Below are 144,179 nucleotides of genomic sequence, written 5' to 3'. Positions count from 1 at the left end.
CCTCCCCCAGGTTGCCAGGCTGTATGTGCACACTCACCGTATCCCATTATCTGGCTCGACGGAAAGAGACACCTTCATGTGTGTTCACGCAAAGAATGAGATGCTGTGCTCCTTTTCCAGAACATAGCCACTAATGAGAGTCATGGTCTGTGTATACAGATAGGTTCAAAATTCTCTTTGGACAATCTCTGTACACTTTTTTTAAGCTGTAAAGCCAACTCAGTACTTCTGGAACATATCAGTGTTCATATTTGCTAAAATAATACATATCCATTGTAAAAATTTAAGCGTAATACAAAACATACAAAAACAGAAAATGGTCATAATTCTACTACCTAATGGCAAACAAACACTTTTGAAAATTCTCTTCATATATACTCAGTACAAATATTCAGAGTCCAAAATCTCTACTTTATATTTTTAAAATAGTATTTCTCATCTCTAGGTAATCATTTTTGTCTACTGGCCAAAACCTTATCTTATTCAATTCAATGTAAACCATTCCCACCAGAGTTTTGGAAGTGAATGAAGCATTTTCTCAGACAAACTAGAATTTTTTCACTCAATTAGGTTTTCACCCTCTTCTTTATCTCTTGAATTGTATCCAGGTTTTGGTTCAGTTCGCAGTACCACACTGCTGGAGACATGGGTCCTCTCCCATGTCATCTGTTCACACTACATTTGTTTGTTTACAGTTACTCTTGTTGGTATTTAATGATATATCCTATATGCCATACAGTTGCCCTTCCCAAGGCCATGCCTTCTACATCCTCCTCTTTCTAACTACAAACACTGTTGATTCTCCAGCTCTCAGCAATATCCACACCCTCTTTAAGGGATGCGAAAACAATTAATTTGCTACTCTCCTCAAATTCTGTAGAGCTGCCTGAAACCCATCTGCCTGGGTAAATTCTGCAGTCCTTACTACTCAACATCTTAGGGATCATGCATGACACAGGGCTTCTCTACAAAGCTTACCAACTCCCCAGTCACTCTCTGAAACACAAGACACAGGCACCTTCTGTGTCCTGCCCCACCCTGCCCCACATGTGGTTGGAGGTTCTAGAGCACTCTACCCACTAGCAGCTCAGTTCTAAGTTATCTTAGGGGAGTGACAACTTCTCAGTACCAGTTTCCAAAGTAGAGTTGCATCCTCTCCAGTTTCCTCCCTCCCTCAGTTTGGACAATTCTTACCTCATGTCCAGGGATAGGCTCCTATTATATTTCCGAACTATTAGTTATAGAAGCAAGTGGATGTCCTCTGGCTTAGCCTTTTAGAAATACAATTTTCTGACCCTTACAGCTCAAAAGCCCAGGCTTTCAAGAATATGTCTCTGCTATGAGTCTCAAGAAGGTATTTTGGAACTCAGAAGCCAAGGTATTGACATTCTGTCCTCTATATTCAATGTAATCTCTCCCCTGAGACACTGCCGTGTTAATGAATTAATAGGGGAAAGGTCAGAGCAAAAAAGGGAAATAGATTGTATTGCACAGAGAAGAATTTCAGTTAACATAATAGGATTCTATGTATCTATCTATCTATCTGCCTACTTACCTATTTATCTTTCTAGAGAGTTTTTTTTTTTTTCTCTAGAGAATTCAGACATGTCCGTTGCTTATTTCTCAGAATTTCCAGTTTTTCCACTTTGTTTGACACTGTGTTCTAGCAAACACATAATACATTTCTTCTGCCTTCACTCTTATTCCATTTTATCTGTAATTAAGTTTATTGGTTACCTTGTTTATGCCCCAAAGCATAGAATTCCAGATGAAAATAGGCATTGGTTCAAATAAGTTACTATTTTCTGAAGAGTAGAATATCAGAATATGTTCTTCTTTTTCTTTTTTTCTTCTTTCTTTTTCTTTTTTATGGGGGGCAGGGGCTGTGGGAGTGGGTGGAGCGCCTGTAACTCACACTGAGAAAACTACCCAAAAGCTTGAATGTAATACCTGAAGTAAACTTCAACATAAAAACCTCTTAGGCATTTATCAGGAATTTGCAATAAGAATTCTTCAATGTCCCTCAAAACTACTTCTTTCATTCTTACTGCTAGCCCTTTAATTAGTCTAGGTCTCCGTAATTGTCATGTAGACCAGGGGTCTGCAAACCTCTTCTGTTAAGGGCCAGATAGTAAATATTTTGGTCTTTGCAAACTATCTGGCCTCTGTCACAACTACTTCACTCTTCTGGGGTAGAGCAAAAGTCACCATAGAAAATACCAATATATAAGTGAATGAGTACAGTTGTATTCTAGCAAACTTTATTTACGAAAACAAGCAGGAGTCAGAGCCCTGTTTTAAACTATCTAGACCCTATCTAAAAATGTCTTCCTTTTTCTATTCTGCATTTTGAAAATGTGGTGGGCACAGCATGCCCTGCTGACATGACATGACTTAAGTATATACCTCCTTCTCAGACTGGCATTTAAGACCCTCTACAAGATGACTGTTAGAAAGGGAAAGAAAACTGGAACCAAGCAAAACAAAGTGTTGTGAAAACTGATCTGCCCATAGGTTCTGGTTTTGGCAAGGACAGTTCAAGGAGACTCGTCAAAGGTATAGAAACTTAAGGCATAAACCAGGTCACTATGCCTGCTCACCTTTCTAGGAATATTGGACACCAGAGGGGAAGATCCAGATGGTCATCAAATGCTAGGTGGCCAGGAGGCATCATTTGCAATTTTTTCTCTCTATGAAAAGACCCTCTGCCAAGAGTACATGGGGACAAGAACAAGCTATAGCACAGTTCATGAACCAGGCACTTGGCAAGTTTATCATCAATTAACTGTCAAGCCAGAGCTTTGTTTCTAGGCATCTGGATACCACCCAAATGGATAGAGTTCATGGCAAAGCCAGGGGCTGGATACATAACAAGCCAAAGAACTAGACTGACCGAAGAGTTGGAAGCAAAGAGAAACACAGTCCTAACTTAGAGCAGACACTGTAAAAATCTATTCAGAAGGATGAAATTGGTTGTGGTACCATAAACGGAAGGCTGCCTGCTGTTGGGTGGGGCCTCCCTGGGAACTGCCTCAATTAGTTAAGTCACTTCCGGGATCTGCTTTCTGCAATAAATGTGAAACCTCCCCTTCTTGACAGTGGTCAGAGAAACAGGTGATGAGAACCTGAAAGATCGTAACTCAAATGCCCCTAAGACTAGGGAAGACACGTAAATCCCGACTTGCAAATGCTCATTGAGAAATCTAACTGCCATGCTGAGCTGACTACTGGTCCCAGCAAGTGTTCAGTCTGGCTTTAAGAGAAATCATATAATATTAAAGACCACTTTATTAAGTCATCTTGAGAAATCACTCTCATAGACACCAATGATATTTATCATCAATATGAGCAATTAATGTTTGCCGGTAGAAAAAACGAATTGGAAAATCAAATCATAATTAGATGGTAACCAGGTAAGCATGGGATCAGTGCAGGGGTGATTTGATGTATAAATTGTTTAATGACATCAGGCTAAGATAACATAAAATACATCTACTTTGCCATAAAAAATTTTCTGGTTGTGAATGGATCCAGAGCATGCTGTGCTCATTGCCTGCAATTCCTTGCATCTCTCTTCATAAGAAGGATGTCTTTCTTGGGAAGGAAGCATTTGAGTTTCAGAGTGGGTATTTAGAAGGCAAACATTCCCTTGACTGTTCTTGCATTAGCATTGTCAAAATTTATCTCCTGTAACTCTTCATTTTCTATAGTTCTATAACTGGCCAATCCTGATTTTGAAAGAGATAGTCTTTATTTAAATAAATCTATATTTGGACAACCACATTACAATCAGGTCCTGTTGGCATGAGAACTATTCTTTACCTTTCCCATGACTTAACTTATCTCTGCTCTGGTCTATTACCTAACATTTTAACTCTCAAGGGATATTCCAATTCAATTTGCAAGATAGTAAGTCTTCACATGCTGTCAAAGGGAATACCTTGAAATGGAAACTACAAAGGCACACAAAGGCATCTGGTTGGCAGACATGGACACTTGGGGGCCCAGCTGTTGGAGGCTAGATCAATGAATCTTGTTAAAGTAATTTAATTCCAAGACCCACTACACCAAGATCTACTTCCTGCCTCAATTAGTATTGGCTTAGGAACAGATGTGGAACTAAACCTGGAGGGGTTATTGGTGGGGGGGGGAGGGTACATGAGGGTATGGAGGTTATATGTCAGAAGATTTAGCTTCTGGGCAGCTGGTGAAAGTAGAGACAATGTGACACAGAAGGCCAGCCATAAAGCAGAGTATGAGATTGAAGTGGGGAGAAGATGACAAATTAAGTGGGAGAATGTAGCAATAAGTACCTATGAACAGACTATTCTGAAGTCCTCAGTTATGGGTTGCTTAACCATGGTCAAGTCACTGATACTCACCTGCTCATTTGAAAAAATGGGGACAATAACGCTAACTCATGGGGTTATTGAAAGACAGTCCATATAAAGTGCTTATTATAATATATTATTATTAAATCTGACACATGGAATACTGATAAAAACTACTTCCCTCTTCTCTAGTCTAGGAAATCCTTAACTTGAAATCTATGGCCCAAGGGAGAATCGTAACTGGGTGTCAGGAAGTCTGTGAACCCCTTCAAATTGTTTACAGAAATTCATGTGTGTATGTGCACTTTTCTGAGAAGAGGGTTTATATCTTTTATCTGATTTTCAAGAATGCCCATGACTGGAACAAATGTTGAGAAGCACTGTACTGGTGCAGAGTGGTGACAGATGATTTCCACATCTCATTCACTAGTAGGCAAAAATGTGATCCTACCATATGAACAAGCCAGTTTCCCATTGATTCAGCCTGCGTGGGACAATACCTCAGGAAACAGTCCTTTAATTCTGACAGCTGGACGTGGCAACTGTGCTTTGGAGTGAAGAGTAATCACAGGGCAAAGAATTCTTTGGTTGACTCAGTTCCCCACTTAGGTCTGGTCACGCTTTGGTACTTTTCTCTCCTTTCTGCTTTTTCTTCTACTATTAACTAAATTATCCTCATGACTGGCACCTGTCCTTCTATTCCAGGGTGACAAATGCTACCATACTTGTTCTGGTTCTTCCTGGTCTTAAAGCAAAAAGATAGTCATTGTGACAGAAATCAGAAATAAAGAGATGACAGAAATATTCTCCTTCTATTCAGATGATCCCTTTTGCCAGTACTTATCAACTAGAACATACTTAGCAGCAGAGTGTTGATAGAGGATTATGCCAATAAAAGGGATGTTTTCATTTATGATGAAAACAATGATGACAGAGAATATTCCATATAAGGACAGTTACAACATCTGGATCTACTTGACAAGGTAGAAGTAACATATAGAAGTATTGAAACGGAGATTTTGCGTTAATATAAAATAAAGATCAGGTCTGGCAATAACCCATCTACCATGCTTTGGAATGATGAAATCATTAATTGTTCTGTATACACTGTGAAGATAGTGAATTGAGACATAAAATATGTTTTTTGTAAATTAAAAAATAAGTCAAATCAATATAAGTTCTCTCTTCGTCAAGGTTAATCTTTCAAGATAAATAGGAAAACATAGGATTAATAAATATGCAAAGACTCATAACTCTAGACCCTTTAACATATTCATGAGCCAATTAAGAAAATATGGCTGGTATTGGTGGTGGAAGGTTTCGTTCAAATAATAATCGGTCTTCTGGCTCATGAGATTATATGCTGAATTCTTTCTCATATATAACTGGCAGATAATTAAGGTCTATTTTATGTCCTTTTTAAAAAATAATTTTGGTGACTATCTATAAAGCAACAACAGAACATTTCTATGGACAAAATAGTGGGTTTTGTAGGTGATTCTCAATACATGAATAAGTACTTAGTGAGTATTGTATTTACAGAGCCATCAATTCCCTTCTAAAGGGGCTGCCCTATTGTGGATTGAGGCATTTGCATTTACATTGCTCTACTTGTCAATCAGTTTTACTCACTGAGCTTTAATGAAGCAAGCTTAGGAACATGAACCAGAGGAAGGAAAATGGCAAAACTTTCACTGCACCTGTTTTAATGGCTCAGAATCATGCATGTTTTAGTTGAAATGTTTTACAGGTAACCTGTACCGCTGCTAGCTCAATTTTTCACCTTCAAAACATTTAAAAAATCAGATTTGATGTAAAGATTATCAGCTTACAGATCAGTAAACAAAAGAAGGCCTGGTTAAGTTTGCAGATGATAGGAGCAAAAGGTAGATATGATGAAAACTGACAACAAAAGATAGATGCAAAGAGAGGTAGGATTTCACACAATGTTAAAAAGAAATAGTCTATACATTCCACATTGACAGGGATTGTGTTTGGTTCAATGTAGTATCTCCATTTCTTAGGACAATGTGTGTCATGTAGTAGGCTCTCAAAAATCTAAGTGAGTGAAATTGTGAATGATACAACTCTCTAAAGATGGATCAGACTAATATGCTAATGGAACACTCCAGCAGAGACAGAATAACAAGGTGCTAGGTATGTGGAACGGAGGGCTCAGGTTTCACGTAAGCGGTTAGACTTAAGTGACCTTATTTATGGTTCTACTCAATTATGAACTTCTATGTCTTAACATAAGAGAAACATGGTGAATAATAGTATCTTTCCCCCCTCATCTAAAATAAAAAGCAAAAGTGATATGTTTGTCTACAGAAAGTAAATTCTCAAGTTCCTTTTTGAGCCCTTCTGTAAAGAGCCAGAATAAACTGGAAACACTTCCAGGATCAAGTAATAAACAAAAGGTTGGTCAAACATGCTTTATATATCAAATGTAATCACTAAACTCACTTTGACTGAGCATTTAAATTAGCAAGAACCAAATTGAGAGTAATTTTTTCAACTTTCGGGTAAATTGGAGTATTTAGCACAATCTAATTAAGAGATGTCGGGAGCTAGTTATTATGGGTCACTAGTCGTCACTACTAATCAGAGGCTCTTGAATACATTTGTAGAATTTTTCTACCTCAGTCTTGTACTAGGTTTCTTTCCTTTCCATAAGAATAAAAATCTGAGTTTTTTTAATTAGCTTGTTTGAAAAGTAAAGTTTTAAACATTTTTCTAATGAAATCACTTCTTTAGATAGTCAAATAATTTGTGATAAATTGTCAGTTTCAGTGATTTGCTTGAAGCAAGACCATAAATACTCAGCTTGACATCACAAAACATCTGCTCTTTGATTGCAATATGCTACTTTCATGATTTTGTTTCAAGAACCCTGAATTTTATTTACATGTACCAGATTACATCCTATAAAACTTGAAGTGAATGGTTAGCATTAAGACTTGCAAATAATAACAAGATATATGCAGACACGTGTTAATAAATTGGCCTTTATATTCTTCCCTCATGGCACAATAGTTCATAGTCCCCCAGTAATTCCATGGAAGAGAAGCAAGGATCCAGAGACCTGGAGTCCATTTCAGACATGACTAATTTCATACATACATAAAAGAAGTTAATTATAGAAGAGTTCACTGCTAAGGCTAAAAAGCAGGATATAAGTGTGAGGGTCATGATGGGGTGGGGAGACAGAGCTCTATCTCTTATGAATATTGAGTTACTCAATTCAAGACAGAAGTCGCTTTTTTGGACTGATTTGAGTCATCTTGATATATTAAGAATTCTCTTGCTTTCCATTTTTTGTCTCTTTACCAAAAAGCTTATAGTTCCCTCACTACAAACTTATTCCAAGGTTTGACTTCTAAAATGCTCTTTTCAAAGCTCTCAATTACTTGAAAAATCCCTGAATTTTCTAAAATCCCCCATGTGCTATATTTATTTTAAAGAAATTATGTGTACATGCTTTGTTCATTAATCACAAGTTGAGAAATGTAGGAAAACATAAAATATTAGCAGCTGAAAAGATGCTTCAAGAACTTTACAACTGAGAGTACTGAATAGTATATCTGGAAACGGTGGTGAAATAATAACAAGAGAAAAGCTTGGCTACCTTATTTTTTTTTTTTTTTTTTTTTAATCCATCAGTGAAATTGGCTGTTCTGTTTAGAAAATATGTCTTGGAAATCTTGTTTTTCATTTAGTCTGTTTGATGATGTTTTTCACTGGCAAGCGTAAGAAAACAGAACAGTGATGTTTGAAGCCTTTTTCTTGAGGGTTGGGTTAAAAACAGGAAGTGATGCCCAGCATGAGATTAAAGATTCATGCCAGTAACACCAACACCTCCCAAGTCAGCCATCAAATGATGAGTTAGAAACTCATAAATGAGGCTAAGATCAAGGCAAATTTTGCAGATTTGTACTCAGTTATGAATATTTTCCAAAAGTTCGCTTTTGTGAGAACTTTTCTTAATTCCTTTGAATACCTGAAAAATATATTTGCATACAGGTCTATATAGGAAGGGTGTAAATAATGCAGGTCTACTTCTCTAATTAAGGTCTTCAAAGCAGTACTCACGGTCAAGTTTAAACTTTCAGGAAGGATTTCCCCCAAATGATTTGACTTATTACATTAGTATATAAATTACTTGTACCTTAACTAGAAAGTGACTCTCCTAGGAATTATTGAAATGTTCAAAACTTCCTTTATAATGCATAGTTTAAATGAGCAGAATTTTGAGTGGATATCCAGGAAGCTAACCACTTTGATTCATTTTTAATATCACAAACATAAGACACAGATTAATAATGAATAAGGTATTCTATACTTCAGTAAAATATTTGTTGGCTTCATAATGTTAAAGAGAATGAAGAATAACCCATTCATTTATCTCACCTAACACTGTCTCACCAACTAAAATGTTTGTACACAACATTTTATACTTATTTAGAATTAAGAACTGCAAAATATTGAAGGAATTTAACCATTGTAGGGCCTTAACTATACTTACACCCCTACTTCCCTATCGATACTTTTGAGCTTTGAGCTTTTTCGGCTGGCAATAAGATACTGGAATGTCCCCCCTGGGCAGAAACCGTTCCGAGCAAACAAGTATGGCGGGGGGGGGGGGGGGGGGGGGGGGGGGGGGGGGAGATAAGACCTCGAGCAAACAAGTATGGCGGGTGATAAGAATGATTAAGCCAGAGTTTAAAGGTCGCCCTAGCCAACCATAACTCATGTGACTCAACCCCCCACCACAAAAACACTAAAATGTAAAGTAGGCATCCGACAGCTAACCAGTCAAGGAACTAGAGCCAAGACCCCACTCCGGTAAATGTAAAGTAGGCATCCGACAGCCAACCAATCAAGGAACTAGAGCCAAGTCCCCACTCTGGTCCGGAACAAACAAACCAATGAGAAAAAAAACCCTTGATATATCCACACTTTGCATAATGAAAAATGAAAGCTATAAAATGTATGTGATTCCGCTTGGGAGGGGTTCCTCTTCGGCCTCCTGCGTGAGGACCAAGGAACCCCGGTGCACCGGCTCCTAATCAACCTCTTGCGTGTTGCAGCGACTCTCGACTCTTGGCGGTTCTTGGGCGAGCTGGGATCCCTCGTAGACCGTTCACGTCTAACAGATTGGGGGCTCGTCCGGGATCCCCACTCGCCCCGGGTCGCAGGAACCTCGGGAGTTGGAGGTATCAGGTAGGCCTAATTGTCTGTCTGTTCGTCTTCTGTCCTCTGTAAGCCGCCATCAGAAAGAAGCCGTGCGAACCGGCTCGCTGTGAAATCTGTATTGGACTCCTGGCTAGGCAGACGTGCCAATAGCTGGTGTCCACGGACCCTGGGGGACGCCCTGGTGGTCCATCTGGAAGGAGAGACAAATTTTGTCTCCCCTTCACCGGTCCTGGCAGGATATACAAACTGCCATCTGAATCTGAGTTGGTTGCAATTTTAAAACGAGCTCGCGGCGGCAATATTAAGGTGTGTCTTCTGAAATTTTATTGTTCTCCTGTGCTCTATCTTTCTCCTGACGGACGATAATGGGACAAACTATGACGACGCCTCTCTCTCTCTCACTCTAAGTCACTGGACCGAAGTTAAGGCTAGGGCCCACAACCTTTCGGTAGAAGTAAGGAAAGGGAGATGGCAAACGCTGTGTACCTCTGAGTGGCCTACATTTCAGACAGGGTGGCCACCCGAGGGATCCTTTATGTTAGATCAGATCAGGCTAGTCAAGTCTAGGGTCTTTAACACAGGACCCCACGGACACCCAGACCAGATACCATATATCCTGGTCTGGGAAGATCTAGTTCTCTCCCCGCCTCCATGGGTCCGGCCCTTTGTTCCCTCAATAGGCATGTCTGCATGCGCACCAGCACGGTCGGAAGTACTGGCCCTGAAAAAAGCCCCGGACGCCGAGAAGTCATCTGAAGCCCCGGACCCATGGAAGGCGATATATCCAGACTTGCACTCCGATCTGCTTCTCCTCGATCCCCCCCCACCACCTTACCCTCCAGCCCTAGACCCCATACCGCCTCCCGATCCCCCAGCTCCACAACCCTCCGCACCAATAGGGCCACCTGTTGTGGCGGGGGGGGGGGTCCCTCGGCGGGCACCAGAAGCCGGAGGGCTATTTCCCCGGATTCTACCGCTCTACCCCTTAGAGAATATGGGCCCCCCCCCGATAACCACCGGAATAGGCCCCTCCAATACTGGCCCTTTTCCTCTGCAGATCTTTATAACTGGAAGATGCATAACCCTACTTTCTCTGAAAATCCACAGGCTCTCACTGCTTTAATAGAGTCTCTTGTCTTCTCCCACCAACCCACCTGGGACGATTGTCAACAGCTCCTCCAGACTCTCCTCACAACTGAGGAAAGGCAACGGGTTCTCTTGGAGGCTAGAAAGAATGTGTTAGGCGCCAATGGGCAACCTACCCAGCTGCCTAACGAGATTGATGCCGGTTTTCCACTCGTCAGGCCGATTTGGGACTTCAATACCCCAGAAGGTAAGGAGCACCTGAAGATGTATCGCCAGGCTCTGGTGGCGGGTCTCCATGGAGCGGCCAGGCGCCCCACGAATTTGGCCAAGGTAAGAGAAGTAACTCAGGGGCCCCAGGAGTTGCCAACCGTGTTCCTAGAACGCTTAATGGAGGCTTTTAGACGGTTCACTCCTTATGATCCAACTTCTGAGGAACATAAGGCCACCATAGCAATGGCCTTTATTGACCAGGCGGCCCCTGACATTAGAAAGAAGTTACAAAGGCTGGATGGCCTACAAGGTTTCTCACTTCAGGACTTAGTAAAAGAGGCAGATAAAGTATATAATAAGAGGGAAACAGAAGAGGAAAGGGAAGAAAGGAAGCAGAAGGAGCAAGAGGCCCATGAATTAAGGCGGGACAAGCGGCAAGAGAGGAATTTGAGTAAGATACTGGCCACTGTAGTCAGAGGAGGAAATATTAGAGACAGGAATAGACAGGAAGGGCGGACAGGAAGGCGACCATTAGACAAGGATCAATGTGCTTACTGTAAAGAAAAAGGTCACTGGGTAAGAGAATGCCCTAAAAAGAAGAATGGGGGAAAACCAACCAGAGACAAAATTTTACCCCTGGAAGAAGAAGATTAGGGAAGTCAGGGCTCGGACCCTCTCCCCGAGCCCAGGGTAACTCTTAAAGTGGAGGGGAACCCATCCAGTTCTTGGTAGACACCGGCGCTCAGCACTCAGTCCTCCTCCACCCAAAAGGCCCCCTCTCAACTAAAAGGTCATGGGTCCAGGGGGCTACAGGAAATAAGCAGTACTCATGGACCACACGAAGGACAGTAGACCTTGGGATGGGACAAGTAACCCACTCATTCTTGGTCATACCTGAGTGCCCATACCCTCTGCTAGGCAGGGACTTACTCTCTAAGGTGGGGGCCCAAATCCACTTTCAACCAGAAGGGCCCACTATAACTGACAACCAAGGGAGATTACTCCAAATTTTGACTATGAAGCTGGAAGATGAACATAGGTTATATGAAGTGCCCTCGCCTCCACAAGTTGATATGCAAGATTGGGTGACCAGGTTTCCACAGGCTTGGGCAGAAACTGCCGGTATGGGAATGGCAAAATATCGCCCCCCCGTGGTAGTAGAACTCAAAGCAACCGCCACCCCGGTGACAGTCCGCCAGTACCCTATGAGCAAAGAAGCTCGGGATGGCATTCGTCCTCACATACAAAGGTTGCTGGAATTAGGGATCCTGGTAAGGTGCCAATCTGCATGGAATACCCCTCTTTTACCAGTTAAAAAGCCAGGAACTAATGATTACAGGCCGGTACAAGACCTACGTGAGGTGAATAAGCAAGTAGTGGACCTCCACCCCACGGTGCCCAACCCCTACAATCTCTTAAGTACTCTTCCACCTCAGCACACTTGGTACACTGTTTTGGATCTTAAAGATGCTTTCTTCTGCCTGAGACTCTCCTCTCTCAGCCAGCCTTACTTTGCATTCGAATGGAAGGATCCAGCGTCGGGGATGTCAGGCCAGCTGACCTGGACTCGCCTACCCCAAGGATTCAAGAACTCCCCCACCATTTTCGACGAGGCCCTACACCAGGATTTGGCATCCTATAGAGAGTCCAACCCACAGGTAACTCTCCTTCAATATGTTGATGATCTTCTTTTAGCGGCAGAGACCCAAGAAGACTGCATCAGGGGGACTGAAAGGCTATTAACGGAACTTGAGACACTGGGATATCGGGCTTCAGCAAAGAAAGCACAAATATGTCAACGACAGGTCAGTTACCTGGGGTACTTGCTAAAAGAAGGACAGAGATGGCTCTCGGAAAGCAGGAAAAACACCGTTGCCCACATACCGGCCCCCAAGAGTCCTAAACAGGTTAGGGCATTTTTGGGGACGGCCGGATTCTGTAGGCTATGGATTCCGGGGTTTGCTGAATTAGCAGCCCCTTTGTATCCCCTGACCAAGAACGGCATCCCTTTCGCTTGGGGTGATAAAGAACAACGGGCTTTTGACCAAATTAAACGAGCCCTACTATCAGCCCCGGCTTTGGGGCTACCAGATGTAACTAAGCCTTTCCATCTGTACGTGGCCGAGAATAAAGGTATCGCAAAGGGAGTACTAACTCAGAAACTGGGCCCCTGGAATCGCCCGGTTGCGTACCTATCAAAGAAATTGGATCCTGTGGCAGCAGGATGGCCCGCCTGCTTAAAAATAATTGCCACCGTGGCCGCTTTGGTCAAAGATGCTGACAAATTGACTTTGGGACAGAACTTTGGGACAGCCCCCCATGCATTAGAAAGTGTGATTCGTCAGCCACCCGACAGGTGGCTAACAAATGCCAGAATGACTCATTACCAAACCCTGCTGTTAAATTCAGACCGTATTAAGTTTACATCAGCCACAGGACTTAACCCGGCCACCTTGCTGCCTGACCCCGACCTGGAAGGCACCACCGTCATCCATGATTGTCAGGAAGTATTGGCTGCAGCCCACGGTAGCAGGCCAGACTTGATGGATCAGCCTCTCCCCGATGCCAACTTTACCTGGTTTACCGATGGAAGCAGTTTCCTAGAAGAAGGTAAGCGTCGGGCGGGAGCAGCTGTGGTAGATGGGAAAGAGGTCATCTGGGCAGCCGCATTACCGCAAGGGACATCGGCCCAGCGGGCTGAACTAATTGCCATGACCAGGGCATTGGAACTAGCAGAGAACAAAAAGGTAAACATCTATACGGACAGTAGGTACGCATTTGCTACCGCCCACGTCCACGGGGCCATCTACCAACAAAGAGGGTTGCTCACCTCGGCGGGCAAAGAAATTAAAAACAAAGAGGAAATAGTGGCCCTGCTAGCTGCCCTCATGCTCCCCACTAAAGTCAGCATCATTCATTGCCCCGGGCACCAGAAGGACAATACCCCGGGGACACGGGGCAACAACATGGCAGATAGAGTGGCACGAGAAGTGGCGCTAGGGGAAATTATACTAGAACTATCGGACAAGAGTCCTGGGGAACCAAATGACAGGGGAAGAACCCCCCCAGCCATAACCAAAGAAACATTGTCTCCTCAACAAGCAAAACCCATGCTACAACAGATTCATAGATGGACACACTTGGGAACCAAAAAAATGGTATCCCTACTACACAAGGCAGGTTATGATACCCCTGGACTAACCAAATTAGCTGAACAGATTGCCCGGGAGTGCATTCCATGCCAACAGGTAAACTCCCATAAAGGAAAGCTTGAGAGCGGGAAAAGGCTCAGAGGAGACCGCCCAGGGGCCTATTGGGAGGTCGACTTCACTGAAATACGCCCTGGAAGGTATGGTAACAGGTATCTCCTAGTTTTCATAGATACCTTCTCAGGATAAATAGAAGCTTTCCCAACGAAAAAGGAGACAGCTACTGTGGTGACCAAGAAGATCTTAGAAGAAATTTTCCCCCGGTTCGGGGCACCAAAGGTAATAGGATCCGATAATGGTCCCGCCTTCGTCGCCCAGGTAAGTCAGGGTGTGGCCAAATACCTGGGGACTGATTGGAAATTACATTGTGCCTATAGACCCCAGAGTTCAGGACAGGTAGAAAGAATGAATAGAACTCTAAAAGAGACCCTAACTAAATTGTCCATAGAGACTGGCGGTACAGATTGGACGGGGCTCCTTCCCTTAGCCCTGTTTCGGGCTAGAAATACCCCCCTCCCGCTATCATCTCACTCCATTTGAAATTCTATACGGGGCCCCACCTCCCCTTCTCACGCTCGGGGAAGGAATAAGTCCTGACTGCCAGAATAACACTGACTTATATGCTAGGCTGTTGGGACTCCAGTTGGTCCAAAAGGAGGTGTGGTCCCAGCTGGCAGAGGCTTACCGACCCGGAACACCAGCAGAAGCTCATCCCTTCCAAGTCGGAGATTCCGTGTACGTCCGTCGACACCGAACCCAGACACTAGAGCCTCGGTGGAAAGGACCATACATCGTCCTGCTCACCACCCCCACGGCTATAAAGGTAGACGGCATCGCTGCTTGGATTCACGCCTCACACGTAAAAGCTGCGCCAGCGTCTGCATCATCATCGGAATGGCGGGCCCAAAAGACCAGCAACCCGCTCAAGCTCAAGCTCCTGCGCTCACCAGACTCATAACTCTGACTTTGTTACCCCTACTGGCTGTGAGTAACTTTAGTCCTCACCTGCCCCAGCGTTTAACCTGGCAGGTAATTTCCCAAACTGGAGATGTAATATGGTCTGTTAGCCATACCGCTGCCCCTTGGACCTGGTGGCCAGACCTCTTCCCCGATGTTTGTAAGTTGGCCCTGGGAGCCCCGCCTAACTGGGATGTAGGGGGATATCACGATCAACAAACTGCCCCGAATCAGCGGCCGGGGACAGCGCCCGGGGACTGGGGATTAGTCCCTGGGGGGGGGAAGTTGTTCGACCAAGAATCGGAGAAGCATGCTCAGGGCCCTCTCCTTTTATGTATGCCCTGGATTCCATCGTCACCGGTCTTTGAATTATCAGTGCGGGGGAAGAGAACATTTCTATTGCAAGAGCTGGGGACGTGAAACCACTGGGGACACCTACTGGAAACCCACCTGGGAAGAAAAACAAAAATTGGATAGATGGCCATTCATGGGGTATAAGGTTTTACAAAGCAGAATATGATGATGGGCTCCTAATGACCATCAAATTAAAGATCGAGACCCCTACTCCCGTCCCTATGGGCCCCAATCCTGAGATTGGGCACCCTCTGCTACCCTTGGCCCCACCCACAATACTACCAGGGATAAGAAACCAGACTTCTGGACTAAGAGAAATAACAATCAAACCCAGAGCCCCCCGAGACCGAATGCTCTCATTGGTCCAGGCGGCTTTTGGGGTCCTAAATGCCACAAATCCAGAGGCTACCAAATCATGTTGGCTTTGCTATGCTGCTCCTCCCCCTTATTATGATGCTATAGGATATAGTTCTAATTTTAGTAATGTCAACTCTTCAGATCAATGTCGATGGAAACAAGAAGGAAATAGTAAATTGACCTTGTCTTCAGTATCAGGAAACGGTACATGTGTAGGAACGCCCCCCCGTCCCATCGACATCTCTGTACCAATTCAAGCCTCCCACAGGGCTCAGGATATCTCCTCCCTCCTCAGGATGGATGGTGGGCATGTAACACGGGATTGACCCCTTGCATTTCTCTAGAGGTCCTCAATGCTTCGGCCGACTTTTGTGTGTTAGTCCAGCTGGTCCGCAGACTCATCTATCATTCAGATTCATCTTTTCTAGACGAATATGAAGGCAAAAGGAGACTTAAGAGAGAGCCTGTAACCCTCACCCTGGCTGTACTCCTAGGACTGGGAACGGCAGCCGGGGTAGGAACAGGTGCAACAGCCCTCATCCAACAACCTCACTACTATGCTAACTTAAGACAGGCTGTAGATGTCGATCTCCGGGCGTTAGAAAGTTCCATAACTCAGTTAAAACAATCACTCACCTCGCTCTCAGAGGCAGTAATGCAGAACAGGAGGGGACTAGACCTGCTGTTCCTTAAGGAAGGTGGACTATGTGCCGCACTAAAAGAAGAGTGCTGTTTTTATATTGATCATTCTGGGGCTATCACCGAAACTATGGACAGGCTTAGGGAGCGCCTGGACAAAAGGCAACAAGAAAGGGAAAATCAAAAAGGATGGTTCCAATCATGGTTTGACAAATCACCCTGGCTTACTACTTTAATTTCCACCTTGTTAGGACCCCTCATTATTTTGTTGCTGCTCTTAACTTTTGGACCATGCATTTTAAATCGCTTGATAGCCTTTATCAGGCAACGTGTCAGCGCAGTACAAGTGTTAATGCTAAGACAACAATATCAAAGCTTGCAGAGAGAGGCTGAAATTCCATGATTGAAATTAATTGCAAAAAGAAAAGGGGGGAATGTAGGGCCTTAACTATACTTACACCCCTACTTCCCTATCGATACTTTTGAGCTTTGAGCTTTTTCGGCTGGCAATAAGATACTGGAATGTCCCCCCTGGGCAGAAACCGTTCCGAGCAAACAAGTATGGCGGGGGATAAGACCTCGAGCAAACAAGTATGGCGGGTGATAAGAATGATTAAGCCAGAGTTTAAAGGTCGCCCTAGCCAACCATAACTCATGTGACTCAACCCCCCAGCACAAAAACACGAAAATGTAAAGTAGGCATCCGACAGCTAACCAGTCAAGGAACTAGAGCCAAGACCCCACTCCGGTAAATGTAAAGTAGGCATCCGACAGCCAACCAATCAAGGAACTAGAGCCAAGTCCCCACTCCGGTCCGGAACAAACAAACCAATGAGAAAAAAAACCCTTGATATATCCACACTTTGCATAATGAAAAATGAAAGCTATAAAATGTATGTGATTCCGCTTGGGAGGGGTTCCTCTTCGGCCTCCTGCGTGAGGACCAAGGAACCCCGGTGCACCGGCTCCGAATCAACCTCTTGCGTGTTGCAGCGACTCTCGACTCTTGGCGGTTCTTGGGCGAGCTGGGATCCCTCGTAGACCGTTCAGGTCTAACACCATCAATAGTGCTGTTAGTGATTATCATAGTTTAGGTTTTCTGCTTTGAAAACGAGTGCCTAGAAACTTTTCCAACAATCTTAGGTAATGTTTAACCACTATGCTTAACTCTCCTTTGTCAGTTTCATGATGAGTTAGCAGGTACTCTAATTGGATGTCTTATTTCAGGATCCCTGGATGGATAATTCCTGTTTAATCATGAAAATGGCCCTGGGGAAAAGGAGAACTCCTGTTTACTGTTTTCCATGTGATCAAATGAGGTCTCTGATATTTGTTTATTTTCTGAATTATCTCCAAAACTGCAGTTGTAGAAATAATATCCCACACAATGTATTTCAACTAGTAGTTCTTAAATACTGAAAATACACCCACACTATTATAATGGCACTGTGAACTATTGCATTTTTACTCCTTTAATATAATTTTAAGAAAAAATAACAAAAAAGTGTGGTTATATTCCCATTCTTGATTCTCCACTCTTTTTAATGCACTGGTAATCAGTCCAAACTTGTTAATTTTTTTACCGATTCAGTAAATTTTTATTAAGACCCATATGTTTCGTGGAATAAATCATTCACCAAAATATTCTTGCAAGTACTCTAAGCTTGGAAGAACTAAGGACAAAGGATATTCCTTGAGTACACACAATACTCATATTAATTCTGTGTGGACACATGGATATCAAATGTAACACCTCAAAAATCAACATTTGTTATCAAATTTATTATGAGAGAAAATGAGTGACATTGGAAATAACACCAAAATATTTAATAGTGGAGATTTCAAAATGGACAACATTGAGAAAGAAATTAAAGATAGCCTCTAATTCAGTGATTTCAAAGTAGTAAGCACTTGAGAAAGTCTTTGTTAAACATTACTTGGGCATTCTATAAAATAAGTCAAAACATAGGCATTGGGCTTCCGTGGTGGCGCAGTGGTTGAGAATCCGCCTGCCGATGCAGGAGACACGGGTTCGTGCCCTGGTCCGGGAAGATCCCACATGCCGCGGAGCAACTAAGCCCGTGAGCCATGGCCGCTGGGCCTGCGCGTCCGGAGCCTGTGCTCCGCAACGGGAGAGGCCACAACAGTGAGAGGCCCGCATACCGCAAAAAAAAAAAAAAAAAAAAAAAAAAAAAAAAACATAGGCATTACATAAACTTCCCTTAAGGAAGACATATTATTAAGGGAAAAAATTAACGAATTGCACTATGAATTTGCTTATGGAAAAAACAGCTTTAAGATGTTTTTAGTCCAAAATTATGATCTTCTAAATATGCCCCCAAGGCTTTAAAGTATCTGGCTTTAAAGGCAGATTTAGCTTTACCAACGGCCTATTTGCTCCAGAGTCTACCCACTGGTCCAAAAAGACCACTTGTGAATCTTGGTTCCCATTTAAATTTGAAGAAGCCAACTGCAGCAAATGCCAGGAATACCTTCCTAAAAACCTATAAACGTAGGTTAGAATGAGCAGTAGCTTTTTCTGTAGTCAACGTAGACAGTTAACCACTCTTTTTGACCTCCAGAAAACATTAAGCAAAGAGATTCGACCAGAGGCTGATAATAAAAATCTTAAATTGTATAATCTTTTAGTATATTTAAAGTGAGATATACCTTTTAAAGCCTTTTAAGTGTTACTGAACCAAACTTGGGTCCACTTGCCCACACGCAGTGAAGCCATTATAGTGACACATGGCTGTAGTTACAGTAATCAAGACAGTATGGTACTGGCACACAAACAGAAATATAGATCCAGTGAACAGGATAGAAAGCCCAGAGATAAACCCACATACATGTGGTCACCTTATCTTTGATAAAGGAAGCAAGAATATGAAATGGAGAAAAGACAGCCTCTTCAATAAGTGGTGCTGGGAAAACTGGACAGCTACATGTAAAAGAATGAAATTAGAACACTCCCTAACACCATACACAAAAATAATCTCAAAATGGATTAAAGACCTAAATGTAAGGCCAGACACTATAAAACTCTTAGCAGAAAGTAGGCAGAACACTCTATGACATAAATCACAGCAAAATTCTTTTTGAGCCACCTCCTAGAGAAATGGAAATAAAAACAAAAATAAACAAATGGAATCTAATGAAACTTAAAAGCTTTTGCACAGCAAAGGAAAACAAAGAAGCCGAAAAGACAACCCTCAAAATTGGAGAAAATTTTGCAAATGAAACAACTGACAAAGGATTAATCTCCAAAATATACAAGCAGCACGTGCAACTCAATATCTTAAAAACAAACAACCCAATCCAAAAATGGGCAGAAGACCTAAATAGACATTTCACCAAAGAAGATATACAGATTGCCAACAAACGCATGAAAGACTGCTCAACATCATTAATCATTAGAGAAATGCAAATCAAAACTACAATGAGATATCATCTCACACCGGTCAGATTGGCCATTATCAAAAACTCTAGAAACAAGAAATGCTGGAGAGGGTGTGGAGAAAAGGGAACCCTCTTGCACTGTTGGTGGGAATGTAAATTGATACAGCCACTATGGAGAACAGCATGGAGGTTCTTTAAAAAACTGAAAGTAGAACTACCATACAACCCAGCAATCCCACTACTGGGCATATACCCTGAGAAAACCATAATTCAAAAATAGGCATGTACTACAATGTTAATTGCAGCACTATTTACAATAGCCAGGACATGGAAGCAACCTAAGTGTCCATCGACAGATGAATGGATAAATTAGATGTGGCATATATATACAATGGAATATTATTCTGCCATAAAAAGAAACATAATTGATTTACTTGTAGTGAGGTGGGTGGACCTAGAGTCTGTCATACAGAGTGAAATGAGTTAGAAAGAGAAAAACAAATACCAAATGCTAACACATATATATGTAACTAAAAAAAAATGGTTCTGAAGAACCTAGGTCCAGGACAGGAATAAAGATGCAGACATAGAGAATGTATCTGAGGACTCGGGGAGGGGGAAGGGTAAGTTGGGACGAAGTAAGAGAGTGGCATGGACATATATACACTACCAAATGTAAAATAGATAGCTAGTGGGAAGCAGCCGCATAGCACAGGGAGGTCAGCTTGGTGCTTTGTGACCACCTAGAGGGGTGGGATAGGGAGGGTGGGAGGGAGACGCAAGAGGGAGGGCATATGGGGATATATGTATACATATAGCTGATTCACTTTGTTATACGGCAGAAGCTAACACAACATTGTATAGCAATTGTACTCCAGTAAAGATGTTAAATAAAAAAGAGTCTGAGGGCTTTCTTCTGGTCCAATGATTTGAAACAAATGTGTTTTACTTAATTACCCTAGTGATAACCTTTAAGTTTTTCTAAAACATTTTTTAACGTAAATTCCTCTAATTATCAGAATCACTAGCAAATGAATCTTTCCAATATTTCCATTTGTAGGATAAGAGCACGTGCAAGTTACGTAACCCAGGTTTTAAGGTCTCTATTGGGCCAGCAGTGGTTTTTATACCAGTACTTAGTAAAACTTATTTGATATATTGTTGCTCACTGACAAACAAATTGGCATGAATACAAGAAAAAAATTAAATGTTAATCTGATGTAAGGGGAACATATATTAAAGAAATGGAAACTTATTGCTTAGAATGAAATCTGTTTAAGAGATACTCAGTGTTGGATTGTTGATGTTGTTCCCCTTAATTTAACTAAGGGTATATAGGGTAAGAGCCCATTACTTTCATTCTAACCTAAATTGAGGGCACCAGTAGAGTGACTGCAATTCAATATTCAAATAGCTGGCTTTTCCTGGGGAAAAAAAGGCTCGAGTTGACTTAACAAATTCCATTTATTGAAGGCACATTCTAAGCTTCATTTTCAGCTCAGACTCTAGAAACTGACTTAGTTAATTGGGACAATTAAGAATCACCAAGTGTATAATTGCCCCTTTCATTTTGCTTTGGGAGGAAAGAGAGTGATTTATCTCAGAAAACAAGAGCCTAGGGGCCTGCAAAGAAAGAGAATGAAAACACTTTGGTTAAAGAGAAATATCAGAAAATCTCTTTTATAATCAACTCAAGAGATGATAAGACTTCACCTTCTCTCTAGGACAATAGAAATGATGGAATATCTAAAATCGATTGTTCTAAAACTCCTACAACCTACGATTTCTCAAAAGGAAGGAGCCTCTTAGCCATGTTTATCAGCTGCTACCCTTGGTCAATGTTTAAAACACACACACACACACACGTACGCACACACACACATGCACACACATACACTTATAAAAATTTACCAGAATGAATGTAAAAACTAGTGTTGATTTTACTAGGATGTTAAGAATATTAGCACTCAAATCAAAAATGTAAAAAAAAAAAAAAACTTCTGGATTCTAGACTACCTGGAGAAAATTTTAAGGCACTCTTACAATTAGTTAACTGAATACCAATCCTGTATATAGATTACATCAATCAAATTACAAAGATCTCATTTATTGTAAATATCAAATTTGGGTACCATTGAGCCTTCAATAATTTTGAGTCTCATATATCACAGCACAAACTCATGCAGATATTTGAAAACATGAACTTTCAATCTTTTATTTATGATTCTACTATTTGAGCATATCATATTTTGTTTATTGTCATTTTAAAATATAGTCCCTTAATTTCCTAAGTGGGTTGGCCATGTGAATCTGGAAAAGATGAAGAATCCATCTCAGAATTAGCAATCTTTTATATTTGTTGTGCCTACCTAAAACCAAAGTACAAAATTTAGTCAGATGCTCCACTGTTTTGTCTGCACAAGGCCACCCATCTGGCTTTGAAATCTGCCTGCATCACACTGTTCCTCTCAAAAGGAATATTTTGCTTGATAAGAATAAAAGGTTATTTTTATCTTTCATATTGAAAATATTGGAATGCCATCTAGTATTTTCTTCTGGCATAAATTTCAATTTTGTTTTAGAAAATTATGAACCATAAAACAGGTTTGATAACATTTGACTCTTGGTTTATTAGACCAAATTAAAATAATTTAAGTAAGGAGCAAAAATGATTCTTCCTATGACCACTTTGAGTGTTCCATGCAAACAGTAAATCTGAAAAACTGGCATAAATATTTGGCTAAGGCTTTTTCTGCCTTGATCTGCCTAGCTCTGCCCTTGTTATGAGAAGCAATATGGGAGATGCCCTGTGTCAAGTTATGAAAAATGATATGAGAAGGGAGAAGAAATTAGATCTATATTAGCTATGAAGACTGAGGAAAGGAAAGTATGAAATTGGAAAAGGCAAATTTTCTACAGCCCATCTCTCCTGCCAAGTCATCTGTCCTAGTGAAAGGAGACCTTCAAGTGAACTCTTCGAAGGCCTACAGGCAAATTTCTTAGTCTGTTCCTGAGAAATGCTCATCTCCAGAGAAGACCATATTTAAATTCCTAGATCTATATTCAGCAAATGCTTGATGCAAAAAAATGAAAGGTTGCTGTTAAGCTTTGGTCAGTCTGTCATGACTTTGCTATAGTTTAAGCATCATTTTTAATCTAAGGAGAACTAAAAATGTGTTCGATATCCCTGTAGTCACATGGCACCCCACCACAATTTCTTTTACAGATGTTCCTTCCAAAAATATTAATGTAGAACCACTAGATTAATCAACTGGTTTAGCCTTTTCTCTTACCACAAAGGAACACAGAGTTGATAATAACCATGGTCCATCCTAGGTATATAAGGTATACAGGCACCAGGGAGTATAATTTTAGTGTCATTAAAATCACAACTCTTGTGCAAGCCTGAAAAATAAGCATGGAGTAAATTCATGTAAAAGTCTTATCTAAAATGCATATATCCTAAGTGTCCATTGAGAGATGAATGGATAAAGAAGATGTGGCACATATATACAATGGAATATTACTCAGCCATAAAAAGAAACGAAACTGAGTTACTTGTAGTGAGGTGAATGGACCTACAGTCTGTCATACAGAGTGAAGTAAGCCAGAAAGAGAAAAACAAATACAATATACTAACACATATATATGGAATCAAAAAAAAAAAAAAAAAAAGTGGTTCTGAAGAACCTGAGGCAGGACAGGAATAAAGACGCAGACGTGGAGAATGGACCTGAGGACATGGGGGAAGGGTAAGCTGGGATGAAGTGAGAGAGTGGCATGGACATATATACACTACCAAATGTAAAACAGATAGCTAGTGGGAAGCAGCCACATAGCACAGGGAGATCAGCTTGGTGCTTTGTGACCACCTAGAGGGGTGGGATAGGAGAGTGGGAGGGAGACACAAGAGAGAGGAGATATGGGGATATATGTATATGTATAACTGATTCACTTTTTTATAAAACAGAAACTAACACACCATTGTAAAGCAAATATACTCCAATAAAGATGTTAAAAAAAAGTGGTGTGAAATAGAGCTTATTAATAGTCAAGTGTAAGAACATATTTTTGGCAAGGTCTCAATTTTCATTTAATTCCTTTCTCAAATCACGGTTTATGTACCTACATAAACAAGAGATTGGACACCTTTGTAAATTTATGTCCTCCTTTTAGGCAAATAGGGGGAGGGCAAAGAGGTTTTGTTTGTTTGTTTGTTTTTAATATGCTTCTTCAACATTGCCTTAAGCTCCTTATGCCAGAGTGACATATTCTGGGCATATTCTGCTACCCTTCACCATGCAGACTGCTTTCCTGCACTCACACCACATCTCTGACATCTTTTGAACAATGAACTCACTGTGTGGTATCATCTTTGCAAAATTAGGAATGTGTGGAGAACTAAGATTTGTTGCATTAAATTAGACTCTTTCTTTTATTTGAAGAAGAGTAATACATATTTGAAGGAGAGTAACTTTTGCCAACACTTTAGCAACTATAATTTCTGTACTCTGGGGATTTAAAATTATTTATTTCCAGTTGAAGAGCTTTATTAATTAGAGTAAGTGAACAGTTGTCTGGAACGGCAATTAATGAAGTATATCCAACAGACATTAAGTACTCTAAGAGAAGGAGATTGACATATTAAGCATCTATCATGGGTCAGTTTTAGACTTGGCATGTTAAACCTTCATCTTAATTAATTCTCAGAACCACCCTGTGAGAGAGATATTTGCCTCCATTTTATAGGACAGGAAACTGAGGCTCAGAAAGGTTAAAGAGCTTGTTCAAGGTCTTGGGTCTAATAAATAATAATCAGTATTGTGGCTCAGGTCTTTCTGACCCTGAAGCTTATGCTCTTTATATGACATACGGCTGTTTAAATAAAGTGGGATTAGGCACACAGGTTCTGATAAAAAAAAATACATCATGGAATTTTTGAAGGGTGGAATCTAATAGGAGATAAAGTTTATCCAATATATTTTAATTGAGTCTCTTTTAGAAGTAGTTTAGAAATATAAGAATACCAGAATGTTCAAGAGACAAAATATATATCAATCTATAGTTTTATTTCTCTTGGTCCAGAATTTTTAACATATTTCTATAATGATGTAAGTATTATTTTAAATATTCTATTTTTAGCTTTGGAAATATACTGTCTGGCTGCTGCTGAACCATTTCTCCTTTCCTCTGGGTACTTAACTAGACTACAATTTGAAGTCACCCTTGTATTTAGAAGTGGTCAAAAGACTGAGTTCTTGCCAATGCAATGTGGGCGAACACAATTGCCTCATTTCCAGGCAAGGTCCATAAATCCTCCTGGATGGTAACACCCAGTGTACCTTTAGAAGCCACATGGTGAAAATAAAAATGTCTCTGTGAGCCTGGACCCACAAATAATTGTGTAGGTTTAACTTCAGCTTTCCACCACTGTACCAGCACCTCTTTATTCAAGTAAGAAATGGACATCTAGTGTATGAATTAAAGTGACTCTGTGTCCTACTATGCCCAAAACAGGCCCAGTTTATACCACTTGTCCCAGTATATTTGATAAAAGCTCTTCCTTTCATTCTCAAAATGCTCCAGTTTGAATAATAAATATAGCCTTTGCAGTATAAGGCCACAGAGGCTCACATTTATGATAAATAATATTACCTTAACTTAAATCATTGGTTATATTTGTTTTCTTAATTAATTTTATATTGGAGAATAGTTGATTTATAATGTTGTGTTAGTTTCTGCTGTACAGCAAAGTGAATCAGTTATACATATACATTTATCCAGACTCTTTTAGATTCTTTTCCCATATAAGTCATTACAGAGTACTGAGTAGAGTTCCCTGTGCTATACAGTAAGTTCTTATTAGTTATCTGTTTTATATATAGTAGTGTGTATATGTTAATCCCAATCTCCCAACTTATCCCCCCCCCTTTTCCACCTTGGTGACCATAAATTTGTTTTCTACATCCGTGACTCTATATCTGTTTTGTAAATAAGTTCATTTGTACCATTTTTTTTAGATTCCACATATAAGCAATATCATATAATATATGTCTTTCTCGGTCTGACTTACTTCACTCAGGTTGACAGTCTCTAGGTCCACCCATGTTGCTGCAAATGGCATCATTTCATTCTTTTTAATGGCTGAGTACTATTCCATTGTCTATATGTCCCACATCTTCTTTATCCATTCATCCATCAATGGACATTTAAGTTGTTGCCATGTCCTGGCTATTGTAAATAGTGCTGCTATGAACACTGGGGTGCATGTATCTTTTCAAATTATGGTTTTCTCCAGATATATGCCCAGGAGTGGGATTGCTAGGTCACATAGTAGCTTCATGTTTGTTTTATACTCTTTATTTTCTTTAGCTTATAATAGCTAAGCAGGCTGTTTTCATTTTAAAAGTTAGGAAAGCAAAAGAATACACAATAAATTGTACTTTGTTTGAATTTCTATATACATTTAAGACTCTGCACCCATTTTGCTGATGTCCATTTCAGTGAGTACATTTGTGGGTGGAAAGGAAATAATATGTACAATTAAATTCCTGGCTGATGTAAGCCAAGGTTTAATGACTGGCACATAGTAGTAATCAATTTAGTATTTATTGCTAATGCTATTATTTCTGTTATTCTTCTATTTTTATTCTATTATTATTTCTAATCAACTGCTGATAAAAAGGGAATTAATAAAAATATGAATTAATGCAATCCTTTTGAAAAGTAATCTGATAAAATTAGTCAGTTTTACCTATGTGTAAAGAATCTCATTTCTAAGAATCTGTCCCCTTAGGTTGAAAATGAGAGATCTATAATTCAGAATAGTTTATGCATGAGGGGGAGACACAGTAGTCTGAGTACCTGAGAATTCAGGAGTAAATTTGCTATTGGCACCCCTGCATAAGGGATCAATGAAGTTTGAAAGAGGTCTGTCTTTTTCTGCATCTCAATCCTTCCTCCCTCTCTGTGTTGACCTTATTCTGTAGAGACATTCTACCTACAAGGCCAGGGAGACAGCCACCAAGAATCTAGATCACATCCTCATAGTTCAGCAATTCTAACATATCAATAGTAAGTCTATCCCCCTGATAGTTCTAGCAACAGAGTATCAGGGAGAACTCCCAATCCTGTGCCCATCTCGGAACTATCCCTGAGCCATGAGAACAGATCATTCTGATTGCCAGCTTGATATGGTTTAATGGGGGTACTTTGATTGGCCACCTTGATATCCACCATTGTGGTGGTGCTGGTTGGGGGAGGGGGGATGATAGGCTAAATAGCCCCACCAACATCACATTGGGATGGGGAGAGGGGGGAGTATTTCCTGAAAAAAAAACAAAGATGGATAGACAGGCAAGTCAACATCTCTACAAAATGATAGATATGTAACCAAAGGCTTATTTGCCCATTACATTATTACTTATGTTGGTAAAAATTCATAGCAATTTCATATCCAGCAAGAGGAGTATTTAATAATGGTTGGTGATACATCCATAAGATCTAAAATTATGCAGGTAATAAAATCTTGGCTTTGATAAATAATTAATGATATGGGAAATGTTCATGATCTACCATCCTGATGGTTACTCTTAGTGTCAACCTGACTGGGCCACGAGGTACACAGATTTTGATCAAACATTATTCTAGGTGTTTTTGTGAAGATGTTTCTGGATGAGATTAACATTAGAATTGGTAGACTGAGTAAAGCAGATTGCCCTCCCCAATGTAGGTGAGCCTCAACCCTTTGGAGGCCTAACTAGAGCAAAAGAGGTGGAGTAAAAGAGAATTCCTTCACTCTCTCTGTAAGGCTGACTCTGAGCTGGGATATTAGTCTTCTTCTGTCTTCAAGACAGACTCAGACTTGGACTGGAACTTACACCATCTGCTCACCTGGCTCTCCAGCTTGCTGCCTCAGCAGATCATGGGACTCTCAGTCTCCATAACTATGTCAGCCAATTCCTTATTCTAAATGACATTCTGGTTCTGTTTCTCTAATACACACTGAGACAACTATTTTAGTGGGAAGCTCAGGATTTAATAGCAATCTTTCAAAAAATCTCACCAACTATTATTTCATTCATTGTTTCCATAAGCTTAACTTAATTATATGAATAAAATGATTATTATAATCCTCTTTATGATGTGAAGGCAGATTCACACACAATTTTATTTAACATCATTTTAAAAGACAGAATATTAGATGGAGTTTGAAAAACAAACGGTAAGGTAAACAAGAAACTATCTATCCCTGCCAAACAGGAAATTAGAGAGGGGCTAAACTTCCTCTTTCTGTAAGAAAGTCGGATACAAAAAAAAAAAAAAAATTGAGGTGAAATGATTGAAATACAATGGAGTGATGTTCAATTTCAGTTCGATAAACATCTGCTGTGTACCTATCCTGTGGGCAGCACTGTGCTGGGCCCTGAGCGTATAAGGATGATAATGGCTTTGGGGAACACCCTATGCCGACATGGAAGATAAATACATAATTGAAATACACCATGGTAAAGGCAATCATAATGATGTTTAAGGATGCTAAGGAAGCACAGAAGGACTCAGGTTGCTTTCAAAAGCTCGGGTAATCCTTTCTGGAGGATGTAGTACCTGAACTAAGTCTTGAGTACTTGTTGAGGAAAGAGAAGGGAGAATAGAGAATATTTCACATAAGACAAAGGGCATAAACAAGACCACTGAGAATTAAAATAATGTATTTTGTTTGAGGTGCTAATTCAGTACTTTTGGGCTTCAGATGGGAGCCTCAGTGGACATACAGAGAAAAGTAGGATCCAGCAAATTGCCGACTTTGTATAATACATCAAAGAAATTGAATGTTATCTGATAGATTATGGAGAACAACTGATAGATTTTAGTGGAGTAGCGGGTTTAGTTAATATTCATTTTAGATATACCATGCTGGTAGCAGTATGGCTGGTAAATTTGAGAAGGGCAAATTTGGAGGCTGGAATGTAGTTAGGATTCAATTACAATATTCCTGGGCTTTACTACTAGGTAGCAAATAGCAGGATTAGAGAAGAGGTGACAGAATCAGAATACGGTTGGTGTATCATTAACATTTAGGGGTTAACTTTTAATGGAGTGGAGGAGGAAAGCAGGAAGGGAGAGAATGGTGAGAAACAGGAAGTAGTTTAAGATGACTCCCAGGTGTCTCTATTGGTTGACTAGGTATATGGCAACATTATGAACTGGCTAATGGAGAAGCAGGATTCTGTTTGAGGATTTGAGTGAGGGAAAAAACTAAGTTTAGTCTCAGATGTAGCAAATTCAAGGAGACTATTGGTCTTCCAGTGTCCAGAAGTTGTTTAATATGCAGTCTGATGTTCTAAGGAGAGGTTGGCCGGAGATGCCTATTGTTAAATTTTCAGTATATGGATTTTAGTTGAACATCTGAGTCCACGTGGAGAGGGCAGGGTAGAGTGGAAAGAGTGGAGAGCTTTGGCACACAGTGAAGAGTGAGAGAGGAGGGAATAAAAAGAGGATTCCATAGTGGAGGCCAAGAAAAATTGTCAGCGAGGTGGAAGGAGAGGCAGGAAAAATTCCTGTAAAACTATCTAAAAGAGCAGAGAGTTCCAAGAAATAGGTAGTCGTAACAATACTGTGGTCAAACAGCTAACTCTCCATTGAAAAACGTCTGCTTCCCTTTCCTTAGTAGAAGCTGTACTGGCCACTCAGCCAGGACTATACAGATCTTCCTCCACTTACCATGGGGTTACATTAAAATAAACCCATTGTAAGTTGAAAATATCAGAAGTCAGAAATGCATTTAATACACCTAACCTGCCAAGCATCACAGCTTAGCCTAGCCTACCTTAAACACGTTCAGAACACTTACATTAGCCTCCAGTTGGGCAAAATCATTGAACACAGAGCCAACTTTATAATGAAGTGTTGCATATCTTATGTAATTTATTGAATACTGTACTGAAAGTGAAAAACGGAATGGCTGCATGGGTACAGAATTGTTGTTAGTGTATCCGTTGTTTACCTTCATGATTGTGTGGCTGCCTGGGAGCTGCAGCTCTCTGCCCTGCCCAGCATCGCAAGAGAGTATCCGACTGCGGACCACTAGCCCGGGAGATCAAAATTCAAAATCTGTGGTACAGTTTCTACTGAACGCGTATCGCTTGCACGTCAGTGTAAAGTCAAAAAATCGTAAGCCAAGTCATCGTGAGTCAGGGACAGTCTGTAACATCATAGGTATAATTAAAAACTGAAAACTGTCCTTTGAATTTGACTAGGAAATGGTTGAAAACACAGGAATAATTGAATAGTAGCTAAACAGAGAAGCAAAGTCAAGGAAGTTTTTTGTTCTAGTATTAGGACCAGAAGGAGATTTAATCATGTTTTACAGGCTGCGCAGAAGAAGCCGTTATAGGCAGAAAGAGTGTAGAAAGAGAGGGAATCAGTCCAGGAGCAAAGATCATGGAGGAGATCCTAAGGCGGGGGCGGGGCGTGGTGACCTTGATCGCAAGGATAAATACCTCTTCCTATGACTGTGAAAGGATGATGAACTGTAAAATGGTGAATAGATATAGAAGTAGATAAGTCTGAGGAGCACTCTAAGATTTCAGTTAAATTATAACCGTAATAATAAACATCGAGGTTTTACATATTTTGGCAATTAAATGCTCATTATAATACTTGAAGATGTGCAAAACCTGTCCTGGTGTCTATACACTGTCATTTCCTACTTACCGTTACTGAAAAGGGGACCTTTTACATTTACATTTACATTTCCTCAACTTGCTCATTCTAATTTAATTGTACTTTAAAGGTGATATATAAGATAAAGATCCCTTCCCATAAAACAACATCATCACCATAGATCTAACATCAAATTCTGTCCCTAGAAGATAATTGCATATTAAGAATAATTCTCTCTAGCTTTGACAGACTTCTTACCAACTGAGAGCAACATGACAAGGCAATCTGATGATTCATCTCGGTAGTTTGTAACATTTCTGGCTTACAGATATATTTATCTCTATACAGCCCCACTGTATAGGGGGCTGAATAGGGACTGAATCTGAAATAACCAACACGAAACTAAAAATGTCCCCAGGTGCTGGAAATGATGGAAATGAATGAGGAGACGGAGGACAGGAAGTGAAGGGGGAGGTAGGGAGAAAGAAAAGCAATGCTCAGTGTCTGTTATATTCAGTTTCTGAAAGAAACCGTCTATACGTCCCAGTCTAAACCCCCATTTTCATGTATTAATACATTTTCATAATAATGCTTTTTGGTCGTTTATAATAAATACGTTTGTGTGATTGGGGTGAAACTTTTTTGTTAAATGGACAGGATTTATGATTATGAAGCAATTTTATCCTTTCTCAGATGGTCCCTCTAAATCCTCTCTATGATTTTTTTTTTTTCTTCCTCAATGAAATCTCAGGTAGGTTCCAAAGCTTTTCGAGACCCTCTCAGTCACTAGAGAAGTCCCGTGTCAGCTAGGAAAATAAGCAGATCAATGAAATAAGGACAAATTCTAACATCCTTCAACCCAAAGCTTTTCCCTGCAGCTCAGGAACCCTTGCCCCACCTCTCCTAAGTCCAGCTCCCTGACCCTCACCAGCCAGCATCACACCAAGCAGGAGAGGGCCTCTGGGGAAACAGCACACTCTTAGGGTGCAGAGGTAGTTGTAATGGGCCATTGATTCCTTGTAGACAGGTGCCACTGTACAGTCTCCCCTCACTTTCATGGAGCACCCTTGTGGGGTATTTCTTAGGGGAGAGGAGGAAGCATAACCCTGCCCCATCTCTCTGGGGTAGATCTTATCCTCCTCAACTGACTTTAGGAACCCCTCCCTCAACCCATGGGGGCATCTGCTGGTCCACATCACACTTGTCTTTCAGAGGTCCATCTCTTCCTCCAGGCAGTGTGCTTGAGCTCTTCCATGGAGCCACTGAGCCCACAAGAGAAATCACTCGTCCTTATCCAGCACTTTGGTAGAAGAGAGCCTTCTCCCAGAGCACTTTTCTCTTTGCTACCAGACAGGCACATCCCCCTCTGTAGTCTCTCAGCAGGAGTGAGAGGGCACTCCCCCACTTCCGGGAACATATGTCAATCAAGCCCTCCACATGGTTCTCTTAAAGCCCTGACAACTGTTTCTATGGAATTCTCATTCTCTCTCTCTCTCTCTTTCACTCTCTCATTCTCACCCCCTCGTTCTTTTTTTTTTTTTTTTTTTTTTTTTAATTTTTTTTTATTTTTTTATTTTTTTCGTTCTTGATCTCAATTACATCTCCACTCTTTTCTGGGTGGGAGGTGGGTAGTAGTGACAAAGACCCTTTGTTTAACCAAACTTTAGTCAAATTCCTGAGACCTCTCCTAAGCCCATCCGTGTGTTTCCTTCTAAAATCTAGTTATAGAAAGATTTCTTGATACGTGGTCTCCCTCCATATCGAACCGGGCTCCTCCCCTCCACCATCTCCCAGATGACGTCTGACCACCCTGGCCTGTCTTCACCAAGAATCCTGTTAGGTCGTTTTAACCAGAACCACTCTTACCCCCTGATGTTTTTTTCTCTTAGTAATTTTCCATCCACTGACCCACACCCTGGTCGCTGGCTATAAATTCCTATACTGCCCATGCTGTATTTGGAGTTGACCCCAGTCTCCCAGTCTCCCAGTCTCTCCCAGTCTCTCTCTCTCTCTCTCTCTCTCTCTCTCATAAAGTCTGTTTTAACATCTGTAACAAGTGTCATGGAATAATTTTTTTCTTTACCAGTAGTGGACACTGCTACTGGCAGAAAGGGTTTTACCGCTGGCATCTGCTACATGTGTGGTCTCTCCCTTCCCTTAAGGATATTGAGTTACTTGGTAGTCCTTGCGTCCTTCTCATTTTTGAGAGAGGAAACAAGCACCAAAAGAGCCCCATTACAACATCTCGTACATTATTTCTACCGCCGCCCCCCCCCCCGACGCCACCCTCCAGACTGAAAGCTCCATGAGGGCAGAGACCTTGTCTGATTGTGCACTATTGTGTTTCTCAGTGCCCAGTACAGTGCCTGGGACATAGTATGTGCTCAGTAAATACTTGTTAGATGAATTAATTCTGTTCTATTTATTCATTTCTGAGGAAAAAGAAACACTTTTTTTTAACATGATTGCCCAAAGTCCAGATTAGCAGCAGCAAAATATGACCTGGCTTTAAGAATCGGAACATTTTATCGTATATTAACGCATATATATGGAACCTAGAAAAATGGTACAGATGAACCGGTTTGCAGGGCAGAAATTGAGACGCAGATGTAGATAACAAACGTATGGACACCAAGGGGGGAAGTGGCGGCAGGAGGTGGTGGTGGGATAAATTGGGAGACTGGGATTGACATACATACACATATGTATAAAATGGATAACTAATAAGAACCTGTTGTATAAAAAAATAAATAAAATTAAATTTACCAAAAAGAATCGGAACATTTTATTCCTCTTTGCCACACAATGATAAACCTTTATATTGACTTGCACTAATTAGAGAACTTCTCCATTATTAGCAGGTGCTTACATGAGGTGACTTCGGAAATAACCTAGCTACTCAATTTAAATGACAGAGACTGAGTGACTTGCGCAAAATCTCAAGACCAGCTAGTTCTCGGCAGGGCAGAAGGCAGAACCTAGACTGTTCTCAGTATGGCATTTTGGCATGTTCCTTTCACTAAACATGAGGAAGTCTCCATGCTACCTCGTAGAATGTTTGCCAACCAGATCAAGTTAGTTTGTATTTTGAATACAGTTGACAGACCTCACCATTAGTAATTTTCTTGGAATAGCGGAGATGTTTTTAAAATGTACGACTTTCTTATACAATTCTAACCAAACTGGACATATTGATTATTTAGCTAACTGAGCCTGAAGTGTTTGAAAGGGATTTTTTTTTCAAGTCCTTTAAAATAATTATTTAAGATAGAAATCTGATCATAGGAAAAATTGTCTCTATTTTTTAACTTTGCCATCAGTTGTTTTCGTCAGCAAAAATGCATCTATTATACATCTAGTAGCATGGAGAGTTTTCTCTCCTTCCGCAGAATTCCCGTAGACGTTATGGCGGGAACTGGAACCCTGCTGTAGCAGTGCTGGGTTATGGCTAGCTTGTGTCCACTGCCAAGCATATTTCTTACCCTCTCTGTTAGATTATAAGCAATATGTCAACAATGTGTACAACTTTGTATCATCTCACAGCACCCAGCACAGAATATTCATTAATATATTATTGAATATATGCATCAAAACTTAAAGTTTGTATAGTTTCTCTCTTGGAACTACTACTTCAACTTCTTTAAGTAGTATTTTGTCAGTATCTTAGAAAATTTGAATTTTAAACGTGATGAAAACTCCCTAAGAAATTCAGAATATTCCTTTATAAATACATTGCCTTTTTTTTTTCCAAAATTTACTTCTTTATAACTTTATGGTATTCCTAGACTTACAAATAATGTGCCTGTTATAGGGATTTTTGTCCTTAGTATGACTGAAAATTCACACAATTTTGTTTTGAACTTACGGAGCTCATCCCAAGTTATTGTAACAACTTTCTGAGCTCACCCCTCACACCAGTTCTTCCATTTAACAATCCCGGAGGAGCAAAGCAACTAAATGATGTTGAAGGCATTGGCTTTTTTCAAAAATAGCTGGATTTAGGGCTTCCCTGGTGGCGCAGTGGTTGAGAATCCGCCTGCCAGTGCAGGGGTCACGGGTTCGTGCCCCGGTCCGGGAAGATCCCACGTACCGTGGAGCGGCTGGGCCCGTGAGCCATGGCCGCTGAGCCTGCGCGTCCGGAGCCTGTGCTCTGCAATGGGAGAGGCCACAACAGTGAGAGGCCTGCGTACCACAAAAAAAAAAAAAAAAAAATAGCTGGATTTAAATCTTCATTCCTTTTTTTACTGCTTTATAACGTTGACAATTTAAGTAATTTCTCTAAGTCTTAGTTTCCTCTTTGATAAATGGAAATAATAGTAGAACCTATCTCATAGAGTACTTACGGTAATAAGCAAAGGGAGGGCTGTAAAACATTGGGCACATTGCCTGATGCTTAAGTACTCAATACGCTTTGTTAAAATTTTTGGTCACAATTATCAGACTTTAACTATTTTTCATTATACTAACTACATTCTTGATCTAAAGCTAACAAATTGCAAGGGATCATATGCAAATAATTCCATACTGATATTCTGAGCACCACTGTGTATAAGTGATGGTGACAGGGAATGAAGGTTATGAAAGTGAAGCTTCTTAATGTATGATTTCATAAGGAAGATTCACATGTGCAACCAAGTACAGGAAGGACAGTTACAGCAATAGATGTCAAAGTCAAGGTTCTTAGAAATGCTATGGCAGTTCAGAGGAGAAAGTGATCGGTGCCTGTTAAGAGATAGTAGAAGACTGGTCCAAACAGGGCTTTGCTAGAGAAGTGGAATGTGAGTTGGGCCTTGAAGGGTGAGTGGGATTTAGGGAGAGAACAATAGGGAGAATAGCACTGCCATCTGAGGGAATCCTGGAAGGAGCTTGAAGAAATCACTGGTGATGTTTATTGAGCTTCCTTATGTTGGTGGAGTGTGGTGACTGTAGAAAGTAGAAGGGTAGACTGATGGACAATCAGAGTTCTAAATGTCTTACCAAAGGACTGTGGCCTTTCTTCTGAAGGTAGTTTGAATCTATTGCAGATTTTAGAAGCACAATTTTGGTAGTAATAGACCAATGGAGGGAGAAAGAAAAATTTAGAGAAATAAACTAGTATTGAAGTTACAACAATAGTACAGTTGAAGAGCAATGAGGATAAGAACCAAGGCTGTGTCAATGGAAATGGAGAGAAAAGCTAAACTAACAGTGGATTTGGCAGCATGGTTACTACTCAGAAAACTGGCAATTAGACGATAAGGAAATAGTCATTTACCTTGCACTTCTGGACAAACTGTATTTCAGGGTAACCAAATAGCCCTAAATGATGTGAGAAAGTTATTTTTTGAGATGGATCGTAGCTAAAGTATATGGTAGGATAATATTAATAGAAATTACATTTTGCAATCCTTAATAAAATAATTGATTCAAGCAGCAATCATCAGTGGATGAAACCATTAGATGAAATGTCAGTTGGAGCTTTCCAATGGAGAGTTCTGGCTGTCCCACTAAAAGCAGAAAACCAGAAATGTGGTTCCTCCTGATAATGATGAAACACATAGCCCACAGCTCCCCTGATTAAGTACCCCAGCCAAAAAATTGTGTACCTAAATCTATTTAAATTTCTAGAGCTGACCTCTATTTATAGAAATTACGGAAGATCCAGGAGCAAATTAAATGACACTGCAAGAAAGCAAACAGACAAATCCGAAATGTGAGAAATTCTGCAAGACAAGAGTAAATCCAGTATTACTGGATTCAGTTTCAGTAATAAGTCAATTACAGGGGAGAAAAGGGGGAGTGGGAAGAAGGGACTGAGATACATGAAGATCTAAATCAACCAAATGTGATTTGTAAGCATTGTTTGCATTCTTATTCAAACTAGTCAAACGCAAAAGACATTTTTGAGAAAGTCTGGGAAATTTTTTATGAGTTGGTTACTAAATAATACCAAGAAATAATATTCTTAAGTTAATTACATGTGATAATGGCACTGTGGTTACATATGAAAAGGTTCCCATCTTGGTAGAGATGAATACTGAAGTATGCGGGGGTGAAATGGCATGATACGTGGGATTTGCTTTAAGATTCTTCAGTGAAGTAAAGGGAAAGAAAGGAAGGAAGGGAAAGAGGGTAGGAGAGAAAGGAAGAAGGACAGAGGAAGCCTAAATGGGAAAATCTTGATAACGCTGGAATCTAGGCAATGGTTATATTGAGGTTCTTTGTATTTCCTTCTTTTGTGTGTGCTTGCAATTGTGCATACAAAAAAAAAAAAGGAAAGAAAACATTTTTTGCTTGTTATATAACTTGATGCTTTATGTTCCATATCTAGGAAAGCAGATGCTGATACTTTTGTTGATCTTGTTTTGCAGAATTTTTTTTCTCACTTCAGTAGTTGTGACACTCTACACTGAATACTGACTTTTTAAAATTTATTTTATTGAAGCATAGTCGATTTACAATGTTATGTTAATTTCTGCTGTACAGCAAAGTGATTCAGCTATTCATATATATACATTCTTTTTCCATATTCTTTTCCATTCTGGTTTATCACAGGATATTGAATATAATTCCCTGTGCTATACAGTAGGACCTTGTTGTTTATCCATTCTATATATAATAGTTTGCAACTCCTAATCCCAAACTCCCAGCCCATCCCTCCCCACCCCGCCTCCCCCTTGGCAACCACAAGTCTGTCCTCTGTGTCTGTGAGTCTGTCCCTGTTTTTGTAGATAAGTTCATTTGAGTCATATTTTAGATTCTACATATAGGTGATATCATATGGTATTTGTCTTTCTCTGGCTTACTTCACTCAGTATGACAATCTCTAAGTCCATCCATGTTGCTGCAAATGGCATTATTTCATTCTTTTTTATAGCTGAGTAATATTCCATTGTATATACATACCACATCTTCATTATACATTCATCTGTCGATGGACATGCATGTTATTTTAAAAAATCTTGTTCTCAGCATATATTGACCCTCACTACGGACAGAGAATTATAGTAGGATTTATTGAAAGTAAGACAAAGTATACAAAAATATGTGGACCTTAAAAATGAATCAACTCCTATACTCACTAAATCAACATTGTCTTGATTCTCATTTTGTTATGGCAAAGGATTGGGTCATTACATCAGTAATGGATTTAGATGCAAGGAAAAAAATGATCAATTTTGCTGCCTACATGACAATTTTAAAAACCTGTGGGTTACAAAATATTTAGTTACATCTGATTCCTCTACTGCTTGGTACTCAATCTATGGCAACAATCTAGTATCTTTGAAATGATTATAACAAAAGTGCCACCACATTTATCTTTGTTGATCTTGGCCACTTTGTGTTCTTGATAAAGTAACAAAATGCATTTTTTGTATGTTTCAACCATCCGAGTAGTAAATATTTTCTCACAATCCTCAAGTGTGAGATACAGCTGAATTACACACTGGTTATTTTTTCTTAATATTACCACAAAATAAGCAGAAATTCCAAAGATGATGAATAACCCAAAAATGAAAGCTAATTGTGAGACTTAACATGAGAACATAAGGTATCTTTGAGATAGTTTTTTCCCAAATCAATAATTTTTTAAATGCATTCTAATGCAGGTACTTGTAATTGTGAAAATACTGCAGAAATATAACTTGCTAACTGCCTTAGGCAATGATGAAATTAGTCATTCACTCTGGCATCAATCGATAAACCATAGTTGATTTATTAGTCATATATTACCTTATAATTATGCAGTGCTTAACAGTTTACAAAGCACTTTTACATACATTGACCCATTTTTATCTCACAACAGGCCTTAGAGAGGACTCGGATCATTGTGTTCATTTCACAGGAGGAAGTGGCTTCACGGGGGGCTTAGGGACCAGTCTGTGGGTCTACTTCTGGTGGGAGGGGGAACACCGAGACCCAGATTTAGAACCTGCAGCCTAAAGTTCACTCAGTCACATGTGACAGCACCAGCAAGCCCAATATTAGAAACAGTCTCTGACACAGATGAGGCTCTTAAAGCGATCAGAGACACAGTCTGCTCACAAACTCCTCAACTAATTTGTGGATTACAAGCCAAACACGTGAAATTCTTCATAATAACACAAGACAGGAATTCAGGAGTGGTCCCCAACCAAACCGTGCTGCATTTCTAAATGAATGAAGGAGAAATACTTACTGACTTAAGCTGTTTTACTGTCAGTTCTTAACTCCACAAAATATAGGAGGAAGAGGTATATGTTAAGGTTGTTACATTTCTTTCCTTCTTATAAGGTAGAACTATGGATTCATGAGTGATTATAGTAAGTTATAATTGGCAAAATAAAGTGTAAGTAATATACTATGCATTTTGCACTGTATTTTCTCAGTCAGCAAGACAATCCTGAGGGTATGTTATTGTTATACGTTTTACTGACAGAGAAGCTGAGTCTTAGATTAAGTAATTTTTCCATGAAAGCATAGTTAGTGAGACTGAAGCCCAGAACTGTTAAATTCTAAAACCCACATTCCTCACCACAAAACTATGCTTTTCCTCCCTTCTCAGTCCCTCCCTGCAAATAGTAATAGCACCATTCCAAAGGTTTTGCAGAGAGAAAACTGCTTCAAATAAAATGATTCATTTTTTTATTCCAGTAACATTTGTACTGAACCTCTTCCTCATGCATAAATATATGTTACATGGTTCCCGCTATACAAGATTTGCTCCCTATGTGAGAAGACAATACATACAAACACACACACACATCACAGCGCATTACTACTACTAATAATAATAATAGCTTCTCGTCACCAAGATCTTACTATGTGTCCAGTTGTTTAAATGCATCCCATGTACTAATATATTTAATTCTCACAGTCCCATGATAGATCATTCCATTTATCTGATTGAATATTATGTTGGCTTATGTTTCAGGTTAAGACTTTCTCATTTCTGAAATGGTATGATAATGGTTCATTTTATAATAAATCTGAACCCAGATTGTCATTTTAAGAAAGTCGTTTTAAAGATATTCTTACTTTAAATAATTCCCAACTATGTAACTTTGTAATTTTCATATCAAATCATTCATTCATTCAATAAATGTTAATGAGTATTTCTATGTGTACAGCCTTGGCCTAGTTGCTATTAAGGATTCTTAAGTATAACATAAGCATCTCCAAGGAGATTATTATCTAGGAATATAATGATCAAACCAACTTGTGTAGTATCAGAAATGATGCAGCATGTCACTCCTTGCCTCGTTTCTCCTGCATCTGCCTGTGACAGCTGTTCATGTGGGTGCCCACTAACAACCCCAGAAGGCAGACTCAGTCCTACTATGTTTCCTAAGATAATCTTAAAACACATAAGATGGGACTTCCTTTGTGATGCAGTGGTTAAGAATCCTCCTGCCAAAGCAGGGGACATGGGTTCGAGCCCTGGTCCGGGAAGATCCCATATGCTGTGGAGCAACTCAGCCCGTGCGCCACAACTACTGAGCCTGCGCACTAGAGCCCGCATGCCACAACTATTGAAGCCCACGCACCTAGAGCCCGTGCTCCGCAACAAGAGAAGCCACCGCAATGAGAAGCCTGCGCATCGCAACGAAGAGTAGCCCCCGCTCGCCGCAACTAAAGAAAGCCTGTGCGCAGCAAAGACCCAACGCAGCCAAAAATAAAATAAATAAATAAATTTATTTTTAAAAAATAAATAAATAAGCACATAAGATAATGGACACCTCGGCCCCACCATTTGGTGGGTCTTGGTAATCACTTGCACCCTGCATTTAAATTTTTTTTAAATGACTTCCTTTTTTAAAAAATAAATTTACTGATTTATTTTTGGCTGCGTTGGGTCTTGGTTTTTGCACACAGGCTTTCTCTAGTTGCGGCGAGCGGGGGCTACTCTTCATTGTGGTGCACGGGCTTCTAATTGTGGTGGCTTCTCTTGTTGCAGAGCACGGGCTCTAGGCGCACGGGCTTCAGTAGTTGTGGCATACTGGCTCAGTAGTTGCAGCACGTGGGCTTAGTCGCTCCACGGCATGTGGGATCTTCCTGGACCAGGGCTCGAGCCTATGTCCCCTACATTGTCAGGCAGATTCTTAACCACTGTGCCACCAGGGAAGTCCCCCTGCATTTAAATTTAATGGTCAGTTACATGTTCATCTGATATTTATTGAGCATCTACTATGTGCCAAGCACAGTACTGGGCCCTGAGAACACAGCAGGGAACAAAGCCTTGCCCTCATAGAGTTGGCATTCTGGCATTAGGAAACAGAAAATCCACGAAGAAATATATAATGTGACAGCTCTTTCAAACGGCTATGGAGAAAAACAGAGAAGGGAAAGAGAGTGAAGTCTTCTCCAATAAGGTGAAATTTGAGCAGAGTCTTGAACGAAGTGAAAGAATAGACCATGTGGACATTTGCAGGAAGAGCTTTCCAGGCAAGGTTGTTATGTGTGCAAAGGCCTTGATGAAAATATGTCCCACCTGTTTGAGGCTACAGTTGGATGGGCAAGAAGGGGAGTGTTCAGAGATGAGGGCACAGCTGAGCAGGAACAAAGCCATGTGTGTTCACTTCAAATTGCCCCCAAGAGCCCAAATAGAGCCCGGATACACACGCCAGGAAGGAGGACTCGGTGTGCACATAGGCCCCAAATAACACCGCTAGAATTCAGCTTTGCCTAAATTTTAATTCTGCAATCTGCCTGCTATCCCCACTCAGAATCCAGCCTCAAAATAGTCAAGTGGACATGGGGGGTAGGGGGGAGTAGCTACATTCTAAATGCATGCAAATTATCATCATCATCATCCATTATTCTTTATTTATTTTATTTTATTTATTTATTTATTTTTGGCTGTGTTGGGTCTTCGTTTCTGTGCGAGGCCTTTCTCTAGTTGTGATGAATGGGGGCCACTCTTCATTGGGGTGCACGGGCCTCTCACCATCGCAGCCTCTCTTGTTGCGGAGCACAGGCTCCAGTCGCGCAGGCTCAGTAGTTGTGGCTCACGCGCCTAGTTGCTCCGCGGCATGTGGGATCTTCCCAGACCAGGGCTCGAACCTGTGTCCCCTGCATTAGCAGGCAGATTCTCAACCACTGCGCCACCAGGGAAGCCCCCATTATTCTTCTTTAAAGTCAGGAACCCATCCTTCAAGACTGCATAGTCTGGAGGGACTCTAAATACCCTGCCTAGCTCTTCTCATTTCCTTTTTCCTGTATCAAAATGTCCAACAAAGGGCTCTGCCATGATGAGCACATCTCCCAGGAAAGTAATACCACCACCCTCGCCTAGCTCCTGATATACACCTTCCATCCTCCACTCTTTTGGAGGCCTCATATCAACAACATCTGAATTCAATTGTGAAACTTTGGTTTCCTTTGGGCACTGAGCCCAGACTACCTGATTACCCTCCAGGACTAATATTTTAAGTCCAACAGGTTTCCTCCAAATCCCTCTGGCCTGAGGACCAGGCACTACCGAGTCCTCCCAGGTCATAGTAGAATAAGGCGAGTAGCAAATGGATGGAAACAGAGTGTAATCAGCAGGCACTCCAGTTTGGGTGATGGTAAGGGCTTTTTGGAGGAAGTGACAGTAGAACTGTCCTTGTCCCTCGGCTACTCCAGCTCCCTCACAGCTGAGACCACTTGTGCCCACACTTCCTTCCCTGACTTGTTCAATAGGTCCTATTCAGTTCTTGACCCACAATCAATCAAGGCAGGAAATGTGTCAGAAGCCTCCTATTAAATTCCATGGGTTCGTGGAATTAAGTCTCACTCGCACAACCAGAATCAGAAGACTTGCATTTCATCCCCTTCATCCTGCAGCCCTTTCACCTCTAATTGTTCAAATGATTTTGACAAGCCATTCCTTTGATTCAACAGGGGTGTCACGTGGAAACATTACCAAGACAAGTGCCTCAGTGCCAGCTGCTCCCCATCAGGGAATTATAACTCACTAGGCTGGAACCAGGCAGATACAGCCTCTTTGGTCCTTCATAATGCCTTACTACAAGTAATGTGAGTCAATGATAGACGGAACCACCAGTAATGTCTATTCAATGCCCATTCACTGAATAATATTGAATAATAATATTCAGTTTAAACCCATAATATTTATCTGTCTTCTCCCCTCTAAGGAACTGTGTTTTATTCATTTTCGTCTTACTTCCTGATACATAAATGATACTCAGTAAATACCAAATAGATTACTGACTTAATTAATTGATATACAAGCCAGATGCAGGCTATGAGATGCACAGCTGGAGTGATCTCACAGCTACAGCACTCCCTATTCATCTCTTTCTTGTCCCTATACTTGGGAATAGACGTCTACCTTGTTTATTCACTGTATCATTAGCCTACTTACCCTACCTGGTAGTTCAGTTCCTTTATAGGACTGGAATTCTACCCTAAAACCAAGCTGGTGACTAGGATTTGAAGGCCAATCCATTTTCAGCAACCATTCTTTCAGAGGATTGAGTTGTATTCCCCGTATTCCCACCTCTTTAGCAAGCAGGCTTGCTCTATTTCAAATATCTCCCAAATCCACTGCAATCCCACAAGACTTCAAGGTTAAGAGTCACCTGGAGTTTGGGTGGGACTTCCTGCACCTTTGTCTAAACCATACTTTGTCTTTCCATGTCTTTTAGACACTAGGCCTTAGACAATTTCTGCTGTCTCCTTGGTCAGTATCTCTTTCCATCCTGTGCTCTACAAAGTGGATCACTACCAAAACTCAGCATCTTTTTCTCCCCACGCTTACTCAGTGCAGACGAATGAGCACATTCAAGTGAGTCCTTAAAAAATGGACGGTATTTTGTTAGACATATATTTAAAGGTGTTTTAGTAAAAGGGGTAAGCAAGAATATGCAGTCCAAAAAATCCATTTGATTTCTTTTGGGAATGGAAAGTAATCTTGTTTGGAAAATAAGGTTTATTTTAGAGATTAGATTTAAATGATTAATGTGACATGAATATTGATGACTATATATAAACTAAAGGCCCCAATGTATGGAAATCTTGCATATTAATTCAAATTACTGTCAAGATGGAACATTGGAACCTAAATATATTAATACATTTTATAAAATAAAGCTGTAATATTCTGAGAGTAGAAACGGAGCATCTTTAGATAAGTGAGACATTCACTGGTCAAGAGTTTGGCGATTATGGTTTGGGCATAGGGTGGTGGCTGGTATGAACATGAGAAGGTGCCAAAATATTCCAAGCATGCAAAGCAAAATAGATGAGTTAGGCAAGACCTTCCCCACAGCAGATGCATCCTCTCTGATATGTTAAGATGCACAGGTAGCTTTGCATCACTGTATCCCTTGCAAATAAATTCAATCCAGGTTACAGGGCACAAGAATTAGTTAGACGAGATCTGCATTCAAATTTTGGCTCCTTTATACACCAGCTGTGGGTCCTTGAGCTGTTCCTATACGCTCTCTAATATTGTTTTCTCCTTTGTGAATATAATACCTACTTCACAGATTGATAGAAGGATTACACGAAATAATCTGAGTACAAGTATCCAACACAGTGCCTGGAATATAATAAATGCTTAGCAAAAGTCAGGTTGTTCTCACCCTCTTAAAAGAATTAGTTCTTTCATATATTCATGTTCACACTCAGATAGTGATTACATCTACTTTTACTATTGAATAAAGAACTAAAGAGGAGAATTATAATTGTGATTATACTTTAACCAATTCTACCAACATTAATAAAAAATTAATAACCATATCATCAGTTTTAAAACCTTAAACATCAATATGGTAGGATGAGAAGTAAATGAGAGAGATGGGAAACACGGATGGGATAAAAAAGAGCCTCAGGCAACAAACTCTAAACAAATAAGTTCAAAAAGTTATCAAAAAAAAAAAAAAAGTTATCAAAATTAGGAGCTTGGGATTAACAGATACACACTATTATATGTAAAATAGATTTAAAAGCAAGGTCCTACTGTATAGAACAGGGAAATATCTTCAATATCTTATAATAACCTGTAATGAAAAAGGATCTGTAAAAGAATATATATGTGTGTGTGTGTAACTGAATCACTTTACTGTACACCTGGAACTAACACAACATTGTAAATTAACTATACTTCAATTTTTAAAAAGACTAATATTACCCAGTAGGTCCTTTCCTATTGCTTACACACTTATTTTTCTATTTTCACCATTTTCTGGCACTTTTCAAGTCCAGTTTCCTTTATGTGTTGAGAACCTGCTCCATACCAGATACTGTGCTAGGGACTCAGGATACCACAAGCAGACAGGGTGAATCCCCTCCCAGTGGTGAAAGAGAGCTATTAAATACCATGGTGCATGTAGGAGAGTTATTTACAGGGTGCTATGGGACCAGAGATAAAGTGGAGCCTGGTTTTGCCTAAGGAATGAAAGATATTTCATAGGTGAGGTGATAACTAAACTGAACCTTGAAGATTGAGTACGAGTTAGACAGCTAGGCAAGGAGATTTCAGCTACAGTGTGTAACTATTTTTTTCTCCTACTATCATCCACCCAACCATCAGTGATTGTATAACCACACACACGCACACTCACACACACATACACACATGCACACACTCGTGTGTAATCCTTCCTTCCCATTCTCTTACTTCTGCTATTTTCTAGAAATTTAAATTTTTCGATGGAGGAAAAGATCTACTAATCTTTTAGTAGATGACATAATTTAGATCTAATTTTGAGAATTCTTGAAACTTGAAGCAGTAAATTTCATTTAAAAGATGGCAACATCAGTGGTTCTTGTGAAGTGATTACAGCATCACCAGAAACCACTACCCTTCACATCACACCTACTGAACAGAGACTAAATAAGTGAGTGGATCACAAATGTGGGAGTAAATCAGAATCTTCAAGGAACCATGATAAATACTCAGATACACAAGCATTCCTCTTCCCTCCATCCACATTTCTGAAACCATGTCTTTGCCCAGACCTATTGAATCAGAATTTCTGGTGATAGAAATTGAGTTTAAGAAACGAAGAAATAAAATTCTCCATATAAGTTAACAGCTTTCTTATTAAGAAATTTGCACCCATGTATATTTCCATTTGCATTTTCTTGCTGTTATGTAGACATGCCCTTAGAGAATAATTAGTTTTGATTTTTATGAAGAGAAACAAATTTTTTCTTAATATTAATAAATTATTAATGTTCTATAACATCCAACCCACAAGTAGTTAATTTAATGGAATATTGTCAAAGTAATTTTAATTGTATCTAGTTATAAATATTTTGTGTTTACACTTTTATAAGAAAAATGTCTTTTTTTACATAATTTCTAAACACAAGTAATTTCTTTTTTTTTTTTTCTTTTTTTTTTCTTTTTTGGTGATACGCGGGCCTCTCACTGTTGTGGACTCTCCCGTTGCGGAGCACAGGCTCCGGACGCGCAGGCTCAGCGGCCATGGCTCACGGACCCAGCCGCTCGGCGGCATGTGGGATCTTCCCGGACCGGGGTACAAACCCATGTCCCCTGCATCGGCAGGCGGATTCTCAACCACTGCGCCACCAGGGAAGCCCAACACAAGTAATTTCTAAAAATTGTTAGAACAGAATTCCCATGGACTACAAATGTTTATTTTTTTCTCTCTGTCCTCATTATTAAAACTTGCTGAGTCAAAGTACAATAGCTTATTAAAATAAACAATCAAAGATAGGTCACATAATTTTGTTGTACAGATTACTATTTTGAAAAAATAAAAAAGAGCAGATTAGAAAGACATTTCGTTTATTAGAAGTGGCTATCCAGTTGGAGATGTAATATAAGATGAGCTGTTTTGCTATCATTGTTGCTATATAATTTAATTATTTTAGTAAATGATTCTATCATTTCATATCCTGAAGCTTTAGGAAAATAACTTGAGAGGAGTGAGTGAGAATTTCACCCATAGACATCCTTAAATGAATTAATTATGTAGTATTTTGGATTAAGGTGGGATTTTTTTTTTTTTACCATAAAATGTATTGGTATCAGTGTACTAGTTTTCTACTGCTGTGTAAAAAAAATACAACAAATTTAGTGGCTTCAAACAGCACACATTTATTGTCTCACAGTTTCTGTGGGCCAGGAGTCCAGGCTTGGCTTAGCTAAGATTCTCACAAGGCTACAATCAAGGTGCTCACCGGATGTTTTCTCATTTGGAGGCTTGACTGGGGAAGAATTAACTTCCAAGCTCATCCTGGTGGTTAGCAGAATTCATCTCCTTGCAGCTATATGACTGAGGACCCACTTCTTACAAGCTGTCAGCTAGAAGCCACACTTGAGTCCTGGGGGGTCACCACAGTTCCCACTCAAGTGATCCTCTCCATAGACAGCTTACAACATAGACATTTGCTTCTTCAAGGCCTGTGATAGAATCTCTCTCTACAGTCTTCTGAAATGGAATCTAGCATAATGTAACATAATTATGAAAGTTACATCCTATCATCTTTACCTTACTTGATGGTTTAACACAAGCCTGTCCACACTCAAAGGGAGATTATACAAGTTCACGGATAAATAGCGATCACCCTAAAGTGTGTCTCCCAAAATTAGAAATTTTGTTGCACATTTTAAATTTACTTATTTATTGTCTTCTCTCCCTCCTGGAATATGTGTGCCTTGACATCAGGAAACTGTCATTTAAGTCATATTAAAAGGAAACTTGGGCTTCCCTGGTGGCACAGTAGTTTCGAATCCGCCTGCTGATGCAGGAGACGTGGATTCGTGCCCTGGTGTGGGAGGATCCAGCATGCCGCGGAGTGGCTGGGCCTGTGAGCCATGGCCGCTGAGCCTGCACGTCCGGAGCCTGTGCTCCACAATGGGAAAGGCCACAGCAGTGAGAGGCCCGCGTACCGCAAAAAAAAAAAAAAAAAGGAAACAGGAAACTTACTTTGTTATGAATAAACTTTGGCCACAGAATATGTTCAAATATTTGTTTTAAAAATTACTGATAATTAATTACAAACTACAAATAAAAGAGAACATGAGTTACTTCCATATTTTATTAATTTAGTGTGCTTTTAGACATGTTGACTTCAATAACTTGTTCTGAGTTTTCTGACTTCATCAATTGTCTAGACCTTCTAATAATCAGTCACAAAGAAATATATTTAATAACAGTACTAATTAGGATAAAAGCTAAGAAGACGTAGCAATAAAGCCAATAATACAGTAATTAAAGTGAGGTCGAAGTTTATTTCTCACACAACAAACTGGCCAGTATAAACTGGCAGGGCACCATGGTTCCATAAAGTCATTCATGGATCAAGGTTCTTTCTGTCTTCCAACTATGTCATCCCTACAGTATTATCCTTCTCTCTTTGGGCAAAAGAAAAAAAAAAAAAAGGCCAGGGGCATATTTATTTTCCAGAAAACAGGAAGGAGGAAAGAGTCTAAGTCCAGGGCAATAACTTCTCATATCTCAATGGCTCAAGCATAGTCACAAGGACAACATAGCTGCAAGAAAGCAATGAAGTCTAGATGCTAGCTGTATAGATGTGAGCCCAGGACAAAGGGAGAAACAGATTATGAGGAACAAAGAGTAATCTGCAGTAATAGTAAAACAGTTTAACGGAGTTTATCATTGAGATAACAAATCAACTTCAAATTACAACAGCTCTCTGCTAACCTGTATTATTGCATCACACCCAGAATGCAAGTATGAGTCTCCTTTGAAATACATGTATTTACTCACTAACAAAATAGAATTAATATAGGTTTTCCTGTGTTTATCTTACAAGATTGTTGTGATGAATAATCAGAGGCTAGCATTTTTAAATATTGCTCTCTTGAGCTTAATAGGCTGCCTCTAATATAATACTTGCAGAGTCATTATATAAGTATCACAATTTTCCTTTTTGACCAATAAAAGATTATTTTTCTCTAGAAAATAAAATTAAAATGTTAACACTCTTCATTTTATATAACGGTGTAAGAAATTCTCTTTTTGAATATTCATGGCTTTTAATTTTCAAATTCTTCATTTCCCAAATTGTACCTAATTGTGATTTACCAAACTATTACGTTCTGGTTTTTACAAGTCCCATTTGTCTTGTTATAGACAGTACAAGCAAAATTCTTTCTCTATACACAAATGTCATCTTGAACAAATTGTCTTCTTTATAATTCTGGAAGAACTAAGCCAAGGTCGTTTTTTTCCCCTGAAACAGCAAGTTATTATTTTTTTCAACCTGAATATTTAAACTCCATAAGTCATCTCTACATGTCCTAAATGATAATTATAACTGTAAGATATTGTCTTCTTATGTAGTGACTCTAAAGAGGCTTGATCCCAGAGAAAGAGTATGTTCAGCTATAAGAAAGTGCAAAGGTACTGTTTATGAGTGTGGATGAAACATAGTACACATATATCACTGTAACTTTACATTAGCCACAAAGAAAGGGCAAGAGAGATAGAATAAAAATAGGCATTCAGGCCCATAACACTTAAAAATCTATCAGTATTGGCCCAGCCCACTGAGTTGAGGTGTCAGCATAGCCATTTCTCACTAGGCATTCTGATCTGAAGTGCCAGGTGTGAGGCCTCTGCATGAAGCACCCTGTGAACAAGTGAAACGAGACAAAGCACAAAGAAAAAGAAAAAAAAAAAAAAAAACAGCAAGGTGCAAACACTCTGAAAAAAATGCCTCTGCACCCCTGGCTCTTATGGAGACTGGCATCTTCAATGGAGTGTCCTATTGAGGAGGACCTTTAAGATGGCAGAGGAATAAGGTGTAGAGATCACCTCCCTCCCCAGAAATGCATCAAAAATACATCTACATCTTTAACTGCTACAGAACACCTACTGAATGCTGGCTGAAGACCTCAGACTTCCCAAAGGCAAGAAAATGCCCACGTACCAGGCCATGACAGGGTCTTGGTGCTCCAGCCTGGTGCGAAGCCTGAGCCTCCGAGGTGGGAAAGCTGAATTCAGGACATTGGAACACCAGAGAACTACCACCCCCACATAATATAAATCAGTGAGAGCTCTCCCAGAGATCTCTGTCTCAACACTAAGACCCAGCTACACCCAACGGCCACCAAGGTCCAGTGGTGGATGCCCCATGCCTAACAACTAGCAAGACAGGAACACAAACCCACCATTAGCAGAGAGGCTGCCTAAATTCATACTAAGTTCACAGACAGCGCAAAACACACCAGCAGACACAACCTTGCCCACCAGAAAGACAAGATCCAGACCCACCCACCAGAACAGAGGCACTAGTCCCCTCCACCAGGAAGCCTACACAAGCCACTGAACCAACCTCAAGCACTGGGGGCAGACACCAAAAACAAGAGGAAATTTGAACCTGCAACCTGCAAACAAGAGACCCCAAACACAGTAAATTTTTAAAAATGAGAAGACAGAGAAATATGCAGCAGATGAAGGAGCAAGGTAAAAACCCACCAGACCAAACAAATGAAGAGGAAATAGGCAGTCTACCAGAAAAAGAATTCAGAGTAATGATAGTAAAGATGATCCAAAATCTTGGAAATGGAATGCAGAAAATACAAGAAATGGTTAACAAGGACCTAGAAGAATTAAAGAGCAAACAAACAATGATGGACAACACAACAAATGAAATATAAAATACTCTAGAAGGAATCAATAGCAGAATAACTAAGGCAGAAAAACGGATAGGTGACCTGAAAGGTAAAATAGTGGAAATAACTACCTCAGAGCAGAATAAAGAAAAAAGAATGAAAAGAATTGAGGACAGTCTCAGAGACCTCTGGGACAACATGAAATGCACCAGTATTCTAAGTATAGGGGTCCCAGAAGAAGAAGAGAAAAAGAAAGGGCCTGAGAAAAAATTTGAAGAGATTATACTTGAAAATTCCTTTAACATGGTAAAGGAAATAGTCAATCAAGTCCAGGAAGCACAAACAGTCTCATACAGGATATATCCAAGGAGAAACATGCCAAGACACATATTAATCAAGCAATCAAAAATTAAATACAGGGCTTCCCTGGTGGCATAGTAGTTGAGAGTCTGCCTGCCAATGCAGGGGACACGGGTTCATGTCCCGGTCCGGGAAGATCCCACATGCCGCGGAGCGGCTAGGCCCGTGAGCCATGGCCGTTGAGCCTGCACGTCCGGAGCCTGTGCTCCACAACGGGAGAGGCCACAACAGTGAGAGGCCCACATACTGCAAAAAATAAAACAAAACAAAACAAAAATTAAATACAAAGAAAAATATTAAAAGCAACAAATAACATACAAGGGAATCCCCATAAGGTTAAAAGCTGATCTTTAGGCAGAAACTCTGCAAGCGAGATGAGAGTGGCAGGACATATTTAAAGTCATGAAAGGGAAAAAACTACAACCAAGATAACTCTACCCAGCAAGATTCTCATTCAGATTCAATGGAGAAATTAGAACATTTACAGACCAGCAAAATTTAAGAGAATTCAGCACCACCAAACCACCTTTACAACAAATGCTAAAGGAACTTCTCTAGGCAGGAAACACAAGAGAAGGAAAAGACCTACAAAAACAAACACAAAGCAATTAAGAAAATGGTAATAAGAACATACACATTGATAAATACCTTAAATGTAAATGAATTAAATGCTCCAGCCAAAAGACATAGACTGGCTGAATGGATACAAAAACAAGATCCATATATATGCTGTCTGCAAGAGACCCACTTCAGACCTAGGGACACATACAGACTGAAAGTGAGGGGATGGAAAAGATATTCCATGCAAATGGAAATCAGAAGAAATCTGGAGTACCAATTCTCATATCAGACAAAATAGACTTTAAAATAAAGAATATTACAGGAGACAAAGGACACTACATAATAATCAAAGGAATACTCCAAGAAGAAGAGATAACAATTATAAATATTTATCCACCCAAATACGAGCACCTCAATACATAAGGCAAATGCTAAAAGCCATTAAAGGGGAAATCAACAGTAACACAATCATACTAGGGGATTTTAACACCACACATTCACCAATGGAAACATCATCCAAAATGAAAATAAATAAGGAAACACAAGCTTTAAATGACACATTAGACAAGATGGAGTTAATTGATAAATGAAAAAGAAATGAAGAAAACAATACCAAAGATCAATCAAACTAGAAGCTGGTTCTTTGAGAAGATAAACAAAATTGATAAACTACTGGCCAGACTCATCAAGAAAAAAAGGGAGAAGAATCAACTCAACAGAATTAGAAATGAAAAAGGAGAAGTAACAACTGACACTACAGAAATACAAAGAATCATGAGGGACTACCACAGGCAACTATATGCCAATAAAATGGATAACCTGGAAGAAATGGACAAATTCTTAGAAAAGCACAACCTTCCAAGACTGAACCAGGAATAAATGGAAAAAATAAACAGACCAATCACAAGCACTGAAATTGAAACTGTGATTAAAAATCTTCCAACAAACAAAAGCCCATAACCAGATGGCTTCACAGGTGAATTCTATCAAACATTTAGAGAAGAGCTAACACCTATCCTTCTCAAACTCTTCCAAAATATACTACAGGGAGAAACCCTCCCAAACTCATTCTACAAGGCCACCACCACCCTGATACCAAAACCAGACAAAGATGTCACAAAAAAAGAAAAGTATAGGCCAATATCACTGGTGAACAAAGATGCAAAAATATTCAACAAAATACTAGCAAACAGAATCCAACAGCACATTAAAAGGATCATACACCCTGATCAACTGGGGTTTATCCCAGTAATGCAAGGATTCTTTGATATATGGAAAGCAATCAATGTGATACACCATATTAACAAAGTGAAGGATAAAAACCATATGATAATCTCAATAGAGGCAGAAAAAGCTTATGACAAAATTCAACACCCATTTATGATAAAAACTCTCCAGAAAGTAGTCATAGAGGGAACCTACTTCAACATAATAAAGGCCATATATGACAACCCACAGCCAAAATCATTCTCAATGGTGAAAAACTGAAATCATTTTTTCTAAGATCAAGAACAAGACAAGGTTGCCCACTTTCACCACTGTTATTCAACATAGTTTTGGAAGTTCTAACCAAAGCTATCAGAGAGGAAAAAGAAATAAAAGGAATCCAAATCGGAAAAGAGGAAGTAAAGCTGTCACTGTTTGCAGATGACATGATAGTATACGTAGAGAATCATAAAGATGCTACCAGGAAACTATTAGAGTTAATCAATGAATTTGCATTACTATACAGTAATGATGAAAAATCTGAAACAGAAATTAAGGAAACACTCCCATTTACCACTGCAACTAAAAGAATAAAACACCTAGGAATAAACCTACCTAAGGAGACAAAAGACTTGTATGCAGAAAACTATAAGACACTGATGAAAGAAATTAAAGAGGATACAAACAGATGGAGAGATATACCATGTTCTTGGACTGGAAGAATCAACATTGTGAAAATGACTATACTACCCAAAGCAATCTACAGATTCAATGCAATCCCTATCATACTACCAATGGCATTTGTCACACAAGTAGAACAAAGAATTTCACAATTTTTATGGAAACACAAAAGACCGTGAACAACCAAAGCAATCTTGAGAAAGAAAAATGGAACTGGATAGAGAGCCCAGAGCTAAACCCACACACATATGGTCACTTTATCTTTGATAAAGGAGGCAAGAATATACAGTGGAGAAAAGAAAGCCTCTTCAATAAGTGGTGCTGGGAAAACTGGACAGCTGCATGTAAAAGAATGAAATTAGAACACTTCCTAACACCATACACAAAAATAAACTCAAAATGGATTAAAGACCTTAATGTAAGGCCAGAAAGTATAAAACTCTTAGAGGAAAACAGAAGCAGAACACCATATGACATAAATCACAGCAAGATCCTTTTTGACCCACCGCCTAGAGAAATGGAAATAAAAACAAAAAACAAAAAACAAATGGGACCTAATGAAACGTAAAAGCTTTTGCTCAGCAAAAGAAACCATAAACAAGACAAAAAGACAACCCTCAGAATGGAAGAAAATTTTGCAAATGAAGCAGCTGACAAAGGATTAATCTACAAAATATACAAGCAGCTCATGCAGCTCAATATCAAACAAACAACCCAATCCAAAAATGGGCAGAAGACCCAAATTGTCATTTCTCCAAAGAAGATATACAGATTGCCAACAAACACATGAAAGGATATTCAACATCACTAATAATTAGAGAAAGGCAAATCACAACTACAATGAGGTATCACCTCACACCGGTCAGAATGGCCATCATCAAAAATCTACAAACAATAAATGCTGGAGAGGATATGGAGAAAAGGGAACCCTCTTGCACTGTTGGTGGGAATGTAAATTGATACAGCCACTATGGAGAACAGTATGGAGGTCCCTTAAAAAACTAAAAATAGAAGTACCATATGACCCAGCAATCCCACTCCTGGGCATATACCCTGAGAAAACCATAGTTCAAAAAGGGTCATGTACCACAATGTTCATTGCAGCACTATTTACAATAGCCAGGACATGGAAGCAACCTAAGTGTCCATCGACAGAAGAATGGATAAAGAAGATGTGGCACATATATACATGGAATATTACTCAGCCATAAAAAGAAACGAAATTCAGTTATTTGTAGTGAGGTGGTTGGACCTGGAGTCTGTCATACAAAGTGAAGTAAGTCAGAAAGAGAAAAACAAATACCATATGCTAACACATATATATGGAATCTAAAAAAAAAAAATGGTTCTGATGAACCTAGGGGCAAGACAGGAATAAAGATACAGACATAGAGAATGGACTTTATGACACGGGGAGGGGGAAGGGTAAGCTGGGACGAAGTGAAAGAGTAACATTGACATATATACACTACCAAATGTAAAATAGATAGCTAGTGGGAAGCAGCTGCATAACACACAGAGATCAGCTTGGTGCTTTGTGACCACCTAGAGGGGTGGGATAGGGAGGGTGGGAGGGAGACGCAAGAGGGAGGAGATGTGGGGATATATGTATATGTATAGCTGATTCACTTTGTTATAAAGCAGAAACGTACACAACATTGTATGGCAATTATACTCGAATAAAAATGTTAAAAAAAAAAACCTATCAGTACCACATCTAATCCCAAACTCCCCACTCACCAAACACACATGCATACACACACGTATCATGCAGTTTGTGTTCTCACTTAGTTCTTTGCCAAAACTAGCTTCCCTGTGGCTTTGTCTTTGGATCCTATGTTCCCCAAGCTAGCTCATATTCATTTTTTAAAATTTTTATTGGAGTATACTTGATTTACAATGTTATGTTAGTTTCTTCTGTAAAGCAAAGTGAATCAGTTATATATATACATATATCCACTCTTTTTTAGATTCTGTTTCCATATAGGTCACTACAGAATATTGAGTAGAGTTCCCTGTGCTATACGGTAGGTCCTTATTAGTTATCTATTTTATGTATAGTACTGTGTATATGTCAGTTCTATCTCACAAATGCAAACTGTTTCCCATTGTCTTCTCTGCCCTTGTCACTCTCCTTCATTGGTGCCACATTCAAACCCCTGTTTGCCTCTCTCAGGTCTAGAATACTACTGCCCCTCATTCAAAAGCAGCATCTTTTTTTTAGCTCAAGTGCAACCTCCTTCAAGACATCCTCCTGAAGTAGTATGAATCACAGTGGCCTCTTCATTTCTTAACCCTGTTTCTCTTAAAGTTGGGCCTTCACTGTGCAAAATTTTGTTACATACACTCTTCCATGTTTGTTGTCCCAACTTGATTAAAAGTGCCTACAGGACAGGCATTATAATTCATAATTGATCTGTACCTTGACTTCACAGCATCTGCCACAGAACTGGTTATGTAGCCAGTGCTCAATAAATATGTATTCATTTATTAATGGATTTAGTGGGGTCAAATAATTACATAGGACTGGATATGCCAGATTGATTTTCTTAGCATGAAGTGTATGTATTTAAATGTTCAAATTGCTGAACTTCTCCCAAAGGGAAATTTACTAACAGCCTATAGCCTCTTAGCACATTTTAAAAAATCAAGACCCTAAACTCCTCAAGATTTGATATTTACATAATAGACATAGATTTCCTGGGTATTTATATCTTATAAAGTCACTGAAAGTCATCTCTTTAAGAAGTACCAGGAACACTTCAGTGAAGACTGAATGTTCTTTCTTATTTCAAGAGAGTTCATCATAAATGCTGAGTAGGGGACAGCCTCAAAAATAGCACTACTCAATCTATTTCATTTATATTGCAAAGCATTTGAAAATGGAATATTTTTATGTGCTGAACCAATTTGATTTCTCTGTATGATTTACCATTCATATTTTTTCTTTTGCCTCTCAAGCCTATGATTTCAATAGTGATTATATACAATGTCAAATATGTGAATGAGAGTGATATGGAATTTGTCATTATTCTTGACAGAAACAGTATGCTACTTCATGAAAATTTGATATTAAAATTCACTCTGTGATAATCATAGGAAGAAAATAAGCTGGCTATCTTGACAATATTCATTAAAATATCTGGAGTAGGTGTTCTCAACTTTTAGGGGTTATTATTTCATATACTAATTATTTCTCATTTGCACATGGTTTTGCAGTATGTCAACTTTTGTTTACTTCATACCCCTTAGTACCCAATATGTATGTGTCCCTTAAGTACTTGATGGGAGGAGTTATTGGAGTTATGATGTTAGTTTCCAAAAGGAGAAAGAAAGAAGATGCCTCTCTATGATAATATCTGGAAGAAAATATTATCCAAGTGAACTGATCATACTCCATCATAAATTTTAATCCCCAATAGGAGAAAGTTAATAGGGGAAGGAAGGGGTTGTAAGCCCTCTCCACACCCTCCCCCCCTAGGGAGGCTGGAAGTTCTAAACACTCAGCAACCCCAGGTCTCAGCCCCTAGAGGAAGTAAAGAAATAGCTCTTTGGCTCAACGTCATTAAGATAAATGATACGGAGAAGAGATAGGAGGAGCAAAGACAGGGGAAAGGAAATGAGGACACTATGCTGACCAGGGGGCACGGGTCACCCTCGCTTTCCAAACTCAGGAGCCCAGTGGACCAGACAGCTGTTTGTGATGGGGCTCACTGGGATGGCTTCACCGCTCACTCAGGGCACCATAGGAACTGAAGAACTCTGGACACCAAGGATGCTTGTCCCCATCTATGGAGGCTCAGACCCACAGCAGGCAAGCAAGAGAGAGGCGGTTGTATTCTGGCACATGTGAGCAGGCAAAACAGAAAAATTAGACATGCAGAGAGGAGAGAGACCCAACAGTTGCCCAGCCCACCCAAAGACAACTATTGTTAATATATTGAAACATATCTACCTAGCTCGGCAGGGAGAGCACACAGTCCTAACCACTGGACTGCCAGGGAATTCCCAGTCAGTGCTACTCTATGGGAGAGACCCAAGGTTATAAATGCCAGGAAGTGAGAATCACCGGAGGCCATCCAGGGCTGGCTACCACTCCCAAGAACTCTGGTCGGAAGGGCCAGGGGTGAGGGCCCTGCACAAATAGCACCCTGTGAGCCAGTGAAACCAGATAAAGCACAAAGGGGGGAAAAAAAGGAAAGAGACCTTCACACAAACAGATTCATACTGGCTGGTGTGAAGGGTCTTTCCAAGCCATGTGGCTGACAGGATCTTGGTGCTTCAGCCTGGTGTCAGGCCTGAGCCTCTGAGGTGGGAGAGCTGAGTTCAGGACATTGGACCAACAAAGACCTCTCAGCCCCACATAATATCCATTGGCGAGAGCTCTGCCAGAGATCTCCATCTCAACGCTAAGACCCAGCTCCACCCAACGGCCACCAAGGTCCAGTGCTGGACACCCCATGCCAAACAACTAGCAAGACAGGAATACAACCCCACCCATTAGCAGAGAGGCTACCAAAAATCATAATAAGTTCACAGACACCACAAAACACACCAGCAGACACAGCCCTGCCCACCAGAAAGACAAGATCCAGCCCCATCCACTAGAACAGAGGCACCTCCACCAGGAAGCCTACACAAGCCACTGAATCAAACTCACCCACTGAGGGCAGACACCAAAAACAATGGGAACTATGAACCTGCAGCCTGTGAACAGAAGACCGCAAACACAGTAAGTTAAGCAATATAGGAAGACAGAGAAATATGCAGCAGATGAAGGAGCAAGGTAAAAACCCACCAGACCAAACAAATGAAGAGGAAATAGGCAGTCTACCAGAAAAAGAATTCAGAGTAATGATAGTAAAGATGATCCAAAATCTTGGAAATAGAATGGAGAAAATAAAAGAAACATTTAACAAGGACCTAGAAGAATTAAAGAGCAAACAATGATGGACAACACAACAAATGAAATATAAAATACTCTAGAAGGAATCAATAGCAGAATAACTGAGGCAGAAAAACGGAAAAGTGACCTGAAAGGTAAAATAGTGGAAATAACTACCTCAGAGCAGAATAAAGAAAGAAGAATGAAAAAAATTGAGGACAGTCTCAGAGACCTCTGGGACAACATGAAATGCACAAACATTCTAATTATAGGGGTCCCAAAGAAGAAGAGGAAAAGAAAGAGTCTGAGAAAATATTTGAAGAGATTATAGTTGAAAACTTCCCTAACATGGGAAAGGAAATAGAGAGTCAAGTGGAGGAAGCGCAGAGAGTTGCATACAGGATAAATCCAAGGATAAACATGCTAAGACACATATTAATCAAACTCTCAAAAATTAACTACAAAGAAAAAATATTAAAAGCAGCAAGGGAAAAGAAACAAATAACATACAAGGGAATCCCCATAAGGTTAACAGCTGATCTTTCAGCAGAAAATCTGCAAGCCAAAAGGGAGTGGCAGGACATATTTAAAGTGATGAAAGGAAAAAACCTACAACCAAAATTACTCTACCCAGCAAGATTCTCATTCAGATTTGATGAAGAAATTAAAACCTTTACAGACAAGTAAAATTTAAGAGATCTCAGCACCACCAAACTAGCTTTACAACAAATGCTAAAGGAACTTCTCTAGGCAGGAAATACAAGAGCAGGAAAAGACCTACAAAAACAAACCCAAAGCAATTAAGAAAATGGTAATAGGAACATACGTATTGATAATTACCTTAAATATAAATGGATTAAATGCTCCAACCAAAAGACATAGACTGGCTGAATGGATACAAAAACAAGACCCATATATACCGCTGACTACAAGAAACTCACTTCAGACCTATGGACACATATGGACTGAAGGTGAGGGGATGGAAAAAGATATTCCATGCTAATGGAAATCAAAAGAAATCTGGAGTTCCAATTCTCATATCAGACAAAGTAGACTTTAAAATAAGACGATTACAAGAGACAAAAAAGGACACTACATAATATTCAAAGGATAAATCCAAGAAGAAGATATAACAATTATAAATATTTATGCACCAACATAGGAGCACCTCAATACATAAGACAAATGCTAACAGCCATAAAAGGGAAAATCGACAGTAACATAATAATAGTAGGGGACTTTAACATCCCACTTTCACCAGTGGACAGATCAACCAAAATGAAAATAACTAAGGAAACACAAGCTTTAAATGATACATTAAACAAGATGGACTTAATTGATATTTATAGGACATTCCATCCAAAAACAACAGAATATACTTTCTTCTCAAGTGCTCATAGAACATTCTCCAAGATAGATCATATCTTGGGTCACAAACCAAGCCCTGGTAAATTTAAGAAAATTGAAATCTTATTATGTATCTTTTCTGACCACAACACATGAGACTAGATATCAATTACAGGGGAAAAAAAAAAAAACAATAAAAAATACGAACACATAGAGGCTAAAAAATACACTGCTAAATAACCAAGAGATCACTGAAGAAATCTAAGAGGAAATCAAAAAATACCTAGAAACAAGTGACAATGAAAACATGACAACCCAAAACCTATGGGATGCAGCAAAAGCAGTTCTAAGAAGGAAGTTTATAGCAATACAATACTATCTCAAGAAACAACAAAAATCTCAAGTAAACAACCTAACCTTACACCTAAAGAAATTAGAGAAAGAAGAACAAAAAAACCCCAAAGTTAGCAGAAGGAAAGAAATCATAATGATCAGAACAGAAATAAATGAAAAAGAAGGAAACAACAGCAAAGATCAATCAAACTAGAAGCTGGTTCTTTGAGAAGATAAACAAAATTGATAAACTACTGGCCAGACTCATCAAGAAAAAAAGGGAGAAGACTCAAATCAACAGAATTAGAAATGAAAGAGAAGTAAAAACTGACCCTGCAGAAATACAAAGAATCATGAGGGACTACAAGCAACTATATGCCAATAAAATGGATGACCTGGAAGAAATGGACAGATTCTTAGAAAAGCACAACCTTCAGAGACTGAACCAGGAAGAAATAGAAAATATAAACAGACCAATCACAAGCACTGAAATTGAAACTGTGATTTTAAATATTCCAACAAACAAAAGCCCAGGACCATATGGCTTCACAGGCGAATTCTATCAAACATTTAGAGAAGAGCTAACACCTATCCTTCTCAAACTCTTCCAAAATATACTACAGGGAGAAACCCTCCCAAACTCATTCTACAAGGCCACCACCACCCTGATACCAAAACCAGACAAAGATGTCACAAAAAAAGAAAAGTATAGGCCAATATCACTGGTGAACAAAGATGCAAAAATATTCAACAAAATACTAGCAAACAGAATCCAACAGCACATTAAAAGGATCATACACCCTGATCAACTGGGGTTTATCCCAGTAATGCAAGGATTCTTTGATATATGGAAAGCAATCAATGTGATACACCATATTAACAAGTTGAAGGAGAAAAACCATATAATCTCAGTAGATGCAGAGAAAGCTTCTGAACAAAATTCAACACCCATTTATGATAAAAACCCTCCAGAAAGTAGTCATAGAGGGAACTTACCTCAACATAGTAAAGGCCATATATGACAACCCACAGCCAACATCATTCTCAATGGTGAAAAACTGACACCATTTCCTCTAAAATCAAGAACAAGACAAGGAGGCAAACTCTCTCTACTATTATTCAACATAGTTTTGGAAGTTTTAGCCATGGCAATCAGAGAAGAAAAAGAAATAAAGGGAACCCAAATCAGAAATGAAAAAGTAAAGCTGTCACTGTTTGCAGATGATATTATAGTATACATAGAGAATTGTAAAGTTGCTAGCAGAAAACTACTAGAGCTAATCAATGAATTTGGTAAAGTAGCAGAATACAAAATTAATGCATAGAAATCTCTTGCATTCCTATACACTAATGATGAATAATCTGAAAGAGAAATTAAGAAAACACTCCCATTTCCCACTGCAACAAAAGGAATAAAATACCTGCTAATAAACCTACCTAAGGTGACAAAAGACCTGTATGCAGAAAACTATAAGACAGTGATGAAAGAAATTAAAGAGGATACAAACAGATGGAGAGATATACCATGTTCTTGGATTGAAAGAATCAACATTGTGAAAATGACTATACTACCCAAAGCAATCTACAGATTCAATGCAATCCCTATCAAACTACCAATGGCATTTGTCACAGAACTAGAACAAAAAATTTCACAATTTTTATGGAAACACAAAAGACCCTGAATAGCCAAACCAATCCTGAGAAAGAAAAACGGAGCTGGAGGAATCAGGCTCCCTGACTTCAGACTATACCTCAATGCTACAGTAATCAAGACAGTATGGTACTGGCACAGAAACAGAAATATAGATCAATGGAACAGGATAGAAAGCCCAGAGATAAACCCACGCACATATGGTCACCATATCTTTGATAAAGGAGGCAAGAATATACAGTGGAGAAAAGACAGCCTCTTCAATAAGTGGTGCTGGGAAAACTTGACAGCTACATGTAAAAGAGTAAAATTAGAACACTTCCTAACACCATACACAAAAATAAACTCAAAATGGATTAAAGGCCTAAATGTAAAGCCAGACACTATAACACTCTTAGAGGAAAACATAAGAAGAACACTCTTTGACATAAATCACAGCAAGATCCCTTTTGACCCACCTCCTAGAGAAATGGAAATAAAAACAAAAATAAACAAATGGGACCTAATGAAACTTAAAAGCTTTTGCTCAGCAAAAGAAACCATAAACAAGATGAAAAGACAACCTTCAGAAATGGAGAAAATATTTGCAAACGAAGCAGCTGACAAAGGATTAATCTACAAAATATACAAGCAGCTCATGCAGCTCAATATCAAAAAAATAAAAACCCAATCCAAAATGGGCAGAAGACCTAAATTGTCATTTCTCCAAAGAAGATATACAGATTGCCAACAAACACATGAAAGGATATTCAACATCACTAATAATTAGAGAAAGGCAAATCACAACTACAATGAGGTATCACCTCACACCGGTCAGAATGGCCATCATCAAAAATCTACAAACAATAAATGCTGGAGAGGATATGGAGAAAAGGGAACCCTCTTGCACTGTTGGTGGGAATGTAAATTGATACAGCCACTATGGAGAACAGTATGGAGGTCCCTTAAAAAACTAAAAATAGAACTACCATATGACCCAGCAATCCCACTCCTGGGCATATACCCTGAGAAAACCATAATTCAAAAAGGGTCATGTACAACAATGTTCATTGCAGCACTATTTACAATAGCCAGGACATGGAAGCAACCTAGGTGTCCATCGATCGACAGATGAATGGGTAAAGAAGATGTGGCACATATACACAATGGAATATTACTCAGCCATGAAAAGAAACGATATTGAGTTATTTGTAGTGAGGTGGATGGACCTAGAGTCTGTCATACAGAGTGAAGTAAGTCAGAAAGAGAAAAACAAATACCATATGCTAACTCATATATATGGAATCTAAAAAAGAAAAAAAAATGCTTCTGATGAACATAGCGGAAGGACAGGAATAAAGACGCAGACTTAGAGAATGGACTTGAGGACACGAGGAGGGCTAAGGGTAAGCTGGGATGAAGTGAGAGAGTGGTATTGACATATATACACTATGTAAAATAGATAGCTAGTGAAAAGCAGCTACATAGCACGGGAGATCAGCTTGGTGCTCTGTGACCACCTAGAGGGGTGGGATAGGGAGGGTGGGAGGGAGATGCAAGAGGGAGGGGATATGGGGATATATGTATACATATAGCTGATTCACTTTGTTATACGGTAGAAGTTGACACAACATTGTAAAGCAATTATACTGCATCTTTAAAAAATATATTATATTTTTAAAGATGTTAAAAAATAAAAAAAGATAAATGATAAAAACCTAAAATGTATTGAGTACTTACTCTGTGTTAATCACGACACTAAATGCTTTGCAGGCATTATCTCCTTTTAACTTCATCACAGACTAATAATGTAGATGTTGTTTTATGTCTATATCACAGCTGAGGAGCGGAGAGGTACTGAGTCCTGAGGCATTAACCTAACCCACCAAATTTAGCTTTCCTCTTCCCCAAGAAAATTCCTCTCCACTGGCTCTTAGCACTTATTCTTCAACATATGTCATGGCCTGTATCCCAGCCCCCAATGGCAAATTTCCAAAACCTGCTACTATACCTGGTTAACGTAACCTAAGTCATTTGTCCACAATCTTAATGTAGCCAATCGTCTTTTGCATTACCCTTGCTCAACATCTTCCCTTTTGAAAGGTTTATCTTCTTCTTTTTTTTTTTTTTTTTCTTTTTTTGCGGTACACGGGCCTCTCACTGTTGTGGCCTCCCCCCTTGCGGAGCACAGGCTCCGGACGCGCAGGCTCAGCGGCCATGGCTCACGGGCCCAGCCGCTCCGCGGCATGTGGGATCTTCCCAGACTGGGGCACGAAGCCGTGTCCCCTGCATCGGCAGGCGGACTCGCAACCACTGCGCCACCAGGGAAGCCCTTCTTTTTTTTTTTAATGACAATACATTTTATTTTATTTTTATTTTTTTGTTAGTAATATAAGGGTTTTTAAAATTGAAGTATAGTTGATTTACCATGTGTTAATTTCTGCTGTACAGCAAAGTGTTTCAGTTATACATATATATACATTCTTTTTTCATATTCTTTTCCATTATGGTTTATCATAGGATTTTGATTACAGTTCCCTGTGCTATACATTAGGACCTTGTTGTTCATCCATCCTATATATAAAAGCTGACATCTGCCAACCCCAATCTCCCACTCCTTCCCTCCCTCTAGTATCTTCTGATAATCTCAGTCCTAGAAATTTAACTCAGCCTTCTCTTCCCTAATTGAAATGAAACTCCACTGTCTTATATAACTTTGCCCTTTGTCATAATACAAGCAACCTGCCCATCCCATCTTCAGAACTAAGCTCCAGGTAATAATGCAATCTGCTGGACTCACATCCTCATCTTTGTCTCCCATAATGGACCCTTGTCGTATCGCCTGGTCCCTTAGTGCCCCCTCTCCCGGGGACCCAGTCAGGTTGGTTCTCCTCCTCTGCTCACTCAGCTTCACAGAGAGGATAGTCACTGCCTCAGTCTGGCAGGGTTTCCTTCTCCCCCAAGAAATAAACTTTCAGAAATCTGTCTGGCTCCAAACCCGATATGGATTATACTTTCAAACTCAGTATTCATTTGGCAGAGGTATTATTCTCGAATGGAAGTATGAGTTTGTGCCCCAAATTGTAATATAATTAAAATTATCTTTCAGCATCCTTTGTGTCCCCCAAATAGATTACATCTGATGAATCAAGCCAGCAGGGCCATCCTTAGATATGTAGAGCATATGTGGGGAGATGTGAAATCAAATTCCTCAGCTTTTCCCCTTTTCACTTTCTTCCTCTATTACGTTCCCTCTCCACAAAAGAAAAGTCCAAGGGCTGCCAGCTTTGGCACCTGAATCAGGTCTGCCCTCCTTGGGCTCTATACTACCATGTAAACTTACTTTCACTTGTTTATTTCACTCCAAACAAACAAACAAACAAATGACTCCTAACTTTTTCTCAACCAACCTCCTTTGACAGACACACTCCAGTGGCAATTACTTATAACAGCTTCATGCTCCATCCTCCTTGATCACAACTGTATATTTAATATGCACATTTGGAAAGCAGACCCAACCACATAGCCCAAAAGAATGTATTTCTGGTTCTGAAGTTTCAGGAAATGTGATCAAAGATAAGTTAAAGTCAGGGAGATTTTCTTTATGTCTCTAAATAAGACCAACGGGAAACAGCTCTGTTGTTCAACCTTGGAGTTATGCTTCCAAATTTCATGAAAAGATACACCATCTTTAGAGAAGAGAAATGATATTTCTTGAGCACTCACTCTATGCCTAAGTATTATGAGTCTTGCATACACAATTTCATTTAATCCCTAATAGCAGTCATTCAACAGGTATTTTTTTTTTTAAATGAATACTCCTTTATTTATTTTTTTTATTTTTTTTTTTTATTTTTATTATTTTTTTTTTTTATTTTTTTTTTGCGGGCCTCTCACTGTTGTGGCCTCTCCCATTGCGGAGCACAGGCTCCGGACGCCCAGGCTCAGCGGCCATGGCTCACGGGCCCAGCCGCTCAGCGGCATGTGGGATCTTCCCAGACCGGGGCACGAACCCGCGTCCCCTGCATCGGCAGAGGGATTCTCAACCACTGCGCCACCAGGGAAGCCCTCAACAGGTATTATTATCCCCCATTTTACTGTTGAAGACATTGGGGCTCGACAAGATTAGTTAGGTCCCAAATTTTTCTCCATTAAGTAATAGACCCAGAATTGGAGCCCAGGTGTGCCTACCTCCTAACAATGGTCTTTATTCACACTGCTCAATTTAACCCTGTCCATTGATGGGTATGTTACCTAAATGATTGCTATGTAATCGTCACGGATATATCACTGTGTAATATGTTACTTTACGTGGTAAAAGGGACTTTGCAGATGTGATTAAGTGTATGGACCTTGAGATGGCGAGATTATCCTAGATTATCCAGGTGGACCCAGTTTAATCACATGAACCTTAAAAGTGAAGAGCCTTTCCAGGATTTGTTCTGAGGGACAGATGAAGACAAAAAAAAGTGTTTAAGGAAGATGCAACATTCCTGGCTTTGAATCTGAAGGAAGGTGGGAGTCTAAAGCCAAGGAATGCAGTGGCCTCAAGAAGCTGGAAGAAGGACTTCCCTGGTGGTGCTGTGGTTAATAATCCTCCTGCCGATGCAGAGGACACAGGTTCTACCCCTGGTCTGGAAAGATCTCACAGGCTGTGGAGCAATTAAGCCCATGTGCCACAACCATTGAGCCCACGTGCTACAACTACTGAAGCCGGCATGCTGCAACTACTGAGGCCTAGGTGCCTAGAGCCCGTGCTCTGCAACAAGAGAAGAAGCCACCGCAATGAGAAGTCCATGCACCACAATGAAGAGTACCCCCCGCTCGCCACTAGAAAAAGCCCATGCACAGCAACGAAGACCCAACACAGCCAAAAAAAAAAAAAAAAGGAAGAAGCAGCTGGAAGAAACAAGGAAATAGATTCTCCCCTAGAGTCTCCAGAAAGGAACATAGTCTTACTGACACCTTGATTTTAGCTCAGTGTGACCTGTGTCTGACTCCTAAATTATTGAATTATAAGATCACATTTTTATGCTGTTTTAAGCCTGTACACTTGTGGCAATTTGTTACAGCAGCAATAAAAAACTAATATAGTGGCTTAATATTTGTAGAACAAATAAATGAATTAATCCACAGGTTGACCTTGTTTTTATAAACTGGACACCCATGTCAAGGATCAAAAGTACAAACATTTAACTCTCAAGTAGTCTTTTGTGAGTAGACAGCTTTCCATGGAGTTTGGTAAATTGGGAGTTTATGACTCAGTGAGATTTACATCTATTTAATTTTGTTCTACATTGTATATTTCAAACAATCCTCAAAATATATTTGCCTTGGGCTTTCCTGGTGGCGCAGTGGTTGAGAGCCCGCCTGCCGATGCAGGGGACATGGCTTCGTGCCCCCGGCGGGGAAGATCCCACGTGCCGCGGAGCGGCTGGGCCCGTGAGCAATGGCCCTGAGCATGCGCATCCGGAACCTGTGCTCTGCAACGGGAGAGGCCACAACAGTGAGAGGCCCGCGTACCGCAAAAAAATATATATGTGTGTGTGTGTGTGTGTGTGTGTGTGTGTGTGTGTGTGTGTGTGTGTTTGCCTTTGGGTGGATCTAATCAAAGAATCACAAAGACCCATGTACTGAGAACTATGAGCTTAATTACACTTGTTTTTGCTCTACTTGATCTCATGGTCATGTGAAATCAAGCTTCAGACCAGGCTGATTGCCTTTGCCCTAAAAGAGGAAACACATTTGTTCTTTAATGGTGTCTAAATGAGTCTAAACACAAGAATAAGCTAGAGAGATAGGAGTATTGAAGATTCTCGACAACACACTCCAGTGGACACAGTGATCCTCAGATACAATACACCAGTATCCTACATGCCCTAGGAATGAGAGCTCTTTCCTTGCTGTAAAAAGATAGTCTTTTCTAGACTTGGAAGAGTTTGTTGTCACTTTTGCACATTTATTTCTATTTAACCAGACACTCTAAGTGAAATAATCATTAAAATTTATTCTGGGGTTCTTAAATATGACTAAAAAAAAGTTTTTAAATGCACCATTTTGTAAGACCGAAGGGGCACTTATTTGGTAAGTGCAAAACAACTAAAAAGAAATCTTATGTGAATTCTCAAATCAAAGATCAGCAGAGAACCAGAAGGAATAGAACAGAAGAATTTAAAGGAAAAAGTAAAAATCATCCAAGAGACTAAGGGGTATTTTAAAGCACTGTATGAGCTTATTTTTTTTTTACTGTATGAGCTTATTTTTTTTTAAGTCCAAGAAAGTTTATCTTCTGGAATTCCAGGGTCAGAAATTTAGAAAGAAAGGAAGAAAAGAAAGAAGGTACAGAGAAGCAAGGAACAGAAGGGAAAGGAAGTGAAGGGAAGGAGAAGGAAGGAAACAAAAAGGAGGGAAAGAGAAGCAGGAAGAATTTAGGCAGTTGTATTAAGTACAGTAAAAGATGTCTTACATACTGTTTTTTAAAATCTACCTGGGGCAATTTTCTTCAGGAGAATTGCTACAAAGACTTTTCAATTCACTGTGCTTTAGCGAGTTTAGCACAAAACCTTAATTTATTCTAAAGTTTAACACCCAGTCTTTTTAATACTTCAGCATTTACCACTCTGTATCTATATGACCTATTATCAAGCTGTCTACAATAACACGGGCTCTATTTAGAGATGATTTCCTTCTTTAGTACCCAAAGTATCGATACCATGCATACATTCCCCCAAATAGGCAGAACCGAATGATTAAGGTCATTGAGGGTTATCCCGTGGATACTAGAAGGTTACGCTGAATGAAAATAAGGCTGATGTTTTTAAGTACAAAATGGGTACATGGGGAATAATTAAAAAGGAAAGTAGAGTTAGCTTTCCTGTGACTAGGACATGGGTAAGGTAGGCAAGTGGCTGTGGTTCTACAAGCGGTGAGAGCCTAAGCTGAAGTTAAGAATCTCTGATGAGACAGTATGGCACCTGGGTGCTGAAGGACTGATCACGAAAAGCTGAAGCTTTGGAAAGGATGAAGACCCCCAGGTTCTAAAGAAAGGAGCGACCATGTTGGATCCTGTTGGCTACGACTACAGACAAGCTGCAACTCTGCTGAGCCCAAAGGCAGTGTGCAACTCCACCCCAGAGTTCCACGTTTTTCTCTTGGTTATTCATCCATTGTTCTCAGTTGGGGTCTTCGTTTTTTTTTTTCCTTTAACATCCTTATTGGAGTATAATTGCTTTACAATGGTGTGTTAGTTTCTGCTGTATAACAAAGTGAATCAGCTATACATATACATATATCCCCATATCTCCTCCCTCTTGCATCTCCCTCCCACCCTCTAGGTGGTCACAAAGCACCAAGCTGATCTCCCTGTGCTATGCGGCTGCTTCACTGGGGTCTTCTTGAAGAATATTTCTTAAACCTCAAAATGTCAGTGGTTAAGGATGCTACTTAATCACCCACCCGCAACAATCGCTAGCTGAGTCAGGACTCTGTAACCCCAAGCTTGAGAGCTCCCGGAAGTGTTACTCCAAGTCCAAACCTCTTCTCCCATTTCCAGTGCTGCCACCCAGGTAACAATGAAACCCAATGCCAGGGAACCGGAGCATGACCACTGTGCCACTGCAAGATTTCCACCGCATGGTGCTCCAGCCACCACATGTTACAGACCCGTATTACACACACACACACCTTTCTCTCAGGATGCATGATGTGTCATGGTGGCTGGACTGGAATGTACTTCCCAATCACCTGCCTTGCACTAGTACCCAAAACATTTCTCTCTGACACTCAGGTTTGTTGTTCAGTCTAGCTTACTGCATTTAATGCCGTCTTCACTTAACTCTTAGTGGCTTCCATTTTTTTTCTCCCTGAAATTGCATTTCCACTAGGTTCACCCTGACCCATTAGCCAAAACTGCATACGTCCAAACATCAGAGTTCAACGGTGGTGCGGGGTAGTTTCCGGATAGATCCTCAGCCTCCGTGTAAATCAGTGGGTATCAGCAGGGTTGGGGGGAGTCCTAAAGTGAAGGTTCATAGAGGTAAAAAAGAGGATCTTGTGGTTCCAGAAGAGTGAATATTAAAAGAAAATAATAGGATTCGAGTGGGTTGCTGAGAGAATGAGTAAGGACAAATTGAAAACAGTTAAGTAACTCATAAGGAGGTTTGCTGCAAAAGGGAGCTGAGAAAACTTTTGATGAGGCTCTGTTTGCCCCCCTGGATCGCTTTCCCTGATGTGCTGATTTACATACTGGATTTGCTTTATCAGTTTTTACTCTTTCGAGGGACTGGAGATTATGGTGATCATTAGTGCAATTTACTAAATATTTCTGGCTCTCCTTCAGAGCACACTGTAGGATTGAGCTTGCTTTCTCCTCTTGTGACCTGTTGGAGTGATATGTGTCACCTCCAGTTGGAAGCTTTAAGAATTAGTACAGGGATTTCCCTGGCGGTCCAGGGGTTAAGACTCCATGCTTCCATTGCAGGGGGGCATGGATTCAGTCCCTGGTTGGGAAACTAAGATCCCGCATGCCGCGAGGAGTGGCCCCAAAAAAAGACTTGGAGCAGAATTCACTACGCTTTTTTCCCACCAAAGAACGGCAAACAACAACCTTCAAAACAGGGTCTGCTCCATCAGCCTGGATCCTGGAGTGAGGACACATGAACCAGGGTCTTCAATCAAGTCCTGACTGGCAAGTCGCACGCATAAGAAATAAATCTTTGTGGCTGAAAGCCAATAAGATCTCGGATTGTCTTTTACCAGAGCATAACCTAGACTAGCTCAACTGACACAAGAATGTATCAAATATACTTATATTTTTAACAATATACAGAAAACAAATTTAGACTCAATCTGCATTTGTTATCTAAGTAAGTCACCTAAAGTGAGGTTAACACCATATCTATCCTACCTATTGTAATAAATTACAAATATTACATTCAAATGTTATCTCCTGAAGCTGTGTCATGTTTTATGGATGTTGTATTTCATTAAGCTGATTGAATGTAACCCCCATTTAAGTGGCAGTTTTAGGAAAAAAATCATGTTAGTTTCAAAGTACATTATCTTAAGTAAGGATAATAGTAAAATATCACAGTTGGAAATTCCCTGGCGGCCCAGTGGTTAGGACTCGGTGCTTTCACTGCCAGGGCCCAGGTTCAATCCCTGGTCGGGGAACTGAGATCCTGCAAGCTGCACAGCATGGCTATATACATATATATGTATGTATATGTGTGTGTGTGTGTGCGTGTGCGCGCGTGTGTGTGTGTGTGTGTGTGTATCAGATTCTGTGTTTTTTTAGCTCCTTTCAGGAACCCCAAGAACACTTGAAAGCCTCTTCTGCCTAAAAAGACAAGTGGAGTAATCTGTCATGTTTATAAGCATTCACCGAACTCTCACCTTAATCAGAACAGATTCAGATTATGACAATATAAAACTTCCCTGAACCCAGCTTTAAAAAAAGACAATATTGAACAGTTTTAGATGATCTTTTAAACACACAGACACAACCATAATCCTTCACACTGAATAAGAGAAAAATTTTGTCCTTCAGCATGTTATACATGGACTCATCCTTAATTATGTCAAAGAATGCACACACAGAGACACACACATATCCTTACAAAAATTTCAATAGATTTTCCATTCTCAGCAGTGAAATGATGCTGTTCGTGTTTTGTGATGCCCTTTGATGCGGCATCGAGTTTCTTTCAATCATTCCTTGGCTGGTTTGAAATCATTTCCTTTTATCGTTTTTGCATCAGGATAAAGACAAACAGTATTTGTGCTCAGTCATCACAACCCCTTTAGGTTTTAAAAACAGTTTCCATTTATGGCATGAAGCAAGCAGATTCACACCATAGGGGTCTGCTGCTTTTTATACTCTGAGGGCCTTTGGCATGGAATGGTATCCGTTTGCAAATCGTCCGCTTTGTGCTAACTTTCTATCTGCTTAGTTTGTAGACATTTTCCACTAGGAGACCCAAAAGGCCACAAAACCCTCATATTCTCTATGGGCGGGCAGCAATGTGGACAGCAGTCAGAGAAGGGAAGCTGAGCATGTTTTGGCAGGGAGCCACGTGAAGAGACAGTTCTTGGCTACATTGAGAGCTGCTCTGTATTTATCTGTGATTGAAAGGTGTGTAAATCATAGATCCCTCAGAAGTGCTTACACACAGTAGTCACCTTGTAAAAATGAGGGATTCTCTAGCTTTTATTTGACACTGTTCGTATATAGACATATGACCAAACTCTAGTGAAAATACCAACTTAAAACACAGCTGTGACACTTGCTTTATGGTCTTGGAAAAATCATCTCATTGCTTATCTGACAACTCACTTCCAAGACATGTGTCTTTATTTTTCTTTCAAGTTTCTCTTTCCTTTATTTTTATCTTCCACTTTTAAAACTGGAGATCTAGTAGAGAGGAATAATCTTCCTTTCTCCCAGGCATGAGATTGTGTTCCTAAGTGTCTGAATGGTGTTTTCTTGTTATTATGATTATACTATTGATATTATAATAGAACAGATAGAGCTTGAACTCTAGACCAAGATTGTCTGGGATCTCTTATTCTCTGTTACTCTCTGGTGGTACAGTTTTATCAATTATCTTTACCTCATCTCCTTATGTGTTCCTGTGAAGACAAACCTATTTAATAAATGTAAAGATTTTAGAAAAGATTCTGGCACATAGTTAACTGCTACTTATATATTTTCCATTGTTACTCATAGAAAAAGTAACAACTCATAGCAGAATATCTACTTCTAACACAATTGGTTGCAAGAAAAAGTAATTATAGTGGTAAGGTTATACTGAGGACCCCCAAATTCCCTAGAATAAAAGGTTAAATTACAAACCAGCTGAGAGAGAGCCACTACTTCAACAGAGAAGTTAAATAGCACTCCTCCACCCTTATAAATCTTTCCTTATCTAGCTAATAAACACTGATCTTTAATGTCCAGATCAGCTTTCACCACAGTCCTCTGGACATGAGGCCAGGCAAGCTCACTGAAATAAAGCCTATATCTGCATAGCCCCATCTAATCACAATTCTCACAGTGTATGTGAAGGGAGGTCCATAACCACCTCTAAGGACCTGTACACACTTGACAATGCAACAACTCACAGAGTAAAATCAGCAGTTTCTGTGAAGTAAAATGGCATATCAAGTCATTATTGCTGAGCCCTTCAGAGGCCACAGTAAAAAGCAGAATATTGTCGTCTTTGGTTCTAAACATCAACCTATTTTATTAATTTATTTATTCATTTATTAAACTACTCAACTAAAAATAAACTAATCAAAGACAAATGTTGAGACTTCCATTTTCAGTAGGGAAGAATTCAGTAATTACAATAATCTCTCTCATTGAGGAAACTAAAAATTCTGGATAAAATATTTTTTAATCTCTCCAAAACAACAAAATCTAACAAGATGGTGAAGAATTTTCTGATCAAAACCCACAGAATTGAGAAACAGAAAGATAAGCTAGGCACTCAAAGTTGCTTTAACCTAAGGTTATTTGTTAATTTGGTGGGGTTAGGGGAGGGGAAGATAATCAAAACAGAGTTGCACTTTTGCAGACTATTGGAGTTGTCAAAGCCTAGGGCCCCAAATCTGGACCTCTGATAAACCAGGCCCCAATTTCAGCCCCAAAAATCTGAGATTGAGAACTGAATGGAGAGATTTTGCATAGGTTAGACATAGCTGAAGAGAGAATTCATGAACTGAAAAATAGATAATAACGAATTATTCAGAAAGTAAACAAATAGACAATGTAGTGAGCAGAAGGATAGGTCTGAGGGAAAGAAATAAAGGCATTATTGAAAGATATACTTAATTCCCAGAACTAAGGAGAAACATCAATTCACAGAGCCAAGAATCCCAAGAAATCACCCACAGGATAAATGAAAAGATATCCATATTTAGATACATCATAGTAAAACTGCAGAAAAACAGAGATAATGTCATCTCATCAAATAAGGCAATTACAACATAAGAAGTTACAGGTGTGAGTAGGGTATGTAAGAGACACGTTACCAGCCTTGTTTTATGGTCTGGTTTTGTTTTGATATTGCACAATTAAACTTTACACACAAACCACTTTTCCTCTGTTTACTTAGAAAGAACACTTTCACTTTTACTTAGCTCAGGATACAATAGTGAATCCACAGGGAAAGTCCAGCTTCCCTGGTCTCCCTCACTTCCACAGGGACACTCAGAACAGCAAATACAAATCTGAGAAATCTAAGAAGGCCTCATCAGTTCCCAACAATGCAAAAGTATCTCACAGCCCATTTCATGTCAGCAGTGAGAAGGGGGAATCTACAAAAAGACCCCACACACATATAATCATTTCTGAGGAAGACACACAGGTGGCATTCCTACTTAACAAGTAACACCCAATGCATTTCTCTTAACAGGATACATTCAACTTAATAAAGAATACATTCAAAATGCATATAATATTTTTACTCTCAAATAGAAAACAAAAACTAAGTCTTGTAATTCCTTACATATTAGTGCCCAGAATAATGTTCTACACACAAGAAGCTGATTTATAGTGTACTTATTGTAGTATAATATGAAGTTTATCATTCTTCTCCAAAACCAGTGATTTAATAGGGAGCATCATGTAATGGGCCCAGACAGACTCGAGTTCCAGTGTCAATCCTGCCATTTATTAGCAGTGTGGTCTTACAAGATTTCATTACCCTCCTCTCTGGGCCTCCATTTCCTTGTCAAGATATTGGTGCAGTAGACAACAGTGGGACTGAGTCTATGACGTATACCCCTGACCTACAATCTCAAGGTAATATCTTTCCCCAATTCTATATAATGTTTTCAGTTACTACCATGTCATGTCATGTAATAGACTCTGGAATCAGAATGCTTGGGTCAAAATCCTGGTATTTACACTCATGTGATCATGGGCAAGTTAGTTAAACTCCCTGTGCTTTAGTTTCGTCATCTATAAAATGAAGATGATTAAAGCATCTAACTTTTAAGGTTGTTGCAAATGTAAATGAATAAATATCTGTAAAGTGCTTAGAACAATGCTTGGCACATAGTAGGCACTCAACTATATTATTATTACTATTGACTATAATTATTAGATTGAATGATGAAATTGCCATTCTTAAGCAAATACTGGCAATGTCATATAGTTCAACATTATATTGTATGACCCTGCCACATGTCACTTGTGGGTACCTGGCCAAAGCTGAGCTAATGACTCTCTTCCTGGGCATTTTTTTTTTTTTTGAGTTGGGACCGAGAGATGAGTAGTTATGCTGAAAGATGTAAAACTCAGGAGCCATTAGCAATAATATTTCCTATCATGTGGAGAAAATCAGTAATAAACAGGAGAGAGAGAGTGAGAGAGAGAGAAACTAAAAGTCCACAAGCAGAGCAGCAATGATAGACAGTATCCTGATGGCCTTGAGATCTAATTCTATCCAGCTGTCTGCAAAGCTCAGCTGCAGTCTCACAGCTGATTTATTCTGAGATGACCTGGCGTACTTCCCCCTACAAATTAAGCTTTTGCTTAAACATTTTCAAATAAGGTTTCTCTTTCTTGGAACTAAAGAGCTCCTTCAAATATATTGTTTATAAGCTTAAAATAATCACATCTATCCTGAAGGATTTTGAGCTTATTAAAGGAATGGATATAATGTATATGATGATTCATTCACTCAAAGTATCTGACAAGAGAGAACACATGAATAAATGGTGGCTTTTATTAATTCTATCACTGTAATCTAAATTATCAGGTACACATGTTGTCAAAGACATAGGCCAATACAGAGGGTTAGATTATACCCTATGAGATGCAAATGTGATTCAAGACAGTTGGAATAAAATGTTTTGCCTGGCCATTATTTTGTAGAATTTCCAAGAAAGCACATCTCCAAGTTCTAGCTCTGTGTAAGTTTTCCAACTTCAAGCTTTCCCAAGTAGATTAATCATGTTTTTATTATGAAATGAAATTCATCCAACCCCAAATTGTGTGTATGTTAAGACTTTGTTCCAACTCATCTAATCTCCTTTCTTTTTTAAGAGACTTCCTGAGATGGCTGACCTCTTAGTTACTTCTGGTCTTTGCCTTCATGTTTCATGTTGCCTTCCTCATTGGCCTGACTCCTAACCACTGGCATTCCCTTGGAATTAATAATTGCATTTAGCAAGGTCACTAGATACAAGGCCAATATTATGTTTCAAAGCAATTTTATGTTTCTATAACAGCAACAAATAAGTATAAAATAAATTTAAGAAATCACATTTACAATAGCAACATGACACATAAAACATGATAATGTAATTTCGAAAACTAGCACAATCTCTACACAAAGACTACATAACATTTTTAGGAGAAATTAAGCAAGACCTAAATCTTTTCACAATTTGGAACACTGAATCCTCTCCAAATTGATCATTTCAACCCATCTCCAAAAAGAAAGTCCTCAGATTATATTTTATGGAAATGTATAAACTTCATCTAAATGACCAAGAATAACTGAGATAATATTAAAGAAGAAAAATGGTAGAGGATTTTAAAGGTTTTATCATAAAGCTGTGCTAATTAAGACAGTGTAGTATTAGTGCAAGGATAGAGAAGATCCAGAAGAGAAATTTCAGAAATAGAACAAAAGAGAAAATCCAGAAACAAACCCAGACATATAAGGACACTTGACATAACAAAAATGGTACTGCAAAAAATGATACTCGGAAAGGATGGACTTTTCAGTAAATGATTCTGAGATAACTGGGTAATCATATGGAATCAACTGAACATTGACTCCTAACTAAGACCACATGCAAAAGTCAATTCCAGATGGATTATTGATCTAAGTGTTAATGGTGAAACCATAAGGCTTCTAGAAACTAATGCAAGAGAATGTCTTCAAAACTTTGCAATAGGCAAAGATTTCCTAAACAGAACTAAAGAACTTATTAACATAAATTGAAACTAAGAAATTCTGTTTATCAAAAGAAACCTTCAAGAGATTTTAAGAGGTTAGCCACAGATTGGGAGAAAATAGTGTCGGAAATGCTTATAAACGAGTGACACTTATGCCAGATATATAAAGAACTCTTCAATAGAAACATGAGCAAAAGTCTAAGACACTTCATGAAAGAGGATATACAAATGGCCAGTAAACATAGAACAACATGCTATTCTCATTAGTCACCAAGAAATGAAAAAGAAAAGATAACACTACACATTCCAAATAAAACCAAATTTAAAGAGCCAAAACTAAGAAGCTTAACAAAACTAAGCAGTACTGAAGATATGGAAGAACTAGAAATTTTGTATACTGCTGGAGGGAATGCAAATTGGAAAAAAATGTTTTGGAAAACTATATGACAATAGAGGGAAGTAGGAGGGAACTTTTGAAGTACTGGGACTATGCTGTTTCTTGATCTGTGAGGTGGTTATTCGTCAAGCTATAGTTTTGTGATTTGTGCAAATATCACAATGTGCAGTATGTATGTTATACTGCATTGAGTATATTTTTTGTTTAGTTTTTTTTTTAAAACTGGCCAAGTTCTTTTCACACATTGATTAGGTATTTTATGGTAAGTTGATGGTAAATTGGATTTTATTTCTTATTTTCAACGACAGTATAATCTCAATGATGAAAATTTGATCTTAAAAATATACTACAGCCAAATTAGAAAAAAAATGCATATACCAATCATTATAATAGATAATATTACTGCATTTTAACTTCAGCAATGTAATCATCCTCAAAAACTACTTCTACAGGGAACCTCTGAGCAAAGGTAAAAACAGTGAAACAAACATGCTCTCTGATCTCTGAGATAGATCAGTCCACAAATATTTATTGGCTCTTTATCATATATAACATGAGATATTATAAAGAACTCAAAGAAACTTGGACTTGATCTCTTCCTAGGAGGTTTGAAATGTGATGGGGAACAGATTGCACTTAAGTACTTGAAAAAAAGCATTTATTAATCCAATGCATTAAACGATTATACTAAATTGTACAAGTTACCAAGAGAAAGAAAGCCTTGTAGATGGGTCTGGTCAAGGAACACTCTCTGGAGGAGGTAGTTTTAGCAAGATTATGATGAATATATTAAGGGTGCATTGAGTGCTGAAGGCTAATGATTAGATAAGGTTGGAATGCTTAAAATTAAGTCATCATTGAATAAATGAATGTTGGATATAGATTGTGTAAGCCTAAGGAGAGTAGGGAACCACTGAAGGCTTTGAGCCAAGAAATGATATGATTTGCTCCCTCAAGAAGAAGTTAATCGCTCGTTCCTCCCATAACATGTATCTTAAACTAATTCTGATTTGAATTATAGTTTATTCTTCCTATGCTTATCTTGCTCATTAGATAGTAACTAACCCTCTCGAAGTCAAGCATCAATTAACAGTCATCTCTCTTTATCCTAGAACATCCAGATTAGAGCCTTACACATGGTTAGCACTCTATAGTTGTGTGTTAAGTTAATCAGTCAATAAATCAGTCAATAATACAGGTAAAATAAAGACACCCATCAACAAGCATATAATAAATCTAGAGTAGTGGCTTTAATGAGTTAATTGTGAGGTTATAAAAATGGAAAAGAGGTGATTGGAAAAATTAGAAAAAAGCAAAATAGGTTCCTAGTGAACCTAGGAGAATAGAAGACTCAGTTGTCTGGGGGGAATCTTCTAGAGAGCTTAGAAGCTGTCAAGAGAGTCACTGCTCGAAGACTTCCTGGCTCCTGAATTGGTAGTGAGTATGAAGTGCTTGGTATAATAAAGGACACCAGCTCCTTTAGGACCAAGTAGGTTGGTATTTATGTACTCTCACCATAACTGTATTTACTTTCTTTTGGAAATTAACAGATAAATCTAGTATCGTAATTAGTTTGGGAAGTCATGAGATGAAACATGCTCTGTAAGAAGAGGCAAATTATATACGTTCAACCATTTAGCTGTTTTCAGCTTCTAATCATTACTGCTGAAAATATTCAAAAATAGGCAATAAAAAGAGAAGCATTCATTTTTCTTATAGCTTTTAACCGACTTAATGATCTTTAAAGTGACTTTTGGTGTATTTAAATGGAGAAGTGTTACTGTGTAGGTTTAGCAAAACAGACCTGAGTAAACCTGTCCCCTCGATGATGATCAACTTGCATTTCCTTTTTACTTATCAGTGTCAAAAAGAGCATTAAGTGCACTAAAGCACAGCACCCAGTATATAGCTAGATCATAGTAGGTGTTCAATAAATGTTCATTTTCCTTCAATTCTGCTAAACCAGGTAAAACACAAGTTAATACACTATGGATCAGGTGAAGATTTTTTCCATGCAGATGTTTTGCTTTCAAATAACTCTGACCCTACTAAGCAAATATTATTGTGTATGTCATTAAATTTTTATAATAATTAAATTATATTCGTTAATGAAATTAAACAATAATTCAGTTAACTTATTATGACAATTGAATTATCTTTCATAACTTGACATCCAATCCTTCTCATCTTTATCATCTTTAACTTCTTGGAATCTCATATTAAATACATTCCAAATAGATGTACTCTTTTTAGGAAGTCAAATGCATCATCCTCCATTACCAACATCAAAGCAACGACTATAGAACCCTAGTCAGTCTTATAGAACTAAATTAGCAAGGAGAAACCATATAGCTTTGCACCATGGTTTAAAGCTATACCAGAGATAATAGGCATCTGATGCAACTCTAGTATCTGCATTACCATGTAGATAGAATACTGAATCAAATATAAACTTTGTCTTAGTATAATAAAGTTGAGTATGACCAGTTGACTATTGCAGCCAATATCTAACTGCAGTTACCAAAAAGGGAATCACAGGATATAGTTCTAGCAGAAAACAAACTCTTTCCAGGTTATTGCTTTGGCTCCCATGGGGCTCAGTGCATTTTCTATAGTCAGTAACTATAAAGTCATAATTGCACAGATTTCTAAATGTCATAAGTCTAATCTCTACCTCATCTAATTAGCCATCCTGTTAAACTACTTCGCTCATTGGTGTTTTGGTATAACTAAATAAATAAACAAACAAACAAACGAGCTATTAGGACAATAAACTAACATACCTCCTGGTAAATTCTGAGATCATTTATATGCTGTGTTTTCTTCCAGGTCAAGCATTTCTTTGATGTATTTATTTATAATATGTATAGCAAGAGCTGCATTTATTATGTTCACTAAACAAGATAGGCCATAGTGTATTAATATATAGCTTTAAATTACAGATTATTTCTAGTTATTAGGAGGGAAAAGGAATGTTAGCACTACCCTTCCTGCCTGTGTTTATATTAGTGCCTTCTAATATGACTGCATGAGCTTTGTCTGAGCAGTCTGTCAGTTATGTGGGAGGTTTCTTTCCGCCCCCCCCGTCCTCTCTCTCTTTCCTTGATGACTGTTGTTTGATGGATGCTGTGTGAGGGAGAATGTGTGTTTGGTTGATGTGTGTTGGGCAAGGAAAGTACTGCATTCTCAAATAAATGACAGAAATTCCTTCCTGACAAAAGAAGTGAACAGTAGAAATGAACTCTCTGAATATATCTGCAGTAGATAAACAGACCACACCATATAAGTAATGCCTTGATTTCTCTATGACCAAAAGTCATAGAGACTTTTGCTCATAGAAAGTGTCCCTTAGTTACCAGTGAGAGATAATCCCGAGCTAAGAACAAATCTCAATTTTATGTGCATCCCTGATGCTACTGAAACTCAAAGCTCAGAGGATGCTTTCTTCTCTCGTGCATGTTGGACCTACAGCTGAAAATAAAATACATGTGTAGTTAACCATATCTGAAGGGTACAACTGTACATTTTGTGGCACGGGTTAGGGAAGCAGGCAAACCTTTCTGGGAAACCTGTGGACTTAGTCCGTAACTAATGCCTGCTTTGAAATATTCATCCTAAAATTAAGGATCATAAGACTTCCTCTACAGAGCATGAATGCCAAGTCAGACTCACAGAGCAAATTTAAATTGCGATGATTGAGTGTCTAAAACATCTTGAGTAATTTTGAATAATACGTAGTGTGGCATATATATAACTTTATGAATTACATGATCCTAGAAAGATTAAACGATCATTCATCTGATTCCAAGGTGAGAGGGGAAATTGCAGAAGATGCTATTTGGGAATTAACTGTGAAGTGTCTCAAGATCCAGCCTTCCTTGAATTCAAAAAGGAACCTCCTTTTTTCCCCAAGTTCTGTTTCGGTACATTCCAAAGCACCTGGAGCCTTCTAAGATTACGTTTTTTTTAACTTTCAAAAACCATGTTTGCCATAGGACAGAGGTGATAGAGTAGTGAAAAGACAGGAAAGCACTCCCACATTCATACTTGTGTATGAAAGCAATGGAGGTAGCTGGATGATTGGTATCACTGTTCTTTACTAGCCTGGAACTTTCATTCAGAAAACAGAATGGAAAGTAAGGTTGGCATACTCAATATTCAGAAAAAAATTAAATTCATGATAGTTAGAAAAATCATTTTCCTTTTCAATCAGAAAGATGTTTTGCAGCAATGGGAAAAATATTTAAGTTGGATTTTTAATAAACTAAACTTTTCAGTCCTAAGGTTGTTTCTTTACTTTTGTTCCAGTTTCAGAATTTTTTTTTTTTTTTTTTTTTTTTTTGCAGTACGCGGGCCTCTCACTGTTGTGGCCTCTCCCGTTATGGAGCACAGGCTCCGGACGCGCAGGCTCAGCGGCCATGGCTCACGGGCCCAGCCGCTCCGTGGCATGTGGGATCCTCCCGGACCGGGGCACGAACCCGTGTCCCCTGCATCGGCAGGCGGACTCTCAACCACTGCACCGCCAGGGAAGCCCTCCAGTTTCAGAATTTTAAATGAAATTGCATAGAGCTCTTAATTCTCTTTCATCAATTAAAAAATCTACCTTGTTTTGTTTTTCCATTAAATAGACCCTTGGTAATCCAGACATCTCCTTGGGTTGATAATTGCCCTTTCTCTTTTCTTCTTTTCCCCAACCTCTTTCTTTCAGGGCTTTTAAAGCATGTACATTCTTGGCCTAATAAGAAGGTTTGTACTTAGAAATTTCCATAAATGCTATGCCTCAGAACTTATCTTTGAACTGCTCAATATCCACTACAGTTGGAGCCAAGAAACACTGGTTATTAATGTCTTGTGAGTGTTTTCGGATTTTCCTAACTATGTTAGGTTACCTAGAATCTAATTGAAGAATTTTCGGAGAACCTTATTTTACATGACATTACCCTACCTTTGAGATATAATCTAGTGATGTGATCTTCAGTTTTTATTTACTTTTTCAAAGATCCTTTGGCATTTATTAAATTTCAAACTTCTTTTTATTTTGTATAACAATTTATTTCTTCCATATTTACACAATCAATGCTTCTGTAACCTCGATTTTTCCTCACTTTAAAAAAACAGTTTAGTTTGATCTATGTGTAATAACGTATTCCAATGGTTTCTAATCACATTTGAGTTTTGACAATGATTATATTTGATTAATCAATGCATTCCATGGCTTTCTCACCTATATGTGTTTGACTTAAGTCAAATACAATTAATCTTGTTTTGAGACTTTCCACAATACATTTTGACATACCCAGACACCCTCGTATGCAAAAGCAGTCTTCAGAATTTACTGTTTCCAGTGCTAGCCATGCTGTAGCCTGGGTAATATCTTCCAGATTCAAAAATTATATCTGGATCAGTGTTGACTCCCTGTGCATCCCTAGAATTCTTGGAAAACAAAGGTTATGGGCACATAGGAGTTTAGATTAAGAAGAGATTGTGGGCTTCCCTGGTGGCGCAGTGGTTGAGAATCCGCCTGCCGATGCAGGAGACACGGGTTCGTGCCCTGGTCCGGGAAGATCCCACATGCCGCGGAGCAACTAAGCCCGTGAGCCATGGCCCCTGGGCCTGTGCGTCCGGAGCCTGTGCTCCGCAATGGGAGAGGCCACAACAGTGAGAGGCCCACATACCGCAAAAAAAAAAAAAAAAAAAAAAAAAAAAAGAAGAGATTGTACCAAACCCCTCATCTTTCAGAGGAGCAAACTGAGCCCTAGGCAGTAAAGGGACATGTCCAAGGTCCAGGTTCCCGTTCATAGGACCAGGAGCCAGAGATTTGGGTAGTGTTCCTTGCCCTGTTTCTGAGTTGAAGACTAACAAGTTAGTTAACTTGTACCATAGCCTCTTTACTTTAGAATGACTGGTTCATGCCTCTTAGGGAACATGTGTCTCATGAGGAAACTTTAAAACAACTTCATTCGCTTAGAGAAAGAAATAACTGAATATGTGCTAATGTAAAGGGTAGGAAAAAATGGCAGCTAATTCTTTCTTGCCAATGTTTTGCTAATCTTTTGCTAATTATATGGTTTTGGAGCCTCTCTTTCCTCTTTAGAGAAATGAGACTAACAAGTAATACTTGATTTGGTTTTTTCTGACATTCACCAGCTATGAAAATAAGTGCACTGTAAATACATAAAAGCACAAGCTAAACATGTGATACCAACCATATACAGAATTAAATTGTTACATATAAAACTATTCCATATTTCACAATTCCTTATGAAAAAATAGACTAGCCTATGTGAATTTCTGTGGAATTTTCATTCTAGACTATTCCACGTGAATTTCCATATCAACTATATTCACCTTAAAACACACTTCTCCAGAGGCAAAAATATATATGTATGTGAGAGTGGTTGGTAGATAGATAGATAGGTAGATAGATAGATAGATGATAGATAGACATAGATAGATACGCACACATACATATACAAAGGGAGACTCTTCAACTTGACCTACACAAACTGTCCTACAAAAAAATTGTGAAATGTTTAGCTGATCTCCAAGATTTGTAGACAAGTATCTTGCATGTTTTATAGATAAATATGATAATTATACTACTACCAGTCATTATGCTTTTTCTCCTAGCCCCGTTTTTCAAATTCAGTAAAACTCCCACTGGAACATGATTCAAAAAGTTCATTCACAAAATGTAGGGCTGCATTATTGTGAGGGTAAGAGTTGTTGGGTTACCTCCATTCTGGTGATATTCACTCGCCCTCCATTTCAGCAGCTTACTCCCCTAACCCACACTCTGCCTAGGAATTATGGACTGAATTGTGTCCCTCCAAAATTTGTATGCTGAAGCTTTAACCCCCAGTGTGACTATATTTGGGGATAGGGCTTAAAGAGTTAATTAAGTTTAAATGAGGTCAGAAGGGTGGATCCTAATCCAGTAGGACTGGTGTCTTTATAAGAAACGGAAGAGACACCAAAAATGCCAGCCTACAAAGGAAAGGCCATGGGAGGACATAGAGGGAAGGTGGCATCTGTAAGCGAAGGAGACAGGTCTCAGGAGAAACCAACCCTGCATGAATCTTAGACAGCACCTTGATCTTGGACTCTTAGCCTCCAGAACTGTGAGAAATAAATTTCTGTCGTTTAAGCCACGTAGCTGGTACACTTGGCGTGACCTTTAAAACCATAAAGTTCACACTGTTCTTTTACCACAACTACCCATCCTTCCACCTTACCACTTTACAACCCAATACTCTTCTCTCTAAGCTCAGTGAGAACTCCAGTCCCCAAACACTGATTTTCATCTCATGTTGATCTCTCTAGAGCTGTTCATAAGATAGATCCAATCAGTAGGAAGCATGTATATCCATCAGGTGACAGTTCACAACACGTGTTAGTATGTAACCCCTGTACTAAACTTGTTCTTTCCAGCATTACTAATGATCTCCATATTACATTCAAACTAATGGGTATTTGTATGATCCTTACTTCACTTGACATCTCTCCAGAATTATCCTCTAGATCACTCCTTCTTCTGGAAGCTCTTCTCTTCCCCATATTTTGTAACACTACTCTTCTCTATGTTCTATTTTTCTTCTGTCTGAACATTTTTGTCCTCTCTTTTCCTTTCTGGACCCCTCCACTCCAGCTGCCCCTTAAATGTCAGTGTTCCCCAGGCTCACCGTCAGCTCCCTTCTCTTCACATTATTATATTCACTCTTTCATTGGATGATCTCATCCACATTCATGGCCTCAACAACAATGCAGATACCCACATCTTCCAGTGTGCAGTCCCATCTTTTATCCTTGATTTCTCTTCTGACCTGTAGATGGAGGTATAATTGTCTTTTCTGTCTAGATATTTCAGGAACATTCAAATGTAACTTTTGCTAGACTAAACCTAGCATATATCCATGAAATCTTTTTCATCAATCAACAAACAATTCATCCATTTATCGGGACCAGAAATCAATCCACAAATTGCCCTACCTAGAGGTTTCCATTTTCCCTTTGCTCACACTCTCAATCTCTCACTCTCTCTCTCTCACACACACACACACACACACACACACACACACACACACACACACACCACTTGCCAGTACTGTTCAGTCTATCTCCAAATTTCTCATATCTATTTACTTTTCCCCAGCCCCACTACCTAGTTCAGGTCTCGGTTGTTTCTGTCCTGGACTATTATGCTAGTCAGCCATGCTGGGTACTATTTTTTCCCATCATCTTCCCACCTCAAGGTACTTTCTCTCCATTTCTCTACCCTCCTCTATGACTCAAGAGGCTAACCTCTACTTACTACAACTCCCAGATTTCCTCCTCTGTGGCTTCCCATTGGGTTCAGCTTCTGGTAATAGGAATAAGTCAGGAACAGCTTCCTACCATTGTGGTTCCCTGGGTGCTTCACCATCCTTTGTTAATTCCCTTAACCCCGCTCACACCCCTGTAAACAGTCCTTCAGTCATCTCTCTACAGTTAAGGTCTTTGAAAGTACCATCTCTTTCCTGCCAAGATTCTAACTGAAACTCGGGCTAACTCATATCCCCGGTTCCAGTCCATTCCCACCCATCCTATGCTATCACTAGACTAATAGAGCTTAGTCACAAATCTGATGATAGTTCCTCAATGACCTATAGTGGTGTTCAAGTTAAAGTCCATATCCCTTGGCTTAGCCCACAAAGCCCTCCATGATTTGATCATATCTATGATCTAGCCTTATCTTCCACACGGCTCTTTCCTTCCATAATGGAAAGCTATATGCTTTTCCTCAAACAAACCATGCTAATCGTTCCTCCTTTCCTTTCCTTTCTGTTCTCTTTTAATAGAATTCTCTCTCTTCAGCTAGCTAAATCTATTTTATAAAACTTCAGCTCAAATGCCCCCTGGGATCATCCAGTCCAATTGAGATGCCCGCCAGTGTGTGTGTGTGTGTGTGTGTGTGTGTGTGTGTGTGTGTGTGTGTGTGTGTGTGTGTGTGTGTGTGTGTGTGTGTGTGTCTGTCTGTGTGTGTGTTATATATAGTATATATATATAATATATATATTTAATATATATATTATATATATATATCATATTTTTATCTGACTTCAGTAGTAATTATGGATTAACGTTGTCTCCCCCTCCCGCATATGAAACATCTTGAGAGCAGGGTACGTGACTTCTTTTTACCTTGTAGATCCTAGAAAGATTTGATCTACAAACTGACCTATAACTCAGGCATGTGCCCAGTGACCACACACTCGGTGTTGAAACCCTTGAATGGTATGTCCCTCCCCTTAGCAGAGACAAAATAAGAAAGGGTTCTCTCTCCTTTCTCTCTCTCTCCTTTCTGATCACCATTAAAAATGCTCCTAAATCTCTCAAAACTCTAATCTAGGGCCTTGGATCCTCAGTATTACTCTACATAACGGGAAAATGATCACTCGTTATTCTTCCCAGACCAGAGTCTGAGAAATAATAATAAAGGAATCTCTCTGCAGGTCATATTCTCAGCAGCCGCTCCTTCTCTTGCAATGGATCGATTAGCCTCCTTCCAAGGAACATGGCTAAGAATGGGAGTCTGGGAGGACAATCCCAGCTGAGCAGGCTTTGCACTAGACATGGATTTCCCAGTTCCTCCCTATGGGAATTTATAAGGTATTTGTGTGTGTGTGGATTTGCTTGTCTTTAAGAGACCAGACAGTCAAGTTCTACGGAGAGCTGACATGAGATTCTTAAAAAGACAGTCACACCTGTCATCATCCTGGTCCTTGTTTGTAGTCCTAAATTTAAGAGAAGGAGCTAGAGAGACACAGACAGACAAACTGACAGACAAAGAAAGGCAGACAGCCAGAGAGGTTGACACTCATTAGTAATGTGATATTATTGTCATTTCCTGAACGACAAATCCAATCGTGAAAACGATCCTCTTTTTACAAAAGCATCACCTTCCCCTACATCAAAAGTTTCTGCCTCAGGCAGTAGAAATGGATGCAGAGGGGATGCAGGAACTCTGAACATCGCCCTATTACTTTTTCTCAGTCACTGAAATTTCCTCACATCCTCAAATGACGCACATGATTTTGGTTTATAAATCACCATGGTAATAAGCACGACACAAATAACTCATAGAGTTCAATCAGGAAAACACTAATGATGAAAATGAATGATGAAGTAAGGGCTTTGTGCACTAGTTCCAACTACACTGCTCAGAATAAATAAAGCACTTGTGCTTTCTTGAATCTGTGGGTGCTGGCCCTTTTTGCCCAGAGAAAATAAGGACAGAAGAAGTCATAGAGAGAAAAATGGATTTACGGAGTCAAACATAGTTTAAAAATAAGAAAGGTAGCCCCAAGAGTTAACAGGGGAAACAAGAGCACCTTTAATAAAAATAAGATAAAGAAAAACAGAAAAAAATTTTTTTTTAATTTTTAAAAGAAAAACATCTCCCAACAGGTTAGAGTTAAATATAAAATTAGTGACTAAAGTGGAGCCAAACAAGCCTCAGAAATGGTTAATAATGTTTTGTAAGTTCAGTCATGATAGCATGAACTAGGAAAAGTCTGTCTGTCAATATTTTGGCAAAAGCCTGAGAAAGAACCAACAGGGGTTTTCACTCAGCACCTTAAAAGCCTGTCTTATCCTTGGGGTTTCTGCAGCCAATGAAAGTTTGTCATGATGATGTAATGCTCCTGAGTTGTGTTTCAGCACCGACTGTGTGGTCACCGGATACCATGCCTGAGATATAGGTAAGTTTCTGGATCAAATCTTTCTTTCCAGCCTGTTCCCCTGCTTAAACTAATTTCAGCAGAGATCATTTGTTTCTCTTCTATTTTGCTATCTCTGAACAATTTTTTTAATGTGGGCTAGGGTGATTATAGGATTGTAAAGACAGCTGGTAAACAAAATGATGGGATCTTTGAGTCAATTTTCCTCTGTTATTAGTATGAAGGCTTTCACTCCTTATCAATTTATCATCACCTCAGAGGGAAAGAACAGCAAACAGTGTTATGTTTTATTTGTTAAGGGAATCCTAGTCATTTAACAAACATGTTTTACTAGAAAGATGTTTTCAGGGAGATGGAAAAGATTTAAGGATCCAAACTGAATTTGACTTATATTATTAAGTGAGCCCCATAGAACTGTAAGCAAAGAATAAAGTTTCAATGTTTATCTAAGTAGAAAATATATAGGTTCTGCCCTCACAAAGTTTAAATCAGAGAGAGAGAGAGAGAGAGAGAGAGAGAGAGAACACTATTTTTTCTCAATTTTTAATTAAGTTAAAACAATTTTAAAAAGCTTAAGATTAGTGACCTGTAATAGCCTAATAGTTATATGAAGTTAAATGGAGAAAAGTTAACTCTAAATAAATAAACCAATTCCAATACCTGACTGTGCAGATACTTTTATATATAAGTACCATTTTAAAATTTGGAATATTTCAAACATTTGAACTGGGTAACCAGCACAACCAATGAAAATGTAGTTCTTTATTTTCTTTCCATGATACCCTCTGCAAATGTGGAGCTTTTAAAAGAACTCTTACTGATACCAGTCTAGCTACGTATGTTCAAGTAACGTGAATTACAGAAAACAGTTATCCAAATAATTCAAGATTTAAAAAAGAAATTCAAGAGTGCTACTGGGGAAAAAGAGAATGAGTCTAGGGAGAAAGCCCCGGGGAGGGTAGGCGTTTAACAGTGTGTTACGAGAGACACTGATTGAATTATCCGGATAATTAGTCATCTTTCACCTTAACTCTGATCGTATAGACACAGACTCTGAGAAGAGCCTCTAAGATAAAAGTGTGGAAAAGAATTATCCTCAGCCATGAAGAATGGCAGAAAATGTTAAGTGTTGTAGAATTTCCAACAGGAAAAATACTTTTTCTTGTTTTGTAGAAACTGATGTCTGATGGGTACTGTTGCATGTTTTCTTTTATTAAAAACTTCTCAACTTTCCCGTCTGAAAGCTACTGTACTTTCAGCTGAGTTTATCAATTCCACATCACTTTCCACTGGATTTTCATTCACTTTTCTTCTAAAGAACTTGTCATCTCTCTACCAGACTTCCAAAATTGTTAAGAGATACTCACCCCTTACATGAAAGAGGATAACCTCTTCTCTTTTGTTCCATGCTTAACTCATTTTTCTCTCAACTTAATAACTGAAATCCCAAATATTTGTTATTATAAAGTAAAGCTTATATAAATTTTAAAATGTATTAATCAGCATAATGTTAAATGACTCATTTTCCTTTTTTAACCGTAATTTTCCATATTATTGCTCTGGTCCAGTACTTGGTACTGACACGTGGGACTTAACAGATGAAATTCCATACATCAGTAGCATCTTATGCTTTGTTTTCTGCACCATCCGTTCTGAACAGGGAGCCCATATGGCAACAAGAAGGGGTACAGAGTCCTGCTCTAGAATTGAGAGAATGAGAGGTGCTTTAGAAGGACTGATAGAAGGAGAAAACCTTTCCAAGAAAGAGAAACAGACTGGATAAGGTGGAGAATAATGAGAACAACAGGAGATGACCTGGCTTCTGATACAGAATTTATGTGGTTTGGGGGCCTTGGTCTATGCTGAAATCCCAGGCCTTTATCACAGAGCTTTGGTGTGGCAGGCTTAGCTCATCTGGCTTGGGCTCCCAAGTCTCCCAGCACCCATCTGGAAGCAGAAAGGGCATCCATGTGGAGTAAAGCAGGCTCATTAGTTGTCAAGTGGGCCTTCGGAGAGGCCCAGAAGGAATCTGCCTGGGGTTCTGCTTGATCTAGGGAAACTCTTTGATCCTCACTCGGAGATGCAACCATGCAGAAAAAAATCAAGAATTTTAAAACTCTGTCTCATAAGGAAGATATTGCTTCAGGGAAGACTTTAGGATGTGATCTGAGCACAGACAGGGACAAAGAACATGCCCTTGTGATTCATTTGGAGGACAGAGTGGACCTTGGAAAAGACTATCCAGGGTAGATCTCTTTGTGCTCATAAGAGCAGAAGGTTTCAGTCCAATTCCAGCATTCCTGGAATCAGAAGGTTTTATCTGTTTGAAAGACAGCCTAGAGGATTTGTAAGTTCCCAAAGTCCGGTAACTCAGAAAGGAAGTTTTGTTGGGAAAAACCACTAAAGCTACCATAGTCCCCCACCATATATAATAAAGTAGGTGCCATTTGATTTTAAGAACTATCTTTTAAAATATCTTACTTTCCATTTCACCCTAAAAGCATTATTTCATTAAGTAATAGCATCTTCCATAAATAGAAATGGTCTAGGCTTATTTAATTTTTTACCTTTACCCATCTGTACAATGGAGAGGGAGGCACATTGGTGCCACGGTCAGAAGAAAAGAATGATGATAAGCAAGGAGGAAAGGAGTTAGCTATACCTTCCCCGTATGAATATTGGGAGCTAGAGCACTTCCTAAATACATGGAAAATTTAAATGTGGGAGCGTATGTGAGGAGGAAGGATAAAGACTTTAATAGCCATGCTCAATTATAATTACACAGTGAAGGTCCACGGGGCACCTACCATGTGCCAAGCATGAAATTAGATGCTGAGTACACAAAGGAAAAGACACCTTTTCTGTATTCCAAGAGCTTTCAGTTTTCCTTGAATTGTTAAGTGTTAAAGGATACAATGGTTTCTCATCAAGCACAGAAAAGTAGAAGTGTGTGATAACGTGAAGATGGCCATACATCCCAGTTTGCCAGAGATGGTCCCAGTGTATGCCTCTTGTCCTGGCATAATTATCAACCGCACTTCTGTGCATTTTCAAATGTTCCCTGACTTGTCACTAACGGATGAGGAACCATTAAGAGACTTAAAATATGAGTTAAAGGAGGGGGGACCATTCACCCAGGTGAGATATTCAGAGGCCCTGACCCAGGGCGGAGGTCATGGTGATGGAGGGAAGCAAACAGCACCCATTTCTCCTTCTTTTAGAAGCAGCATCCCCACCTCCTTTGGGAGACTGTCTCCTGTCCCTTTATGTAAATTAAGGGCACTCTGCTTTCTCCAAGCCGAGGGGTGGCATGAGACCAGTGAGCCAATGGGACACTCCCTCCTGGAACTCGGCCCCTTCAGCAGAATGAGGAGATGACAGGAGACCAGTGGTTAGGGGGAGCTTGGAGAGCGTGCAATCTCGCAGCAGTGCACTGACTCAGTCTCCCCATGTGGCCCCGGCTGCAGAGACCCCCAGAACGGCATGGGCCCTGTGGTCTGGGAGTCAGTTTCTTCAGCCTTCCTTTCATTCTGTGAGTTTCCTCATAGCCTTCCAATCAATATCTTTTTGGTTTAAACTAGCCAGAGTTCGGTCTCTGCTACTCACAACAAATGAATCCACACCCACCCGGTGTTGTCAAGAGGCTGTACCTACAGCTGGAGGGGAAGAGAGGGAAGGAAAAGCGATACACTCACTAGCCAGCACTTTTCTTTTTCACTCTCCATCTTAACCATTATGTGTGTACGTGAATGCCGTACCCTAATCGCCCTCTCTCACTGTATCACTGTAAAATGCTCTATCTACTTCATCGCTTCTTTTCTATTATCTACGTATATATACACAAGTGGGGTGTGCTTCGTAAAAAGATAATCGTTAGTATTGAATCTGAAAATCTCGCCTCTGCCACTGAGGGTCCACTAGCCCAGGATTTGTTTCCTTACTTCCTGTGATGGTTCCAGTACTTCCGCAGGGGCTGCAAAAACAAAACGCTAGGATTTCACTTAAAACAAACAAAACATACTTCCCAAACGGACCTCTTCCTGGAGGTTACTTGTCAATGAAACGAACGCGCATGGGTGACCTGAAGGAAATTTTTATTTTGGCACTGTTCTCCTTTAAGCCATTCGAGGCACGGAGTGTTGCCTCTGCGTTCTAACGTGGCTGGAGGGTGCTGAGGCGTGATCTAACACGGGCAGCACACACTTGCTTCAGGTAGGGGAACAAATGAAAATTGGGGAGGGCAAGAGTACACACTGCGATTGGTTGGATTTTGATGCAGCAAACACTCTAACATCCTGAAATATGGGATGCAGGATGTCTCCACAGAGGCACTGTGCTACAGTTCTTGAAAGGCAAGAACAAATTTAAACTGGGTTTTGTAAAAACAAATGACATCATTTCTGCATACTCTGAAACGCTGCAGCCCCAATGGAATATTTTCTCATTTTCCCCTTTGCTCTGTATGTGTCTGACTGCAGGGCTTCAGGTTTTGATGCTGCACGTTTCACTGGCTAAATCTTGCAAGGAATGACCTTTCATCACTTGCCTCTAAAAATAATCAAATCCAAGAGGAAAATATAGAGGCATCTAAAAGTTCATTTAAACTCACATTTAATCTCCATGCACTGTTATCTAGAGACATGATAGCGCATGGGAAGAATTCTAGGGATTTGAAGGAAACAATAACAAAGTGCTGTTTGGGGGACAGTCATCATGGAAATTATGGCACCGATTTATTTTGGATGGCCTTCATCGTACAGTGTGTGGTGTGGCTGGCTTGGGGGAGCAGGATTTCCATGTAGGGATTATTCTGAGTTTGCACTGTTAGCTGCAAAAGCAATCAGGGATCTGTTATAGTTACGGTGGTCAGTTAAGAGCTATACTGAAATACTGTTCCTCGTTGCAGAATTCTGCAACTGTTAGCTGCAACAGTAATCAGGGATCTGTTATAGTTACGGTGGTCAGTTAAGAGCTATACTGAAATACTGTTCCTCGTTGAAGAATTCTACAAAAAAAATAAAAGACATGCAAGTTCAAAAGTTTTTTTAAAACACAGCAGTTAGCTGACTTTCAGAGCGTGGTTTTTTTCATCTTCAGAAGCTAGACATCTAGAAATGTAATAGTGAATCATCAGCATATCAAAATGCGATGGAAATTTTCTCACCAAGAAAACATTTGTTTAATCACTGTCTTTAGCCAAAGGAGGTCCCAGGAAGCTCCCTATTTGTCAGTGTCAGTCCTGTAGGAGCAAGTGAATGGGCAAGAACAGGGAGAGCCCACCAAGGCTTGAAGCCTACCTGGTTTTCTCAATTCCATCCCCCAACCCAGACCCTACTGTTCACCTTCCTAAAACCAGTTCCCGCAGCTAATTCTGGAAACTGCTTTTCTTTGTTGAGCAGACTATTAAAATCTTTCGAGTTCTATTTTCTTCAATATTATGATGAAATGGCAGACAAATGAATCTCAAACTACAAAGATGAATTTTATGTTAAAAATTACATTTAGTGACTTCCAAACTGAGGTTTGACAGCATACACCCTCAAACTTAATGTTGATTCTTTTAGGAAGTAGGGGCAATATGATGGTTGCCTTTCTCTCAGAAATGAAATCAGCCTAGGGAGAATCTTAAGGAGAAATGGAGAGACAAGTCCATACATACACCCCTGTCCTCCCCCTTGAATATTAATTTTAATCTCTGTTCTCAGTTCTGCATATACTCCCTTTGACCTTCAAAGCCTACAGGTCATCTTTGAGAACCCCACTCTTATTTATGCCGTTATGAATCAAATGATGGCTACTGTGTAGACCCAAATAAAGTCGTATACCAGCGATCAGAAACAATCTCTAACTAGAGTTACATTTACTAGTCAGGAAATGCAATAGACTATCTGATTAAATAAACATTTCTTTATTATTAAGGATGGTACCATTTATTTATTTCCATTGCCCTCCTCTTCAAAATTTCCCTCTCATTCTGAAAGAGATTTTTAAAAATATTTTTCTGCATTCAACTGAAATTGTTTCCACTTTGTTTTCGTGTTTTTGCGGCACGTGGGCCTCTCACTGCTGTGGCCTCTCCAGTTGCGGAGCACAGGCTCCGGACGCGCAGGCTCAGCAGCCATGGCTCACGGGCCCAGCCGCTCCGCGGCACGTGGGATCTTCCCGGACCGGGGCACGAACCCGGGTCCCTTGCATCGGCAGGCGGACTCTCAACCACCGCCCCACCAGGAAAGCCCTGTTTCCATCTTAAAAAGAAACCCAACTAGGTCTTCTTATGGAACTAAACGTGACTTCCTCTTGCTGTGATCATTTTTCCTACTAGAAATACTTTGTACATATAGAAACTCTGCTTTATTCTTCCCAGTCTGGGCAAAGGAGAAGAAAGAACTTTCTAGCATTTCTCTATCTCTTTCTGACCTTCTAGTACCTCTCTTCCTCTTTCTTATTTTGTCTTTCTTTCTTCTCCCCTGAACTGCTGAAGCTGAAAACGCAGAGCTAGAAACTTAGAGCCATAGTGGCTGCTCTTATTCTCCTTTGGCCTAAAGTCACCTGAGCTTTAAAATTAAAAAAAAAAAAAAAATTTATTTGAAAGAAATAGAGGGCTTCCCTGGTGGCGCAGTGGTTGCGAGTCCGCCTGCCGATGCAGGGGACACGGGTTCGTGCCCCGGTCCGGGAAGATCCCACATGCTGCGGAGCGGCTGGGCCCATGAGCCATGGCCGCTGAGCCTGCGCGTCCGGAGCCTGTGCTCCGCAACGGGAGAGGCCACAACAGTGAGAGGCCCGCGTACCGCAAAAAAAAAAAAAAAAAGTAGAAAATAGGAAGGACACTTGACAGTTTCTAAGTTCTACTCTCTCTGTTTTGAAGTCCCTCCCTGGCATGCACATGCTATTGGAATTTCCTTTCAAAATGTATCTTACTAGCACTTAAAACTGAGAGTTTATAAAAAGGGAGGAAGTATTAGGAGACGTGAAGAAACTTAAATTTAATTTGCTTTTGCCGAGAATTTTTGTGTAACCAAAGACAAGCTGATGGTATTTAGAATACAATGGAAATTCTACCACTAATTAAATTTGCCCAAATTTTTATAAAAAAGAACCCCATGATGCTGACATCATCGTGTATATGTTCTACTCCAGTGTATAAGGCAAGTGAATAAAAAGGTATTGTGAGAGGCATATATGGGGTGCAAGGACAGAAAATCACCAGAGAAGCACCAGTCGGATGCTATGGCTCTTCTGTTCAGAACTTTCTACGGCTTCCCAGCTCTTTCTGACAAAGCCCAGTGCCCTTGCAGAGGCCTTGACTTCCTTCTGCACCCTGCCCCTCCTTCCTGTCTGACCTCAACTTCTCCCCTCTCCTTCTCATTCCTCAATTCCAGCCACACTAAACTTCTTGTTGTTTATTGGACCGTCCAAACATATGTCAGCTTCAGGACCTTTGTATAAACTAATTCCTGTGCCTGGAGCAATGTTCGTCCAGACGGCCACGCGCTAGTTCCTGCGTTTCCTTCAGATCTCTGCTCCAATGCCATCTTTTCCGTTAGACTTTCCCCGACCACATTATCCGTCAACAGTACTTGCTACTTCCAGTATCTTGATCCCCTGTAGTCTTCTTTGTTTTTTCCAGAGCACATACAAACATCTGACATTCCGTGTATTTGTTGATTTGTTTATGATCTACCCTACCCCTTTGGAAGGCGAGCTCCGGTAGAGCACGGACTTGGCTTTGCTGCCTGGTTTTGACAACAACGCCCAGCACAGAGAAGGGACTTAGCAAATATTTGTTTCCCTGCATTCCTGTCCATGTCTCTGAAGCCCTTGAAACTGTGAACTATGAAACTATTCTCTCTCAATTAATTTAAAAAATTTCCTTCTACCGTGGTCCTCGCCTTACCCATTGCATTGCCTTGTCTTTCCCTGCTGGGAACTCTGCTTTGGGGGGTTCCTCTGACTATAATCTTTGAGCAAATACAGTGGACCAAGAGCTCTCGTGGAATTGAATTCTCATGAAGCTTTGGAGGAAAGTAATCCCTGATTTCAATGAGTCATGTAAAAGATGGGCTTCAGAACAAGCTGGCTTGTTCCTTTCCTTAATAGTAGTAAGATGAGAAGGAGAAATATGTTAAATAAACAGCTAAAAGTTAATGTAATTTTTTTTTTTTTTTTTTTTGCGGTACGCGGGCTTCTCACTGTTGTGGCCTCTCCCTTTGCGGCGCACAGGCTCCGGACGCGCAGGCTCAGCGGCCATGGCTCATGGGCCCAGCCGCTCTGCGGCACGTGGGATCTTCCCAGACCGGGGCACGAACCCGTGTCCCCTGCATCGGCAGGCGGACTCTCAACCACTGCGCCACCAGGGAAGCCCAATGTAATTTTTATCCTGTGTTTCTGCATTTCTTTTTTTGCTTTTTTTAACTCATCAGCATAAAAATTTCTTTTTCTATTTACTTCCCTCTGAATATTTTAATTTTTTGTTTTTTAAATGGACGTATAACTGACATACAAAATTATATTATTCATGTGTACAACGTAATGATTTCATACTTGTGTAGATTGTGAAACGATCACCACAATAGTCTAGGTAACATTGTCACGGTACATAATTACAAAAAATTTTTTTTCTTATGTTGAGAACTTTCAACAACTTTCAAACATGCAATACAGTATTTTTAACTATAGTCACCATGCTGTACATTACATGCCCAGGACTTATTCATCTTATACCTGGAAGTTTGTACCTTTTGACCCCTTCATCCATTTCTCCCAGCCCCCAACCCCACCTCTGCAATCATTAATCTCTTCTCTGTATCTATGAGCTTAGTATAAAACTCTTTATAGTGTTCTAAACTGCAGAAGAATTTAGGACATTATACTTTTCCATCTTACATAACTTCACAAAGTAACACTTGCCAATAAAATCCTGCCATTTTAGCCTCTCTTTATTTTCCCTGTGCCCAACTCTCACATGGATCTGAATTTGTGTAAAAATATTGCTGAACTTTCTGCAATGATGGAAACGTTCTATATCTGCAGTGTTCAATAACCACTAACCACTAACCACATGTGGCTGGAGCACTTAAAATATGGCTAGTGCAACTGGGGAACTGAGTTTTTAACTTCCAGAGGCATCTTTAAGTGAGGATAAATTTCACTACCAAATATGGAAATAGTGGATGACACGCAGCCAAGTTACAATCTACATCTCTAGTCACCTGCAAACCCCTTATCTTTATCTTCTCTCGGTCACACACTTTATTACTCACAAGAGTTTTCAGGCAAATTTCTTAGGAAAAATAAAACTGCAACACTGCTTTGACAGTCAACCCTCAGGTATATGTAATGAAAGAGTACATTTATCAATAATAAACTGAAGCCAGGACTTCACATTAACTTTGGGTTTAAAATCTTGTGCATTGACTCTGCTACTGCAATTGTAGACTATACTTCATTTCATTCCTATTGACCACACTGTACAAGTAGTTATAGGCCATGATTTCCAGATGGCAAAATTCAGAACAGAAAGAGAAAGTGAAATCAAGACCTCGAAACAAGACTTCTGAAATATCACAGATGTTTGATTATATAACATTTAAATTCTCTCATTTTTGTCAATTCACTATTATTACCTATGATATTTTGACATTAGTTGAAAATTAACAGTGCTCTTTGCAATACTGTGGTTTTAAAACATAAAATTTCAGACTTATCCAAATGAACTCATTCAACTTAAAATGTGTTTATGATACTATAGAGGATTCATTTGATTCTTAAATTTTCAATCTTTATAATTAGAGAACCCTTCCATATCATGGGTCATACCAAAGTTCTCTTTATCTTTGCCTCTTTGTGTTTTTACACAGGATATCTTTTTTATTTCTCTCTAGACATCAAGTCTGCACTGAGATGCTACAATGGTGCCACACCAGTGAGTAGGAGCTTAGCCCCCAGCCACACAAAACATATTGAAAATCCAGGGGCAAAAAACACTTCCCCGAGTGCCACCATGCCTACTGTGCAGATCAGTATTTTTTAGATAACCCCTAAACAAAACAAATAAAAAAGACAGCAAGTATATTATCCCAGGAGAGCCATGATAAACATTGACATAAAGATTCTGGAAAGTACAGTAGCAAAGAAACCTATTGGCTTTTTTTTCAAACTCAGTGCTTTTCTGTGACTTTAACCTTTGAACACTTTATCTTCTCACTGACATCTCTCAATAGCCTATGGAACTAATGTTCCAGAGAATACACTAGGCCTTAAGGTATTTCTAAGTATCAACTTCCTGTTTCCAAATATTCTGGCTTATTCTAGATCTATATACATTCAACAGGTTCAGAAACCCTATCAATTCAACAGAATGCCAGGTTAAGAGGTTTCCAAGAGCTCGATAAGACCATTAGATAAATAAATAAACTAATAAATAAATAAGTAACTTCCACCATGTATTCCTAGAGTCCACACCGAGAACTTCTCTGACAGTTTACAGTTGCTTTGCCAAGAGGCTTCAAACATATCTGGGATCACGATTGCTCTTCAAGCTACAGATTTGTCATTAATTGTAGATGCAATTGACTGCATGATTATTGCCTATAAGCAGGCTCTTGTAGACAAGATTTCCTCTATTGAAAATACCTAGAGGGTCTGTTACAAATAGCAGTTCCCCAGACCAGATAACACACAGTAGTTTTTATGACTTGCCTTAGTTTTAGCTTGATTTCTTTGAGACAACAGGAAGGAGCTCTCATACATAATTTAGTTTAGAAAATTATCTGTGTGAGGACTGCCTATGAAACTACTGTGTGGTGAAAATGACAAGTATCTTTGAAAGTCAAAAAGGCATCATTAAAATGATTTTCCCTCAGGAATAAGACTGCTTAACAGCTTCTTCAAAACAAATAATAAGTGAAAAGGAAAGGATTTACAAGGTGTCCAGATTTTAGAATTTTACAGTTCTGAGTTATGTTTTATCTACCTAATAATTACTATCTCCAAACCACTTAAATATGTGACTCCCACAGAGAGTGCCTTTATCTGTGTCTAAATTCTTCTCTAGGAAAAATTTCTATCCATGCTTTTAATCTATATTTAAGAAGAGCCGGGCGCGGTGGCGCGCGCCTGTACTCCCAGCTACTCGGGAGTCTGAGGCAGGAGGATCGCTTGAGCCCAGGAGCTCTGGGCTGTAGTGCGCTATGCCGATCGGGGGTCCGCACTAAGTTCAGCATCAATATGGTGACCTCCCGGGAGCGGGGGACCACCAGGTTGCCTAAGGAGGGGTGAACCGGCCCAGGTCGGAAACGGAGCAGGTCAAAACTCCCGTGCTGATCAGCAGTGGGATCGTGCCTGTGAATAGCCACTGCACTCCAGCTATGGAAGCAGATCGCATGAGATAGAACTGTGTAGAAGAAAAACTGAAGTCAGAAAGACATAGGTTCAAATCCCTACTCTAACAATTGTAAACTGTGTAACCATACAGGATATTGACCTTTTCTGAATGTCAATTTCTCTATCTGGGAAATGGATATCACAGCACCCTACAACAAAAGATAGTCAAGAGAATCCGATGAGACAGTGTATGTAAAGTATTTAAAATCAGGCCTGGAAAATAGGAAAATATGTTAAAATATGCTAGAAAATGGGGATTATTACTCTAAACTACTATTTTGGTCTAAGAGAACTTTCAGACTTTTTTTTTTTTCCTATGTAGTTTCTGGAATATAATATTCAAGCATCCATTTCTTTAAACTATGTACCACATCGATTCCCTTCCTTTATTAAACAAATGCTCAAGTCACGAAGGATGAGGAGATAAGAGAAAGTCCTGGCCACTGAGAGGTCGCCATCAAGTCAAGAGACAGCTGAGGCCCAAATCCTGGCAGCGCATCACAGCAAGTGCATGATGGGAGAGGTGTGATCACAGTGCTGTTGGAAGACAGGAAGAGAGTGGCAAGCTCTGCCCAAGTATGCAGGCTCTGTCTTCTTAGGGAAGAAAGAAGAGAAGCTGGGCCTTGAAGGACCAAGGGGATTTGCCAGGTGGAGGAATGGGATGGGTCTTTCAGCAGATGCATCGGGAAATGAGATGTTCAGTGGAGCTAGAGAGTGCATATATGTGGCTTGTAGGGAGTGGAGGAAGGACAAGAAGAAAGAGTTTCCAGAGTGTTCATATAAGGGGCTTAAAAAGCCAAAAGTGGTCAGACCGGAAAGAAAAAGGAAAAAATGGTAATGAAGTTACTGAACACCTACTATGGCTGGCATCGTATCAGATGCTTCACCTACGATTTTGCATCTAAATCATAAGACAACACTCCAAGATAAGCAGTATTCTCTCCATTGTGCAGATGAGGAAAGTGTGGCTCTCAGAAGTTAAGCAAGTTGCTCAAAGTTACAGAAAAAAAAAATTAACGAAATTTGCATTCCACCCCAGGTTTGTTGAACCACAGAGACGATGCCAACCTCATTTTAAGCAAGAGGAACCAGTGGGGGTCTTTAAAAAAGGAAGTGACCTCATCAAAAAAAAAGTTTTTTGAAAGGAAAGTATGGTGACAGACTATAAGATGATGGAGATGAGGAGATTAGGTGGAGGTTATTGCAGCTTTGCAGGGGAAAGATGAGGGAGGTTTCAGCGAGCCAGCTCCTGTGCAGATGGAGAGGAAAGAAACACTTCTTAGAGAGACTCCAACAGGCTTGGGTACCAACTGGATGTGAATATACCTAGAATAAAATCTCTGAACTTTATGATAGAATGTACGCAAGGGAGAAGAGTGAACTACTTTATTTTAGAACGGTATGTTAATTTGGAAGAACAGAGCCAAACACGTGGCATTATATCATCTAAACCCATCCTATCCAAAGTGTAGTCCACAGGCCAGCACATCACTACACCCAGAAGTTTGTCGGAAATGCCAGATTTCATGCCCGGCTCAGGACCTTTTGAAACAATCTGCATTTTAACAAGATCACCATGTAAAAACAGCACTAAACTGAAAGATCTAAAATTGAGGGTAATAGAGGAGGAAGGTATCCGAGAAGAGAGGTAATTTTCTTTAAAAATAGGCTCTAAACCCTGCATTTTGACCATGAATCTATAATCTTTCAAAAGAATTCTGGTTAGCAGTGATCTTACTTCCTATTACTTTTATTATGTTAAGAAGTTTCTAGAAGAAGCAGCCATCGGTGCTGACATAGCCAAGATGTAAAAGGCAGATGCTCATTCAATTCAGTATTTTATAAAAGACTGCCAAATCCAAGCTGTAACCAAATGATTAGGTGGCATTTGATTTGCTCATTTGGAATGTCAGCAGGGATAATGCTTACATAAGCTCTGTGCTGTCTTATATTGTCCTTCAGTTACTGGAAAAAGAGAAATCCAAAGAGAGTATATTTTATCATCATGACTGACTGAAAGGGAGGCAGAACAGAAAGATCTTAAAATATTTTCTGAACTTTCCATCCATTCATTCAATACATGTGTGTATTAGAGTGTGTGTCTGTGTGTGTAATGTTGAGAAGGTCTTGAATGCTGTCCTGAATTTATTTTTCTCTCCAACTGTTATGGATCCAAAAAGTCTGTAGACTGTACACAACAATTAATGAGAACCAGAGCCAAGACAGATAGGTTTGTTAGAGCCTGGAAGGGAAAAAAAAATAATACAACTCAGAAAGGTACACCAGCTAAAATTCTTCACCCAAGATTTGCCCTGGAATCTCTTCTAAACCACTGGCCCAGTGATTTGTACCAGCTTTCTCCCATTCCATCTACCCTGATGAGCACTGGTATCCTGTGTAAAGAATATTGGGACTATATAGTCTCCTTGTCTTACAATTTGATCCTTTAGCTGTGATGGGCAAATTTAAATATTTTGTCTTGGCTCGATAAGAAAAGTTTGTATACAATTTAAACATTGGCAAGTGGCCAATGCGATGTGTCCTCGCTGGTCCGTGCATCCTTATTCCCCCTGTAATGGCAGTATCCTGAAGAGAGTAGGGCTGCATTGCTCTTTTCATGGTCACTGTTGTTTGTTAACAGACTTTTCTGAGAACTATGATCAAGCACTGTTCTAGGCTCTGGGGCACAGAGGTGCCCAAAGCCACGGCTCACACACACCTGACATCCAGGTGAGCAAAACAGATAATGAACAAATGGAAAATACAACCATAAGGTAACCATAAGGTTTAGTAGTGATAAGTGACAACAACAAAAAAGCATAAATGTGGGGTCATGAGCAATAAGGATACTGTTTCAGACAGGCTGTTAAGTCAGATTTCTCTGGGGAGCTGAGACCTGAATAAAGTAAAGAGGTCAGACTTGGGAGGAGAGGAGTTCCAGGCTAAAGGAGCTGCAAAGTCCAAGAACTTTGGGCGGAAGAGCGTTAGGCACGTTTGGGAAATGGCTAGAAGGTGAACACGGCTGGAGCAGAGGGACAGGGAAGAAGAGTGAGAGAAACTGTTCAGCCAGGTGCCATCGTGTAGACCCTTGAAGGACATTGAAGGTCATAAGAGAGTTAAAACGAACAGACAAAAACAATCTTTCCTTTACTGAGACAGGTACTACACTAATAAGACGTATACGTGTTAGTCTAATCCTCACGATCATCCTATATATGGGTATTATCATTATCGCTCAAGAAAAATGAGATTTAGAAAGATTAATCAACATGACCAAGGTCAGACAGCTACTGAGTGTTGGAGCTGGAATCTGAACCCAGGTCTGTCTGATACCAGAGGCCATTATACTTTCCACTATGCTGTTATGACAGCTGGATCTCTGGAATCAAAATTTACATGCAGTTAATTGATGGAAATACTGTGAAATTCAAGTAAAATAGACATGGCTGTGATCCTTCCAAGTTTAATGAAAGGGTAGCATTATATTCTCTAGTCTTGACCACAATTAAATTTTATTTTGGGCCACGTTTTTCATGCTCTTAATGATCTAAGTCCACAATAATTTTGTACAAGCATTTATTTAAGTTATAAGATAATCAAATCTTTATAACATCTAGTTAACCTCTCATCGGACTCAGCAGACAGTAAGCCATCATACACAGCTGTGAAGACATTTTCATTTCAAAAATATTTGATACTGGGTACTGAATTTGAGAGACGGATGTTCAAAATATATAGTAGTTTCTACTTCTTCCTAATTTACATCATCATTGCTAATTTGTGCACCTGCTTTTCTAAATTTAATCTCACAATACATATATCCACTCGAGTAGGTCTGTTCTGTATGTACCCACCCTTCCCTGTCTCATTCTCCCAACCAGAACTCTTGTCCTTAGAACTCGTTCCCTCTGTGCCCATTAAAATCTGCCTGTTCCTTTCATGCCCTGCCCTTCTCGCTGGTGCATTTAACACACTGCCCTGCCTGTGTGATGGATTAACCTTCCTTAAATACATTCTGCTTCAACAACTGGCCATGGGCGGGTGGCTTGACTTTGTCTTCTAAGTCTCTGAGGGCCTGACATTGCCCATTCATAGATTACGAGACCTTTGGAACAACAACCTTTATTTCTGGCCTCCCAACCACACTTGTATCTTCTGTTGACCAGAATATTTATTTGACTTTTTCGGTTAGTTGAATAATCCCTAATTTATACAGAGCTGATTTATCTGATTGTCACCTTCCCTACAAGGTAGTGTGGTTTTCAAACCTAATTGCAGGCACTTTACTCGGAAAAGCCCTAGAACCTGAGTGACCTGGACACACATTTTAACGACACAAAAACCTACTTAATTTTAAAAAACAAAATCCACTTAGGATAAAAATAAGCCAGGTAGGTCTCCTTTCCTCCAATACCTTCTCTTCTACAAACTTCTAAGTTTTAGAGCTAGTTGTTTTTAGGAAGCTCTGCTCCATGGGGCAGTAAGTTTTTGTAAGACAATTGGTATAATTTTGTTTTCTATTAGGTCAGTGGTGACAAAATTAAGCTTAGCAGGACCTTTCTATGAACACTTGAGTAAAAGTTCTGTTCATGTAGCTCTTTTTTTAAGCAAAAAGCAGTCTTTTCTTATACTGATTTTATACTGAAAATAGACCAGATATCAGAGGCCATGTAAGTCAGGTATAAATTTTAAAAGGTTTTTACTTATTTTCAGGACGACAATGTTTAAAATACTCTAGGTGCTCCAACAGTTGGTTGAAGTGCAGAAGCTGAAGAAATTCTGGGCTTGTAAAGAAACTGCAGTGTCTAAAACTCTCCAGAAGCACTCAGAATGACAGGGCTCTTAACCAATAAAATGTGAGATTCAAGGAAAACATTGTCACAACTCAGCAAATAATAAGGAGCAGGTATAAGTATGACATCATTGAAAAACACTCTCATTGGCGGTTCCTCTGTGTGCTGGTTACTGTTCTATTTGTGGAAGCAGCAGCCTTATTCAAATTAACCTTTTCACGCAGAGGGGAGGAGGGAGGTGGTGAGTAAATACGCTGCAGTCTTTTCCCTGAAGGTGATGTGCTCTCAAATTCACTTTACATTGCCTGTGAGCAGGCAAAATAAAAATAAATTCAGCTGTGGCAGTGTTTCACAGGGATAATAGCTGCTTGAATTAGATCAGGTCATTGAAAAGGAATGGAATAGAAGCTGTTGCAGAGTTCAAACAAATTTCTGAATGTTCTCTTCCCTTTTATTCCTTCCCCACACTTATTATTTCTCCGTGTCTCGTTCCTGGACTCAATTGCTACATAGACTAAATTTGGTATCCCTCCAATCAGCCATTCGAGGGAGGGATTTCTTTGAATACTAATACCTCCAGCTTGTGCTGTCTAGCAGACAGTTCAGATTAACGGATAGTTCTCTGGTGTGATAGAAATACTCAGGAGTACGAAGCTTACGAGGTAATTTGGTCACATTCACTGTAGTCAGTGAGCAACTGTCATTTTCCATCCTATTCCTGTTATATAACGTAGGGCCTCCAGCTACATCTGTGATACACAGGAGAGCCCACTCTGTTTTCGACTTGGTTCTTTGCTTTAATACAGGAGTGCTCCGATGCAGGGGGCAGTCCCTAGGTCTGGTCCCCATCTAGATCAGCTTCTAGTACTTTGTACAACTTTGATCAAATGAAATGCTTTGCGTCTTTGGCTTTATTTCTTTTACAACTTCAGATTTCAGTTTCACTCCCTCTTGTCATCTATGAAGACCATTCAGGATACAACCCATGTAAAATTTTGAATCCTGCTTTAGAGTAAACCTGCTTTGGTAATTTCTTGTTTCCAATATTTCTAGTTTCTTCCCTTCCCTTGTCGCCTCTTCCTTCCTACCTCAAAATACCTCTACTTGTCAAAGACAAATTTTAAAATGCAAATGACAAAGGTCTCCAGAAAGTCGACAATCAACCTGTGATCTCTACCACAGTATGGGTTGTCACTCTGTTTGGGCACTCATAACAAACTGCCACAGACTGAGTGGCTTATAAATGGCAGAAATGTATTTCTCACAGTTTGAGAGGCTGGAAGCCTGAGATCAGGGTGAGGTGAGGGACCTCACTAAGTGCAGATTTCTCCTTGTCTCCTCCTTGGGTCCTCACACAGTGGAAGGGGCTAGGGAGCTCTGTGGGTCTCTTTTACAAGGGCACTAATCCCATTCAGGGCCCCACCCTCATGACTTAAGCATCACTCAATGGCCACCTGGGAATACCATCATCTTTGGGGGTTAGGATTTCAACATATGTATTTGGGGGTGGGGGGAGACACATATTCAGACAAACATTAGGCAAAAATGGTTGTATTTCAGGTCAGAGATAAGTAGCTACAGGCAAAGAGCTAGTTCCCATTGCTCCAAACATGCTGCACTATTGCGTGTCCTTAAAGAGGTGTTAACCTGAGATCTTCCCTTGCTACTCCCCTAAAAATATCAATAATCTTGTCATCAAACGTTAATGACAATGGCACCAGCATGATACCACATGTTACAATCTCATTTGGACTGTCTGTACTTGTTTTGCCTCTGTAACTTACAATTCTTTTACATTTATCTGAGTCTTGTAGCTGTTACTGTGTTCTGAACAAAACTATACAGATTTAGAAAATAGTAGCTCGTGTGAGGAAGGTAAGAGCACTCCGATTTCATCCCTGCTGAATAAATAATGCAAGAGAAGGTGAACTGAAGGACCACTGGGAAGCTGGTTGACCAGTGGGGAGCAGGTGTGCACTGAGGCCAGGGGCAGAAACGAGGCAGGAAGGATAGGGCGTAGACTAAGTCACTGTCACCCTTACGAACTAGCCCTGCCCAAGCCCCGCCAGTTTTCTGCCAGGAACCACTGAGAACTATGGGCTCTTTCACGGGGAGCTGCTGAAACCCCAGGAACCAGGTGTCTGGAGCAGTTTTCAGCACAGCTCTCTGTATGTCGTTGAAATCCAGCACTCCTGTGTGCCCAGCTTTCCATTTTTTGACTTTTTGCACCTTTCCCTGCCTAATCCCAACCCTTCCTTTGAAAGGAGACCGTTCCACGGCCAACCTTGGCAAAGCACTCCAAGAGAGGAGCTCAGAGGTCGCCGGCTTGGCCTGGCGCACCACGCGTCCTCAGCTTACGCTGCCTGAATGCAGCATTGTTCCCGTGCTGAATGAAGTTTCAGAAAATGACTTTCAGATGTTACATTCCCTTTCTGGGGCTGTTTTACCCCCTTGCCGTTTATAATCGCATAAAACTCATCACCTTTGTTTGGCTCTGGACAAAAATGAAAAAAAAAAAAAAAAACTCATAAAACAGCATCCTAGATGAGATGAACTGCTATCAGCTGGCAATGCTTCACCTTAAGACCACTACCAAATAATTGGATGATTGTCCTTCCACTGTATTTACCTTTTTAGTTTGTCTACTTGCTTCTTTTGCTGTAACTGTCAAATCCACGGGGTTCTTTTAGGCAGTGCCCACAGATGACTGTGACCCTCTTTATCTGAACTCTGATCAGAAAGCTGCCTAGTTCTCCTCAGGTTTTTTTCCTCCCGCCACCCCCCACTTCAAACCAGAAAAGTAGCTGCTGAAAGCAGAACAGTTGCTATGGCAACCTCTTGGCAGCTTCCTCAGTGAGTAACAGTGTTGATTTCCCGAGGAGGCCCGGTGGGAGGGGGTGGAGCTCTGAGGAGGGAAAGGAAGGTTACCGTGCACTTAGTTAATATGCAAAACCACTTTCGCAGTGCTGGATGCGCCGTGAATAAGCGCAAACAAAGCCATGCTTGATCAGCTAACATGGACTTTGCACACTAGTTGATCTGTCCAAGGATGCAGATGTTGGCTCTGAGAGAGATTTTGCCATTGGACAGTAAAGGGCACAAGAGGTAATCCGACAAGAGGTTAAACACTATTTTTGTAATGGTTGGCGAATACGGAAGAAATAAACAGACCTGAGGTGTAATTGCCTTGCTCTTCTTTGCTTTGTTCAAAGAAAAACATAGCAATCTAAATCGCAGGGATGGTGTTTTCTCAGAAAAGCTAACATACTGAAGTTCAAGTTTGCATCAATTAAACTCTATGTAAGATAAACCAATATGTTCAGATATAAGCAAGTATAGCATAATTGGGTTTGTGCTGGAACAAAACATACGGCTCAAGTAGCATCTTTCACCTCGGAGTTTTCAGACAAAGAAGCAGCATATAGTAACTTGGGGCAGGGAGTAGGGGCGGATACTATTGGTTCTGTCCTCTCTCTGGCTCCTCTCTAACTTTGATGCATCCCTGCTTGTTTCCTGGGGGCTGGACAGGTTGGAAGTCAACCCCCGAGAGAGTACTATGGAGACTGAGTGCAGTACAGTCCTGGCAAAGGTCACCTGCGAGAGAAATCAGCAGACTGGCTGGGAGCCAGCCCCTTACCTCTTGGCCTGCAGCTTTGCATGTTAAAGAAGAGGTAGATGGATGGAGCCTGCAGCAGTGAGCTGAGGTCTGCCCAGCAGGTGTCACTAGGGATTTAAAGCTTACCAGGCCTTTGGGACAAGGCCTAGGAAACAGCAGAGTAATGATTAATGAAGCTTACTTTCAAATATTTTTGAGAGATGGGATGTGAAATAATTCCAAGGAGTTCTCCTTCCAAGGGATGTAAAAACGATAGCTACAACTTGGTTTAAATGATTTCTGGACCATTCTCTCCAAGGCTGTATCTCCATTTCTGAGACCCCATTCCAAAAACCAGACATGGCCATAAAACACACTGAATCCAACACAGTGGGGAAATTACACAAGCAAAGCGAAAGCAAGTGCCGAAAATCATTACTACGGTAGATTCCCACTTACAAAATCAGCTTCCATGTCCTAACCCCATAGATGTTGATTTTGTGAGTAATCTCAGGGTTTAGATCAGAGTTCACTGTAAAAATGCAAATGCACCCAGGAGTCACTGTATACATGAGGTCAGTTTGTATTTTATCAATGGTTAATATTTGTTAACAAAGCCATATGAAGACTATCTCTACTTTTAAAAAACGACATATAAGATGTTATCCACCTCTTAATTTAGGCGACTAGGAATATGCATATGATCACTTTTTTTTTTCTAAGAATTAAGAGTGGGGAAAATTTGTCTCCCCTGAATACTTTTTTGCTGTTTCCCTCTTTGTCTGCCTGGAAGCTCACTATTACATTTCATCGTGAATTTCAGTAGCTTCCCAAGCTTAGATTTTCTTGTATAATTTCTCCTCCATTCATTTTACACTCAAATCATGGCTTCCTACCTTGTTTAAATCAGTTTATAGTCTTAACGTATCTGTACTTTTCCCTGTGTATATCAACTCACATCCATTTTGGTGTGACATGCCCACTTAGAAAGAAGGGAAGGAGAAGAGAGAGGAGGGAGAGAGGAAAGTGAAGAAATAACACGACTCCGTTATCAACACTCAACATCTTATGATGAACCTGTTCATCACGTTCATCTTCAGTTACCTTTTAGAAAGTGAAAAGAGGGAGCTAGAGTCTTGGGGGAGCTGAGCTTAAATGCACACAGGAGGCTGTCTGTGCCTAAGAAGAAAACTTATGGACTCTGGGCATCTGAATTGGGAGCAGAGGTGTGAACGCACCAAGGAAGTAAAAACCTGCTTCAGGGCTTGGCTGAGAATTATCAGGGAGTGTTTATAATTCTTTCTGAGCACTTTAAAAAGCATCATTAGGTACAGTTTTACTTGCAAGCTAAATGAAATTTCTGCCCAATAGATATAATCCCACCCATGTCACAGATGAGAAAAACTGAGGTTCAAGGAAGTTGTCATGTAGTCCAGGGCATTAGGTAACAGAGTCGGGACGAGGAACCAGCCCCCTGCTCACATTTCTGCTAACTGATGCTAACTCCAGCCTGGGAAGGATGAAACAAAACCACAGGACATGCAGGGACATCATGAAGAAATCCTTTGTTTTCTGTTCTTTCTCCTGGGGTTGCCCCATCACACAATATCGCCAAGAAGACTCTCCCACAAATAAAAACACCAGTCTGCAGTTATGCAATTGGAATGGAATTTCATTACCATCTTAGTCAGTCATTCTATTTACTTTTGTTTTATGAGGGAAAGAATAAATGACTTTAGCAGTATTGATGTCTACAGGCCCATTTTCTAACCACAACTCTAACCATTCTCTAACTTAACTGATGTTGTTTTAATGAGAGCTATTGTTATTATGCATTATTAACAAAGGACCACCATTGCTATTAATATCACTTAGGGAAGATTCTATAAAGAGATTTGAAGACTACAGATGCAATTAACAAGAAGCCAAATTCTCCATGGTGTGAAAAATATCAGGTAGGGCTGGTGACACATGTTTGATCTTATGAAAGTGTTAAGGGGGTCAGAAGTGGATCTCACATGCCCACAAGAAAAGTCATGAGCCCCACGAAGATTGATGTATGTGGTAACTTTTCCTCCTCCAAAGAGGAGAAAGTTGATGAGTTGAGAGGGACTTTCATAAACCTCTGATCTCGTGACCATGACAAAGGAATGAATGAATGTAGTATGTCACATTTCAGGGAGTTTGGGCTTACCTAAAAGGTCATATTCATAATGGGTAAAAATAAACATTTCCACCTTCAAGTACGGATGTTGGATGTTGGATAATTCTATGACATATTCTAAATATACTGTGAAGCCCATCATTCTCATGGGCTTCATAGTATATCTGAGAGCTGAGACCACAGGAGTGGGGCAAAGTCCCCTTACCCATGTCCTGCCTTCAATCATATACTCTCTGAAAGGCCTTCCCCTGGCCTCCAAAGCTGCCATTGCTTACCAGGCTCAGAGATATAGGATCACTTTTTTGTTGGGGAGGGATGAATTAGAAGGAACGTCTAATTCCTTCACAGCCAGAAGGAACAGAGCCTCAGTCTCTGAGTCTCTTATCCCATAAGTGGAAAAGGAAGACTGGGCTGTGGTCCCATCATCTTCAAGGTGAGGACGGAGTTCTGCACGCTAACGAAGGGATCACCTTAGCAGGGTGAGACAATTGACTCACCATCCTGGGAACGCTGTGTTCCACAGGAAGCATCACACTACTTTACATTTGTCCTCTGAAAAGAGAGGCTTATTCCACAGTGCCTGAGGGTTACATTTGGAATAACGACACTCTCACACCCTCTTCTAAGGCTTCTTTCTTCTGAGTCTGTTTTAACGATTTGCCAACCCTGGATTTTCTCACCTGGCATTCAGCCTCTGTGTGACCAAAAGGCCCAGGTCAGCTGGATGACCTGAGGGCATAAAGGGTAAGTCTATCGGCAACAAGATCATAGGCAGACATGAGCATTTTTAAGGGCTCTGAGAAACTAACAAGACTTTTAGGGATGCTTAAAGATTATATTTTTGCTTAAAGCCTTCAGTCTCATTGAAATACCAAGAATCATGTATTTTTACTGGGAATACATAGTCTTTAGCACTTTTAAAAGTCTATACTTTAAACTCACATTGATAAAGTGAATATCATTATCCTCATTTTAACAGATATAGAAATAGAGGCACAAGGCTTAAGAGCGGAGAAAGTCATAGAGTAAAAAAAAAAAAAAAAAAAAAAAGGAAGAATCCAAAATGAAATCCAAATTCCCATGACTTCTAGCCTCATGCTTGGTCTACTCATTAACATATGCTCTCTTTTTAATTAATAAAAACGCAAAACACCTGTAAAGGAGTGTCTGAATGAAAATGTAGTGTGACTCTTCAGTGTATGCCTTGTCTGGAAGCATTGATTTTTCTAATTTATTACTGCAAGACTCTTGGGTTATTCCATTGCATTTTTCCTTGTTTTGTTCTTTTCCAAATTATGGCTCAGCAGGTAAAAGCTACCAGGCTTTCACAAAAGTTTTGGATTATGCCAATAATATCTTCCTAGTAGTTTTATTAATCAAAGGAAAACATCTTGTTAATGGTATAATATCCACGAAGTAACCATTGGAAATAGATAGTAAGTATTGAAACAATATAGTCTTGAGTTTTTGGAAGACACTTTCTAGCTGGCTTAGATGATTTACACAGATAGGATTTTTCTGTGCAGGTTGTAGTCTGTGTTTCCTCTGGAACCTCCAGTAGGTTAGGTGGGGAACTAATGTGCATATTGTTCGTTTTTAAGGAAGAAGAACTTTGTGAATTTTAAGTCCTTTTTTGGCCACTTTTAAACTGATGTTCTTTGTTAAATCCTTATAATACGTCATCAAGAGTCAAGCACACTTGTGTTTTGCCGTAACAAACTCTACGAACATACTGAAAGTCAAAATATGATTGTAGAGACAATCGAATTCTAGGATGGTAGAATTATAAAATACCACAGGAATCATACGATCAAAACGCACCCAGGAGAGAAACTGTGACCCAGAGAAATTAAGTTCCTCGCCCTCAGTCACACAGAATTCAGGAACTGAATTCACACCGTCATGAAGGTTCCCAACCTCTGAGACTCTCACCCCTGTGTCATTACCCTTCCTAGTCATTTTTGGTTCTTCGGTTCATGTCTATTCTTTGGTTCACTTTTTTCTCCTCCTCCATGAAGTCATCATTCTCGTATTTCCTTTTCTGCACATGCTGTTGTTCAGTCGCCCAGAGATGTCAGTTTGTATCACATTGCCTCTCAGGAGAGTCACCTCTATCACACTGAGGGGCCAGGATCTTAACACTGTCACCCTGTAGCCCTAGGGAACCTCAGACCATCACAGCATGCTTCAGCCAACTCCTGCAGGATGACTCCACAGGAAACACTGACGATAATGCGTAACGTTAGCATGGAGGGAATACGGAGTTCCGATTGCCCAGATTCATAAACCACATATACGGCAAACAAAAGCACTGAATTTCCAAGTCTTGCCACCAAGGCAGCATCTTAATCACATACCACCTGCTTAAGCGAGCAGAATCTTAAGGCTGACTTTTCTACTAAGCTGTGAGCTCTGAAGACGAACATTAAACTAGGATTTGGAGAGGAGAGTGTGCTCCTTCGTAGAAAAGCACTTTGATTTTAATGTTTAATTATGAAGCTGCCCCACAGAGAAGCTCTGAGCTCGTTGCCATTGGAAACTGAGTCATACTTGCCAGGGCTGTGGTCAAATTGCAAATCCCCCCCTCACCTTCCAACAGCGTCCCCCAATCATTGACTGACCTTCCTACGGTTGACTGGGCTGAACTTTGAAACGGTCCCAGGTGTCCAGTGGCTGAGCTGCGCTTCTCAAGGTGCGTGGAAAGGACATTGTTTGGATGGCAGAAGGGAGCCCTCGCTGACAAGAATTTCCAAGGAAAGCTTTCAGTTGCAGAAGCTAGCAGTGCTTAGCAGAAACAATCTTACATCTGCCTGCAGAAAATATCAACAAAGTTTTCATTTATTACAGACTGTTGTGAGAGATATTGACTTATTGTGCAGGAAAAAAACATGTTCCGTACCCACCAAGAAGATTGCGACAATCTTCCAAAATGGGGAATGTCTTGTAACCAAGCACATAGATCAAAAAATGATTTATGTGAGCCACTGAGTTGGTACATGTTTTGATTTTGACACTATTCACTTTTATAGTCTTATTCTATTACCTTGACAGAAGAAAACTCTCATCTGCTTCTAACTTAGAGTCGAGCTAATTTTGTAAATGCATTTACAGTTTTTATATAGTTAAAAGCAGCTTCATGTCTTTTGCAACAAAATATATAACCTTGTGCTTATTTCATTCATATTTATCTAAAACAGGAACTGATTTTTTTTTACTAATAACTATATTCATATCCAATATTTAAGTACCTTTCATCCCTACTTGTCATGCTAAAATACTCTCATATTCCATATGCCTTAATTCTTGTCTCAAATTTTTGAGGCAAAGAGGGACTAGAGTAACTTTTCAACTTTTCCTCTGATGACAGTCGCTGCAAAAGTACTTTAGCATCCCAGCGTTGAGGGCAAAGAGCACCCCCAGCAAGTGTCATTTCTACCTGAACAACTCATGAAGTGTAGTGAGAATTGTGTGTGGGCTTCTCCAGAAGAGACTTGGTAAAAAAAAAAAAAAAAAATACACAAATAAATAAAGAGGAAAGTTGTAAACATCATCCTTTAAAAGGAGAAGGTTAAAAGAAGGAAAACTGGGCAGAAAAATAAAATATAGCAAAGTATGGACAGCCAAGAATGAGGGAGGTAGAAGTCTAAGAGAAGCATGATGACCAGTTAGTAATAAATTACAGATTTTACTCACTGTCAATTAGTCACGGGAGAGAATACCAGATAGACAAAAAGTAGTGACTATCTGATCTTGGTTTCAGAGAAAGTTAATATGTTCTTGAATTTTTTTTCTCTCTTTTTCTCAGTTTTAATGGGACAGTTTTTGGCTAGAAAATGGGAGTGTGATTTCTATCCACAGCTAGATATTTTTCTCAAAAGTCAGTTAGGAAAAAGAGAAGATAGACGTGTTCACAAAAACAGCATTTCCTGTGATTCTCTGTTATGTCAGACGGTCAGGTCCAACCCTATCCACTAGGGCACTTTCTACCATCAACTTGCAGAAATCTAGGGGAACGTGGCCAGAGGTGGTGTTTTGACCCAACATACATTTCCTCACTGTGTCTCGTTCATTAGTTTCTCCCACCGCACTCAGAGCCGTGCAGTTTTCACTACCATGGGATGCAATCTATACAGACTTGTAAACTTACAGTGCGTGTTTTATTGTACTACAGAGTAATCGGGTAATAGTGCAAGCCCACTTCCCTAACCACACCTTTATTAGCATTCTAGGGAACAGAATTAAGGTAAGCCTGTTTCCAATTGTTTCAGTGACTTCAAAATTGAGGGGTGCAGGGAGGAAGCAGTTCATCAGTCTGTCTACCCAGAAAGAACATTAGACCATACCAGGTTGCAGTCCTGGTTCTGGAAACTTAGACTCCTTTCTTAACTGCTCTGAGTACCTGTCTCCTCATCTATAAAGGAAACATGAGAATGACATATAGCTTTGTGAGGACTGGTAATTATTTCTATGACACACGGTAGGAATGTAATAAATGGTAACAATTCCTAATCTGCTCATCAACCACGCAGGATACATTTTAAAAAGGTTCTCATGCATATTTTCGACCCTAGGGGTATCCCGCAGTGGATTGTAGCAAGACACATTACTGCTAAAATCCATTCCTTGTTCTGTTGTCTACACTGATGACATTCAACCCTTCCGGTGTTCTGAGATTAAGATAACATCCTTGTACACATCACTCCTTTCAGAGACTCTCATTTGTTTCCATATATTTGCCCAAGCCTTAGATTCTCTTTCCCCATGAGAATTAGTTCAAGCTTCTTAACATGGAATTTAAGGGTCCTTAAAATCTCAGCCCAAACAAGCTTAACAACACTTGACAATGCCCATTATGTACTCTGTGCTCTTTCTCTATTGAGCCCACCGTGAAACAGCCCTCTGATGTATTTCCCCGTGTGATGTGTTTTTGTTCCAGCTAAACTCTCCCGACTGTAATGCTATCCACCCTTTTGTTCATTGGTTACGGACCTGATGTTCCCATCTCTGTGCTTGTTCAGCACTTTGATTGTATTCCTCAAAGAGCACTGGTGTCCAAAGAAAACGTCAACAGAATTTCTACTTATTTCAAACTATTGTGAGACATACTGAATTACTGTGCAGAAAAAAATATTTTTCTTACCCACCAAAAGTTAGACCACACTCTATCGATGTGAAGAGTTTGTTTCAGAATGTTAGTTAACATTTCTTCCATGCAGAGTCCTAGCCAAGAATCTAAGCACAAATGTATTCCTTTCGATAGAGCTGTCTAGTAGCAACTAAATTAAAGAGCACAGTGGGACTTCCTATCTCCTATTATGGTTTAACAACCTAACTAACACAGTGATAAAAGAAACTCTCCCCAAGGGGAATTTTTTTTTAAATAAATTTATTTATTTATTTTTTTAGCTGCTTTGGGTCTTCGTTGCTGCGCGTGGGCTTTCTCTAGTTGCGGTGAGCAGGGGCTACTCTTTGTTGCAGTGAGCGAGCTTCTCATTACGGTGGCTTCTCTTTTGCGGAGCACGGGCTGTAGGCATGCGGGCTTCAGTAGTGGTGGCATGTGGGCTCAGTAGTTGTGCCTCACGGGCTCTAGACTGCAGGCTCGGTAGTTGTGGCGCATATGCTTAGTTGCTCCACGGCATGTGGGGTCTTCCCGGACCAGGGCTCGTACCCATGTCCCCTGCATTGGCAGGCGGATGCTTAACCACTGTGCCACCAGGGAAGTCCCTCCCCATCGGGATTTTAAGGACATGTATGTCCAAGAGGAAAAGAGTTTAGTCTAGAAGTTGTTTAGGGCTTCCCTGGTGGCGCAGTGGTTGAGAATCCGCCTGCCGATGCAGGGAACACGGGTTTGTGCCCGGGTCTGGGAGGATCCCACGTGCCGCGGAGCAGCTGGGCCCGTGAGCCATGGCCGCTGCGCCTGCGCGTCCGGAGCCTGTGCTCCGCGACGGGAGAGGCCACAGCAGTGAGAGGCCCGCGTACCACAAAAAAAAAAAAAAAAAAAAAAAAAAAATAGAAGTTGTTTAGACAGAGAACCCTGACCCACCAATACATGGGAAGTGGCACAAAGGATAGGAGCTGTCTTCAGTTTCACCAATCAGCGTTGATACCACCATAGCTTCTTGGGTAGCAGTGAGAAAAGACTTACTTCCCCTTTCTGGAGAAAGCAGCTAAAGTGATCTCCCCACTATAAAAATATAATGATCCAAAGAATAAGCATTCCTACTTAACCATTGTTATAATATAGATATGTAACTGGATATTAAAATGGGATTCTCTATCTCTATTTTGACTAAAGCATGAAAGTAATAGATGCTACAATTCAAAGTGAGACTTGAAAAAATTAGGATGGCGGACTTCCCAGTTAGGAATCTGCCTGCCAATGCAGGAGACACAGGTTCAATCCCTGGTCGGGGAAGATCCCACATGCCACAGAGCAACTAAGCCCATGTGCCACAACTACTGAGCCTGCGCTCTAGAGCCTGCACTCTAGAGCCTGTGAGCCACAACTACTGAGCCCATGTGCTGCAACTACGGAAGCCTGCGCTCCTAGAGCCCGTGCCCCACAATGAGAAGCCACCACAATGAGAAGCCCCTGCCTGCCACACCTAGAGAAAGCCCACACGCCGCAATGAAGACCCAAAGCAGCAAAAAATAAATAATAATTTAAATAAATAAAATAAAAGGCTAAGTTGTGAAGGTTTCATTTTTTTTAAAAAAGGGCTAAAAAAAAATAGGGTGGCAAAAAAATTAATTTTGCAGCACCTGAGATGATAGCAAGTCTTTAAAAAGTTAGGAAGAGTTGAGAAAAGTGAGGAGAATTTTTGGAGAGATCTATAGGGGGAGGTGTGGTATTACCCTCTGCCTCAAGTCAAGAGACAGAGTTTTAAAGCAACAATTGGAAGGATTCAATATATGTTCTTATCTGTTTGGGGGATACAGTGGACTGATGCCTGATTCTTGCTTGGAAATCTCAAGTATAAGAGGTGGGCTGACAAGTTCCTTTGCAGAAGAGTGAAATAGTTGTTGCTGAACTAAGATCAGTATGTAGACGCAGAATTTATTGAAGTAGGGTAGCAGGGATGAGGGGGAAGAGTAGGCAATGAGGGCATGAAAGTTTCCATTGGACCAGATGTAGTAAAATAAGCAAAAGAGCAATTATCTGGGGTCATCTTAGGTCTTGACCTAGAAAGCTACCCAAAGTAAGAACAGACTCACCAGAGAGAAACTGGCCGTATCGCCAGATTTCTAGGGCTGAGTGAGCAGGAAATAGCCAGCCCGAAGAAAAATAGAAATCCTCAGTTATTGGTTGAGGCAAGGGAAGTGATGCTGGGAAAGTAAGGAAGCTGGAGGAGGGAGAGGTTCCAAAGAACCCATAAGGGACTTCCCTAGCGGTCCAGTAGTTAAGACTTCACCTTCCAATGCAGGGGGTGTGGGTTCGATCCCTGGTCAGGGAGCTAAGATCCCACATGCCTTGCATCCAAAACAAAACATAAAAAAAAAAAAAGGAATATTGTAACAAATTCAATAAAGACTTTAAAAATGGTCCACATCAAAAAAAATCTTTAAACAAAAACAAAGAACCCTTGAGAGCACATGTAATAGAAAGTACCAGCATTAAGCATCCACCAAGACCAGAGAACAGCACTTCATGACCCGTAACAGTAGTCACATAACAGACCTTAAGGATTATCTTGCCCCAACCTCTCTCCTCCTACCTTTCTCCCCCGCCAACTGTGATTCTGAAGGAAAAAGAAAATCCTATTAATAGGAGGAGGTGGAGAGGTCGAGGTGTAAGGTGGGGAAGGAGAAGCCATCTTCTCTCTATCCCTTAACTTCAGGTGGTCAGAGATGCCGCAACTTCACAGCAAGGCTGAAGTTGTGTGTGACATTCCATAGGACATATTCTAATTACCAAATTGAGAAAGGGTTTTGTGCCCTAAGAGTGGATTTTAGAAGTTGTAACACCTGCCTGATTTTCATCCAGGAGAAAGAGAAGGACAGGCCCTACAGAGCTTAGTTTAAGGGGCTCCAGGAAAAAAAAATCACAGTGGCTTTACAATTCCAACCCCCGAATCATGTTTGTTTTAATATATTATTTTTATATGCCTCTCTGCCCACTTTGGTATCCCTGATGGAAGCTACTCTGTCTTGCACTTGTCATTTTTGTACTCTCAGTACCTAGTCTAGTAACTGGCAGATAGCACTGAGTATTTGCAGGGTAATACAAGGGAGAATATCATGGCTACCTGGGAAGAGATAAAGAGAATTACAAGGGTGTGAATGAGAGAGGAACAACATCCTGTTGGATAGATCAAGAAGACTTCATGAACATGGTCATATATGATGTGTAAGATTAATATCATTCCACCAGGTACTCATTTAGCCCAACAGAATTCAAGAAAAAACACAGTAGCAGGAGAAAAAGTGTCAGGATGAAGAAATGCAGTTAGCCTTCTGTGTTGTAGATGGCAATGTGAAGATATGTATAGTCACTTTATAGTAAATGAGAAGAGAGAGTAAGAGGAGAACCACAAAGAGATTGGAGAGGCTGAGGCCATCAGGCTGCTGGCAGGTCCCCAAACAGAAACAGACGAAGCTTATTTTTAAGAGCGTAGACTGGGAAACCCACCAGAGGCCCATCAAGGGCAATGCTATGTCCATCGTCCAGAGGATGCTGCCATATCAGGGGTCAAGTTCAATGAGGAGGGAAATGTCTACCTGAAGTTTATAGAGCAGATTCATTTTCCAGACATAAAAGGACTTGGCTTCTCCAGTCATCAGCTTTGCAAATAAAAGAGAATGAACTCACCCTAAGTGCAGGATTTAAAGGTAAAACCATAAGGACAAAAGACTCAGCTCAAGTATAGAGAAGAAGCCAATGGGAAGAGAATGAAGTGAAAAGATGGGTTTGGCTGTGTCAAACCAACTGGGTTAAATAAGATTGACAGTTATCTATTCTGTATATAGTTTGTTATTACTCCCGAATTCCCTAACTCTGTTATAAACTTTTTGTTTTTGTTCATTCAAATGGTTGACTCTAATGTCTTGCTGATATGGATGCTACTTCAGATAAAATGAGAAGGGCAAGGCTGTTTTTCACAGTGGTGAAATCAATTCTCCCCATTGATGGAAAGAGAAAGTTATTTCAATGGAGTGACATGATAGAGATCATTGGAATGCCTTTTTTGAGAAGTTGTCTTCTCAAATAATGTTAATTATTTATTAACATTTTTAATGATTTAAAGAGAATCATTTTATATAAGACTGAGAAAATAGATGAAAAAATAAAATGTAAAGGCTCTGGAGAGCCAAAAGTCTTTGGGTACCAAGTAGAAACATCATCTACTTTTCATCTTGGATCTGCCCTGGGAAGATGAAACATAGACTCCAAGGCTAGCAGGAAAATATAAATCACTAGAAAAGTCAAGAAATAAAAACATACTGAATGAGTATTTTGTGCTATCTTCTACATAAGTTCCCTCATTTAATCTCTGTAAAAGCCCTCTAAGGGATTATTACTATCATCATACCACTGAGGAAACTAAGACTCAAACAGGTTAAGTAGATTTTAAGGCAATATAAACAGCAGAACCAATATTCAAATCCAGAGCCATCGAAAATCAAGACCTTGCTGTTTTTTTTTTTAGTTCAAATGTAAGCAGCAAAGAAAATAGAAAAACACTAGTCCTCCACATAATGATTAATCAGGAAAAAATTATTTTTTATCATACTAAAATCAGGTTTAGACAAACAGCAAGGTATCTTAAAAAACTAAAATAAACTTAAGAAATAAGAAATGTGCAAGACCTAGATGTGACAAATTACAAAATTTTACTAAAGGACTTTAATGAGGCTTAAATTACTGAAAGACAGTATTGTACAGATTTAAATTCTTTCTCAAAATAATCTGGGTAGTTAATTCAAACATCCAAAGCCAATGGATTTTTTTTTAACTTGATCATAACATTAAAGTTTATATGGAGAAAACAATGCCCAAAAAGAAGAAAAATTTAAGAAAATACTAATAAAAAGGAATCTGCCCAACTAGATTTTAAATATATGTTAAGGCACAAAAGTAAAACAGTATTGTATTTATGCAAAAAAAAGTCAAGAGACTAAAGCAAACACAATGAAAGTTCCAAATATATATTAACTCTAAGTACACATAAGAATTTAATAATTTATACAAGTTACATCAAAAAAACCCCACAAGCTTCTATCTCTAGGGAAAAAAAAAAGATTATTCAATAAATAACTTGAAGTCAACTGATGAAACTAGAATGGAATAAAAAATAATTCTGTTAAAATGCAAGTCAATTCACATGACTTTGGTGCTTAAAACCCCCAATGGTTTCCCATTTCCCCCAGAGTAAAAGATACATAGTGACCTTGAAGGCACAGGGCCACATAGCCCGTATTTTCTTCCTGACTTCTTTTCTTTTTTCTCTCCCCCCTTTAATCATTCTACCTCAAACATAGTGGCCTTTTTACTGCTCCTCAAACAACACAGAAAGGTTCTAGTTACAAGGTGTTTGCATTTGTGGTTCTCTTCTCCTGGAATTCTTCTCCCCGAAATATGACTATGGCTCCCTCTTCATTCCCTTCAGATCTTTGCTCAGATGTCACCTTGTCCATGATGCTTTCCCTTATTTCTCTGAAATTATAAAAGTTCTAAGAAAGAAAATATATGTGCATATTTACATAATCTTGGGGTGTGACTAGGCTCCTTAGGAAGACTCACAAATTACTGGGTAATAAATTTTACTACATAAAAATTTAAAACATCTGCTCGTTCCAAATATGACAAATAGAATAAATAGGAAGCAACAGGTTGAAGAAATATACTTGTAATATATGCCAACTAAAGGTTAATTTCTTGCCTGTAAAAAATCTGTCACACATGAGAGGGATACCAATGCAAAAATGGGCAAAGGAATGAAAAAGAGAACTCTTACACACACATAATAATAAATTACCAACCTACATGAAAAAATATTCCACCTCAATGATAAAAAAAGTGAAAATTAAACTAGTGCGACACTAAAATGTCAAAGATAAAAGGAATGATGATTGGCAAGGGTAAGAGGAAACTTTTGTTTCCTACACAGCCAGTAAATGTAGAAATAAACCAATATATCTCAGGAGCAAGTTGGCAATATGAATTTTTAAAAAATTTTTAAATGTGCTTACATTTTGACCCAGGACTCTCACTCCTGGAAATTGGTCATAAGGAAATAATTAGGGACAGGTGGAAAGATTTAACTACAAAGATGAAATAAAACAGTAATGTACCACCTTAGAAGGAATAAGGAATGTAAGAGGAGGCAAGGCAATTTTTTTTTTTTGGTGTTGATGAGGGCAGAGAAAGGGGATCTCTGAGCTGATTACATGTAAATAAGCTTCAGGGTTGTTTTTTTTTTTCTCTAAGGACCATCTGGAAGTGGCAGCTGTATTGCATCTTCACTGAAGTTAGAAGAGGAAGTAGTGGGCTTAAGCTTTCACATAGGGATTTAGGTTAAATATAAGAAAGTATTTCCTTACAAGAAGATTTGTAAACATTGGTATTGGGTAAGTAGGAGGTGGTATATTCACATTCCCTGGAGGACTTTACCACAGAAGAGATTTTTGTCAAATTAAGACGATTTTTGGTGCATGCCTACAAGAAGCAGGTTTGATGTTTAAATTCATGTTCAGTCTTCTATTTTTAATGATATTTCAATGTCTGATCGGTCTATTGTTCATTGTGTGGTATGGGTTCATGTTAAAGTAACTGTCACCTCATCTCATTAAAATAATACTTGGAATTACTCCCTCTTATCCAAAGGAAATAGGTTTCTCAGTAAGAATCAGGGTGGGGTACTCTGTCTTCAACCCACCAGCTGCCATGCATTACATAATCTCAGTAATATTTGAAATCCTTTGGGTGATCTTGGCTTTTCCCAGAAAGCTGTAAGTCTAACATCAATTTATCAACCCTCTGAAAGGCCAAAATTATTCCAATTTTCAGTTATAGTGGGAATAAGTTTTCTAGTTGACATAACTTTAAGTTTGTCATTATTGCTGTTATAGTATTTTTACTGAGCACTAATCTCTAAAATTATAACAAATATTAGACACAATTCTATTCGAATATAGCAGATTTGGATATAACCGCTGGGAAGATCTGATATAAAGGGAAAATTTCACAAATATGAAAAACAGATTTGTACATACTCAACAGAAAAACTGGATATCAAAACTGTTACAGGAATAGATTAACAGTAAGTCAATTCTAATCATTTTTTAAGCAGTACAGATACATGTACCAAGGAAAAAAATGAGACTAAGAAGGAATATAAATTGCTTATGTAGAAAGTAGAAGGGATATTACTGTATTATTTATAACTTAAAGAATCATGTGTTCATATTTAATAAACTTCAAATATTCTCATTTTTTCAGACAAAATCTGACATCATTTCTCCAGTTGCATCATAGCTATATACCACAAAATAAGGAATTCTGTAATGACTACCTAGTGATTATTTCTATCTTTGGATTTTTCCAGGCAAGAAAGAAAAAAACTAAAATGAGCACTATTTGAAATTATACTAGTAGAGCACACGCCTTCCAAAAGGAAAAAGAATACTGCGTTTGTGGTTTCCCAGGCTCATGACCCACATTGCTTCATTTATTTTAAAGAAATATATGGTCCTTCCCTACATCCCACCTTTTACAGCTGGTCTATCCTTTTTAAAATTCACTGTTACCTTTATTCCTTGGCCACACCTAGTTTATCTTGCTCAGAAATCCAGGTACGTGGCATTTCAAAGTTTTTCTGGCGACATATCAGACCCCTCTCTTGGCTTCAAAAAAATTTTGCTCCTCAAATTGCCTGAATTCAACCTGACAATATTCCTTGAATCATTCACTCTCCCTTCTGGACACACACCTTCATTCTAAATATTTATGATTGAATTTTTCAAAATATCCTTTATTCCTTTTTGAAAAAAATATTCATTCATTCATTTATTTATGTGGCTGCATCGGGTCTTAGTTGCAGCATGCAGGATCTTTTGTTGAGGAGCATGAGCTTCTCTCTAGTTGTGGCATGTGGCTTTTCTCTCTCTAGTTGTGGCGCGTGGGCTCCAGAGTGCGTGGGCTCTGTAGTTTGCGGCACTCAGACTTTCTCATTGAGGCACGTGAGCTCAATAGTTGGGGCACGTGGGTTTAGTTGCCTTGTGGCATGTGGGATCTTAGTTCCCTGACCAGGGATCAAACCCACGTCCCCTGCATTGGAAAGTGGATTCTTTATTACTGGACCACCAGGGAAGTCTCCATAATATCCTTTATTCCTGCCTCCCAATTGGATAAAGAGTTCCTTTTGTTTCTTCCAACTCTCTACTCCCACCTTCTCTAAATATTCTGCCTTTGTCACTTCCTAGGTCAGTGTTAACCCCCGAACCCAATCCGCCTTTCCAGAGCTTCACACCTAACCCCTGCAATCTTGTCTTCAGGACCTCATGTGAAGAGATATTTCCTTCTCCAAAACTTTAATGTGACAGCTATCTTACTTACAACTTATAACGCTTAAGTCTGGCACAGTAGCACTGCATGTTCTCAATCCACACAATTATTTTTAAGATTTCCTACACTGTCCTCCCAAATCCATAAGATTGACCAGTGGTATGAATCTCCATCAAAGGAACATAAAGGTAGTCTAAATATTATCCTACATGAAGATTTAGCCATTAAACAAATACTAAATTGAGTATCCATCTATTAATCAGCTGTTCAATTGGTAGAGATAGAAAATAAATCCCAGATTAGATAGGAATGTATTAGATAAGAATAATTACAAGTAGCTCATAAAAGGTAGAGAAAACAACACTCTAATTTTTTTATGACCCCGATTTTTATTTGTGATGATGATGTATGCAGCAAATAAATGAAATACATTCCCAGACCCCCTTGCAGCTAGGCTTGTCAAGGAACATAATTCTGGCCAATAAGATATAAATGGAACTCAGAGGGCATTCCATAAAAGCTTTTTTAAAGGAACTGACTACACTGGCATGAGTTCTTTGCCCCTTGCCCTTTACCATTCTTCCTTGCCAAAATGCTGGTTGCCATGCCCATGGGGGCAAGAGTTATCTTGCAATAATGAGGAAGAGAGCATATATTCTGGGGAAAAGTTAAAAGGAGCCTGGATCCCTGATGACATTGTGTATACCATACTTGGCCTGCCTACTACCAGACTTCGTTCACACGAGAGAAAATTCAACCCCTGTTTTATTCCACTGTTTTTTAGGTTCTTATGGCCAGCAGTCTAACACATCCTTAACCAATAGAGTTGGTAAAAAGTTTGATATGAAATTTTAAACAAAGATATTTCAGGAAGTGGCCTAGGAGTAAAATTTAAATTATTATTATAAATGGAGTTCATTGATTATTTTTTTCTTCAGAGTTTCTTCTGCTTCACAAGTGTCTGTTCTCTGTGATATGAAAATACAAAATGTTCCTACTATTTTTGGCTTTTCTACTATCTGTTATAAGTCTGCTTAGGGAAGAAAAGAAAATGGAACGATTAGAGGCTTCAGATCAATGTCCAAAGCTTACCCTTAGTTCCTACTAAAGCTTTAGTACGGTTTCCCTCAAATACTACTTGTATCTATCAAGATGTTTGATTGCAAACAACGAAAGGTGTTTTAACTAACCTAAGAAAAGTAGGAATTTACTGGAATCATATCAGGTGTGCAATGTCATGATTTATAAGAAATATATATTTGGTCAGCAGATGACTAAAATATATTACCCGTGTATATTTAGTGTTCATCCATGTTGCCTGGCTCACAGCTCCAAAAACCCTTGGAATCTCCTAAGCGATGAGAGCAATAAAGATGTCTTTTGTTATGCTAATGAGGTGGTTTGGGGACCACACCTAAGGATGGGGACTGGTTGCCAGGATAACGGACCATATGATTAGAGGATTCAAACTTTCAGTCCCACCCCCCAACCTCTGGAGTTTGAATCAATCGCTAATGTCCAGTGATTCAATCACTCATGCCCATGTAATGAAACCTCCGTAAAAACCAAAAAGTACTGGGTTCTGGGAGTTTCTGGTTGGTGAACACGTGGAGACTGGGGAGAATGGTGCACCTGGAGAGATCATGGAAACTCCAAGCCCTTTCACCACACCTTGCCCTTGAAAGAGACCAGCTTCTCTTTCATCTAGCTGTTCCCGAGTTATCTCTCTTTAGAATAAACCAGTAATACAGTAAGTAAAATGTTTCTCTGAGTCCTGTGACAGGCCACACTAGCAAGTTAATCTAATCAAACCCAAAGAGAAAGTTGTGGGAACTTCTGATTTATAGCCAGCTGGTCAGAAGCACAGGTAACAACCTAGGCTTGCAACTGGCATCCGAAGTTCCAGTTGACGGGGATGAGCACGGAGGGCAGTCTTGTAGGACTGAACCCTTAAACTGTGGAATCTGATGCTATCTCTGAGTAGATAGTATCAGAACTGTGTTGAATTCTTAGACACCCTGCTGGTCTCTAAGAATTGTTTGGGTTTGGGTATAGGGAAGTCCCCCTCCTCACACACACTGGAAATTGGTCTCAGAACACCCCCAAAGGAAATTGACAGGAAAGCTGAATGCAATGAAATTCTAAGCTTAACTGCCCAGAATTAGGTCAAATTTCATGTTACGGGAACAGTCTGCCACAAGACTCCCCTCTCTTCAGACACCAGTCACAAGCTCCAGGGTTCCCAGGCCACCCACACGTCTCCCCAGCTGGCTACAAATTCAGAGGTTCCTATTATTCCCTCAGGTTAGATAATTCACTGGAAAACTCACAGAACGAAGGAAAGTGATATACTACTTACAAATACAATTTTATTTTAAAGAATACAAATCCAGACCAGCCAAATGAACAGATGTATATGGGACCCGGGAAGATCCAAAACGCAAAGCTTTCATGGCCTCGGGATGTTTCACACTTCAAGCACATGTCTGTATGATTAGCAACCAGGGAAATTTACTAGAGTTAGAGTGTCCAGGGTTTTTACTGGGGCTTCCCTTCCATAGGTGTGATTAGTTGAATCACTGCTTGTGTGATTGAACTAAATCTCCAGCTCCCTCGCCTCTGTGAAGGTCAGGTTGATATCATGTAGCTCAAAGCACCAAACCTCTAATCACATGGTTGGTCTTTCTGGTATGAGGGCCTGATCTATCACATTAGTGTAAGCCATCTAGGGGTCTACCATCAGTCTCCTTGCAAGTATAAACTACCAAGTGTTGTCTGAAAGGCCAACCATGAATACCAGAGACACTCCATCACTCAGGAAATTCCAAGGGTTTAGAGGTTCCCTCCAAGTAACCAGGACAAAGCCCAGCCAAATTCTATTTTATACAACACTGAGGAAAATCAGGACGTTTTCTTCAGGAACTCAGCAGGAAGCAGGATCACAGTCAAGACCTCTCCACTGGAATGGCTGTCTTAGGACACACCTGCCACCTCTGCAGACTTCCCTGGAATTCTCCACTGACATTGCCACAGCCAGCACCATACTCACTACACCCCAACAGCACTGATGATACCTTCAAAATGAACGGATATTGTCTAGCTCCTTTGCATCATTTCTAGTTTCAAAACTCCTCGATATGAGCCTTTTGCTATCCAAGTTTAGGTCATGTGCACACACCTAGCTCACAGAGAAATAGGAACATTTATCCCATGGGGGCTTCTAAGGTGGAAGTATCTAATCCTTATTTTGAATCTCCAAATAACGAAGGAATCCCCTAACTTAGGAACTTGAGACCTTGGGCAGCAAAAATATGCCAAATATCCCTATACTCCACCTATTTCACTATCTAAAATCCTTATACACCCTTCTTCTCCCCAAAATCTGCTTCTGTAAAATATAATGCTATCCCTTGTATAATTAAAACACACTTTTCTACTCTTAGAACATGGAGACCATCTGAAGTCCTATTATGTGCAAATCCTACTACATGTCTCAGATCTTTGGGTAGCATCCCTTCCTTCTCTAGTTTTGCCTCTATTCCACAGAAATATCCCATATAAATACTGTTCATCCTCTGGACTAAATATGCCCTATATATAATAGTGGGTACAAATGAGCAGGAAACCAAAGATACATTAGTTAAATATGTAATGTATGTGTAATATATAATGCCACATACACATGGAGAGAGAGAGCAGCTAAGATCATATAAAAGGGACTACAGTCCCTGTTTATACAAAACCATATCAACAAATATGCCTCTTCCACTACCCACTGCATGTTCTCTTTGCCATCAGCCAGCACAAAAGCTGGTTGAGTAACTTTACCCTAGGATACTTCATACCTTTATTCCTAAGAGTTCTGTGTCCTGGATGATCCTACTGTGTAAGATTGAAGTCACCTTTAATCTTTTTTTTTACTTCTAGAAATGGCTGTACAAAGATCTCCACCCCTACCCTCAGCTTAGCTGGTTCTGTCCACATTCTTTTCTGTCTCCATTGTGAAGTAACAACTCCATTTTTCCTTCAGTGTCAGGATTAATCACCCCAGACAGCACCATAATCCCTCTTTTCTATATATTCGACTCGTGGTGAAGAACCTAAAAGGCCACTGGCTGTCTCACCTTCCAACTCAAAAGAACCCTTACAACAATGCCTCGTGGGTACATTCATCCCTTGTTTACCAAATCCTCGAAGCCAGAAGTGTTAGAAGTTAGCATAGTTTTCTGGAGTACATTATGAGTTATAATGAGTAATCTTGAGTCACACCAAGAGTCTGTCATTCACTCTTCCCTAGATTCATCTACTCCGTCTATGAGATAAATGGGTCCTCATACTGTTCTCCTGAACACGCACTCCAATCTCACACACAAGATCTCCTGGCTGGGACCCAAGGGGAGCCTTCCATAGGCCATGCAACCATTCTACAAATGAGATGCTTTAGGATGATGGCTACATGATAAAACCAATAATCCCATGAGCAGCAGCACATTGCCTGATTTTACTCACTAAAAACCAATTGTGTGGCCAGAGAAACACGGAACACAATCTTCTGATGAAGTAAAAGGAATATGTTAAGTCCACAATCAATGGTGCTTTCAGAAGTATAACAGGCAAGAAAAGCAAATCCATGTACTGAATGTTTATTGGAAATTGTCCAAAATAATCAACCTGCCAGGACTTTCACCCATGTCCTAAGCCCTTTGCTCAGTGTGAACAAAGTCTACTGGAAAATTGAGCCCTCCGCAATGTCAGCAATAAAATAAGCCTAATGTAGAGAAGTCCCAATTCTTGGTATATTTATTCCTTAAGTGCCATAATAAATTACCACAAACCTGGTGGTTTACAAAATAGAACTTCATCTCTCACAGTTCAGAGACCAGAGGTTAGAAATCAGGGTATCAGTAAGTCCTATTCCTTCTGAAATCTCTAAAGGAGACTCCTTCCTTGCCTCTTGTGACTGCAGGTGTCCCTTGGCTTGTGACTGTATAACTCCCATCTCTGCCTCTCTATTCTCATGGCCTTCTCTGTGTCTGTGTCTTCTCTCCTCTCTTGTAAGGACACTTGTCATTGGATTTAGGATCCACTCAGATAATTCAAGGTAATCTCAGCTCAAGATCCTTAATGTAATTACATCTGCAAAGACCCTTTCTCAAAACAATCATATTCACAGGTTCTGGGGGTTAGAAGAAGGATATATTTGAGGGGAACAACATTCAACCCACTGTAGTAAATTCCATCACTATCACCATTGCTACACCACTCATGAGACTACTAAGTCAACACTGAGGAGAAGGAGAGAGGAAGCTGACTGACATTCAGAGAGTAGATCATTTTATCTATTTTGACCTTTTAGAGAGTCTTGATAGTCATTTAAATGGTATACTAATATTTTCCCACCTGGATCCATCCCAAAAGGTTTATCTACATACCTCTACCAAAATAGTCTTATTACTTTCAAATTTCTGACCACCTGCTCACACCACTAACCACTAACTATTGGTTTGTGTTATTACTTAACACAATCCATGACTCCTTCCAGGCAAATTAGACAGGATGTACCTCCCTTTAGAAACACCACTGAAATGAATGGTGCAGTAAAGTAGCTATTAGATCCACCTAATATTGGTCCCAGAACACCAGGAAGAAATGAAGAAGTGTGTGTGTGTGTGTGTGTGTGTGTGTGTGTGTGTGTGTATCTGGCTTCTCAAGCTGCTAAGTGGTCGTGGGAACCCCTCCATGAGGTCATTCCCATGGTATTGAGAGAAAGCAGCAGTGAAACAGGAAGACACCTCTGGGGGGGACACACATCCTCCTTGTACAATTTAACTTATGCATTCAAGATTGGCTTGGGTCCATTCCTTATATGGATGTATCCCTCAATGTATATTCCACTTGATGGGCTACACTGGGTATGCCTCGCATTATGATTTGGTGGATAAACTAATGACCAGTTCATAATGGGAAGCTCAGTTCACAAAATCAGGCATTGAGGCTCTACTGAGGTCCAATAACAGTTCAAGAGTTAATTTCTCAAAATAGGTACAGTTACTTGCTGAAGAGACCATAGCTTATATTTCAAAAACAATAACAGGGGTCTTACCTGTGAATTTACTATTGGGGCTCCATAAGGAGCCCCAATCTGCTACAGACTGTTCACGTTTCATTGGATCTGCTGAGTCCTCTGGGCTGCCTGGTAGACCCGGTTGCACTGAAGCCTGGACTGATGACCAGGGGCTGTATTGATCTGAGTTAGTAAGGAAACCACATCTGGAACAGCAGTTGCACTTGGAGGCTTCACCTAATTAAGCTTATGATAATCCACTCTCATTCTCCAAGACGCATCTGTCTTCCCCATCAGCCTAATTGGAGAGTTAAATGGAGCTGTGATAGAAATGACCACTCCCTGTCTTTCTAGTTGTTGATAGTAACACTAATCTCTGGGATTCTACAGGAATGGGGCATTGCTCTTGGTTTGCTCTTTTAGTGAGGAAGGTGAGATCTAGGACTTCCATCCTTGGTCCTTCCCCTCATAATAATTCTTATTCTGAGTCGAGAAGCAAATGTCAATACCAGGCCATTGCCTAGGATATCTTTTTCCCAGAATACACTCAGGAAATGGAGGGGAAAAGAAAAGGGTGGGTCTGCAGGCCTCGCTGTGCCTACTGTGTGCTGTACTTGGCTCAAGATTCCATTCATCACCTCACCACCCAAAGCTTCCACTCTGACTGTTGAACCACAGTGCCATTTTTCTTTGCCAGGAATGTGTTACTTTGGATCCATTATCCAAAAATAGGTGAAAGGTCTACTTCTATTCCTTTCCTCAGAGTATATTTATACCAGAAAATGACCACAGGTCTAGAAATAGAGATAATGACTGCCTCCCTTTTGGTGAGCTCTATCAAAAGACATGGATTTTTTAACGCAAATTTGTTAGGAACTTTGTGAGTTCATACATTTCCATAGACTCAATGATCAATAAACCAATGTGAAATACCCATGTGCCTATTAGAGAAAGCACAACCATCTAGCCTCTGGAGGTTAAGTGCCTGACTTAGCTTCTGCACCTGCCCACCTCCACCGAAGAACTTCCCATCTCTGTTGTAATCAGGCAGATCAGTTCAATATTAGTGTCTCCCCAGAATATCCTTGAACTACCAGAAAAACCACAATCACACTTTTTAAAGATACCAGTGGTTCCCTCTTCAAAGTATTTCTCAAGGCTTAATAAGGAGAGGGTTTTCTATGCCTATTTAGGGAACACAGAAAGTATGTAGGATTCATATTATAAATCTAGTCTGTTGATTGCTTTCTGTACATTATGGCAAATCATTTATGGCATCTTAACCTTCTTAAGCATAATCACCATTCAGTACAGCTTTCTGTCAGTCAACCTACCTAAGAATTAAAACTAACTTGCCTTCTCAATGAATGCAGATAATTGCACTTATGTTAAAAAAAAAAAAAGAGAGAAAAATCAGGTTGACCTAAAGCTATACTTTTTCTCTCTTTAGCATGTTTGGAATTTAGTCCCATATATTTTCCTCTATGTATGTTATAATATAAATTGCTAAATATATTTATTTCATTTATTTATTTTAGTTTATCTATCACTAAGGTAAACAACATAGTTGAATGTTCTGAAATCTAACTCTAGTTATCAATTTGAGATTAAGATTGGGGAAAAGAGGCTTAGGACCTGAGGATAACTGGCTCAAGCGAGGGAGGGCTAGCCCACTAAGACCAAGAAGGAATCTCCATGAGCTACTTTGGTTGCATCCACTGGTAAAGGAAGCTTAAAGAATCTGGGGTTTGTGGATATTCCAAGCCCTTCAGATCCTCCCATAATTCTTACTTCAATATTCTGGGGCTTACTCTGCCCCATTAAATACTTTAACTTTCCCAGAAGAAACCTGGAGAGAGGGCATGTTAAATAATGTGTTACCTTCACAATTCATAGCCAGCCTTTTCCTTAAATAATGTGTTAACTTCTCAATCCATAACCAGCCTTTTCCTTTGTTTGTTGGGTACCTCAGCTCTGCAGCTGTTAGGAGTCAAAAGATTCTACCAACATCATCAGATAGAGTCTCCTGGGTTTAAGTTGGTGACTTGAGAGTTTCATATTTAATCTTGTTCTCTTTTTTTTAAAGCCACCTAGTGTGGCTAAAAGCAGCCACTCCCAGCCCCACTTGAATTCTTTCATGCTGTTATGTAACAGCAACAAGTTGATGCCCAAAGCCTTATCTTCAATGTGCACTTGATTCCAAGTGACAGCAGGAAAAGGAACTGTTTCACCACTGCTTACCGTAATCTGTCACCTTTCTATCACTGACAGAGACTGCACTTTCACTAATTTTAGCCCAGTTAGGACAGGTAAAAATCCCAGATTTCCTTCTTTTTTCAGAGGTCTGATACAATAATCTCTTGGAAACAAATTCCATACCACTCAAGGCTCTTGATTTGCCCAGAATACAAATGTACATATTTGTTAATATGTAGTCTTTACATGTTATTTGAAGATGGAGACATGACGCCAGCCGTGGCGGGTCCTCAAAGTGTAGCAACAATCGACGAGAGGGGGTAGGGAACTGAACGCACCAAGGTATGGGATCAGAAGGGCACAGACAACTGATGGTTGCAAGGCAAGTTTAATAACAAAGCGTAGCCGTATATATCCCCCTAAAGCAGGGAATTTGCTTAGTCATGCCTTATCGGCATCAGCTGGTTGATTGGCTTCTCGGCTTAGTCACGCCTTATTGGCATCAGCTGGTTGATTGGCTTCTCGGTTTCTCCCTCAAAGGCACCAATTTCCCCTCCACGGTTGCTTTTCCTAGCTTTAGGGAACAACCAGGGACTCCCAGTAACTGAGCAGGTCCCTGGAGCGATTTGGCCAAAGGCCATCTCCTTTTTTACGTTCATACCATAAAGTCCAAGATGCATACCAAGGAGAGTACAACCGGGCCCTGAGGCTTATGAGGGTCTTAATGGCGCCTTCCTCAGAGGGCAATGTTCGCCACATTTCCCCCTCTTTTATTTTTTAAAGCTTGATAATGCAATTTCAACCCATACACCTCCTGACGAACAGCAGCGAGACGGCCAACAATAAAGCGTAATAAACAAGGTAATGCAATTAACATCAACAATACACATGACCCTACGGTAATCAATCCTGTGAGTCCATTTTGAAACCAAATGCATTGGGTTTAACCATTGAAGCTGATGCAAGAGTCCTTGAATTAATTGTTGGGGCCTGTCTTCTTGTAGATGAATTTGAATTGCTTGTATTTCTGCATTAAGTTTTTGTATGTTCAAACTAATGTGTCCATCAGTCCATACACTTATTCCAATGAATCGTTTAGGTCTTTTTTAAAGCTTCAGATAATTCTAGCCAAGCTTGTATGCTAGTACTATGATACCATGGTTCAGAAATATTAACAGGCAGCATTACATAGGAAGGTTGTAATAACTTCATAACAGAAAAAGTTCCTTTCATAGGCAGAAGGCAAGTACTAAAAATACAATTCTGACAAGTTATATTATATCCTAAGGAACCAGAAGTAAACTCAATCTGTAAATCTCCTATTAGCAAGGCATATGAGGGTGTAACACAAGTAATAACCAGTTGATAAGAATAAGACAATGCAAACTTCCCAAAATCCCAATGCTTATAAAAAACCAAACTATTATTAGTAACAGAAACTGAAGAAATTAGAATGGTACCATTATTATAATTTAAGGTGCACCAGATTTGAGAATTCAAAATCAGATTGGGGAAAATCAGAAGGAAAAGAGGAGGGAAATGTCAAACTTGTAACAGCTTTAACTACCTTTAAACTATGGCCGGCCAGTAAAGTCCCTTGTCCTCCTACATATATTTCAACACAAAAATAGAATCTTTACCAGTCTCATTCTTTCCATTTTTGTTATTGTTGCCCTGTGAAATCATTTTTCCTAGAACAGCAGAAGATGTAAAGCTTTCTCAGCTTGGTAGGTTAATATATACAGGTCTACGAGCAAAAAAACACACTGCTTGGGCAAATTTTTCTTCAAAAGGTTCTATGAACTGATAAAGTTTTTCACCAACGGATATGGCTTCTGTATACTGTCGGACATGATACAGGATGACTGCTTGATTGTAATACAACATACTGTTTTCAACATCATCTAATCCCATCCATTTCTTCCTGATTCTTCAACTGGTTAAGTGTCTGTCTTAAACTATCTGTTGTTGTCTGGTTACTTTTGAAAAACTCAGCTACTGCCGTATTCAAAATTATTTTATAATCGTCTTTGTTTATATCTTGTAGGCAGGCAAGATATTGCAGACAGACATCATAATTTCCAGCTGTAAAAGCCTGGAAAGCACTGGTGGACAACTCCTTCTCTTGATCAGTGATCTCTGGTCGCTTCTTGGATACTTTTTGTCCCATATTTTTTTTACTTCTGACTATTGCCCCAAGTTACTATCAACTTTACTATGTGGCCACACTTTCACTCGTAACTCCGGGGATTCACTTACCGAGATTCAGATGTCCCTCTTGTCAAGTCCCTGTTCGGGCGCCACTTGCCGCCAGCCGCAGCGGGTCCTCAAAGTGTAGCAACAATCGACGAGAGGGGGTAGGGAACTGAACGCACCAAGGTATGGGATCAGAAGGGCACAGACAACTGATGGTTGCAAGGCAAGTTTAATAACAAAGCGTAGCCGTGTATATCCCCCTAAAGCAGGGAATTTGCTTAGTCATGCCTTATCGGCATCAGCTGGTTGATTGGCTTCTCGGCTTAGTCACGCCTTATTGGCATCAGCTGGTTGATTGGCTTCTCGGCTTCTCCCTCAAAGGCACCAATTTCCCCTCCACGGTTGCTTTTCCTAGCTTTAGGGAACAACCAGGGACTCCCAGTAACTGAGCAGGTCCCTGGAGCGATTTGGCCAAAGGCCATCTCCTTTTTTACGTTCATACCATAAAGTCCAGGATGCATACCAAGGTGAGTACAACCGGGCCCTGAGGCTTATGAGGGTCTTAATGGCGCCTTCCTCAGAGGGCAGTGCTCGCCACAGAGACATATATAGTCTCTTACATGATATTTTGCCCCTTTATTATCTTTTTTTTCAGATAGCATTCAAAAAAAGCTAGCAGGCTTCTAACCAATCTTGTTTGACTAGTAGGGGCAAATGAAACTGAATGCTTAAGCCAAAGTACTTTTTATTTTGAGATTAAAAAAAATGTTTAGGCTCTGTTTAGAAGATATGTGCATATATATATTAAGGAAATTGAGTCCACCAACAGGTAAAATATATAGATGTGAAGACAATAATATTCTTATGTTCTGTCTATTTTCTAATTGTATATTTTTACCAGGTAAACATAATACATTTCAGAGTAATTTTCTTTGTACAGTGATTATTGATATTATTGTTAAGCACTAGGTCTTTTCAAAAGTGTCTGTTATTTTAATGCATATTGATCTAAACTGATTAACTTGTTTTGCATTTTTAAAATTTAGTTTGCTTTGCTCCCATCACCTTTTTTTTTTTTTTTCCAGAATTAATGACTGCAAATCTTGTGCTTGCTTTGGCTCCTTAAACTAATTTGTTTTTCTTAGCATGTCTTAAGACCGATTGGCACGCATATCCCAATATTTTTTATCTTTCCAAGCATTCCCTACACATTTAGAATGTGTCTGTTTTCAGGGACTTCATTATCCTTCCTAATCAGAGGATATATTTCATCATTGTTTGTCTATTTGAAACCCGATTTTATTACTTAGGCTCTCTCCTGCAATTAATTTACTCTAGTTGAATTGCTGTACTTCACCTGGAGAGAGCAGCATGCCTCTGGTGGTCCAGTTACCTCTTACCAAAGCATGCAGTATGGGGCCTTGGAGTCATCAAGTTAATTTATTTACAAACATTTGGAAGCTCCTACTGTATGAAGTACATTGCATATAACACTCCAGAGGGAATACAAGAGAAATAATCTCCACTTTTGATAGATTTGTAAATTCATGAAGAAGTAAAATCAATCCTTCTTTAAAATGTGAATCAGGGCTTCCCTGGTGGCGCAGTGGTTGGGGGTCCGCCTGCAGATGCAGGGGACGCGGGTTCGTGCCGCGGTCTGGGAGGATCCCGCGTGCCGTGGAGCGGCTGGGCCCGTGGGCCATGGCTGCTGAGCCTGCTCGTCCGGAGCCTGTGCTCCGCAATGAGAGGGGCCACGGCAGTGAGAGGCCCGCCTAGCACCAAAAAAAAAAAAAAAAATGTGAATCAGCCCCAAATGGCATAGTTTATTTATACAATGATTCAGCAAATTTTAATCAATGCCTACTATGCACCAGTCCCTGGGTCAGATTCTAGGAATGCAGTAAAATCATGGTACCTGACCTCATGGCCTTTGAAGTGTATCCTGGAAGGCTGGTGGTGAACAGAAATTGCAAATTACAAAAGACAAGCATTGAATGATCTGGGAGCAGGCAATATGGAAATCGAATCTAATCACGGGGCTCAGAAAAGGCTTCCTTGAATTAATGCTTTTTACACTAAAAAGATTAATAATGTTGGATAGGTAAAGGGGGAGGAGTAGAATACAAGGACTGAGTGGGTATTGACTAAAGGATTGAGTGCAGGAAAGATCTTTGGAAAGAGATAAGCCCTGAGATAGTATGTAAATCAATCTGAAAAAAAAATTTTTTTTAAGCATTAGCTATGTTCTCTATAAAAAAATTCTGTGTACTAGGAAGAACACAGATTAATGTAAACCACTGATGAACGTATTACAAGTGGAAGGAACAGCTTAGCAGAGAATGAAAGGCAAAATTATGTGTATGGATTGGCTTGGTCATACAAGGAAAGCTGAGGAGTAATGTGAAATGAGGTTGCACAGAGATGAGGAAAGTCAGCAGAATATCTTCTAGAGCATATTTCCTTCAATATCTAAGGAAATATGCTCTAGAAGAGAAATATAAAATAAATGAGAGTATGAAGAATTAGAGGCTAGAAGGGGAATCCTTGGAACAATGGGAGTATTCTTGCCTGGATTAGGGTAGTGCACCAGATGCTCTTGGTGCCCTGCCCAAATCACTTTGGCATCACCAATCCTGTCTCCACACACACCACCTGCTACCTACCACAAGCATCTGTGACTCTCTGCCCTAGGGCTTTCTCTGGTCGCAGGAGCATGCCTGGCCTATCCAGGGCACGGGCCAGACGTTTTGAGGAGTTCGTGCTTGTAAGCAGGACAGGATAGAAATGTAGTACATCAATACCCCGGTTCTCTCGCTCCAGCAGAGGAGGCAACTCCAGGGCAGGTTCTTCTCAGTCTTCCAGACTGCCAGCAGAAGGGAACACTGGGTACCTTCTGGTAGCTTTCTTCTCTGTGTTACTTCTCCACTATCCTACAGTCTTCCTGGGATCCCATGCAAATAAGCTGCTTGTACCAAATCCTCATCTCGTGGCCTGCTTCTGGGAGAACCCAGAGTGAGCTGTCAGTTACTGAGGAGGCTGAGGAAGAGGAAGTGTTTGGACATGGTGATAAATAGATGATCCCTTATTGGGTATCTAACCTATGAATTAGTTGCCCATCCCCATAACCTACAGACAACTCCATTTTCTCCTAGTAACAAAGATCTTCTAAATCGCACTGTTTATCCACTAAATGTAGAGTTGTGGATCACCAATGCTAACAGTGACAAAGAGACACGATCCTTAATTTACACACATTTACGAAAGTATATTGTTTAGTGCTTTACCTAATTCTGTCCCGGTTACTGATCTCAGGTTGTTTTGGTTACCACCCCACAGAGAATGAGTGCCCATGGAACCAGGACATCTCTGCATTAATAAAGACCTAAAAGACACTTACTTGGAACGCTCATTTTACAGGTAAGGCACCTGAGGTGCAGGGAAGAGAAATGTCTTCGGCAAAGTCACACGGTCGGTGAGTGGAGGCCTGTGAATAAGATCTAGTTTCTCTGTCAAGTGCAAACAGCCCCACAGCTGTCTGCCATTTGGGGGTGTGGGCAGGGGGGAACTTTCAAAAATAATAGGAAACTATTGTTTTAGCATATATAGGGTAACGGACTAGACAAACTGTTTGAAGGCAGTTGCTCTTAGTGCTCATAAAAGAGCAGATGTTAGACACAAAAATGACGATTCATAAAATTCTAAAACTTGTCCTTTTGCTGCATATGGTTTTACCCCCTGAATTGAAAGATAATAGAAGTTAATGTGTAAAAGAAGCAGTTCAGTACCCTCAGGTAATGATAAGGTATATCTTTAAGTGACCTGTGCTATTTAATACAAACCAGACTGTTCAGTTAAGACAGAGAGTAGCTGTTAGTTACTTCTCAAAACACCACTGGCCAGAATTCAGAAATGAAAATCAAAAAGGGAAAGATGGGATCGAGCTGAACAAACCTAGAAAAAGGCAACTGGGACTTCCCTGGTGGCGCGGTGGTTAAGAATCCGCCTGACGGGGCTTCCCTGGTGGTGCAGTGGTTGAGAGCCTGCCTGCCGATGCAGGGGTCACGGGTTTGATGCCTGGTCCAGAAAGATCCCACATGCCGCGGAGCAACGAAGCCCACGTGCCACAACTACTGAGCCTGTGCTCTAGAGCCTGTGAGCCACAACTACTGAGCCCACAAGCCACAACTACTGAAGCCAGTGCACCTAGAGCCCGTGCTCCGCAACAAGAGAAGCCACCGCAATGAGAAGCCCGCGCACCGCAACAAAGAGTAGCCCCCGCTCGTCACAACTAGAGAAAGCCCGCGCACAGCAACAAAGGCCCAATGCAGCCAAAAATAAATAAATAAATTTAAATAAATAAATAGATATATATATATATGTGTGTGTATATATATATATATATATATAAAGGCAACAAAGGTACCCAGTGCCGCACTGGAGTCTGATGGATGTTAATACAGTCGCCCTGTGGAAACTGATTTGGGCCCACACAATCAGACATATAAGTGCATCATTTTTATTAATCTGTAACCAAAATTGCTTTCCATATGAAGCTCAGTCTCCCAGGTGACAAAACTTAATTTCCATCCAATTATGACCTTCTGCCAGGGTTGCCTCTAAGTTTGTATGGGCAGTGGGGGATGGGGTCTGACAAAGTACCAGAGCATCACTGGAAGTGAGTGGTGGCCGGTGAGATCTGGATCTTGGTTATTGGTCCACACATTTTCCTGCATCCGCCTCACACTCACTCAGCCTACACGAGGCCGGCTGGCTTTCTGTGCACGTTTGCGTCACTCTGGGCATCAAGGGAAAGTGGTCTGCTTTCCTCACACCAGCTGGGGAGTGTGGACCCTGGAGAGCTGACACAGGTCCACCTGCCTGGACACCGCTCGTGACATGTCTTGGGCTCCCAAGCCATCCCAAGCCCTCCTCGGGGAAGGTGGCACCAGGCTCTGCTCTGTCTCAGTTTTCCAGCCTCTTCCAGATCCCGGGCCTCTGACCAAAGAATACAGGCAGGAGGGTTTCTAGGGAACAATCCAAGCTTTACTGCTCTCACCTCCCCCAGGCTACATGCCTCCCCCCGTCTAGACTCTCTAATTGGGAAAACTAACCCTGAGTGATTAAAACTTCTATCAAATTTTGCCTTATATTTTGAACGTAACTTTTGAAGATCCCAAAAGCCAAACTTCTCACTCTTTTTTTCTCTGTTGTTCAATGCCTCATGGATTAATGGCTTGAATAGAGACAGGATCATGAAACTATAAGTGCTATGGTCAAAAAAGTGAAGAGTAATCACCAATTAATATATAAAAATATGTCTCCAGTGACACTGACACCAGTTTTAATCCTCATTCTGCTTTCTCATGTGTAATATAAAATTTAAAGTGTGATTAAAATTGCGACTGCTGGATGATAGTGAGTCTCTCTGCAAATCCTGGGCCATTTCCAAAACGGTATGGCAACAGTTAGGAAAATCTTGGAAAAAAGCGCTCCTCAAAATCTTCCACTGATAAAAGAGAAGCTTAATGCTGATAAACCCACCTCCCCATCCTCCACCCCCACCAGTGAGCAGAAATGCCAGCTCTACTCCACTAATTCCCTGGGAGGCTAAAGGCCTGATGATTCCCCCCACTGTGATCTACCCCTTGGGTTGAATGGCCGTTGTTGATTCTTTCAATAGGATTATTTTACTGCACTGACCTTTAACACAGTCTCACCCAGATCCACATTGGTCCTCAACTTTTCATCATCACAAAAATGTCAGAAGGGCAAGTTTCAGCCTCTTGATTTGCGATGTCCAGGACCCAGAACCATGAAGCAAGGCAGTGGCGAACCTGGGACTAGAGTTCAGGCATCTTTTTAAGTCAAGTGTTTGGTGTTTGTTTTGTTTTGTTTACTTTTCTTGTTTTTAGTCACTGAGCCATGCTGATTCCAGTCTTAGTCATTATCAGAGACTTGAGCCAAGTGTACCTTAAACTTGAAGCTGTTCATTCTTGACTTCTTGATAAGAACTTGGTAACTTCTCAGTAGATGCTGACGTTAGATTGGAACTAAGAAAACATTATTTGAAATGTATGGAAATACATGTTTCTCCTCAATATACGGCAACAGTCACTGGATACAGATACTTTTCCTGTATATCTAACCATCTTATTTAGCAAGAAATTTTTTTTCTTTTTCTTTTTTTTTTTTTGCATAGTGCTTTTGTTTTTTTTAATTTACTTTATTGAAGTGTAGTTAACTTACAATGTTGCATTATTTCTGCTGTACATCAAAGTGATTCAATTATACATATATATGTACACTGTTTTTCATATTCTTTTCCATTATTGTTTATCACAAGATATTGAATATATTTCCCTCTGCTATACAATAGGACCTTGTTGTTTATTCATTCTACGTATACTAGTTTGCATCTGCTAATCCCAAACTCCCAATCCTTCCCTCCCCTCCCCCCTCTCCCTTGGCAACCGCAAGTCTGTTCTCTATGTCTGGGAGTCTGTTTCTGTTTTGTAGATAAGTTCATTTGTGTCATATTTTAGATTCCACATATAGGTGATATCATGGTATTTGTCTTTCTCTTTCTAACTTACTTCACTTAGCATGATAATGTCTAAGTCCACCCATGTTGCTGCAAATGGCATTAAAGAAAGTATTTCTTAGAAAATAATTTCTAGACTAGGGACACAATTTTAACTAAATAGAAGCCATTCAATATAATAGAAGCTACAAATAATTGCTCTGTGGATGTTCCTCTCTGGTCAAAAATAATTTGATCAAACACCTTCCTGAAATTATATCCATCTGGGGTCTCACAACATCATGCAATTGAAAGCCAAATGCAATTCTGATGAGTAGGCTGCTGCTAAATGATACAACATAAAAAGCTAAATGCCAAATAATTGACGAGCAATTAAAAACTCAACTGGTCTATATACCTTAAGCAAATGAATATACTTCAAAAACGGTGATGTGATATCTCATTATTAATCTCAAACGTACACTCTAGAACACTCAAGGTACCGAGCAAAGTTTTTCTCTTTGTGCCCAAACACCCTCCCTTATCAACTTGGAGAAAGGTTCATTCTTGCTTATTAACCTGTATTTATTGAGCACCTACTTGGAATGAGTTACCATGCTAAGCATTATAGGTCCTCTAAAGGGATAATAGAAGTGTCCCTTCCTTAAAGTAGTTTGCTGGATATTTGTTAAAGAAGATGTGTTTTTATTTTATTTTATTTTATTTTTAATTTTTTTTTTTTTGGTCTTACGCGGGCCTCTCACCGCTGTGGCCTCTCCCATTGCGGAGCACAGGCTCCGGACGCACAGGCTCAGCGGCCATGGCTCACGGGCCCAGCCGCTCCGCGGCATGTGGGATCTTCCCGGACCGGGGCACGAACCCGTGTCCCCTGCATCGGCAGGCAGATTCTCAACCACTGCGCCACCAGGGAAGCCCAGAAGATGTGTTTTTAAAATGCTAAATTTCTAAACATAAGTTCTAGATGTTAGCAAGAGCATCTTGATAGACGCAAAAGCAGCCAACTCTTGCAGGCACCAATCTTCTCTCCTGATGTTCTTCCTCTCTGACTAGCAAACCAGTTGCTGCATTCTGAGTGGAGAAACTGTTCTCCATTTAGCTCGATGGCCCAGTTATGGCTGTCTTATCTTTTCTTTAATTACTCATAGAATAACTGAAGTAAAGCCTGCATATTTGAATGTGGTTAAGTAGCAGTTAAGGGACAACAAAAGACAAAATAAACACACACACACACACGCACACACCATGGCACAAGATCATGGGTCCTGGAATGTGTCTGTATTTATCTTCAGCTTGGGGGTTTCCTCCTTGCTCCTCTTACTCTCTCTTCATCTAAAGGGGTCACTTTCAAACTTTACCTCCTTGGGAGCACCCTCAAGGCCTTTTAGAATCAGCAGACAAGGAACAGAATGATCGTGATTATGAGCTTTGAGGTCAGATAGATGAGTTCAAATCCCAGTTTGGCTACTGTACCTGCATAGATTTAAACCAGTAGATATGTATTGTCTTTTGGACAAGAGCGTGAAGAATGCCTTCTTCATCGGGTTGTTTTTGGAATCAGAAGAGATAACAAGTACTTAGCACACTGCCCAGCTTAAGTGCACAATACATGGCAAGTATTATCATCATCAAAATAATAATGATCATTTAAAACCCATAAAAGTTAGCAAGAGCCAGAGTGAATGGAGTTCCCTCTCTACCTAAAGCCTGACATCTCAGTTTTCATTTTCTGTCTCAGAACCTGCCTCATCCTAACTAACTGGCACCAGCAAAATCCACTCCCATCAAAAAAAACTATGCTTGCACTTGGCAATAGCCATATTAACAGGCATGAAAAGGACAATTTACTCAATAAAATACACCAAACACACAATCATACATGACACATACATATACTGATCGGAGATAATTTAGTTACAAGTGCATAAAAGGTTGAACAATAATTCATGTAAGTGATAGTTCAAGGCTCCAAATGATTAATTAGCAAACATAAAATATATAAACAAAAGAGAGAGAGAAGTGTTGATAAATGTTATGCTTTTGGTCAAATAAGTTTCAGAAACCCTGATTTTAAAAAGGCAAAAAGTTTATTAGTGCAAGGTTCATCATAATCTATAATAAGCTATGGAGCTTAAATAGTGAATATATAAATCATACTATCTCCCTAATTTATGTATGCTGGACTTTCACAAACATGTCAATCTTTTTCTATGATGGCAGGGATAGTTCAAGAACTTGTTTTCTATGGAACATTGAGAAATACTGGTAAATTCAAAAAAAGCATTATTATTCTAGAAGGCAGACAGCTCTGTGGGCTCTAAGAGGCTGGCAAGTTTTAATGGGAAAGAGATTTAATCTCTTTGAAGAATGGATAGGACATAGCATTCAATTCCTATTAAGAGGAAAAATAAATAAACTGATAAGTAGCTACTTAAAGAGAGTTTTTACATATCCACTTATTTATATCCTTCCATTTTTATTCAATCATAATTTTAATATCCACAAGGGATTTGAGGTGTCTCCCAGACACATGTTTACACCTCCCTACCACTTCGTTCCCACTTAGAAATAGTCCTTTCCCCTGCGTGATGCACTGCGGTTTACGAAGTCTTCATCTGCAGGGTTCTGGAAATATAATGTGCTTAAGATTGATAGGGACTGGGGGAGCAGTCTTGTCAGTCATACTGGTTCTCAGCACAAATACAGATTCCTGCACTTTTAGCTAGCATCTCAGATGACTCCGGGCAGGTAATGTAAGACTGTGCTTTTTGAATGTTGTTTTAGACTAATGTTATCTAGAAAAGATATCTAATTACAAATGTTAATCTCTAATCACACTCTAAAAACATAGATCTTTCTCTAGAGAGATGATGATACATAGAGAGATGATGGATGATAGAGTTTTTTTAATTGAAGTTTGGTTGATGTACAATATTATGTAAGTTATAAGTGTACAATGTAGTGATTCACACTTTTAGAGGTTTTATTCCATTTATAGTTATTTTAAAATATTAGCTATATTCCCTGTGTTACACAATATATCCATGTAGCTTTTTTTTTTTTTTTTTGCGGTACACGGGCCTCTCACCGTTGTGGCCTCTCCCGTTGCGGAGCACAGGCTCCGGACGCACAGGCGCAGCGGCCATGGCTCACGGGCCCAGCCGCTCCGCAGCATGTGGGATCTTCCCAGACCGGGGCACGAACCCGTGTCCCCCGCATGCGCAGGCGGACTCTCAACCACTGCGCCACCAGGGAAGCCCCATGTAGCTTATTTTATACCTAATAGTTTGTACCTCTTAATCCGTTACCCCTAGATTACCCCTCCCCCCTTCCCTTTTCCCACTGGTAACCACTGGTTTGTTCTTTATATCTGTGAGTCTGCTTCTTTTTTGTAATCTTCACTAGTTTGTTTCATTCTTTAGATTCCACATATAAGTGATATAAGTATTTGGATCCAAAGAGTTTTAAAACCACAAATTATGAATAGGAATAATTTAGACTAGAGATTTCTAATTCTATGCCGGAATGATCTATCCTAGCAAGGAGGTGGATGACTCAAACTTCTAACTTCTTTATTTCAAAGTTAAAAATAAAGAAAGGGGGCTTCCCTGGTGGCGCAGTGGCTGAGAGTCCGCCTGCTGATGCAGGGGACACGGGTTCGTGCCCCGGTCCGGGAGGATCCCACATGCCGCGGAGCGGCTGGGCCCGTGAGCCATGGCCGCTGAGCCTGCACGTCCGGAGCCTGTGCTCCGCAACGGGAGAGGCCACAACGGTGAGAGGCCCGCGTACTGCAAAAAAATAAAAATAAAAATAAATTAAAAATAAAGAAAGGAAGAAGGGAAAGAAGAAACGAGGGAGGGAGAGGGTGGTGAGAAGGAGAGAACAGAGCTGATATTTGTAGTTAAATATTTCTGATTACGTTAAGATGGTTAAAAAGGAAGAATTTACCCTATATAATCATGGTTAGTTATAATAAATAATTTGATTTAGCGCCACTGAATCCAATGCCTGAAGAAAGTAACAGTTAAATCTCATAGAATCTCAGAGGTTTTGTTCCATTAGTTTCAGAAGCTAACCCTTCCTCTTCATTTTCCAAATGGAGGCCGGGCACAGTTATATGCTGAAGGTCATGGAAGCAGGGAGTTACAGTGATACAGTCAGTCTTTTATTGTGATGGTTGTGTCCTGGTTGAGTCTAAAAACAGGGGGGAAAGGAGGTGTGTCTGAAACAAAGCCTGGGGTGAGGGATTGACAGCATTTCTTTGGCAGACCCTGCAGTTGTGAGCAACAGCCCACGTCCTCATATCTAAAGAGCAGGTGAAGTCAGCTGACCCTGCTGGCAGCCCCATCTATAGGGTTCTTTGGAGGTGGGAGCCTAACAAGAATCATCCAAGGGTAAAGAAGGTTTGGGTTAATATCGATAAGCCTCTGGAAAATAGCATTAGCGATGCTATTTTTCAATATGATTTATTAACAATTAAGGGATAACAAAAGGGAAATAAACACACACACAACATGGCACGTTATGGTGTAGCTTCAGAAAAGGGGCCCCTGCCTGTGTGAACCAGAACCCCCAGCTGTCAGTTTCAGCCTATCCCAGCCCCATCTCCCCTTCCACAAAGATCACCTGCCTTGTGTGTTGTCAGCTGTACCCATCTGGGCACCAAGGACTGACTCAGCCTAGCAGATTTAGAAGCTTTCCCCTGCCCACTTGCAAGTGGGGTCTGGAAGCTGTCCATAGCTGTCTTAAGTCATAGAGCCTGGAGGTCAACAGAATCCTCTGGGCCACAA

The sequence above is a fragment of the Kogia breviceps genome, chromosome 16 (genome assembly GCF_026419965.1).
Source record: "Kogia breviceps isolate mKogBre1 chromosome 16, mKogBre1 haplotype 1, whole genome shotgun sequence".
NCBI classification, from domain to species: Eukaryota; Metazoa; Chordata; class Mammalia; order Artiodactyla; family Physeteridae; genus Kogia; species Kogia breviceps.
Note: the sequence above shows the minus strand (reverse complement) of the source record.